The following is a 144,179-nucleotide window of genomic DNA, read 5'->3' on the forward strand; positions in this document are numbered from 1 at the left end:
CCAGGAGACCTGGCTGTCCTTCGCCACCCTGCAGCACTGCCAGCTCTGAGCCAGCAGGGAAGGGAGGGCTTCCTACACTGAATGCATGAGGCTGTTGGAAGGCAGACCTCTACAAACCACTTTGCTAATTGAAAGCACTTCAAAAGCCAAGTCCTGCGTTCCCCAATGTTTTTGGGGAAGGGTAAAGCATAAGACTGGGTGAGAGAAATTACCTCTCCTAGTTTTCAAAACCATTGTGTTTGTGTATATGTGCACTCCACAGTAGACATTACTTTGATTTATGAGGTTATTTGCCGAGTTTTACTATTGTACAGGCAGACCGTTGCAGTATAGTACTACATTGTAGTGGGTCCTATTAGGAATGACATAGATCAGAAAACTACAAAAAAGGTGATTACTTTTGTAATGTGAGCTTTATTTCTGAAATAGTGTATTGTGTTATAGCTGTCCTTTCAGGTTTGACTTTCATAAGCATGTTAGGAAATCAGCTGTGAAATTTCACCCCACATTCATTAACAACCAAAACCCAAATAAAATGCATGATATAAAAAGCAGATAGTGCGTCCAAGATAATTCCACTAAAGATTTATGTTATTTACTAACATATAACCATATCCTTAGCCCTTGTAGACTGGCACAGCTCCACTGTTACATAGCCAATACATCCCAACTGAGAACCCATTCTTCAGAATCTTACCCCAAAGACAGTCATAAAGCAGTCATTATCAATTTAAAGAAGGTTTTGTATCTTTGGTCTCTTTTTCTTCAGTCTAATTTTTATAAAGGGAAAGCCCTCATTTTACGTATTTCTTTGAAAGAGTGTACATGATGGATGTATGTGATGTTTTCACGTTTGATTAGTTTATTATAGTTGCATTCTTAAAGTTCATAGCAGGAGAGTATTTTAATTGCAAAAAAATAAAGAAATATTCTAATTTCAAAGTCTTTCACTATATCTTTTGTTTTTAGCTTTCGTTGGACCCTAAGTTCATTCATATAACAAGATGGATTAAGACTAGTAAATGGAATTATTACTGATACCTTGTTTTACCTTCAGCATTCATTGCCTGTCTATTTCACTATGATGAATTCAAACTCATTCTACCATGGAATAACCAGTTGTCTCACATACATTCTTACAGTTTTCATGATTACTATCTGATTATCTCAAAACCAACAACTGCATTATCATAAAAACTTTTTACATGAGTGATAGCATTGATTTTACCATTGTAAGGCTGAGGCACTTAAAGAATCACCAAAAAAATTACACTTATCTGGAATACCCTGTGAGAGAAAGCAAGAACTATGTATCTTTCACCTCTATTATATTTTCTGTCATTTGTTCCAGGCACAAAAAGCATGGACTTCAATTTCAACTGAGTTAATTTCAGGAGACCATATTTACCAGACCGTATTTATCTAGTTCCCGCAACATCTGAACCAGAGATATTATAGACAACAACCTAGTTGTCTACACAATCTTAAATTGACCCAAGAAGAGCTCCAGGTCTGAGGTCACGTGTTAGAAATAGATGTGTAAAGTGAAGAAGGCTGCTTTCTTGTTGCACAAATTATGTTAAACAATGTAGTGTAGAATTCCTGAGTACTTGAGTTATGCTACTTTGTTTTTCCTCATGCTTTTTTTATACCACCCCCAGCATTTAAAAAAACCTGAACATTTATCAGAATATTTTAATGTGACAACCAAAATCCATCAACATAACCACATAGTTCTTACTCACAAGTCATCATTAAGTCTAGGACATTTCAATATGCTGCAAATCACTCTGCCACTTCACCTGGAAGTAGGATCACGACTGTAGTCAGTGGCCACCCCTCATATAGATGTGCAGTTGGCAGCGTAATACTGCTCTTTGACAGTAGGCTCAATGGCATTTGTGTGCAGATAATGAAACAAAAGTGCTGAAAGGAGTGGAACACACATGGAAGACAATATTCACTTGCAATCACAGCCCTTCTGCTCATCGGCATTCGGCAATCATTTTGTTCCTCCAATTACACCACACCAGCAGAAAGATATTCCTTGTAATTTGCTAACAGCCAAAGATAATGGCAATTACTACATCTGTGTGATTTCTGTACCTTCCAGGCCATGTTGGTACTTAGGTGGAAACCTGGTCAGCCAGGGAGCTTGGAACCACTTTTCCAGGCTTAAGAAAACCGATGTAGTCTTTAAGTAAAAGCACCAACCCAGCTTTGGGATTATTACCCAGACTGGACAGCTGAAGATTTTTAGTAATTTACTACTAACAAAATGCATATTTAACCATGAAACCAAGCAGAAGTAGGAGAGAAAGTTTAAGCTGGATAACAAAGACAACAAAGAATGAGTATGCATGTGTGTATGTACATGTGTGAATGTTTGTTTAAAAGAGATTTTTGTATCTTTTCATTGGCTTTTCCTAAAAATCAGTCATTCTACAAGTTATAATGTAACTTTAAAGAAGTAATTTCAAAGACATTGTGGCATTGAATTAAATAATTTAGCTCTTTTTACAGTCCAGCTAAGATAGTGACTGTTTTAAAATTAAGACCAATGTCACCAAAAAGAAGGTACAAGAATACATATGGCATCCACTGAACAATTTTAATATCTCTAAAATGAAAAGCTCTGGCTTCTTTGTTAAGGTTCGTTGTGCTGCACAGACAGAAAAAAACCCCAAACAAACCCAACACAAAACCCAAAGCCCAGCATGACTAGTTTTCTGCCTTAATTGTGTCAAGCTAGTAATAGCTGAACTGCTGCAGAGCTATTTACTGCAATTCCTTTAAAGCCATGCTTAGAGTGCAGTACACATGTCATTAAGGCAATTATATACTGCTCTGGGTGGCTTATCATACTGGTGATATCAGAGCAGGAAGGAAGCACTTCCTGCACTGCCCACAGGCTAAGCTTATAATACCCTGTTGATGCAAGACAAATGTTGAACCATTACTGGAAGGCAGCTGCATGTTGAAGGTGGATACAGATGACAGTGGAAGAGTTAGTGTTCCAACTTCAACTTCAATGCCAGGAGAGCACATTAACTTCAGATTTCTTGGACTGGTACAGAGTAGGAAAAGATTAAAACAGCCTCTTTAAAATGTACTTATTTAGAAAATAAGTTTTGTCAAGTCCTGATCTCAGTTCTTAGTGATTTTGTCATGTTGTAAGCTCTGGTTTTCTAAGCAGCTGGTATAAGAATATGTGCACAGCCATTATCCCCCTTAACAAAATGAACGCTTCCCAAGTCTGAACAGTTCTCAGTTGTACAGGTCTGGCTACATTTTTCAGTGAAACACAAGGCAGAGCAGCTTCCAGCCTAGCATAAAGTATGGGTGAACTTGCCTAGGCAGAGTTTTCTGCTAACGCCATCAAATCTGAACCAACTTATTTCAAGCCACTTGTGGTATTTCTACACATTATACACTGTAGACATATGGAATTCTTGGAGCTAGAATTATAAGCGAGATTCAGCACTGTTCTTGTACAGTTACTTAACCAGTGCAGAACAAATAATGCAGCCAATTTGACTTGTTGCTATTTTCTGTCAAACTTCCATAGTGAAAAAACATGCACTGAAATGATAAGTTACATTGTGGTTTCTTTCAGTTGTTTGGAAACCACAAACCATCATACATTTGTCTCTCAACATACAGGAAATTGCTGTTTCCTGAACAGTTAGCCTAAATTCAGAGTTGCAGGTTTATTTCCATTTCAATACAACATTGATATCATAAGGAATGCATATTGAGGAATTCTGTATATTTATAAAAACTCATCTAGAAGTCTGAAAGGAAACAATAGTTAACCATTTCTTTGATCAGGAAGAACATGAAATGTGCTTCTCTGTTTTCTCATGCTCTTATCAGTACTTTTCCAAGCTTTCTACTGACTTTCATTGTCTATTTTATATACAGTCTGCTATAAAGCATCTTAACATTATCTACAATCCACACAACACTGTCTTCAGCAGACCTTCTGCTGTGTGCAACTGTACCATGGGGAAGGAAATATTTTTTCTTTCTTTTTGCATCTTAGTATATCCATTTACTTTGATTAGGTTTGCTATAATCTTTGCATCAGATTGACCTGCTGGCAGTTATTAGCTTCTTTCCAGTTTATTTCATGATATAATGAAAGATATTTTTTAGCACAGAGACTGAGGAAAAATATATCTACTGTATTATTTCACTGAATAATATTTCACAACACAGGATATTTACTATCCTGCAAAAAGGTTCTTATGTCTGAATGAGTAGAAGCCTCAGTAAGCCCTTCAAAATTATCCAGATTTTCAAAAATGCTGAAGATTGTAGTTTTATCTGAACAACACCGGCAACTCTTTACATTTTTCAGAGTTCAGCAACCACAAGCGACACATTATTTGTCATCATTTATTTGAAGTAAATCACTGCCAGATGTATAGAATACTTTTGAAAGGCCCACTTAGCTGTGGGCATTGAGTTACTTTGCAAGTCCTCATCAAATGATGGTTTAAACTGTGTGCTGTGCCATGGCTGTCTGTACTGGTGTAAACTTCAGGTACAAATTACAATCAGTCAGAAACTTGATTTCCTCCCACATGTAGGATGCTGGTTATCCTACCTAATTCTTGGTACTTCTACAACCTCATTTCCGCAGAAACATACTGAACAGGCACAGAAATTCATAGCCTGGACTGGCTAGGAACAAAAGTAACACTTGAATAGACAATAAGTATATGGGATAAGTATACAATAAGTATACAGCCCTGAGCACTGGGACATAATTGTCTACACAATTAAAGTCATTTGTATGCTTTCAGTGCAGACCAACAGCAATCTCTCAGGTATCCCACGGAAGTTAATGCAGCACAGAGATCATTCCACTTCTTTGGAAGTGCCTAGTAGGAAGTGCTTGGTAGGCACTTCCAAAAATGCCTAGTAGGGGAATTTGAAAGTGCCTAGAGTATTTCAATCTGAGTGTAGGCTGTGTCAAAATATTTACCCCCAGAATTAGACCCTGGCCTGTGGTGTTTACTAGTATATACATAGCCAGTAAGACCCATAACCCATAAATCTTTACGTACAAAGCATTTAAGGGCAGAATAAACTAAATTGTCATAGCCTAGGTCCAAAATTTTGGATGTTTCTCTTGGCTGTTGAACCACTTTGACCCATCAAGCTTTCTTTTTTCCTTATGTAGTTTGGGGCAACCTCTACTTAAATCAGAAAATAAACCAAGGAGACTGTTGTGGTTTAACCCCACCTGGCAACCAAGTACATGCAGCCTCTCACTCACTCCCTCCACCATGGTTTTTTTTGGAGGGGAGGGGTTTGAGGCAAAGGCAAAAAGGCAAAAACATTTCAGAACTTCACAGAGTAATCAGCTGAATATAGACACATATTTCATTATATGTTTCTTTCTCTTGATATAAGCCAAGCATTTGAAGTTAGAAGCACAGGAGGTTATTTCTCACACTTTCTGGAGTCATGTTGTGGTATTGCTTATATTCTCTGGGCCTTTTCATTAGGAAACCACAAAACCATTAAACACAAATGCCATTAAACACCACTAAATTCACAGGAGTTTGAATGGTAATTTTGTGTGGTTGCACATTGGAGGCTCTATTCAGGCTATCACCGTCACTAACAAGGGACTTTGTGTTGGATTTTTGAAGGGCACAAGGAATTGTTTCACTTTTCTTTGGTCAGGACCAGGTGAACTCTAGTCCTTTCTGCCTTTTCCTGTAAGAGTGGAAAATAAATGACTGTTTTTCAGTGGGGATTTTTGCCACTTTTTTTCTGATTACTGTCAACCTATTGGCAGATTCAAGTCCCTCAGCTTTTCTGATTTCATATTCACAGAGTCAACAAATTCCCCTGCTCCTGACCCATATCCTTTGAACTTTAATATTATAATAAGGTTCAATCACTCGTTTAAAACACTGAAACATGTAATTGAAAACATTGCAATTTGAAAGTCTTTTAAAAGGTTTATGTCTAACATCATTCTACTTAATCCCAGCTGATTATAGCCATGTAGATTTGACAAGGCAAGGGCTGAGAATCATTTCTACTATCTACAGAACTTCGTATGCTGAGGAGCCACATGAAATTCTCTGCTGCTTAAAGTAGTCGTGAGACTGGTTTAATTTCTTAAATATAGTAGATAGGTGGGTTAGGACAAATTTATTCTGTTACCACACTTTCTCCTGAACACAGCCACACTAGAATCAGTACTTTATTTGCTCTGAAACATTATGCAATAGGGAGTTAGGCCAACTTGGGAAAATTGAATAGTCTTGCATCTGAATACCCAAGATGTTTCATATAACATCACAAGTGCTGTGCTCATTTCTTCTGCTTCTAAAGTCTTCCTCAGAGTAGATACTAATGAATGATGAATATCTCCAAGCTTTTCTACTTCAAAACAGAACTTCTGTCAACTGTTTTGGAAACAAGTGGAAATACCATTAATGTGATGCATTCTTGACTTTAAAATGGGATGAGACATCTGGATACAGTTTCCTAATATCATTAACATCACTTGTAATTTTGACCAGATCATAAAGACCTAATATAAGACTTTTGAAAGTGCAGCTCCAAACCACATTTTTACTGGCAATGAAAGGAACCAAATCATAACGTACTGCAGGGCTGAGAAGCCAGATTATTTTCTGTCACTAGATTTGTCATTCCAGATGAAGATAAATTAGAAGTATGGGAAAGCTTGTATTGCAGCTCTCCCATACATACCATTCACTGCTTAGATAAGAAGCTTCCTCCTTTTGAGTATTACCATCATGGCACTACCTAAAGGGTTCATCATGCTAAATGATCTGCTTTGCTATGCCTCATACACATATGAGTCTCCTGAAGGGGGCAGAAACAAATCACTGCTTACTGTCTCTACAAGTTTGGCACAGGAGAGGTTGGACAATGAACAGAGGCACACTGGTCTGAACTGACTCATCCAGGACTGGCATGACTCATCCATGACAGGCACATGTCAGTGGCACAGCCAGGAGCAGAATCCAGATTTCCCACATTCCTAAGCTTGTCAAGGTATTTCTAATCTTTGCTATGTATGGATTGCAGAGTTTCATTACCTTGCTGTAATGAAAAGCAACAATCATAAAACACCCAGCAGAATAGCACATGCTGCTGAATAGCCAGTAAAATCTTTGAGAAAATTCTCTGCTGCTGCAACAAGTGCCAGCATCAGATATCGCTGTGTGGAAGGTGGAGTTTCTGTAGATTTAACAAGGACCAATTTGCCAGTTTGTCTGCCCTGAATGTTTCTTTTCAGCTTATGTTACTGACCAGGGGCTTCCCGATAGCAACTGCAAATTCTAGTATAGACACTTTTGAATGAATTGAATTGGAAATGGTTCTGTAGTGTCTATGCTACTGCTTTGTATTTTGCTGTGATCTTTTAATCTGTATCTTCTCATTTTCTTTTGTTTTATGGCCAAGTCATACATTCTTTGAGAAAGACCTTGTATTCCTGTTCTGTTTGTACAATACTTAGCACAAAAGAGACCTGAGAATAATAATTATTACGGTAAAAATAACAGCATTTTTCCCCTATAGACAAAAAATTGCCTGGTGTCACTCACAAACCCATCTTTTTGTTGTTCTTTTTTTCTTTCCTTCATCTCATTTTCCTTACATAGTCACCCATTTTAGCTGCTTATAAGAAAGATCAGGTTCTCTCTCACCTAATTTTGTGAGGTATTATATCAGTCTGAGAGAAGGACAATCTGTAAGGTGAAGACACATGCTTTCAGAGTGTTCCTTAGTCCCTGGTGCATAGTCAGGATCTGTCAAAAGACATTTGATGGAGTTATCACTATAGCAGAAATATTTTGAATGTCTCTCCAATGGAAAGTTTTGTTGATTCTCCCTCCTCCTGATCAAAAAGGGGAGGAAAAACATATGGGAGTTTGTGAAGTGTCTGCTGTCCCAAGCAGTGTGGATATATATATATTAACCAAAATCTCTTTTAAGTAAGAAATAATACATTTAATTTGAAAACAAATCCTTCTATGGAATACGTAACAAACCTATTTATTAGCCCAACTGTCATGGCATCCCCTCAGTGCTGGACCATTTGAGTGGCAGACCCTCACTCCTATACACCAGTGTTAGTTCCAAAGCTAAGTGTTCTACTTTCAGGTTAATAAATTTTAGTTAAAAAAACCCCAACCAAACAAAACTTCCCAAAATAAACAAAAAAAAAAAAAAAAAAACCCACCCAAAACCCAACAAAAAACCCCCCAACCAAATAAACAAAGAAAACCCCCCACCAAACCCAAACCAAAAAAAACCTGAACACTTTTACTGTGGCAGCCTGTTGACATTACCCATCCAGCAATATTAGGTTGTTACATACACCTACCACATGCAATAATAGCTGTTACAGTGTATGATGACAGTTGTTGCAATGACATCCAACCCTTCTGCTCCTGAGGGCTAAGGGAATATTGCATCAAAACTTCTTTACATTGGCACATGTTCTTATGCTTAAAAACCTCTCTCAAGGGTCACACACTGGTGAAAGACTACCAAAAGTAGCTTCTGTCAGGGTGCTGTGACAGTTGGCTGCTCTGCATGAGGAGAAACATCAGCTGCAGGGGATCCACACAGGATTGTGGCAGCGAAGGGTCCTCACCAGCTACATCCTGTCCTCTCACCCCCAGCCAGGAAGCAGAGCAGATCTGAGGGGTGACCAAGGGCAGCCCCTAACCCTGAGCATTAGGTAAGCTCACAGCAAATAGGCTGTAAAGTCAAGGTCACAGGTCTTGCTAAGTGTCCAGGTCAGAAGGACAGATTGCCAGGCATAGGCATAGCTGCAACAAAGCTCAAGATATTGAAGGTGTGAGCCTCAGCTTGAAAGCAGCTCCCAAATGTAGTGCAAGGAGCCCACACTAAGGTTTCTCACAGAGATATTCAGCGGAAGCCTCTGCCGAGGCTTATCTTTCTTTTAGGGCTGCCAGCTGCATCAACTCTGGGCTAGCCTTGAGCCCAGGCACCCGAAGCCCCAGGGCTCTGACAGCTTTCTCCAGCAGATTTTAGACATTTATATGCCATGTCAGCTCTGCCCAGTCATATTTTGTTCCTTTGTGTGCTGTTAGGACTGTTTACATTTTTATTATCCCTCTTTAACATTTGAAGATGTGGTACATAGTGCTTGAATTCACAGAATCACAGAATCACAGAATTCAACTACAGCAAGATCCCCAGACCGAAAATGTGATCTCCTGATATTTTCCTGATTGAGTACATTTCACTGAAGAGTCTTGGGAGACATGCTTAGTAGGTGTTATTGCTCATTAGTTTGTACTTCCCCTAATAAACTTCTTTTTACCCTGAATTATTCATCAGATTCAAAGGCTATAATAAAAACAAGACTAGCGCATAAAACAAGACAGGGACCCTCTTCTGTCCCCTCGATAAATGGGCACAACTGACACCCAGAGAACTAAACTTGCTTATCCTGCAGGACAAGGTGTCACCACCACAAGTCACCGTCTTGTGCAAGCCCCCACACCACAACTGGGAACTATTTCCCCAGAGCAAAACTGCACTAGTGACTCTTACCGGTATGGAAGAGTTATGTGCCATGGTTCAGGGCCAGCCTCATGTCTGCTTGCTTTGCTAGTAAAGATGCAGTAAAGCACGTCAAGAATGAGCAGACTGAGCTGTAAACAGGTTTCCTTTCTCTCATGGGTTGCAGGAGTCATCTAGGTTTAATAAAAAGTTTGGAGAATGGGGAAAAATTAAAATAAAAGAAATGCGAGTGAGGCTTGCAGCCAGCTTTATGGAAAGCAGATTTTTGTGCAGGAAATGTCAGGTGACATCCAAGACCTGACATTTTGGGATGCTTTTGCTATGACAGTTCCTTTATCTTGATTGCTGCCACGTCTGATTTTTGAAAGACTTCTAACATTGATTTCTAAAGCTTTGTGCATAAGGAATAGAACTAATCTGTTTAATCTGTTTGGGACAGACACTATCTCTTGTACATGCATAGTAATTAGACCTGGCATAATTTAGAGCCCTTAAATGTTGCAAGGGATACTGGAGCATTCAAAGCTATATGTATGATATTTTTCCTTTTGGGTTAATCTGAAAATATTGCCCTTATTCTTTTGTATTGCCCAAATGCATATGATCTTCCCAAGTGTTATGGTCCCTTTCTACTTATAACAAAGACTTGTAGATGTGTTTACACCTCTGAACATGTAAGCCTCACAATGGGGATCCTGACCCAAGCTTATCTGCAAAGGTGTAATCAAGCCACCATAGTAAAGCTGACATCAAAGTAGCTCATTAGGTGAAACTCTGGCAGTTATCAATTACACTGTTGAATGACAGCATTTGTCAGAGCCAATATACAGCCAGGCATCCATGAACAATGAAACTAGCTAATTACCCACTAAGTCTTTCCATTTATTTGATTGAGTTTGGCAAGTAGATAGAGCATGTGAAACCATTCTGCAGGGACTTCATGCTTGCACTTAAGAGACATTAGCTCTTCCTGACAGGAAATTGCTTTTCTCCCTTAATGTTTCCACAAAGAGCTAGTAAGACACAGGAAACCATTCTGTGCATTTGGCATCTGACATTCATAAAACTTCAGCAGTCCCTGTAAGCAGCTAGGACTAGATATAAGCATTGGCATGCACAGTAAAGCCTTCAACTCAAAGCAGCCGTAGCAGCACCCCTTGGCACTCCTGACATGCAACACTTACTAGATAAAGGATTTTCCAGGAGAGAAGCTGACAGCTACATTTTGGGTAGATGGAAAAGGACATCTGTGAAATAAGAAGAGCTGTTTGCAATACACTGTTGCTTTTGGCCTTAGGAATCAAATTCATGTTCAGGAATGAAAGGTTTCTGCCTGAATTCAAGACATCAAGTAATGACTTGATGCTCTACAAGTCATTAGAACTGTGAAATTCAAATTGATGTTCTTCATCTTATTTATGTTAAATATGCTAAGAAAAGCCTTTTTACAGAGCAAAAAGGCATCCCGCCTCCTGAAGCGCCTTAACTGCCTGTTTTCTATTACACTGCATCAGGAAAAGAAATCCCACGGCCTTCTGCCTGAGATAAGCACATAATAAGCTCCCTAAATCTAACAGATGTCTCTACCTTTTAAGCTGACCTGGGGAACAAAATTTTTAATCCGAAAACATTTGGCTAAGGAGGAGCACCACTACATGAAGAAGTAATATGTTGGGGGAAGCCCAGAAACCATGAATGGCCTTAGATTATGCAGATGACAAACTATCTCTTCCTGTTCTGACTGCTCCAGCCTGACATGAGCCTCACTCCTCAGCACTAGTAGCGAACAGAGACGGACACAACAGTTACAGCTACTGGGAATGCAGGACATCTCATGTCTGGTAATTGTAATCATTTGCTTTTGCTATTAACCCTGGAAAAATAATCTTGGTACCCAGGAGAGAGTAAGCTTGTACACAAAGCAGTAAAGAAACTTTTATTTTTAGGAAACATAATCCCTCTGAAACACCATTTGGGGAATTCTTTATGCATTGTGAAAGGAGGCTACAAGCCCAGATAAGACTTATGTTTATATAAATTACTTTTAACAAGAGACAATATCTGAACAATGTAGGAGAACACATACACTCTCCAGAAATAAATCCATAATGTCCAGCCACAGAAAGCTCTACTGTATTTCAAATAACTTCTGGTTTATATAAGGTACCAACATGCCTTTAGAAAAATGGAAAACTAAACAAATTTCGCTACACTTCAGATTGGTAGAGTCTTGGATAAGACATTATGAATTCAAGACTTATGATTTTATCAACGTGCTTTTTAAAAGTCTATTGAAATTAACATCCTCCTTTGTTTTTATTGAGCTTAGTGCAGGGTTTATCGCATGAAGCATAATGACCTGTGGTGTACAGACAATCAAATCAGATGAACTATTGGCCTATTTTGTCCTTAAACCCCTGTATGTTGCTAAACCTGTGACAATAGAACAGCAAATTGAACAAACAAGAGCAGCAAGTCAGCAGATGCCAGTTATTTACATCTCCAGCTTTAGCCTTTATCATTCCCATCAAAGCATCATTGTGGAGAATGCATTTATCAATCAAATGACCATGCTCATGTGCACCAAAAGTAGGTGAAATACACCGATGTTACTCAAAATTTGTCACTTCAGCCTGGTTGTTGTTTAGTATTTGATTAAAATGAAACACCTGGGCAAGTGTCCTGAGCAGGGACCCTAGGGCAAAGGTGTCCAAGACAATTACGTTCAAGAACAGGGAAGGTGGATTTCAGCAACGGCTTGAGAGAAGTACATAAGAAAAGGAAGAAATTTAATCAAAGATGTTATCTTGATATTTAAAGACACTTTCCTATAGGCTCCTCTGGAACATTAATAGATATAGTAAGGTGACAAAGATATAAACCAGCCATTAATTTCATTACTCTGACCCTCATGATTTAGGATAGCATTTTTTGGCAGCTTGGACATTTGTTGAATGTGAAACTGTTGAAAACCAGACATTTTAATAGATCCTGAAAACATTAATTCCACTCCAACTCCACTGAGGAATTTGGCTACATACACTTAAAGATAAGCTGTTTCAGAAAATCTGAGCTTAGTGTTGCCTCTAGCTGGAAATACCAGGCTGATGGGAAATACTAAGAACATAGATCGATCTGTATAAATAGGCTTGTAAAAAAGAATAGGTCAGTGTCTATTGAGCTGGATTTGCATGTTTGCTTCTACTAAGTTTAGAATTATCTTTTTTAACATTTCCTTTCTCTCAATAGTCTGCTTCTGCTGAGAATTTCAAGGTGACATCAACGATTAATGAATTACTCAGTTAGTAGCCATACACTCTTACATGGATAGGGAACTCATAGCTCCAAAAAGTGTGCAGCATTAAACACTTGCCATTATGATTTGTGCAGATATGAGGTATGTTAGTTACAAAATGCAAAAACCAATACACTTTTTGCCTCCCAGCCCACTAATTTAGCTCTTTCATAAAGCTTCTTTCCTTCATTGTCACTAATTATACCCGTGTAACTAAAGTCTATGCCAAAACACACCTACTGCTCTTCAGATTCCTTTCACTAGATGCAGGTGGTCTCCATAAAGGCTGACTTAACTTTTAGTCAAGGTTTCTTTTATAGTCATTAGTAGAATTTCAGATTTCTTTTTTCATCAAAATAAGTGATTTTTCTGCCTCAGAATAAGCTACTCAAACTGATAGGCAATTTGTGCCACCGAAGCCAGCATACAGTTTATTGCACTTTCATACCTTGTGGATTTAGTGACAATCACTGAGGCAAAATCAGTCTAAAGTAATCCAGACTGATATGATGGTTTAAGTGACATACCAATTCCTGTGTCCTTGTGAAAAAAAAACCAAAACAAAACCACCACAACAATTATACCAGCTAAAGGCTTGGCTAGGCAAGAATTTGATTAGGTATTTAGTGACACATTTGTCAAAGGTACTGGTCTAGGAGGCTCAGTGCTAGCCTTCTGGCAAAGCTAGCTGTTAGTTCTGGACTTCCCCTGACCTCAAAAAGTCTCTCTCAGTCCTTCTGCTGCAGTTTCCCATCTCAGCTATTTGACAGGACCAGCTTTTTGAAAGTGTGTACTCTGTTTAGATTAGTAATGTCCCAGGCTTCCTGAAATATCAAGGCCTTACTAGGATTTAAAAGTCTTATATATCTATTTTCTTATGTTTTACCTACTGAGTATGAACTTGCTTAATTTTACTAAATAAATATTATTTTTTTCAGAGGTACAGTTGTTTCAAATACAAGGCATAACTTTCCAGGCATTACTGTGCATGAAAGTTACTGTACACCAAAATTACTGTGCACTAAAAATTACTGTACAATAAAAGTACAACATGTGACCTTCAAGATACACAGTCTGAAATTTAGGAGGTAATTGTTTGTAATTATACTGGATGAACAAAATTTAGGATGATTCAAAGTAATCATTGATTGCTGTGAACTCACTAGATGGGTACCAGTTTAAGAAATACATATAGGTATAATTTCTATAATTTTCTGTAACAACAGATCCCATGATTTATAAAAGCACTTATTGGAAGGAGCGTGGCTGAGTTCTCAGAAGTAATCATCACTCAGGGCACTAATAAATGCTTTCCAAGCCACTAAAAAATACAGACCATTTTCACAGCTTAAGGCTATAGCTACCCTAGCTAACTGCATTTTCTCAGTTCACCACTGGTGGAAAAGGAAAATCCTACGGAGATAACCGAGTGGGCTTAATACCTTAGCATCTAATCTTGAGCTAGTGCACAGAAAAATCATGTTGTCATGAATAAGATACTAAAAATCACCGACATAGCATAGCAGTTGGAGACCCATCTTCAAAAAATTCCGTTGTCCCAGAGGTAAAGTGTTACCTGAACTGCCTTGAATGTAGTTGACCCACTTGGAATGTTTGTTTAAACTATGAATCTAAAGAAAATCCACCATACCAAGTTCTTTATCTACAGGTGCTGCTTATGCCATTTATTAGAGCAGCCCCAAGTCTGATGGCGAGTGTGATTCCTTTTGCTCTCTGCTCACAAGTTCTTTGTTGTTTTTTGCCTCTTATCTAAAATACTAATGTTCAATAAAATAAATACTAACATACTCACATAATTATACAATTCAGTATAATCAACATAACATTAAAAACAGTAACATTCACAACCTCCCTGGGCAACCTATTCCATTCATAAAGGCGAAAAAACCTGTATGGAGGAAGTCCTACAGTTTTTGGTTCTACATAGTTCTAGAAATCAGTTGCAAAAGCAAGCAATATCCAGCCAAACCTGTGTACAAACCTGATGTGAAGAAGCTCTGTGGTTCTGGTGCTTTGGGCCAGTCATTTGAAGTCTGTGGAGAGCTGTTGTGAATGCTCCATCCCTGGTAGTGTTCAAGGCCAGGTTGGACAAAGCCGTGGGTGGGATGGTTTAGTGTGAGGTGTCCCTGCCCATGGCAGGGGGGTTGGAACTAGACGATCTTAAGGTCCTTTCCAACCCTAACTATTCTATGATTCTATGGTTCTATTACAGAAATGGTAAGATTTTCAAATATCCATTTTGTTAGATATTTCTGAAAGTAAAAGATTCAATCATTACTAGTTGCATTCATACAATGGTTACTCATTTTCAAATTTGATTTTGTGTTCACTTTTCTAGAAGTCTACACAAAAATTCATGAGTTTAAATACTCATTTCCAAATTCCAATGTAATTATTTATAAATTACCGCTGAAAATGCAGGGGCTTTTTTGGAAAGTTATCACACATCTTTTCTGAAAAGAAGCAAGTTAATAGCTGCATTCTTTATAAATTGTGAATTATTTGATAATTTCTCTGAAGTAATTTCTTTTATACTCTCTATTACTGTCTGTTAGGATTTAATTTTTTCTTTAAGGCAGGCTGAAACTTGTTCTTTGTGGCTACAAACAGGTCTTGCATGAGCCATCAGCGTCGTCTGAAGTGGACTGCAAACATGCAAGATTCCCGTGGCAGCCAGAGTGGTACAGCTCGGTGTCACACAAGGTCAGTTCACAATACTGACTCATCTTGCTGAACCACTGCACACTCACCACCCAGTTCTCTTTAGCCAGACATCTCTCATCATCTCAGAGGACATAGGTCATACTCTTTTACACTCATACAAGCACTCTTTTACACATTCACAGTTCAGAAATCCTCTGTCCTTAAGAGGTGGTGAACTTTTCTTTGTTATTACTGCCTGGGCATTCAAAGCCTGCAACATACATACAGGCTGAAGAGCACAGATGCATAAAGACATAAATAAGGTGAACACTTTAAGTTCCTTGAACTTAAGGAACTTAGCAATATATTAGCATCAAGTAATACTGCAGTGGAAAGCAATGCTAAGCTTGTCCCTGCTTTGGACAAACTTCCCAGCAGGTACTTGGTCCATGTTGCCTCTGCTGTCTGAGGAAACTTCCTAGACAGTTCATTTTTTGCATCAAAATCCTGTATGCTGAATGCAAAGCCATACCTAGACTGCCAGGAGCTTCCTTCCCACAAGGGACTTGCCTTTACCAAGGGGCTGCCCTATTTCCTCATAGGGAAGTATATGTAATAGAAAAAAATAGTTATTTCCTACCTGGACTTCAGATGTACTGAGCTGATGGAGGGCTTGGGGTGGGTTCATAAGTGGTGAGCTGTACTTGTACTGTACCCAAAAACATCTCAAGGAAAACAAACATGGAGTCTGTACAAGTGGCTTATAAAACCCAGGAGCTTGTTATCACAAAGGCTACAGCTCAGGTCTCAGTCTTATTAAGATAATTACACTCTCAGGAACAGCACGGCAGCAGCCTAGGATAAAAGGCTCAGATGCAGAACACTCAGTGGCTTGGGCTGTAGGATAGAGGGATCAGGCTATACTGAAAATGATTCATGTAAGTTCAGACATATGTTTCTACTCCTGCAATGCAAGGCTGAGCATCTCCAGCTTCCATTCAGCATATCCTGCGGCAATTAACTGATGAAAGTAGTGATAGTGATGACAAGAGTAGCACAAAGGGGGAAGGACAAAAGAAAGCTAAACAGGTAGAATAACTCCAACTTCAGAAATACAAGATCTTAAGTACTCTGCTGTGCATTCAGAGGAGTAATTACAAGGGATAGTTTCAGCTGAAAAAAATCTCACAACATTATATGGATATAACTTTTAGAATATTTAATTGTAGGTTTAATACTTGCAGCAGAATTAGTCCTGTACTGAACACTGGACAGTTCCAGAAGTAACTCTGAATAATCTTTCAAGCTGACCTGTTTAACACAATTTATAATGTGAAGCCCAAACCTGCTGTGTTCTGAGTCCAAATGCCTTGATGCAGTTATGCAGGCCATTAAATAGAGATTGTAGAAGTAATTTTTTGCATATAAACTCCCTGGATGGCCCACTGACCCAAGAGCATGCCTTGAGAAAAAGCAGCAGGCTGCTGAAGATGGAGATACCCCAATTTATGACTAAAATATAATTAGGTTTTTTAAGCAAATTGCTTAATCTCTTCAGCACAAAGCTGCATTTCATGCCCTTTAAAGTGGATAGAATGTTCATCTGCAACATGTAGCTGTTATAAATCTGAATTCATTATTATCAACAAAGAAAGACATTACAAAATAAGGCTACTTTGCATGCTTTTAGTAGGTTGAATACAACTTTTTAAGCTTCAGAACTATAAAGTCTATTTCTGCAAAAGTTTATGCACATACAGAGCTTGAAGCACATAAGCAGTGATGATCTCTGACAGGCTATAAGTAGCTACACAGGTTTTGACAGAGTTAATACTGTAAGGCATTGTCATGGGGGCTCATCTGTTAGATATACATTCAAACGCATTAAATAAGCCCATATTTGCTAACTTACAAACTCATTAGATAGTCACATACCACGTGGTCTTACTAACAAGCACTGCAAACTGTCATTATTAGCTGCTACCAAAATAAACATAGTAAGGAAAATATAGCCTTATATAAATAAGTTGCTTGATTTGTGTACGGGTAGTAAAGCTTGACTAATTCAAAAGACATTCTTCCTAACATTAAGTCACTTGCTTACAATGAACTTCAGGTTTTGTATTGTTTTAGGTTTCTGCTGTACAGATCACACATCCTAAGTTGAAAATATGAGTTCAGGCTATTCTCTGACCCATCTGGCCTAATCATGTTGTTGATTAACGTACATTTCTTATATCAGGACACAAAGTGCATTAATGTGTAAGAAAGCCCAGGGATCTGTTGTCAGGGCACTGTGCAGCCTGAAAGATCCCCAGGGGCCAGGGAACTGCGGGAGACTCCAAGGTTGACAGGGCCTTTGGGGCCACAGCTCAGTACTACTGAACCTAAGCAAGGGAACACGGTAAATCAGAACCTGCATCAAAAATTACCTCCACAGTCATGAGGCAAATTCACTGCTGAGAAGTCATCCTGCAGGTTATGCTCCAGATCAACAACGTCCATAATCAGACATAGACACAACTGGGGAAGAACCAAAGACCAACAACACGCTTTCACCATAGGTCAGAAAGAGTCTCAGGGCTGAGATTAAAAAGTCTCCAGCCTGTGTGTGTTTGTGGAGACCTCAGATGAGGCTGGTCAGGGCCATTAAGGCCAATTAGTGCTCCCATGCCCCTAACACCCATTACTCTGTTGCAAGATAGAGAATTTATTATTTTGTGTGTAATTGAGTTGAGTGAGAGCATGCATGGTAGGATGGGACTCCTGGTATCCATTATAGGGATAACATGGTGCTAAGTGTCAGTGAAGACCTTTAGGAGCAATATATAAAGATAAAATACAATCCTTCCTCTCTATCAGAACTCCACTAGAGTTTGGCTAGACAGAGGGGTTTGTTCTGTTAAAAAGTGCCATGGGATCTTTAAAAACCAAAATCAATTAGCATTGCAGGTTTCTAACTGATCCTAAGGGTACTTAATCAATATCCCCTTTAAGAAAACAGACTTTACCCCTCTCCTGATCAAGAGCTGTGATCTACTAGGAGGTGTGCTTGGCTGGGGAGGCCTATGAGCAGAAAACAACTGAGGATTCTATTTATTGGCCTGTTTTGGTAGAAGCTGGAGAGAGAGGAAAGTCGGGCTAGGAACTGAATAGGGATAGGAATAGCATTTTGTTACCTAAAAAGCCTGAATGGGGCAGCAGCAGGTTTGCTTAATTGTTTTTTTTAAACAGGGTTGCTGGAACTTTAGGGTGAGAGTTCAAGGCTCAGCAGAGAGGCTGAACTGTTGGAGGCATTGGAGAACCTGCTGCAGGGTTGTCCACAGGCCTGTGGCACTACAGGTGTCAAGTATTTCCTTGTACCCCTTACATGAAAGTGGTGTTTGGATCAAGAGATAATCTACTGGGGAGAAATGCCCAATCCTTGGGTAGTACAGCATGATGTGAGGTAAATGAGACAAGGATCTCCTCTTGCAGCAGAGATTCCTTCCTCCTGTCTTAAGTGTCGTATCTCGGCAATGTCATGGACAACTTGGAGACTAACAGTATAAGACAGTCTTCTGATGCTCCTCCCCTTTGTAAGCCCATAGGATAAGTAACTCTAAAGCATGCTTTTACAGGGCCAGTGTGTGACTGCAAAACGTCATTCCCTCCAAGAAAGAAAACTATCAGAATGAACAATGGAAGAGGTGCTCAGCTCATGTGATTGTGTATTCACACTTCCATTGCTCTGTAAAAAAGTAGATATTTTACTAGAAAAATGCTAGGTTAACTTCAAATTTCTCTGATGTGTCCCACCCAGCCTTGCACAGAAAATGCTCATGTCTATACCCCTTTAACGGGAAATCAGTGTATGGTTGTAAACAGCATCCAGCAGGTGTCTGATTGTTAGTTTATTGGTGTCAGAAGCTGACATGAAACCGAAACTGGAAACATGGGGTAAATGTTTGCTGTTTTGGAGAATAATCATGCAGCATTTGAAAACTTTTCTTTCTTATTTAGCTGTAGCAAAAAGCCCATCTGTAAAATCATGTCAACTCAAATCTTGGGCCCTTTGTCCCCTTCTCTCCTTCCCACCACCTCCTTCAAGGCCTGCTAAGATTCAAATGGGTCTTCAGAGAGAATAAAAGGCTTCATAAGCCTTAACAATATTTTTAGGAACTGAGGAGAGCATAAAGTGATATTGCAAACAAAAAAATGTTGAGCAAATTGTTCACACAGAAGGACTGGCAGGCAGTTATATTGCTCTCCATCTGCAGTTTAGCAAATCCTGAATTTATGAGCTGAGGAAGCTTTGGCTGTTTTTGGTATCTGGTGGGGACAACCACCACCAGCAGCAGGGCTTGGGGTCCAGTCTCTGCAGCACAAGCTGGTCCTGATTTACATTACTCTTCACTAGCAAATGTGCTGATGCTAAGGGAGAGGTGTCCCAGCTCTGGGTAGATACTTCAGAGGATGCCTTAGGTTGGGCTTTGTCCCCGTAGTGCTATACATGTGCAGTTACAGCTGGCAGGGAGCAGGTGAGCAAGAAGGAAGCAGCAGCTCAGAAGATTTGATGTCAGCGAGGCAGGCAGAGAGCTCTGCCTTCGGTGGCAGAAGTCTGGAGGCAAATGTGTAGGACGTGGTGAGAGGCAAGGATGGGTAAGAAGGTGTTGGGGGCACCTTCTGGCAGGGGTTGGAACTGGATGATGTTTAAGGTCCTTTCCAACCCAAACCAGCCCGTGATCCCATGGTATCCAGTCATTGCCAGGAAAATGCTCCCAGTGAACGACGAAGCGCCCGCCACGGGGGCGAGGCCACCGGTTTCTGGCCCCGCCCCCGAACCGCCTCGAGGCGGTACGAGGAGCCGGCAGCACCGCCCCCGTGCCTGCTGTGGCAGGAAGCGGCGGAGCGCGGCCGGGCAGCGGCTGTGGGAAGGACTGCGGTGTCCCTGCGGGCTCCAGGCGGTGCCCGGTAACTTTCGGAGGGGCCAGCCCGGGGGCGCCGCGCCCCTCACCAGCCCGCAGGTAGAGGGGCCGGGAGGGCTTCTCGCTGCTGCCACCGGGCGGCTCCTGGCTCCGCCCGCCGCTGCCGGGAGAGCCGTTCGGGCGGTGGGGGCGGCAGCGCCCGGTGCCGAGGCTGCCTCCGCGGGGCGGCCTGACATGAGATCATCGGCAGCATGGCCTCTGCCAGGAGCGGCGGCCGCACCGGGCCGAGGGACGAGGAGGCCAACGGCGACCTGGACCGCTCCCTGCAGCAGATGCTGCGGGCGATAGCGGAGGAGCGGAGCCGCGCCGGCCTCCGCCAGGAGATCAGCGGCCTCGGTGAGTCGGAGGCCGGAGCCTCCGCGCCGGGCTGGGTGCGGGTGGCGGGCGCGGCGCCCCGGGGCCGGGCGGCACCCGACAGCAGCGGGGCCCCCCTTGCTCCTTCACGGCTCGGGCTGGGGCCGGCCGGCGCCTGCTTCACCGTGTGCAACCGGCGGCAGGGGCCTGGGAACCTGTTGTGTGCTGCCGGGCTGTGCTGCTGCCGCGGGGATGGGCTCCTTTTCCTCGAAGTCCCCGGGAACCGGAGGGAGCAGCGGTCTCTGCTCCATTGTCTGAAATGCCCTTGGAGATAAATGGTCAGAAGACACTGTGTACATGAGCTGATCATCTGTTTTCTTTAAGTATAAACTATGTATCACGTGTTTTGGAATACAAGCTGAGCAAATTTTGTGGTACTCTCTCCGGTGCTTATGCTTGTATGGCTCTGAAATGATCCCTGTAGTTTTTTTTCCTCTTCTGAGTCAGACGCCTCCCTTCTCTGAGTATGTGACTTCACTCCGCTTGCTGTGGTCTAGTAAGCACATGATGAATGTGGTGGCTCTTGGTGGTCTGTTAATTTCCTTAATCGTGGAGGTTTTCTTCAGCTTTTTGGCTATTCTGTTTGTTTATGTCTTGACTTATGCAGATTTTACAGGGCATGTCTTTATTTAGCTTTTGGCAAAGCTTATGTGTTGCAAAATGAAAGTCTGAAGTTGAAATTCAGTTGACTTTAGGCAACAGAGTGGAACAACAGCTCTCTTAACCAGAATACTTTGCATCAGGAAACTCTTCTGACTGGGCTAATGAATAGAAATCCTTTGGGTTTATGTGCAATAAGAGATCATAGGCAGAAGGTTTTGATGTGAGAAATTATTTATACCTCATTCTGAACTTTTGTATATCCTGGACTGAACCTGTGCTTTAAGGGGATGAATGCCCAGAAGTCCTGGCAGGGTCAGGGTTTTAAATTATGAGTACTGATGTGCAGTACTTCCTTTGTTTTTTCCATGAAGTATTTATTGGCTCTTCCTTCTTCAGCTCATTTTCAGGTCCCAAAAGTTTCCATTTCTGAGTCTTCCTTAAAACTCAGAATGAGTTTTTGTCCCAGATTTACTGTCTTTAAGATGTAGATTGGCATGGGAAATCTCGTTGGTTGTCTAGATGACCTTTATGTATCAGTTTGTCTGCCAGTGCTTACTGTGGTCTCCCAGGGGAGGAATGGGCTCTCCTGTCTTTATTTTTGCCTTGCACATAAAGAAGCTTGTGCAAAGAGAAGTGATGAGTCTTTCCTGTTTATGCTTCTTTTTCCCAACAGATTTGGATCTCTGGGCTTTATGTAGTGTAATAATGTTACATGGCCAAATAAAGTGTTATGGCAAAGAAACTGTGAACAGAACAGGAAAAAAAGCCACAAAATCTAAATGCCTGTGACATTGCATTCATTGAAAAGCTGTTGTCAGCTAATGTTTGGCCATATCGTGTTTGAATGAAGATAAAGGCTCACAGGAAAAGAAATACCACCACTGGTTTCTTTTACTGAAATTGGGCAAGGGAAAAACTGTGGTGGCTGGTAAGAACATAGAAATGCTTCCTCTTGGCTTGCCTTTGAACACACATCCATCATAGCTCATCGTGAGAAGTCTTGCTGTGTAACTTGAGGATAATTGCACAAGTAGTGGGACAGTATGGCACTTCTACCAGATGAAGACTTGAAGGGAAGGCCTCAGGAGAACTGCTTCGCAAATTGCACTGATGGCCTGATGCTGGCTGTGGAGAGTTGCCTGTGTATGTCTGTACCTGTGTGGAAATAGGTTATGTGTCACCACAGGAGTGCCCTGGCTGCTCAATTTTTATATCCAGGGAATGGAGCTGAACTTTCAGCTGAGAGCACTGTAGTTTGCCAAGCCACTCTGTCTTTCTCAGAAGTCCTGCAGGTGGAAAAGTGCCATGGGTCTCCCTGCCCTGGGCAGCTGTGGATGGGGTAGATCTTTAGCTGTGGTGGTTGTTGTGATTTTAATGCAGGGAGAATCTGTTCCATGCTGGCTGTTTCTGTGCATCGCTGCTGAATATCTGTTCCTACTGGCACTCCCCTTGTTAATCTCCAAGCACTGCAGTCACAAAGTGGGACCATGTGTAGGATTAGAGGTTGCAAACTCAGGCTGTCATAGGAATATGCAAATTGTCACAGTATCTGACCAGCTTTTTTAAATCTGCATATATTATTACCTGAAGTTTGGGAGGAATGCACTGCGAAGGTTCCTTAAGACCCAGCAGACAGAGGATCTCTCTGTACTATAAATATCTGCTTTTGTATATTGAAGGGTTTTCCAAGATCTTCATTTCATTGTGTGCGGCATATTACCTGATATATAACATTGTCACTCCCAGTGAATGAGTGTTCCTTTTCCCTATTCTGTAATTTGTTTATGGGGATGTAAATAATTTAAATACTTCTCTTAAGAAAAACACTGAGCTTCTGAAGTGGTGCACAATATATAGTTCATAGATAAACAGAAGGTTATCAGGTGTAATCCTACCGCTTAAATTTATGTGTGTCTGGATTGCACTAGTGAATGCTGTTGCAGGGCATTCAACACAGTCAGACTAGCTTGGCCTGTTCTGGAATATGCTGGGCACCAGCAGCACAGCAGAGGTGCAGGCTTTTCCTTGAGTTCAGTACTTGAGAAAGTGGACACAGTCCCATATGGGTTCAGGTGGTTAATAGAGAGGTTTTGTCTGCTTTTGTGCCTGGGTGTTGTTACTCAAGATGGATCCACCTGTTGGGCTGAAGGATGAGCTTACCCACAGCTGTTTTTGCATTAGTGGTGTTTCTTTTTATAATACCCAAATCCATTCCAGCTGTGTCAGTAGCTTAAACCTGTTGTGAGTCTCTTGATATCAGCTGGCAATGATGTTGAATTCTGGGTTTTCCCTGAGTGCTGTTAACCCCTCAACAATAAAATGGGAGTCATTGAGACATAATTTGGACAGCCTCTCTCCTTTTGTGTATTGCCTTTAAGTGAGTCCCTACTTCCCAGCCTAAGGAGGAAGTTGCTATTTTTGCTGACACTGAGTTTTGGTAAGAGGGATTGCTTTATTTCAGGAATATCATATGAGCATTTGGACAGGTATTGTCCACAAATGTAAGCCTCCTTGCATGGGATCTTCCATTTTGTCCTGTTCATGTAAGGTAGCAAATACAGCAAATCTGACATCGTGCTTAAAAATAATGACTCATGAGTGACTCCTTACCGTGCTGCTTGAGGGGAAGGATGATGGCTTCCTGAGAAGCCTCAGCTGGCTGTGAGTGTCATTCAGTTGTATAGAGTATTACAATGGTGTTGTGTTGCTTCAAAATGCTATTTGTTAGAACGTTTCTCTGGAAAAACAGTTCTCCTTCTGGGGAAACAGCTGACTTGCTGTATGTCTCCTCAGCCAGGCTGTGCATAAGGCTTTGAAGTTACCTTTTTGGCCAAAGCCTTGAACTGGGAGGGTTTTATTTGTTGTCTGAAACTACTGTGTAATGTTGTCAGATGCTTAATTTGCCTAATTGCCCTGCTGTTAATGTAGCACAGTGTGCTTTGATGGAGATGTGACTTTGTGAATACTGGAAATTATAATGAGTAAGAAGAAATGAATAGGTAGATGTGAATAATGTCTTGAATTGTGACTGATCAGCAATGGAGATGTGTAGCCACGTGAAATGTGAAGACAAGGATCCTGAGAAGCAGGTGGCTGCCCCATGGGCTGCAGGAAGTCTGAGTAAACAAGCAATTGAAAACTGCTGCCATTTGTAATGGTGGTGGTCATAGGTGCCAGTGGAAAGGCTGAACCCTGCAAAAAGCCTTATAGTCTTACCAGGAATTAAGTTTTTATGGTGTTTGGTTTTTCTGGTGGTAGAGGAGGTGTTAGAGGAGGGCAGAGGGTGTGCTTGGCATAGGAACAGCAGAAGGAGTAAAGTTCATCCTCAGAGCCAGAGGATTGTTTGGACTTGTTTGTGCAGCAGGGCACCTCAGGGCTTGTCATGTGAGTAAAGACAGTGGGATGATTCATGTGCCAAATTGTCTTGATGAATAAATCCTGGAAATAAATAGGTGTCTAGCCTTCTTGAGAGGAGGAAAGGTGAGGTGGCATACAGTAAGTGCTTGTGCATGTGAGTATTGTGAAAATATGCTGGAAACATAAAGACCCAGTTGGGAAAACTTGTAGGAGAATGGTGGAAGAAACTTTGGGAGAGCAAAAGAGGTTAAAATGAAGAATTAAAAAGAAGAATGAGTAATTTGGGTTTGGAAGTACTAGTTTCATGCCTTAATTCTATCATAGTGTAGGAACTTTAATTGAATTATAATATTCAAGAAGGATTGTATATATGTGCTTCTGAAACTTTGCGGAAAGTGTAGCCACTGAGTAGGTGGAATTGTCTGGTGTGAATCTGCAGCAGTACAGAACTGGTTTGGCAGGAGTAGCTTTCATGCAGAAGCAAAATGTTTTCTTCATTTGTGGATCATCCTGGAGTTCAGTGACTTGTCCAGTCAAAGGTGAGAAACTACCAAAGCTGAGAAGGTTTGGTTTTTTCTCAAGTGTGAAAAACGAGAATAATGATGAATCACATCTGTGCTAACAAAAACTTGAGGGACATACGCAACCAAATTTACTAACTCCTAGTAATGTCACCTATAGGGAGATAGTTTAATATACAAATGTGTTGAAAAATTTAATTTCATTCAGGGCTTTTAGAAGCATTTAATTATAGTTTAAAATACAGCTTGTATTACTTGTATCTTAATATTTATACAAGTTCTTTTTGTCCTATTTATGAAATATTTTGCAGCTAATGAATGTGAAATATTCAATGAAAAATGAATAGTCAAATGAAGAAGCAAAAAGAAGATACTAATATAACTTATAAATAGTAAAACAAAAAGATGTTTATAAAGTGCCTCATAATCAGTAAAAAAAATTAAAATAATTATAATTAAAAAAAAAAAAAAATCACAGCATTCCAGCCAGGAAGAATCTTTCCAGAAAAAGTTCCAGAAATTCCAAATGCAAAGTGAGATCAGAACAGTTTCTTTAAATCAGAGTTAAAATAAGTACTTTGAGGTCAAAGTGATTTAACAGCTCACCCTGGGGATTGAACCTCAGATTTGTGTTGGAGAAATAAGAGTAAATAGCAAAGAAATTCCAGGTATAATGGAAATGGGTATAGTAAGATTTTTTTTTTTTTATTAGAGATAGAAGGGGAAGATGATTTTTAAAGCCACTTCTTTTTTCTTGATGTGCCATTGAGTGCTTGGACAACGCGGTGTAGGAGAAACCACTGGGTGGGAGAGAAGAGCTTGTGGTGCTGCTCTGGGATGGACCTCAGCAAGTAGTACTGGTACAAAGAGTATTATTTGTACTTCAGGGATATCAGACATAGGTAAGTCCAGTGGAGGGTAAGTTTGGGAAGTTTGTAGCAGGGCTGGAGCAGGTAATTTTGCAACCAGGGTGCAGGTTTTTAAGGTAATGCATCTAGCTGTGATGCATCAATGAGAACAAAGTAGTTGAATGCTGCTGCTGGGAAATTGCCTTTTTGGCAGGGCTGTGCTGGGTGGAATGTATTTTGTTGCTGAGACTTCCTTCTGTTGGTATCACCGAGCAGAAGAGAGGCTGTGCTTTATCTTTTTTTTTGTTTTGTTTTTTTTGGTGTATTTCTGTGCTGGTTGCTGGGACTGAGAGCAGGACAAATGGCTATCTCATGCTGGGACTGGGAGGCCTTGACACGTTAGGAGAGGACTGTGTAGCATTACAGGCAGAGGCAAATAATGGTCTTTATTATTAAGGCTGAAGAGAAAATGACTCGTACCAGAAGTTTTGAGATTCTATGATGCCCTAGGATCCCATCCTGCCACTTCGGCAATCAAGCATAGGTTATTTAGGAATATCCGTGTAGGAATGGCAATCTGGGGTAGACTCTAGGGCTGCAGCCCTCCAGGGTAAATACTGCATTGTTTTGGTGTTTTGTTTTGTTTGTTTTTGTTTTGTTTTTGTTTTTGTTTTTTATGGTGGTTCATTTAGAATTCCATTTCATTGTTTATTAGAACCTTGTTCATGCTCTTGTCACTAATGGCCTGTCAGGCTTTCCATTACACACCAGTGTTGCCAGGGGATTTGTAATTTGACTTTGAAAGGTTAGCTTCTGTCAGGAGCTTGACATGCATCATTCCAGACCAATAATATAATGTGGTCTTTCTTTTGTTACAGCTCTTACATATTTTTTGAGCAGTTGGGTTATTAGTTTTTAATGGAGATGCAGCTTTATGAGATTTTCATGTACTGCTCAAGAGAATGCATCTTCAAATTATAAGAGTCAGACTGGAGATGCTGAAGAAGACAAGATTTCTTTAAAAGGCAACAACAGAAAATACTTCCCCCCCTCCAAATAAAACCCAACCCAACAAAAAACAAACCACAAAAAAAAAAAGACAAAAAAAAAAAAAACACCAAAAAACTGAAACCAAACATACCTAACAAAAAACCTCAAAAATATCCTACAAATATTTTGTTGCCTCCTCTAAATAAGCAATTTTGGTTTTAAAGCAAGGCATGCCGCTCTTCAATTTTGGATGCTGGCAGGAATTGCTGGGTACCTAATTTTTGAGAATGAGTCAGTCAGCATGAATTACGAATCTGTAAACCTGACAGTGGGAATAGTCAGGGTATTTTAAAACATCCATCTCTCATATATGTAATACTGTAGATAGCTTAACTGTTTGGTTTTGTTATTTTAGCAGAATATTCTCTAAATCTTCAAGGAACTAGTTACAAATCTATTTTGAAGTCTGGGTTCTGTTTTGAACTTTTAAGATGGTTTGGAGGTTTGTATTAGGGATTAAAATACATCTTACCTTTACAGTTCAGGATTGATCTTTTAAGGCTTTAATAGTATATCTGGTTGGATTCTTTCTAAAGAAAAGAAAAATTGAATTTCTTGAAGAATGAAGCGTGTTGGTCTCCCTCTCATCATCTGTGTTCAGGATGCTGGTCAATAGAAAAAGATGTCAACAGCTGAAATACAGTTGTCTTATGTTCCAGCTACAGTTCAGGAAAACCAAAACCCTGCAGTTAAATAGTTAGTAGTGGTTGTTGTATCTACTTATGCTCTTAAATGTGCTAAGTAGGATCTGGGTGGCAGCTCACTGACATGGAAACTATTGGAGTGAATGATAAGGTGTAAGGAGAAAGTGTACAAAATCACTTCATGATCCCAGGAACCCCCTGAATAGTGAAGCTGCTTTCTTCCAGTTGGCATTCAAAAGAATGTGAAACTGCTTTGGTCTGTTTGCAGCCCCTTGGGCTAAGCAGGATGAATGTCAGAGAATCAAGACTGCTCTTTTTGTGTGTGTGATCCCAAAGAATGTATTGATGACTTCTATGCAGGAAATAAAATACAGAAATACCAGATGGAGCATCATACTGCACCTGTAGAGGAGTTGGGGTAACCTCGGCACAGTTCAATAGAAGTGCCTTTGAGGCCACCTGCTCTGTTGTACTGTGTCTGGTTTCCCTCATGGGAAATGACAATGCTGGGCTTTGTCTCTTTCCTTTAACCAGGATGTGCTCAGTGAGTCGGCAGCCTGGAATTGATGTTAGTGTTGAGGTGATGAAAATCCTTCTGGCTCAGTAGCAGCGTAGCTTTTTGTAAGCTACCACACAGAGGAGGGAGGCACTATATTAGTAATTGCAGGAGCTGCCTCCATGCCCGCATTCTCTGTTTCAGGAAATTTGCATTAGGTGTTGCTACAAATTTATCAGTCTCTCAGAGCTGCAGCCTGTAGGGTCTTCTGAAGGAATATTGGCAGCATTTGCCCTTTGAACACTTCATAGTGTTTCCCTTGATCAGTTGCATGTGAAAAATGCATTACTTCTGATTATCTGTATCTGGAAGTAACATAGAAAGGTTTAGCTCCAATCTCTGCATGTCTAACTACCAAGTTTGGATAAAAGGAAGAAGTAGTATGTTGAGAGTTCTTGGTCCTGTCTTGCAGGGCTTCATGTGATCAGCAGGAACTTGAGAGATGGCTTAAAATGCCAGTGAAGTTTGAGCTGTCTTTGCGCTAAGAAGAGTTTGATTTAATTGCCTGGAGATGCTTAAGCATCATCAAGATGAGGGAAGTGTTTTGAAATGGATTTATAGTATTCTGCTAAGAGCTGGGAAAGGCTTCACCAGACATTTATTCCTTTGCTTTTTCAGAGAACAGGTAGAGGAGCTCTTGAATGTCTAGCAATGTTAGATCTTCAATAAGGAATATATTTACGTACCTGTCATAAAAGACCCCGAGAGGTGGATTTTAAATTTCCATAAAACTCAGGGCTCTGTAATAATGTAGAAGATGTTAAGTGTGATTTTAGTAATCAGTCTTGAGGAGATGAGTTTATTGCCTTGTGCAGGTCACTTCTGCTTGGTTATTGCCTGCCTGATACTTTCAGAGACAAAGTAGCAAACTCACTGCAGTATGTCTTGGAAATAGAGATCTCTCTGAACCTTGGTGGCTTCCTAAATAATCATGATCCAGCTTTCTATACATTTCATAGGAGTGTTTAAGTACTTTATTTTCCTTGGTTTTAATGAGGAGTGTAATTCTGCCTAGTAACAAAGACTTGAATGGATGACCTGTGGTTTTCATAGCAAGGGTGACTAAACTCTAGTCAAAGAATCATGTGAATTGTTAGTAGACTGTGGTTCATGTGAATAAAGACAAACTAATTTCATCCTCTTTGATCTTTGATATTACAAGATAACATTATGCTGTGTTCTTTAGTCTGACTCTTCAGATTCAGACTGGATTGTGTGTCGTAATTGGCTTTTTTTTCCTTTCAGTTAAAAAAGGAACAGAGATTTAAAGCTTGTGTTGGGTGCTCTGGGGATGTAGGAGCTTTAAAATTGTTCAAGGATCAGAATAATTATTGTGAAGTTTTTAACTTTCTTCTGTTCAGCAACTGTCAAGCTAACTTATTTGGTGGTACATACATATACACACACACATATATATATGTATATAATTAATTCAGTGCATGGATCCTATGACAAGATAAAACCATTTTTTAATGGAAGAATGTTGCCTTTGGTACTTGTCCCATGTTTTAGCATGTCTAGTTGCTCCCAGAAGCTAGTGGGAAATTGGAGTTTCCGTGGCTATATCTGGAGACTTTATCTGTCTCTTCAAATGTGAAATCTATGTTTTAGTGCTTTGATGATTGAATGGAAGAAAATTAAGATTCATGTTCTTTATTTCAAAACTATTGTGGCAGCATCACAAGGCAGGGTGTTCTGAAGCCCCATGGTGGGGAAAAGCAGAAACAGACATTGTGCTTCTGCTAAGGAATTTTCTAAGACCTTTCTTTCTCAACTCGCATGTTCTTACTTGGGGCCATGTAACTGTCATGGGACAGAGGTAGTGATTTCCCAACAGATAAAGGTTGTGACTATTTCTGGGTTTATAAATCATATTTCATAACAATCTTTTAGTCTGGAGGGAGTGGCTTGTTGAGGGTGATGTGGTGGGTGGGAGAGAGACCCAAGGAGGGCAGAAGAAACAGAGGTCAAGTGTCAGACCATAGTCCCATTGCAGGGTGGGGGGGAAAAAGCTAGGAAGTTCTTAAATATTTAGTCCAGTATCATATTCCCTGGGCCACTTCACTGTAGTACACCCATATGCAAGCCTTCTACATCTGTAGGGATTCATAGCTATGCAAGCTGTTCTCTGCTTTGGAGGAAAGCTTTAGTAGTGGTGCTGGGTACCAATGGAAAGAGATGGGATGTTTCCAGCAGCTGACATGTTAATGGTAGATTACACCTGCATTTATTAAACTGAATAGTAGTTTGGCAATAGTTGCTCTCTGTCTAAGGGAGTAGGGTGCTGCTGGTGTTAGGACAGTTGTTTTGTCTTCTTTCTGACTGAGGTTAGTATGTCATGCATGTTACTAAAATTACTCCATTGTTTCTCCTTTCTCTCTTTTAATCAATACTGTTTTCCCAGAGAGCCAATTTTTAGAATAATAGAATAAAATCATAGAATCATAGAACAGTTAGGGTTGGAAAGGACCTCAAGATCATCTAGTTCCAACCCCCCTGCCATAGGCAGGGACACCTCATACTAAACCATCCCACACAAGGCTTCATCCAACCTGGCCTTGAACACTGCCAGGGATGGAGCACTCACAGCCTCCCTGGGCAACCCATTCCAGTGCCTCACTACCCTAACAGGAAAGAATTTCCTCCTTATATCCAATCTAAACTTCCACTGTTCAAGTTTTAACCCATTACCCCTTGTCCTGTCACTCCAGTCCCTGACGAAGAGACCCTCCCCATCATCCCTATAGGCCCCCTTCAGGTACTGGAAGGCTGCTAAGAGGTCCCCACGCAGCCTTCTCTTCTCCAGGCTGAAAAGCCCCAACTTCCTCAGCCTGTCTTCATACGGGAGGTGCTCCAGTCCCCTGATCGTCCTCATGGCCCTCCTCTGGACTTGTTCCAGCAGTTCCATGTCCTTTTTATGTTGAGGACACCAGAACTGCACACAGTACTCCAGGTGAGGTCTCACAAGAGCAGAGTAGAGGGGCAGGATCACCTCCTTTGACCTGTTGGTCACACTCCTTTTGATGCAGCCCAGGATACGGTTGGCTTTCTGGGCTGCGAGCACACACTGCCGGCTCATGTTCATTTTCTCATCGACCAGCACCCCCAAGTCCTTCTTTGCAGGGCTGCTCTGAATCTCTTCTTTGCCCAGTCTGTAGCCGTGCCTGGGATTGTTCCGACCCAGGTGTAGGACCTTGCGCTTGTCGTGGTTGAACTCCATAAGGTTGGCATCAGCCCACCCCACAAGCGTGTCTAGGTCCCTCTGGATGGCATCCCTTCCCTCCAGCATGTCAACCGGACCACACAGCTTGGTGTCATCGGCAAACTTACTGAGGGCGCACTCAATCCCACTGTCCATGTCAGCGATGAAGATGTTAAACAAGACCGGTCCCAACACCGATCCCTGAGGGACACCACTCGTTACCGGTCTCCAGCCGGACATTGAGCCATTGACCACAACTCTTTGTGTGCGGCCGTCCAGCCAGTTCTTTATCCACCGAGTGGTCCATCCATCAAATTGATATCTCTCCAATTTAGAGAGAAGGATGTCGTGTGGGACAGTGTGAAACGCTTTGCACAAGTCCAGGTAGATGACATCAACTGCTTTACCCTTATCCATCAATTCTGTAGCCCCATCATAGAAGGCCACCAAATTGGCCAGGCAGGATTTCCCCTTAGTGAAGCCATGCTGGCTGTCACCAAGCACCTTGCTGTTTTTCATGTACCTTAGCATGCCTTCCAGGAGAATCTGCTCCAAGATTTTGCCAGGCACAGAGGTGAGACTGACTGGTCTGTAATTCCCTGTGTCTTCCATTTTCCCCTTCTTGAAAATGGGGGTTATATTTCCCTTTTTCCAGTTGTCAGGAACTTCACCTGACTGCCATGATTTATCAAATATGATGGCCAGTGGCTTAGCAACTTCATTCGCCAGCTCCTTCAGGACCCGCAGATGGATTCCATCAGGTCCCACAGACTTGTGTGCGTTCAGATTTTGAAGATGGTCTTGAACCAGATCCTCTCCTACAGTGGGCCCAAGGTTTTCATTCTCACAGTCCCTGCATCTACCTTCTAAGAACTGGGTGGTGCAGTCAGAGCCTTTGCCAGTGAAGACCGAGGCAAAGAAGTCATTCAGAACCTCAGCCTTCTCCAAATCCTGTGTAGCCAGTTCTCCCGAAAGCTTCCTCAGGGGGCCTGTGTTGTCCCTAGTCTGTTTTTTGTTTGCTACGTACCTGTAGAATCCCTTCCTGTTATCCTTAACATCCCTGGCTAGGTTTAATTCTAACTGGGCCTTAGCCTTCCTAACCTGGTCCCTAGCTTCCTGGACAACATCCCTCTACTCTTCCCAGGCCGCCTGTCCTTGCTTCCGCTTTTTATAAGCCTCTTTTTTCCTTTGAATTTTCCTCAGCAGCTCCTTATCCATCCAAGGAGTTCTCCTGGTCCTCCTGCTGCACTTCCTTCTAGTTGGGATGCAGCACTCCTGAGCTTGTAGCAGGTGATCCTTGAATATCAACCAAGAGTCTTGGGCCCCCCTGCCCTCCAGGGGTATATCCCACGGAACCTTACTAAGCAGGCTCCTGAAGAGGCCAAAGTCTGCTCTTTTGAAGTCCAGGGCAGTGAGCTTGCTACACGCTCTTCTCACTGTCCTGGGGATCTCAAATTCGACCATCTCGTGATCGCTGCATCCAAGGCTGCCCTGGAGTACCACATTCTCAACAAGCCCTTCCCTGTTGGTGAGCACAAGGTCAAGCATGGCACCTCTCCTTGTCGGCTCCTCTGTTACTTGCAGAAGGAAGTTGTCTTCCACACAATTGAGGAACCTCCTGGATTGCTTGTGCCGTGCAGTGCCATCGTTCCAACAGATGTCAGGGTGGTTGAAATCCCCCATGAGAACAAGGGCCTGCGAGCGTGAGGCTTTTCCTATCTGTCTGTAGAGTGCTTCATCCACAGGTTCTCCTTGATCAGGCGGCCTCTAACAGATCCCCACAGTAATGTCTCCCACAGCTGTTTTCCCTTTAATCCTGACCCACAAACTCTCTGTAAACTGCTCACCTGTCCCCAGACAGAGTTCCATACTCTCCAGCCTATCCCTAACATAAAGGGCAACTCCCCCTTCCCGCCTGCCAGGCCTGTCCTTTCTAAAGAGCCTGTAACTTTCCATTCCAACACTCCAGTCATAGGAGCCATCCCACCATGTTTCTGTGATGCCTATTATATCATACCCCCGTAAATGTGCACACATCTCTAATTTCTCTTGTTTGTTCCCCATGCTATGGGCGTTTGTATAGAGGCATCTGAGCCGAGCTCCAATTGAAGCCGACTTGTTGGCTGGAGCAGCCGGAATGTATGTACATTGTTCCGAGCATTTATTATATGTGTTGGCAACTGACTGGGTGTGTTGGGATGGAATGATCCCCCTCTCCCCCAACACATCTAGTTTAAAGCCTCCTTGACGGGTCTGGCAAGCCTCCTACCAAAACTGTTCTTCCCCTTCTTTACCAGAGCAGCTCCACCAGCCACCAATAGACCTGGCCTACTAACTTCAGTCCTGTGTTCAAGACACCCAAACCCCTGACTATGACACCACCCTTTTAACCATTTATTAACCTGGCCAATCCTCCTAGCTTTTTGTTGGTCCTCCCCTGTGTCCTGGAGAATTGATGAAAAGACTATCTGAGCACCAGAGCCCCTAACCACCTCTCCCAGGGCTCTGTAGTCTTTCTTTATGGTCCCCAGTCTACTACTATCTATATCCCTAGCACCCACATGGATCACCAGGAGTGGGTAATAGTCCGTGGAACTTACTAGAGCAGGCAGCCTCTCTGTAACATCCCTGATCCGTGCTCCCAGTAGGCAGCACACCTCCCTTGAGACGGGGTCAGGCCGACAGACGAGTGCTTCCGTCCCTTTCAAAGTAGATTCCCCTATTACTACGACCCGCTGCTTTTTCTTTGTAGCGCCAGTAGAGATCTTTACCTGTTCTTGTTTTCGATAGTTCTGTTGTGGACTAAATTACAATCTTCTATGTGTGGGGAAAGGTATTGTTCCTTGACAGCACCAAGCACAAGATGCCTGTAGCACAAAAGGCTGGTGTGCTATCAAGGGGATTGATGGTCTGCAGATCTGCAGTTTTGCAAGCCACATGCAGTGCCAACAGGCTGGCCTCAGACTGGTTCCTTGTTCCTTTGATGATTTCAAAGTGAAGTGATAAGCTGTTAGAGGAAACATTTTTCTTCCTCGTATGAATGTGGTTTGTTTAAAGAGAAGGGCCTGCTTTTGCAGGGAGGAGGAGGTTTCACTGGGATGTATGTGAGTGGGCAGGCACTTTTCACTTTTAGCCAAACAGCTTTATTTTTGTAGAAGCCTGTGGTGTTTGTTAATAATGGAAATGCTGAAGGGAGTGCTGACTAATTAGCTGAAATACCTAGGCACTGGCAAAGATGTTACATTTGTTGGACATAACAGTAAGTACCACTTTGCTTTAGCCTGAAGACTCTAGAAAATAAACTGAAGTGGGATTTTTAAAGGTTTTGGATTTTTTAGTACCACCTCCTTCTGTAGACTAGTGTTCTTGCATATGCTTGTCAGGTTGGACCTCAGTTGAGAGATGCAGTGTCAAACAGTTGGGGTTTTTTAAATCTTGGCCGCAAAATGGGTGAAAGTGTTGGTTGTCAGCTTCTAAAAGAGAGTGGGTTTGTGGTCTAGAAGGTAAGTGAGAATTACAGCTTCTAGTGCAGAGTTGCCAACTGCTCACTCAGCTGCTACTGATGTACTACTTAGAACAAAAGAAACTGAATCTGGAAAATACTAGTGTGTGGTAGTAGGCATGTGTAGGAAGTAGCTCTGCTTCCCTGCAAACTGCTGGTGTAATAATTACACCTTTCTGCCTTGCCAACATGATGCTAACTAGCAGCCTGCAGCAAAGATAAAACGCTAGGGGACGTACATACGTAAGAACATCTGTAACAGCCACACTCTAGGTTTATAAGGCTGGAGCTCTTCCAAAATATGATTTACTGGTTTTACCTGATCTACCACAATAGTCTCTCAGGTAGTGCTCTGACAGTGGTATTTATTAAGTGTGAAAATGGAGACATTGGAAGTCACGAATGTACAGGACTAGCAGTCTTTGATCAGTGATTGCTTTGGCAGGGAACAAAAATAGCATGTATATCTAGAGTTGAAAATGCCCATTTGTCCTAATACGGACAAGTTCCTGCAGTCCAGCAGTGCCAGCATGCTTCATAAGTTACCAACTGATCTTCCCAGATTTGATTTAGGTCTTGGGAAGTTTGGGACTGTCACTGGGTGATTCTGGAAGCAGCAGCAGGGAATGTGTAACAATTGGTCCCTCTTCCACTGTGTTTAAAGAGGTTGTATCCAGAGGAGTCAAGGTTGCCTCTGTTAAGGGAGGATGATTCCACCTGTTATGAATTCTCCACAGTTGGTCAGTTAAGGAAACACAAAAGCTTTGTACATTATTTTCTAATGTGAAAGGCATAACAAGGTGATTCCTCTGGTGTTATCCAAGTGAATAAATGAAATCTGGAAATGATGCTTCAGTGCTTTCTGGAATTGTGTATGGGTTTGAGTGAGGTTTGGATGCAGTTTCTGGGGAACTGAACTACTGTGTGTGAGGAGAGGCTGAATTACAGCAAAGTAGCTGATAACTGCTGGATGAAAATGAGTTTACAGCTTCTGTGCGCCAAAGTTCAGTAGCAGATAACTGTATCCTGTCAGTTATGTTGACCCTTGCTATAATTAGATATTTAAACTAAACTGGCAGATGCTTGTAAGATGCTGTCACGATTTGGTATTTCATACTGACATATGGTATTTAATTATTTCTCTCTAAATTTAACATCTGAGATTGCTCCATCTTGGAAAATGCTTCTCAAATTATTTACAGTTCAGTCTGAATTCCACTTTTTCAAAGTGGGTATCTGCAGATGGCGCACAGTAGTTCACGCATTTAAATCCTGTGGGCTTTGATTCATTGTTAAGCATTAACTAAAATGATGTTTTCCACAGCATATGTAGTAATAGAAAGACTGACAGAGAGGCATGAGCTTTAAGAATACATTCTCCTTTTTTTTTTTTTTTTCTGGAGGAGGTTGTATTTGTGTTCTCAGGCATAGTTATACACAGCTGTCTTCAGCAGCAGGAGAAGAGCATGTGGAAAGGGAGAATAGAAACAAATCTGGGTGTAAGAAAGGTCTTCCCCACCTTCCTCTTCTGAGTAATACAGAAACCATCCCAAAGAAAATAAAGGGAAAACCACAGTGCCCAGGGTCCAGCCACTGATACTCATGTTTTGTATGAGTGAACAGTTGTTTTACTTCAGTATTCTCATTACTTGCATGAAATGAAGTAACAAATAAGCAAGATTTTTTTTTGTCTTTGAGAGGGGAGGAATCAAAAGCGGGTCTACGTTTAAAGAAGCTCTAAGCCCCCAGCCAGTCCCTGTGAACACTGTGAGCGTTCAAACTTGGGCATGTTCAGCTGTATCTTTCTCTGTCACTTTTAGTGGTCCTTCAAAATACTTCAGGAAGATTCGTATGTCCATTGTATTTTGGCAGCCAGCATAAAATGTATTACAGCACTGTCATGTATATCATGCGGCTGTCACGTGAAAACAAACATTCACCTTAATGTTTGTGTTATTAAGTACAAGTATTAATTTGCTTAGAATATACTTGAGCATGAGTTGCAGAATCTGGTGAGTTATTCTGTTCACGTGACTTCCACAAATACATTTTGAGGGGCTGGACTTTAATACATGAACTCGTGCTAGACCTTTACAAAGGTCATTCTGTGTTCCTGAGTGTCCCTCTCCTCTCAGTGGGAGAAAACAAAGCGAAAACAAACATGATGAAGTTGATTGAACTGGCAGATGGTATGCAAAGTGTAGAAGCAGAAATTAAAGTGCTCTAGAAACTTAAGTTTTCTGAGGTGACCAGAAGTACTTCAGACAGCAGTTGAGTACATAGATAAAGATGTATTACTGGTATCTAGAATGATGAGGTGAGTACTGGGCAGAAAATCTTTGTTCAATAAGAAAATAGAAAAATAACACCCCCCAGCACCAACAAGCCCCCCAAGAGAATGCTTAACAAATCTAGTATTTGAGCCAAGGTGTCTTTCTTTCACAACATCTCTTCATGGGAGTTGTTTTACTGCTTTTTAGCTGTTTTCTGTATAAGGAGGTGCTAAATTTGACCTAGAAAAAGTAACTCAGTCTGTGGAAGAACTTCTCTTTGTGTATTGTTCTCCTTTCATTATACATTACAGATGTGCTTAAAGCCGCACTCGGGATATTTTTCTTACGCATCCCTTCTCTTTTGGCTGGAATTCAATAAAATAGAAAATAGCAGAAAAGTATGCTTTGAATTCAGAAACAGCTGTACAAGGCCTTATCAGTAAGGAGGCACCTGAGAAATGTGTTGGTTGATTGCTCTTCAGTTCCAAGGGAGTTCCTCAGGTGGGTGGAATTGTTTCCATTGCTGCTGCAGTGGGCTTTTATGAATTTAATCTTGGAAAATTAAAGCACATTAAATACTGAGTTTCCCTCTTTCTTAGGGTTCTTTTCCTGTGTTACATATTGTTGTAACCATTCAAACCGAATTGCTCTGGGCTCAGTTTCCTCAATACAAAGCTGTGCAATTTCATACTGTGGTTGTATTTTAAGTGTTGCCTATGAGAGCTCTATTATAACCTCTTCTAGGCCTGTTAATGTGTTCCACTGTACAGGGGCACATTTGAAATCTTGACTGCTGTTCCTGGATGTTCCATCTAGTTGTGCTAGAGCTCTGCAATGGGAATATTTGAAGAGCAGGGAAGAAGAGGAGATAGTTTTGTGGACAGGCACATATGTGCCCCAAAACTGGTTGCATTAGAAACTCTGCTGTTGGGTTCAGCTGAGTTTCAAACATTGTGTTCACAGAACAAGTTGGTATTACCTGGTTTTGGAGCTGTCGTAATTCTGTAATAGCTCTTCAGTGCAGTCAGGAGAGGAAGTCAGGTGTTAGAAGTTATGAGGGAAGGGGTAAAAATCAGTGTTTTGCCACAGAATGGTTCCATAGCACATATTCATCTTAATAAGGTTCATTGAAGGGCAGCAGAGGTGCCATGGGGATACTTTCCATACAGGGCATGTTTGCCTGGTAGGCTAGGACTTCTAAGCCTGTAAGAAGAATGCTTCAGGTCTTGCGTGTGATGGAGAATTGTAAAGTGGATGGCGTAAATACAGTTTATACACAGTAATTGCTCACTGTATCTTGTGAAGAAAGCCATTACACTAAATTGGAAATTTTTAGGTTAAAAAAAAAAAGCTAAAAGACCCCATCACCAAAGAACAACAAAAAAAACACCCCCCCCCCCCAAAAAAAAAAAAAAGAAACCAAAAACAACCCAAAAAACAACCGAAACAAAGAAAACACACACCCACCCCCGTCCCCAAAAAACTACACACAGATTGTTTGGTAAAAGCTGTTGTGTGGTTCATGGTCACAAATAGGTGTAGGTTGTAAAAGCTTGCATAAATCCAAGGAGAGCATGGACAGGTGTGTAGACCAGAGCTCTACTGGGTGCTGCCACATGCACAGGTCTCTAGCACAGGATTAGACAAGCATTAATGGTGCCTTTGACTAGAAGTGCTATTGCTGTATTATTATGCAGTGTTAATGTACAGTACCTATGAAGACCAGGTGTTTCACTAGTGAATCTAGAAGTTGTGGTCTGTTATCATTTCTGGATGCAAAGAAAGGAGGCAGTTCTCTTAGGGAGAGGAGGAGAAGAGGCTAAAACAGGAGCTGCAGGAAAGTGTAGGTAAAGAGCATGTAGGTTTTCAAGACTGTTGTAGAACAGCAAGACCAACTACCTTTACTGCTGATAAACCAGGAATAATTGACAGATCAACAGCCTAAATGTCTCCTTTTTCTAATGGAGTATCAAGTCAGGTGAAAGCAGCTTCACAAAGGATCCATGCTCAGATCTGTCAGCATTGTGTCTGCATTTCTCTTCCTGCTTGCCAGTAGCTAATGAGGAGGTAGAAAGACACAAAATGTGTTACAGAAATACTATAATTACATTTATTAGGAAGTCTGTGTACATGTGTTAGATTAGCACCAGCAATCCTCTTTAATTACTTGATTTTGATAATGAAGTTCTGTAGCCAAGCTGCTTGTTAATCAAGGCAGATTTACATAAAGCCTTAGTATAATACTTAAGTATGAGAAGGCAACCAGGGGTAAGGGTTTTGGTCTTTCTCCTTCCTTGTCTGTAGCAGTTCAGGAAGGGAATGGGGAGATGCCAGTTGTGTGGATGTTGAGCTGTCAGGGAGCAGTGGTTTGGCAGCTCCCCTGTGGAGTGCTTGGGTAGCCAGGCTCTGGTGGTTCTAATCCTCCAAGTCCTTTGCTAGGGCTTTTCCAAAGGCTTATAGCAAGAGCCAGAAATGTGTCTAAACCAGACTAAGGGATCTGATGGATGACGGCAGTGTAGGGAAGTTTGTGTGCTGAAACTCTGTGTGACCCCTTATGGAAGGGTAAGGTAATGCTGCTTTACCAAACCTCTCATCAGGTTTATTCCATGTGTTAGCCTCTCATACGCGGTGGCACCAAGGTTGAGGCTTGAATCACTTGTGTGACATGGAGAAGGGATGCCATCTGCCAGGTCTTTCCCTTGTCTCTTGGCTTGTGAGGAAGGACTAGCATTTGGGCAGTTTGGGCTTGTGGGTACTTTGGGTTTGTTTTTTCAGATGGACTCTGTGGCTCATAAAGGCGAGTTCAAGCTTCATCCTTGCCCTGCACCAGAGGCCTTGAACAGGGAGTTTCTTTGTTGCATCTCTTGTTTACTTGGCGCTTCTAGGTAGACATTGTGTGTTGGACTTCCCTGGCCTGGCCAGATGTGGTTGGAACTGGCCCTGAGGTTCAGAAAGCACTGGGGGGTGATGGTGGGAGGTATGTGTTCTTGGGAGCCTATCCAGGGGCCATGAAGGCAGAAGGCTCTCCAAGGAGAGGCCGTGGGGAAGGGTGCAGCTGGACATCTTGGGGTTTGGTGGACAAGGCCTGAGGTCACGCTGGTGGCTGGTGTCACCGAACTCATTTGCATATGGAAGCCCATTGGCTGCTTCCATAGTTTCCCAGGAATGTTTGCTCCCCCATGTGTTGACAGCCTGGGCCGGCAGTTGACCTCCAGGAGCAACTGTGGACATGCTCTCCAGTTTCCTCATCCCAGGAGCTGGACGAGCACTTCCATGCCTTCCACGTGTCCTGTGGCATTGCCAGTGCAGCATCTGCATCTCCAAGTGACCTTGGTGGTCATGATGTGAAGGGAAGGGTGAAGAAATGCCCCCCCCCCCCACCAAGCAGGTCTGGTTCCAGCTCCCCACCAGGGACTGGTGGGAGGAGTGCGAGTGGGAGAGGAGGGAGGCTGCTGCCACCCAGCTCTCAGCCCCAGCTGCTCTGTTGACTGGTTCCCTGTGTGACTTGGTGGAACATGGACAGATTGTCAAGGATAGCCAGCCACCTCTCAGGCAGAACTGGTGAAGGAGACTTCTTGATTATCTGTGCGGATGGAACAAGCTCCACAAAAAGAAGATGCCCCTAGTGGCTCATACAACCACTCAGGCAAGGACGGCCCCCTGCTTGAGAGAAATACCTTTCGCAGAGCCTGCTTATCCTAGCTTTCGTTTCTGTTCTTGACTATTTTTTCAATTTATCTAGTATAGCCTGTTTTAAAAAGAGTGCATTTTATTTGTTTCATGATGTAAATAGACAAACCCTTTGCCTATTGTGAGAAGCTGTTCTTGTAGTACCTGTTGTATTTATCTATTCGTTAAATAACCAATTAAAAATTTCTGAGCCTAAAGCCTGGTTAAATGAATCTTTAAAATGAGCATGATGGGGAGATAGTGGCAGCCCATCTACTGAGAGCAGAGCTTTTACAAATGCACTGATAGGGAGGTGCAGGAAGAACAAAGTGTTGGGATGGTTTTAAAGGGACTTTTGTGAAAATCGGTCTTCAGGAGAATCTGATCTTATTTGTGGTAGTTCAGTCACTGTTGTATTCAAAACAATTTTAGAATTTCACTCTGTTTTAAGTAATTTGTAGGTCTGTGTTTGGGCAACTGGTAATTTTAAATAATGGTTCTGAGTTGGTGTGTTACTGCCAAAGGAGTGGAGAAATGGCTATTTAATGAAGTAGTAATCCCCCTGGACTTAGCACTGGTGAGGCCTCACCTCAAATCCTGTGTTCAGTTCTGGACCCTTCACTACAAGAGACATTGAGCTGCTGGAGCAGGTCCAGAGAAGGCCAGCAGAGCTGGTGAAGGGTCTATAGCGCAAGCGTGATGAGGAATGGCTGAGGGACCTGGGGTTGTTTAGTTTGGAGAAGAGAAGGCTCGGGGGGGACCTTATCGCTCTCTACAACTGCCTGAAAGGGGGATGGACCAGGAGGTGGCTGGTCTTTTTTTTTTTTTTTTTTTTTTCCCCAGTAACCAGTGATAGGACATGGTAACGGCCTCAAGCTGCACCAGGGGAGGTTTAGATAGGATATTAGGAAACATTTCTTCACAGAGAGGGTGCTCAGGCATTGGAACAGGCTGCCCAGGGCAGTGGTGGAATCACCATCCCTGGCAGTGTTCAAAAACTGTATAGACGAGGCGCTTAAGGACATGGTTTAGTGGTGGACTTTAGTGCTGAGGTAACCGTTGGACTTGATGATCTTAAAGGTCTTTTCCAACCTAGGTGATTCTGTGAATGAGTGATGAGTTGGTGGTGGTGGGCAGGATGACAGCCCAAATAGGGACCAGCAGCATGGTAGCTGTGCTTCTTGTTCTTGTTTATGTCCTGTGCTTGCTGTAGGAGGAAGGAGTAGGGGAGTGTTCCTGTTCCAGGTTCCACTGGTGACCAGAGGAGGCTCTGACACTTTTGGGATGGGCTGAGTGGACTGTCTTGTGGCTCTGAACCAGTGTCCCCTGCCACATGTAGGTCATCTGCTTCAGGCAGTTGATGAAGGCAGGAGCCTCTCACCTGAGTGTTTGGAGGACCTTTGCTGGCCTGGCTTGGCACGGCTTGTGCTTATATTGGAGATCTGTGGCCTAGATGTCACATGGGTCATTTGAGCAGATAGGCCTTTGTATTGAGTTTGGCTCAGTTAGCCCTTATCATCACAGCCTGCATGGTGCTGTGGTTCAGATTTGGGACAAAACCAGGTTTTCAGGTGTCACAGAATCATGGAATGGTTTGGGTCAGAAGGGATCATCTTAAACATCTCTTTCCAACCCCGTGGCATGGGTGTGTTTCTTCTTCACAAGGTCTGTAAAATGCTGCAACATCTGTGAAAGGGTATGACATACAATGCATTATCCCTGATAACCCAGTTTGCTTGTACAGTTGTTAATTGAAATTAATATATGGATTAAAGTCAACATGTGCAGGTTGGAATTGTTATTTTCACTTCAGAAAACATAGGGCTTTTCAAGCTCTGTGATGTATTCAGAGAGTCTACATAACCAGTGTCCTTGGACATTGCATCAAGCTCGTGTGCTTCCTGGGTTCTTTTTGAGTTGAGCTCAGTTTCCCTGGCTGGGGGGCTGTCCTGAACGCTGGGAGGAGTGGGGGCCATTATTCACGGTGCTGGGGGGAACTGTGGCCGTTTCCGTGCCCGGCCCTTACCCCGGTGTCGGGGGGAACTGGAGCTGTTTCCATGCCCGGCCCTTATCCCGATGCCGGGAGCAGTTGGAGCCGTTTCCGTGGCCGGCAGTTATCCCGGGGCCGGGGAGGCGGGAGCGTCGCGGCAGGGGCCCGACCGCCGGGCGCTGTCCCTGGTGCTGCAGCGCAGCTGCCGCTCGCAGGGCTTCTGGGGCCCTGGGCAGGTTTTAAGCAGGTTACGTGCTTTGTTTCCCTATCCCCTCTCTTACCTTAGCATAAAGTATTTTGTAAGAATTGGGTGGTGAAAGGGACATGATGCCTTTATAAGAAGTTTTTTGTTCAGTGCATATGTTGACTTTAATAATTTTTGCAGAACTTATTGTTGTGTCATATATCTTTCTACAGGGATTTCATTCAGTTGTTTACAAGGCTTGTTATGTGAGTTTATCTCAGGTTTTGAAACAGTTGTGCCATTAGTGTGAAGAGCACAAGCATGCATGATACTTTGAACACAACGATAGGGAGGATTGGCATCCTAAACAGAGAAAGATGTAGATGACATCATATGACGCTGTATCATTCCTGACTGCTCAGGCAAAACACTAGAAAATCTTTGGTGACAGGTAGATGTATACACCTGAGAGGAACCTGCATACTCAAACATGGAAGTGCATGGCCATTCTTTGTGGAGTTCTGTGAAGCTGGAGAGACCTGGCAGGTCTTCTGGTGTAATGTCTAGGGGATGAGTAAAAGAATTTCATCTCAAAGAGGAGAAGATGGGTTGAGGTGGCACTGAAAATAACCTGAAGGCTGAAGAAAACACAATTGATACGCTTTTTTGTTCAGGATTTCTGCTTTTTCAGACAGTCCTTATGCTGCTGGGTGGAGCAATGTAAGAAAACCCTTTGACTTCCTCAGTATCTGCTTCTCTGTAGTGGTATTTTCTGCTGATCTCCTTTCTTTTTACCTCCAAGAGGTTCTCTAGTTTCTGAAGCTAATGAAAAGGAAGAATGAAGCTCACCTTTCCAGACTCAAGTGGAGGAAGGAGGGCTGTTTGCTTTCTCTCTTTTGTTAAGAGAGAGGGGACAACTTCTTCCCATTCTGATTCTCTCCAGATAATTTGATTGATAATAAGCCCGAAATGTGTTAAGATTTCACTGATGCTGTGGGATGGCTTTCTGAATTTGTAACTACACTGCTTTATAGCACAGTATAGGTATGGATTTCCTTAAAATCAATGCTTGCTTGGCTGCAGCCAGGTTACAGACCCTTTTATGGATTTCTTGGCACATCTACAGCTGTTTTCTGGATAAACATTAAACTAGGATCTCAGTTTTTCTTGCTGTTGTAGTATTGAGTCTAATTATTACTTTAGTGCCTTTAATTTGCTGTCTTTTGCATGAGCTCTAAAAGGCAGTTCTGCCCTGTAAGCAGTACATATCTGTGAGATTACTGGCTTTGGCTTTTAAAGAACAAATACCTGGAATTAATGTGAAAAGACTGATAGATGATCAACAGACTCATGCTGAGAGGGTTTGAGAGGCTGCAGGCCCCAGCTGTGCCCATCCTGCTGTCTGCTAGAGATGATTGCCACCACAGCAGAAGTTGCAGAACAGTCACTGGGTCTGTTCCTGGAGTGCTCCCAGCTGGGCAGATTGAAAAAAAGAGAATTCAATGTTAGCTCATGTTAATAATCTGACCTGCCACTGTAGAGGTGTGAATTCAACACCTGTTCTGCTGTCCCCACTCCAAGAGTGGGGACAAGATTTGTGGTGGAAGAAGGAGCCATCAGCCACAGATGACATCCTTTGAATTTTTCCCAACAGAAAATACGTTAAGTGTATTTGGAGTTGTCTTGTGTGCATCCATGGGGGAAAGGTGATACTTTCATGTATTCCCTTGTATCCTCAGGCTACTTGTAGTAGTGTCCAGGGTTTGAACTTTAGTTCACCCCAAGAGAAACTTTGTGAACCAAATAGGGCATTAGGCTGTTTTCAGCAAGCGCTGTGCTAGAGAAAGGCTGTGTGTTTTCTCTCACTTTTTTTTGATTACACATTTAGTCAAGAGCTTCATCTAACTGTACAAAATTCTAACATATGGAAGTGTCTTCTTCCTGGCAATTTATCATCCTGACACATCAGGTTCAGGAATAACTACTTATTTATTCCAGGTATTACAGTCATCCATGTTAATATTTAGAGGAGAGATAATTTTGTAATTAACTCGTGATTTATTTTTATTTTTCTTTCTCCAGCTGGGAATTCTCTTTCACAATGATTTCTGCTATTTTCTTTTCTGTATTTTAATTTGACAGAAAATTTCTGACAAATGCTTTTAGTGCTTAAACAGGACAACAATAGTGATGTGGCATTGATGTGAGCGTTAGTCATCTTGATGGCTTGACAGCTGATACACTGTGATTTTTGTTCCCGCAGAAAGAAATGCGTATGTCAAAGGTATCAAGATGTCAAATCTCCTACACAAAAGAAAGTTGGATGGAAGAGTAAATATGAATTGAGGTTTTTAATTTGTGAAGCATGAGTTCTGCATCTCAGTGGTGACTTCCCCCCCCCCTTCTACCTTATAGCAGATCAGAAGCTGTTTATCCCAACTCTATCATAAGGCAATTGGAACAAAGAAAAGGAGTATGTGCCCAAAACACCAGCTTCTCACTCAACTATATTAGCTTAGGTGTTTTCCGTAATGGAATGAAGTTCTTGTTTCACCAGACTTGCTTCTGGTGATTGGAGTCATTGTTAGTGAAACCAGAAATATTTCATTTCTCTTGGCTGCTCAGCACATGTCTTTCAGGGAAGTGCCTGGCATTTCTGAGCTATGTTAAAATGCTGTGAAATAATTATGTATTTGTCGTGGTTTAAACCAATCCACACAGCTCGTCCACTCCCCCCCCCCCCCCCCCCGACCGTCCCCACTCCCGGAGAGATGGGGCGGAGAATCAGGAGAATGTAACTCCCACGGGTTGAGATAAGAACAGCCCAGTAACTAAGGTATAACACAAACCACTGCTGCTACTGCCAATGATAATATTGATAAGAGAAAATAACAAGAAAATACGATACCACCGCCGAACGAGTTCGACCCCCCCGAAGAGAGAGTGTGCCCTTCTGGGTAACTCCCAGTTACCTCCCTGGGCATGGCGTGCTGTGGTATGGAATACCTCTTTGGCTAGCTTGGGTCAGGTGTCCTGTCTCTGCTTCCTCCCCGCCTCCCCTTGTCCCCAGCAGAGCATGAGACTCACAGACCCCTTGGCCAGAATAAACATTACTTAGCAACAATTAAAAACAATCGGTGTTATCAGCTCTCTGCCCAGGCTGGAAGTCAAAACACAGAGCTTGCACCAGCTACTAAGAAGGAGCAAAACGGCTCCTGGTAAACCCAGGACAGTATTTATGGGGTTTCAATACTAAATTCCCCCCTTTTTTCTTATTGCTTTAGTCTTTCACACATTCTGAATCTCAGTGGTGTTTGGCTAAGAAAATTAACTCAAGAAATGCATTCCTTCCACATAGTCAGAAATATTTGTGTCAAAATGGCATTCAAAGCCTGATAGTAGAGTCCATATTTCCCCCAAACATGCAGGAACTTTTGAGGTTTGGTTCATGATCTCAGATGATACAAATACTAGAGATGTCAGTATGCACGGAGGGTAAATGAATGTGCTTTTCACTTTGTGATGGTGCCCATAAATCTGGGCTTTATGGGGAGAGAAACAACTAAGTGGGCTTAGAAGCCATTAGATGAGTCATGTTCCCCTTCCTTTTTACTGTTTCTGTTGTACCCTGTCTTGCCTCTTTCACTGAGGGTATGTTATGCTGTTTCTAGGGCAACTTATCAACATCTCTATCATACTGTGCGCTGTGTAATCTACTTTGGCTACTTGGCAAATAGGCTTGTGTTGAGGACTCTTCCCTGTCAGTTCCCTGCTCGTTGATGTCACCATGATATTCATACTCTGCTTCGTATTTTTTTGAAGTTGGCCCAGGTAACATTCAAGTAGTGTTTGATGAAATCTCGGTAGGGTTTAGATACCAGAGCAGTTATGCATAGTAAGTTTGGAAAGGAAATTTGGTTCTGGACCAGTCTCACAAGTAGAAATGAAAAATGGAGAAAGAAAAAAGTGTGGAATTATATCCTATTTTATCTTTGCAGCCTGAGGAGAAGGAATTTTAAGATATTCAGATTATGAAGAGCTGGCATGTATTACTGTTATGCCACAAATGGGATACAGTATTAGCACATCCCCATAGTCAGTGGCAGAGCATGCAGGCATTGCCACATACACACGCCTGACCTTGTTGGCATGTTGTGCAGTTACTGGCATCTGTGCAAGTGTGGAATAAAAAGAGCTGGATAAGGCCTTGAAATAATATCTTAAATTTTACAAGTAGGACTCTTAGTAGGGATGGGGCATGTTTCTGTTTCATCTTGCTTTTTTCAGCCAGCACAGCTTTCATTGCATGCATTATTATACTAGCAGTGAATTCAGAGGTGGCTCGAAGTACAAAGACTTAAATAAAATTAAAAAAAAAAAAAAAAAAAGCTGTATCTGTTTTGTGGTGGGTTTTTTTTTCCAACTTGGAGAAGCAAAGCTTCAAGAGAAAGCATCCCTTACTCCCTAGAAGAAACTGGGCAGCTTCCCAGGGCAGGCAAAATAGCCTGCAACAGAAGCCAAAGCCAGAGCACTGCATCTGTGAGCAATGCAGTCCTGGCTGTGATGGCAGCCTTTCTTTGTGCCACCTATTGCTGTGAAGTGCTCTTGCTTCTTTCCTTCTATGGGGTTGGTTTTAATGAGAAAGTAAGTTTTTGAAGGTTAGCATCTGAAAGGGGATTGGTGTGGTCTTTCATTAGCATTGGAGAGCAAAATTGTAACTGCTGACTTAAGTTACCTGTTAGCTTTAAAGCTGCCCTCCTTCTTTTCTCCTGAAATACATGGATGTAAAAATACAAGACATAATCCTGTTCTACCAGGATGTTTATATCTCTCTCTTTTTACTGCTTGCTACTTGTGAATGCCTTTTTTTAAAGAAATACCCCTGTATTGACTGGAAGAGCTATTTCATGTGTGTCTTTTGCATTAAGTTTCCTAATACATTCAAGACTTCTTAACTCTAGTTTGGTCTCTTGATATACGTATTTACCATTCAGTCATCACTTCCAGTCTCAGTGTGCACTTGCAACAAGTCACAGTCCATTTAAAATTCTTGTTTTATAGGCAAAGCAGATGTTTTTAATGTAATACATTCAAACAGGTTTTTTTTTTTTTTTGCTTGTGTTCTTAACAGACGTATATTTTAAGTATGTAGTTATTAGAACAGGGCTAGAACTTATACCAATTCCAGTAACGATGGAAGCTTGAAAAATCTGGTGTCATTTGTGGTGGCTTTGTCTTGGCTCAGTAGATTTGTTAGCATTTCCAGTAACCTTTTCCTTTTCTCAGTTTAGTTCTTAATTTTCATCCCAGATGCTTTTGTTTGCATTTAAAAAGGGAAAAAAATATGTTCTTTTTATGGAAAAAAGCTTAAAATAACTCATACTTCATGGAGAAATTCAAGGCTTTGGAAGGGGAGAAAGTATTAATTTCCAGATTCTGTGTGTGAAATATATCCAGGTTTTAAAAGATTCTATGCATTTATCTACTGTCTTTTAGTTAGCTGTTTGGATATCCTGAATTTTTTTCTACTTGTGTGTCTTCTCATGGAAAAGGAGACATACAGTGGGAATTTTGAAATAAACCCAAGGGAATAGAGCAGAGGGAAAAAATAACAACAATAATGTTGCATGATAAAGTGGCATTTAGAAACTGAAGTCTTTTGACTTTCCATGAAACTTACACTTAGGTGCTCACAGTTGTTTGGAAATGGGAGCTGAATTTCTCAGTTAGATGTATTTTTAAAATACTGCCATTTCCCATAAGTGCATTTTATTGTCTTTCAGAGCCTTACATTCACTTTTATCAATACAGAAATGGGTATCTGTAGCAAAACCACCTGGAGGATATTTTGGCTGTACACTAAAACTTGTTGTGTTTGTCCATGATCATTGTCCTGAAAATTTATCACCTGCTTTTAGTAACCAGGTGCTGGTATTGCTCATTCATTTCTATAACAATATGCTCGTTTCCTATGCTAAGCTGCAAGAGGGATTTCATCTTGCTCTAGGAACACTCTAGCTGGCTGAGTTGCAATGTGTTTTCTTCCCCAAAGTGGCAAAGATAAAGTTTTGACATGAGCAGTGTCACTTTTTCTATTATTATCCTCATCAAAATTAGTTCTGCATGCTATGAAATATAAAAAAAAAAAACACCCCCGACAAAACAACCTCCACCCCCCAAAAAAACCAACCAAAACTATACCACTCCTTGATATCAAAATTTATTAATTGAGCCTGAGGATTTGGAGACTTGCAAAGAGGAATTCCTGTATTCTTAAGATGATTTTTTTCCCCCCAAGTTATTGAGGTGAATTAGGGTAACTTCAGTGTTCTAGAAAGGACAAAAATCTTCATGTTTTAAGGTGCAGCACAAACTCCAGCTGCTAGGCATTATGATAAGACCTGGTTGTGCAGAAGGGTATCCCATACCTGCTTGTTATGAACTGACTCTCACTTTTTGAGGCTCATGGTCCCTGTTAGAAAAAAAGATGTGGTATTCCATGTTCTGCTGGGCATCAGTTGGAATGGCAGTTCTCAGATTTCATCCTTCATGTATTTCCATAATAGTATTTTCTTATGAGCTTTTCAGGGTCAAGATATCTTTATTATTATTTATTATTAGTAGTATTAAGCTTCATTGGCAAGTATTTCTGGTCTTCAGTAAGCAAATGCTCCACATGGAGAGTTGGTGGTTTATGTTGTTTTTCATATTAACAGCTAGTATTTTTATACTGCTGACAAGAGGGCAAACACTCTCTAATGCTAGCATGAAAAAGTAGTATCTTTGGTTTCACTGATAGGAGTGCATTATTACATGATATTCATCTTGAAACATTTGAATTTCTTTAGAAATTTTTGTAACCTAGAAGGAGTTGGTCACTTTCATCTTCAGGTGTTAGCCTTGTTTTTTCTTGCTGTCGGAATTTGAGCAAACGTGGTCAATGTTAGAAATGTCTTCTGTGTATAATACACCTTATACTAATTTCTGCAGACCCGTCACAAAAGAAGGAACTTTAAACTAAGTGATAGATGGATGTAAATTTTGTTGTCTGATTCCTATTTGTCTCCATTCTATTGGATGTTTTGTTAAGGCACATTTTGTGGCATCAAAGTTATTAATGGATGGTTTGTAGTTGGGAAGAATATGCACTCCTAACAGCCGCAGGCAAGTTTAATTTGCATGAATTTTCTCTCCTAGGCAGAAAGGAGGAGCATGTTTATGATACCTGAAGTGATGCTGCAATATAAATGAGCTATTTTGTATTTTCCAGGAAGACAGGAAACTGGTTGTAGTTGACATACATGCTGTGTTGAAGAAGGTAGTAAATCATGGTGACAAAGATAAACTGTGAAGTGGCTCTCGTTTAGATGTTTGGAAGTTGTGCTATATTGAAAGCAAAGCCTTCTCTCGTAACAGTTATGGCACTAATCTGCTCCATCCAGTGAAAAAGCAGGTGGTTAGGCAGGGGTATGGTTATGGTGCAGGGAATCTATATCTCCTAAAAGCCATCTCTGTGATGGATATTCCTTGATGCACCAGCCTTGACTGTGATTGAATAGCCTATGTGGATAAAAGAGAAAACTTTATGATCTAGGCAAACTCTGTATCTAATTATATAACTGAAATTTTCCTGTATTTGGGCTGGGGACAGCCTGAAGGATCAGAAGGAGCATGGGATAGTGGAGAGCCATCAGTAGTGAACGTCAAACATACCTGAAGGTTATACTTTAGTCCTTTAATCAACAGGTTTGATGTTGTGGCATTTTCTTTCTCTTTCCCACAGTGATATAATTCCATCACTTTGCAAGCAGGGGATAGGGAGGTGATGTGATGTGATTGACAGGTGCTTTACAAGTATGGACTGTGAAGCTGTATTGCTATAACTGTGGCTTGACATTTGCAAGAGTTTCAAAGTTAAAGCTCTGAGGTATAGGAGGGAACCTGTTACAGGTTAGGATAAACTGTGATCTTTAGAACAGAGCTGCATTTTATCCACTCTTGTTCATTTCATAGAATCACAGAGTAGTTATGATTGGAAAGGAACTTAAGATCATCTAGTTCCAAAGCCCTGCCATGGGCAGGGATGCCTCACTGTAGACCATGTCTTCCAAGGCTCTGTCCAGCCTGGTCTTGAGCACTGTCAGGGATGGAGCATTCACCACTTTTTTGGGCAACCTATGCCAGTGCCAGACCACCCTCACATTAAAGAACTTCTTTCTCATACCTATCCTGAACTTCCCCTGTTTAAGTTTAAACCCATTACCCCTTGTCCTATTGCTACAGTTTCTGATGAAGAGTCCCTCTCTAGCATCCTTGTGGGCCCCCTTCAGATACTGGAAGGCTGCTATGAGATCTCCACACAGCCTTCTTCAGGCTGAACAGCCCCAATTTCCTCAGCCTGTCTTCGTACAAGAGGTGCTCCAGCCCCCTGATCATCCTTGTGTCCTCCTCTGGACTTGTTCCAAAAGTTCCATGTCCTTCTTATGTTGAGGACACCAGAACCGTATGCAATACTCCAAGTGAGCTCTCATGAGAGCAGAGTAGAGGGGCAGGATCACCTCCTTTGACCTGTTGGTCGCGCTCCTTTTGATGCAGCCCAGGATACGGTTGGCTTTCTGGGCCGTGAGCGCACACTAAAGCCGGCTCATGTTCATTTTCTCATTGACCAACACCCCTAAGCCCTTCTCCGCAGGGCTGCTCTGAATCTGTTCTCTGCCCCACCTATAGCTGTGCCTGGGATTGCCCCAGCCTTGTGGGGGACCTTGCCCTTGGCTTGGTTGAACTTCCTGAGGTTGGCATTGGCCATCTCTCGAGCATGTCAGGGTCCTTCTGTATGGCATTCCTTCCCTCCAGCATATCAGCCACACTACACAGCTTAATGTTATTGGCAAACTTGCTGAGGGTGCCTCAATCCCACTGTCCCACCAACAAAGATAGGTCCCAACACCAACTCCTGAGGGATACCACTTGTTACCTATTTCCTGCACTCATTACCTGTTCATCATAAGGCTTAAGCACAACTTCTGTTCAGACAGCAATGAGTCATTTCTGTGGTTTAGGAAATGGAAGTTATCAGTTGAAAATGAGGTCAGTTTCTCTGAGTCCCAGGTATTTTGCACTTATTATTTCATGGATTCATTCGCAGGAATTATTCACAGGCCTTCATGGAAGACTATATTACTACAGTCTATTCCTGAACATAGAAATGTGTTTATCTTTCCTTCTCCACACAGAGGATGGCATTTGTCTTTGATGCAAGTACCAGCTTCTGGCTCATGTTATTTTTGGCCTTTGAACCAGCTATCTGGTGAGAACAGGCTTGAAATTTAGGGTGTGTACTGAAACTGCATCATGATTCTGGGGATCTCAGTGATGCCTACCTTTTAGTCCTGCTTAGAGAAGGTGAGAAATACAAGAGAGGCAATATCATTTATTGGCTAATGAGTAAATATGGCACAGCAGCTATAAGAGTAATTGGATGATATTTTCCTCAGCCTTTTAATATTGATGGCTTAATGCTTGAAGCACAAATTTTGTCTGCTCCTTTATAGATACGTTATGAAGCCAAAGTTCAAATCAGTTATATTGCTTTAGAAAAGTCTAATGTATGTGTGCAAGTTTGAAAGCATGCTAGAGGACATATTCTTAAAATGCTCATGGAAAGAAAGGGAAGAGCAACAACATTTCTATCTGATTTCAACTCTTCTTTGTTCCAATTCAAATGAGATTCTGTTTATCTTCTTTTTAAATTGCTGTCTGTTATTAAAGAAGCATGTGCTGTATTTGTTATTAAATTATTCTCTCATCTTTAATTATATTCTTATCCTCTTCATATTATGTTAATGGATGTGTAGATGCAACACTTGATGGGGTAGGAGGATAGTTACCTCCATTCTAGGGTAAGGAGAAGAGGGTTTTGTCTGTGGCAGAGCAGGGTCTTTAATCTGTGGCATCTGTCTTGCCCCTGTTGCTGCTGTTACCATGATAGCTTTCTTTTCTAGCTAGAGTTCTGCCAGAAAAACTTATGTTGAAAGTATATGTTGTCTTTTCTGACAGATTTAGGACTTGCTTTCAAAAGCACACTTATCACTGTGCTGTGTCATTACAGCTAGCTTCAGCGGTGGTGTTCCTTTCCCAGCCTCAATATTTTTAAGAGAGGAACATGCTGTGAGGATGTGCTCTAGAGGTTACTCATTTGGGAATGCATTCCCTCCATGTTGCCTGCTCTCAAATTGTTGGTTGAACTTCAGAGAGTTTGTGAACTTCAGAGAGTTTGGCAAAGTCCTGTGTTTGTATGAGGTCAAACTAAAAGGATTAAATACTGTTCTTTTATGTGGGCATGGCAAGAAGACAACTTTAGATTTCTAATGATCTGGATAGCTGGCAACTATCATTGGACAGAGGACACCCGTTCTGGTTTTATACAGTCATAATTATAACTTTATAATATCAAAGGCAGCTTTAATCTATGTGAAGCACTTCTCATCTTGTACTTGCAGAATACTTGGCTAAACTAAAAAATTAAACATAGTGCACGTCACTTAGAACTGTAGTTTGCTTTCCATGCTGGGACTGAAAAACTTAATAAGCATTTAATTAACCCCTAAACATCTAAGGATTCTCATTTTACAGATGAATGCACTGTGGCAGAATTGGATAAAATGAGTTTTACGACGTTTCATGGTTAAGAGTAGCTCATGGCAGGCTACAGGAGGAAAAACAAGTCATGCAAGCCTTATACCCGTGTCTAGCTGAAATTATTGTTCTTCTAATCTCCAAGTGGTACATGCTGAAAAAATGATTATCCACCAAGTGGAAAATCTTTTCTCCTATTTCTCTCAAGCAAAATAATATGCTGACACTTCTCTTTGTCCACTGATACTTTGAAAAGCATTAATGAAAAAAATAATAATAATCACAACTTCTTATGTGGATCTGGTGTCAGTTCCCTGAAATGAATGCTGAATAGAAAACTAATAGGTAAAAAGAAAGATATTTATTACACAGCAGCTGGCATATATCTTGCTTCTAATGAGGATAAAATCCATGTAAATGAATCATTACAGTAAGTTGTTGTAATTAGGATTTATTCATGACAAAGGTCTCATAATTATATAATCAACTTTTAGTGTATGAAGATTTATAGTCTGAAGTCTTAATTCTATTTTATTATTTAGCAGCAGAATTTGCTAGGGGAGGAGTGTTTTCAGGAGGCTGACTTGCAACAAGCTCTCAGTTATAGATGGAATTTGATTCTTTTGCAAATATCGTCTAATTCTGCTGTTGCAGAAGGCTTAAATTCTCCTCTGGCAAAAAAAAAAAAAATTTTAACATTTTTAAAAGTCTCCCCAAATACTGAAGAGCTTGTAAGTGCCGGGTTTCATTAAGGGCCTTCCAACTTGACAGGAGAGTATGTGTGTGCATGCACCTCTTCTGAGTGTTATTCAAACAGCGATGGACCAATGTCATAGAAAGCTGCTGCCAACTCATGATTGTCCAGGCTATGAAAAATTTGCTTTGGTTTTTGATCTCAGCCCTTGCCAGGTGGATAGAAGTAGTATGGAGAATAATAGCAGAGGGTTAAGGTCATCAGCAATCCAACTGTGGGCTGTGTCCACTTCTTAATGGGTAATGGGTTAAAACTTAAACAGGGGAAGTTTAGACTGGATATGAGGAGGAAATTCTTTCCTGTTAGGGTGGTGAGGCGCTGGAATTGGTTGCCCAGGGAGGTTGTGAGTGCTCCATCCCTGGTGGTGTTCAAGGCCAGGTTGGATGAAGCCTTGGGTGGGATGGTTTAGTGTGAGGTGTCCCTGCCCATGGCAGGGGGGTTGGAACTAGATGATCTTGAGGTCCTTTCCAACCCTAACTATTCTGTGATTATATGATTCTTTGGTGGGAGGCATGTAATGGGGACAGAACTGTTCCCCCTACTATCTTGAGTGCAGCTGAGCCCCCTCAACAGGGTGCTCTGGTAAATGCTGAGAAATTAAGGCTTTGTGCTTTCTTCTGTTTATTGAAAAAGAGTAAGTTTAGTCTGTTGGACTGTTAGCCTGACAGTTTCAAAACCATTACCCAAAACAACTTTAAAAGCAGTTTCCAGGTTTCTTCCTGGCAAAGCTGGAAAGCTTCCAGTGAGATGCTGTAAACCACCAAAATAACTATAAGGGTATGCTGTGCTTCTGGAGATCTAGTAGTTGAAGGCAAGCTTGGGTTGGACGTACCGGATCTGACAGTTTTTGGCTTGAAATTGGAATATATTTTCCCCCCCTCAAGTTTTAGGAAGTCTGCATTACAATTACAGATTTTCTTGTCTCCTTTCCAAGTTAATGCTCTTTAATAGTAGATTTTAAAGGCTGTTCCTCATCCTTCCTGCTGCTACTAAAATTTAATAAAAGCAACTGTGTTGCAGTGACTTGGCTCTTTTTGGCTTCAGGAAAAGTTCTTTAGCCACTGCAGTCGGAACAGTTAGAACATCCTCAGGCTGGTTTTAATTACAGCAATGTCTGCAATCATCCCTGAAGCTTGGACGGTGATTTTACATCTCCTCTGTTGCAGGTGGGGTTTTGAACTGATGGCCATCCAACTTTGCTATAACGGTTTTCAGGGTTTTTTTTTCTTCTGCATTGTGCTGCAGAGCTGAAGTAGCTTCACTGCTGCAGCACTTCTGTCCCCTGGTTTTCTGTTTAGGTTAATGTTTAATACATTGGATTAGTTTGTCCTGCATTCCCTAGCAAGGGTAAAAGCACCCAGAGTCCTGGTACTTTACCCCATTCTGCTGTTCTCCTGAATGTAGCAATGCTCTGTTGTAAGCACCCATAAATAGTTCAGAAGAGCACATGAACTTCTCTGCTTTATTGCATAAAACTTCTCTGATAGTGTAAGCAGCTCGTGTGACAGCTTTTCAGATCTTTGCGGGAAATGCCAGAATCTAGAAGGGGCTTAATGCTTGTATTATTATTATGGTGGATTGAGATAACTTAATGATTTTTGCTTTATAAGGGAAAAACTATTCCTCCCCCTCCCTCCCCCCCTGCCCCAAACAAACAAACATTCTTACATAAGTTTAGGAGTGGCTCAGATAGGCTTTTGTTTACTCATTTCTGAAGGAAAACCAAAGGGGTGTACTTCTGAACACTAGAACTCCAGATGAACTCAGGGCAATCCTGTCTGCCCCTTTCCTCCTCCCTCATTTAATTAAGGCTGGGAACTCAGGTACTCAAACCTCATGAGATTTAATAAGTTTCTTTGAGACCATTAATGAATCATGATGAACGCATGCCCTGTTTTCTACTCTTGGCTAAATATAGCAATGGGACTGGGTTTTCATGTCCTTGGCTGTCACTGGTACCACATGAAACTTCTTAACCAAGCTGAGCTCTATCTTTACAGCTGTAGGGATTTTTACCTTCACCATTCCAACTGAGGGGGCTGCTCCTCAACTTCGTGACTTTGAATGCTTAGGAATCAAATTCAGATTTCCAACCTGCAGATGTGCTAGAGCCTTTCATCCTTGTGTCAGCAGTATAGTCTTAAATCTTCATAGTTGTTTTTCTCTTCTTGGGGTATCTGTGAATATACCGACTGATGATAAAACTGTCTTTTCTCAGCTTGGTTTTGGGAGTCTGAACACATTTGAATCCACTGTTATGTGGTAAGCTCTCAGACGTAGCTGTTTGCCATACAGACCTGTTCACCCATGCCCAAAGGAGTGGTTCAGATGGTGCAAGTGCCTGCCATCCCATATCTCATCTCTCCAGTGCTTCATTCCCTTTCTCTGCTGGAAAAACTTGGTAGTACTTAAATGCATTGCAGATTTTATTCACGATTGCACATTATGTTTTATTGCGCCTTAAGTAATAGAGATGACTTCACTGCAGCCATGCAAATAAAGCAATTTCAGCATGGCCTGGAATTAACCTGCATAGGAACTAACTGCCTTGGCCTTTTTCTGTTCTTTCTCAGCCTTTTCATTTTATTTTGTTTTTAAATATAATCAGCTATATACATGTTTTCAAATACTATCCTACTTGATGTCGATTAATGTATTCTGTACTTGGCCGATCAGTGGAATTTCATATTGTTTTCAATATTGCTTTTGGCTTTAGTTGGAGAGACCCAAGATTTTGATTTCAATCACCCATTTGTCTGCTGAAAAATTTGAAAGTCTAATTTCCTGCCCACCACAGTAATTAAAGATTGGAAGAAAGATTTGTCTGGCAAATATTGCGCACACAGTGAAGTGGAAAATGTGCTGAGTTACACTTGTGGATTAGAAGATTGATTGCTTTATGAAGCCCCGAAGTTAGCCACCAGTGTCTAAGAAAAATTGTGTTCACTGTTACAGTATGTGTCAGCTTTCTTGGCAGTTGACTGGAAAAAGTCTTCTAAAGCTTAACCCAGATACCGCTGTAAATAAATGTCACTTCTGCCTCATGCAAGATTCTTTTCTCTGCAGAATATATCTCTTATATGCAGTGTAGTGCTGGGAGGGAAACACACCAACCTGAATGGTAGCTGAGAGCTGGTGAGTGATGTGTGTACCAGTCTGGCAGCTGATGTATAGCTTTTAGGGAGATAAACCACTGTAAAGGATAGATGTTCTGAAGGACAGGTTGTAAGCTGCACGTGTGTACATAACCCCCCCCCCACTGGTTTTGCTGTCTTGTACATAATGCTGCCACCCATCATCCATTTCAGGGTTTTGCTGTGTCTCAGAAATACAGGTGGTACTTCTAGTCTGTTTCTTTGCAGGTTTTAGGACAGCTAAACTCTAACAGCCGCAGTTATCTCTCAGCAGGGCTTTGAAGAGAGGATGCAATTACTCCATCAAGTGAGGCTCCAGTAGGACTGAGGAGCAGTGGAGAAAATCAACTCCCTTGTCACCAGGCACAGTAGTGGCATCTCTTCTTGCCTTTATAAATTTTGCTCTTTAACAGTGTACAAACATTATGGCACAGAAGCGATGCAGAACTTTCTGCTCTTTTATTGCAGTGAAGTGTTTTGAAGAGCTTCACCAAGTGTGATGTCACCTCCTTTTCCTGGCAAGAAGCCAACGGCCAAGCTATTGCTGATGTAATTTGTCTCCTTGAACAAGACTTTGTTGCATCTTCCTCTCCTGTTTTTCCCCGTCTCTCACTGCTTTTTCTTGTTTAATTGGAATTCAGAACTCCTCAGTTCCTTGAGGAGAAGCTGGGGTTTGCCCTTTCTCAGAGAGAAGGTAAATTACAGTCTCACCTGTATAGGTATGTTCTTGTTTCCGTGCATTGGTGTAAGTAAGGTAGTTTCTGAAAGATTGGCTATATAGCCAACATATGCTATGTATTGGCTATATAGCATATAATAGACCTCTTGGCAGCTGATGGCTTCACATCATTATCTGGAGTACATGTTGGCATTACAAGTCTTTGAAATTACTCGAGTGCTTTTTTGGTGTATTCTTACTCAGTGTGTTGGTCTTGTCCTTCTCTGTGGCACAGGCATAGCCCCACAGTCGTGATCCCTGATTGTGTCTGTTGAGCAGAGGGGCAGGTTGGTTGCCAGACGGTGGTTTTGGTTGAGAACAGCCAAAGACAGGCTGTGGGTTCATGCAGAATGACAGCTATGCTGTACACTGTAGAGAAGCTTTGAGCTGTGCAAGGGTATTTCTGCTATATTTGGGCTTGGCTGCACCATGTGTAGCAAAGACTTTGTGTGTCATGTTGAGCACAATCAAATGTGACATGCTAATTCCACAACTCATTTCTCCTTTCTTTTTATGCTTTTTAGGGTGTTTCAAAGATGACCGTATTGTGTTCTGGACTTGGATGTTTTCAACGTATTTTATGGAGAAATGGGCCCCTCGGCAAGATGACATGCTCTTCTATGTCCGTCGAAAACTGTCCTATGTCACTGGGGATAGTACAGAGGGGAAAAAGGTGAGTGATGACATACTTTAACCTGGGGAATTTAAGTTAACATGGGATTTGGTGGTCTGGAGTACCTGACACATCTGAAGGAACTACAAACCAAGGATAAGGAATCTCCAGCTCTGCCCAACACAGGTTATGCAGAATTGGCTCACAGAGAAGTACTGTGGTTAATGCTGTGAAGAATATGCAATGTATGCATATACTTTGTAGTGGTATATGCATATACTTCACAGTGCATATATTGCACTGTGAGTCAAGTATGTGTGAAAACATACACTGCACTGTGAAGTATCAGCAGTATAAATAAGCTTCACTATCACAGGCTTGAGGAGATTGAGTTCACATGCTTTTTTGGGCAAGCTTTTATATTGGTCAGCCCACATTTATGGGGAAAGGGAGGGCATCCATGCTGATTTTTGGTTTGCTATTCAGTTATGATATTTTACAAATTGAAAGGCCCTGCCTGAGAGATGAGAATATCAGGAATGAACACCTATTGTGTTCATTGTGTATTCAGTAGCAGAATGCGTGCAGCCTCCTGTAGGTGGGATACAGTAGTAACAAACAGTAAAGAAACAAATGTATTCTCATAATCATAGAATCTATACTTAAGACAATATCCACTCTCGTAGAAGTATTCTTGAAAATGTGATAAGGTAGCCTAGTACTGCTGCACAGGTATTTTCCCATTAGAGATTTGAGAAACTTTTCAGCATTTCATTGCGGGTTTCTTAGCTGGGGAAAATGGAAGTGAGAAATAACGGTTTTATTGGGAATTAAGGAGATGGCTGCAGAGGATCAAAAGCAGGAAGATAAATGGAGTTAAAGACTGTGATTTAACTTCTCGACACATGTAAATAATTTACAGTGTTGTAGAATCACAGATGTTTGCCCCTGGTGCATGTGATGGTATTTTTAACTAGGTGTACCAGTGTTCTCTGGGTTTAAATGTAGTGCCATAGCTGTCAGCTCCCTTAAGAAAATGGTCCCAGAAGATTTTTCCAATATTTTTTGTTGTTGATACAGAAATGGGCAGAATTATCTTCACTGTTCTCCCACTCATCCAAGTTCGATCATGACAGCCACTAAGGAGAAGATGGCACAATACTGTTCTTTCTGTGGCAGATTGTTTAGCAGACTTCAGCCAGCATACTTGGAGTTTTAAGACTTTTGGAGGGACTTTTTATCCTAACTGTTATTTAAATGACTATAAAAGCATTCCCGTTTCACATCAAACAATACTGTGGCTTTGTTCAGCCTAATAAAAGTATGGGTTGTTTAACCTCTTGTCCTTCCCCAAAAGGAAGGTGAACCTCAGAGGAAGCCTTGTCTTTTAAATTGATTCACAGACTGTGATCAATCTCTGTTTTCCTTATTAATCAAAGTGTTTGAACCTCTCATGGACAGTGAAATAAACCCTTGTATTTGTTCTCAGAGCTTTATTTAAACCTCCTAAAACCATCATAAATAATCTTAATTTGTAAGGTGGTTTTGTAAGTGGCAGTTATTACAAAATCAGCTTTAGTGAATTGCTTGCTATAACAGCTAAGATGGGGGGGGTGGGTGGGTGTGTGTGCCTTATAGCACACACAGTATTCTATAATTCCCCCCTGACTGTGCATTTTGCTCAGCTTCTGAGAAATGGACCTTTCCTGTGGCTTTGAAGTAGTTCAGCTGCTTTGTGAAACTTCATAGTTTGGTGATTCTTCAGTATCTGTGCGGATCTCCTCCTGTTTGATTTTTAGCTCGCTGCTAAAACTCCTCTTGTATCTAATTTTTGAGCCTGTATCTAATTTTTGTCCTGTGCAGCAAGACACTAAACAACCACTCCTATATTTTGGAATTACGACTGGACAGGTTTTATTTTACTTTGTAGTTTTGGACATTCTTTCTTGAATGTTGGCTCCTGCCTTGTGCCCAGGCTGTGCCAAACAGTCTGGTGATTATTTTTCCATGGGCCATGCAGAGGTTGAATATTAGGTAACCATGGAAGTAGGTCTTTCTGTAGCTTGAATATATGCAAAGCAAGTTCATTGTAGTTCTTCCATAAATACTATATATGTGCTTTGCATTTGCCTGGCAATTGTCAGTTGACTGAAGTCTGGCAGAGATGCATGAGTTGAATCGTTGTGCTATGACGTCTCAGAGCGTTAGTTTATGTGCATGAAAATAAGATCCGCACCGCTTTGAGCACAGTAATCTGTGGGACTGGTGACAACAACAACAAAACTGGATTGAGTGGGGAGGGGCTGTTTATCTGGATGCTGACAATGATGATATTTGTTTTCTGAGATGAAGAGCTCATGCGCATGTTTGCATCATTTACATCCCATGGTGTAATGATTCATCTCAGTGAGAGTCAAGTGCCAATTTATCAAACACTTTTCAGGTTTTGATGGCTGTCCTGTGTGATTGAAAGTCATGCCTGCTTGTAGTGTTTTTATTGTGCTTACTGAGCTGAAGAGCATCAGCAATAACATTTGATTTTAAGTTGAAGTGTAATAGAAGATAAGCAGCAAAAAACCTGATAGGCTCAACTTTAGAGGTTTTGTTCAATTTTGTCTGAATGACAGTGCTTTGGATGCAGCTTAGTCACAACTGCCTGAAGTAATAAATCTCATTTGCTCTAGCAGTAGGTGATGATGGTAAGCTTCTCTATCATCATGCCTTTTATTTTAAAGGGCCTTTTAAGTGATCTACTTCATGCACTCACTGGTCTTTCCATTTGCTTCTCCTTTCCACCCTACTGATTTCTAAAACGTGCATGTATGGGTGAAATAGCAATTAATCTTTTAATATGGTCTGTGCAAGGGCAGAACTGCCATCTTGTATTCTGGGCTGTATCCATTACACAGATTCTTGGATCCCAGAGGAGCGCATTCAACTCGGTGTCTCTTTGGCATGTCACAATTAACACTCTTGCAGGTTGTTTTTTTTTTTTTGTTTGCCAGGTTTCAACAAAACTTCTTCTGTCAATGTCTTTAAGCAAAATCACAGTCCCTATCTGTCAGGACCTCTGCAGGCAGGGCACTGGTGGAGCATAGCTCTACTTAAGGGATTTAGTAGTCTTTTTAAGGTGGAATTGCTTTGACTCGTTGCTCTGTATGCACTGTTATGTCAAGACTCAAGAAACCTCTTTGCTGCTGCCTCACACACCAGCTAATGGGACCTACTAGAAAATGTAAGCCCTAATCCCCACTTACAAAGGGTCCTGTACATTGCTAAAACCTACAGCTTTATAAGGTTAAAGTGGCTGGACTTGGGATTCTGATTTTCAAATCAAGATCTAGTATCTCTGGCTCCTTCCAGTGTAACAGGCATATGCTTTGTTAGAACTGCAAGCTTTGGATCTTTCTGTAGAGAAGCGTTACACTCTTATGGGACTGTGGAAGGTACTAGTATGGTGTTAACAGAGAGAACTGCCAAGTAGGGAAACTAAAGTAAAACCTTAGTGACAGGCCAGCAGAGCAAGGTTGTATTAAGCCATTCAGCCTTGCATTGTGCTTTGTCACCTGAAAAGGGTGCTGTGTTTATAGGGCAAAGCAGTGAAAAAAGATAAATGTAAGACACAGTTGGTATGTATTCTGAGCTTGTCTGGATTTTGGAGTAGGTCCTGTTTTCTTCAGCATGGAAGAGTAGCTCTGCCAAATGCATGGGGTAGTCATTCAGGCTGCTAAGTCTTCAAAAAGCTTAGGCTACTGATGTTGTGGCTGCAGCTTCAAAATCGGAACTGAACAGGAGCCATGGTTTACATGTTTATGTGCATCTGAACCTGTGACACAACAAATATTGGCTGTGGTGGGAGATCAGTTAGTTTCCAAAGCTAAATGACTTCAGGCACGGGACTCCCACTGAAAATCGCAGGATTTTCATAGCCGAATCTCTAATTGGCTGTCACCATCTGTCTGGCTGGAAGATTTGAAAACCTGAACTCAGCATCCAGCAGAAATGGAAGTTTATAAAATCTTACATTGCTGTTCCTGTTGTACCTTTCAGAGCAGTGCTATTTTTTGTTTGTTTGTTTATCCATTGTAAGCAAACAGGATGTCTCCAGAACTGTTCGGTGCAGTTCAGTGGGGGTTCCATGTCGCTATCTGAATGCAGCAGCGAAATAAACAGCCCAAAAATGAATCGTTTTGCCAAATGACATCTCTCCTTTTACACAAAGAGTATGTGGGAACAAACAGTGATTGCAACATGTGCAAGTCAGTACAGAAAGACAGCTGTTCTGCCTCAACTCTTCTGTTGTGCTAAGTTTGTGGAGGTGTTGCAGTAAGTAGGAACAGTGGCTTCTTCTTCAGAAGAGCAACGTAGAATCATAGAATCAGCTGGGTTGGAAAAGACCTTTAAGACCATCAAGTCCAACCATTACCCCAGCACTATCAAGTCCACCACTAACAAGTGTCACTAAGGGCCTCATGTTACATGGTTTGTGAGCGCTTCCAGGGACTGTGACTCCACCACTGCCCTGGGCAGCCTGTTCCAATGCCTGAGCACCCTTTTGGTGAAGAAATGTTTCCTAATGTCCAATATAAACCTCCCCTGGCACAACTTGAGGCTGTTACCTCTTGTCCTATCACTGGCTAATTGGGAGAAGAGACTGACCCCTGCTGCATTCTCCTATCCATCAACATTGCTCTCATTTGGAGAATGAAAAAGGAACACTGGCATTATCAGATTGATATTATGATTTTTCTGTAAGGAGCTCAACATCTTAAATGCAGATTTGGCTCTTCTTTTACAATTATCCTCAGAAATTCCTGTGCTTTCTCATGCTATTTTGCTGATGTTTGGTTTTTTAAGTACATGAACATAAAGGAGCTGATACTTGACAGCCTCTGCTCACAGTGCAGTTTTTGCAAGACTGTCTCCATTTCCTGTGTGTGCTCTGTCAGACTGCCTGGCAAAAGTGAAGAGAAAAATACTGCTGCAGGTGTGACAAGAACATCTCTGCCCAAACAGAAATGGGTCTCTCTGTGACTTGGAATATGCTTGTGACATACCTGGCAGGCTAATGAGCATTCAGAATGGAGATGATTTTGTATTCTGTCCTATTTCCAAAGTAAATCTGTGGCTAAGGCAAAGTGAGCAAGCAGCTGAAATATCCTCACGATGTCACAGTTGGTAGACTCCTGACTCAGGAAGGGGGTGTGGGATGTAGGGGTATTTTTAATGGAGTGCCTTTTATTGCTTCCAGTCTCTGAAGAATGCTTTTTAAGCAGTCAGATACACTGACAAGAAAGCCAGGATCAGAAGCGAATTTGATATGAATTGCAGTGAAACATGGCAGCCCAGAGTCATGTGGCTGAGGTGCTCTGTCGTCTGCAGCAGAGAGAACTTTGTTGGGAAGAAGCCCAGACCCAGTTTCCCCATCTGATAGAACTGTAATGAATAATTCAGTATCGCAAATGCAGCATATCTGAGTCACTGAGGCTTGAGGGACAGAAGAGCACTGCTAGGCTGGGCTTTGCACCCTTGAAAAGGTAAAAGTGTCAGCCTGGAGCTCCCTAAAGCCTAATCAGTCAGCACAGCACTTTGTGTGTTTGATCTTTGGGTTACAGGCAGTGTCAGCTTGTTTATTAAGGATATGAAAATGTCTGGTTTCAATGTAGAAATTAATATGCAATTGAATTGAAGCTCTGGAATATTGCAATCAAATCTCTAATAACACCAGTAATTAGAATTTAAATGTCTAGTCTATCCACCAGTTGTCCCCCCCTGTGTTTTCTGGTCAGTAACCCAATTTATACATTTCCACATTCAAAAGGGATGGTTTGAAACACAATGATTTATTAACATTTTGTAATCTTATTTCTCCTATGTCTTTGTCTGCTGTTATTGTCTGCTGCCCTTGTTGCTTATGTAGCATGCCTTTCCTTATTTTGCTAACTGTATTCTGCAGGAGGCACGCTATGTGTTGCTTCAGGCACTTGTGTATTTCTAAGGGGGACTTCAGAAAGGTTGGGAAATAATATTACAGGAATAAGGTAACGGTGAGCAACCTGTAACACCTGAAAATATTGGCTACTCTGTGGTCTGGTGCCATGCTTGGTAATGCTTAAGTGTTCAGATACGTATCTGCATTTTCAGTTTTTGAAAGCTGATTTAGAATCACAGGGCTTGAAGGAACATTAAAGCTGATCCAGTTCCAGCCCCTTGCCATGGGCAGGGACACCTCACACTAAGCCATCTCACCCAAAGCTCTGTCCAACCTGGCCTTGAGCACTGCCAGGGATGGAGCATTCACATCTTCCTTGGGCAGCCCATTCCAGTGCCTCAGCACCCTTACAGTAAAGAATTTTTTCCTAATATCTAATCTAAATCTTCCCACTGTCATCTTAAAGTCATTCCCCCTTGTCCTGTCACTAGATGCCCTTGTAAAAAGTCCCTCTCCAGATTTCCTGTTGTAGCCCTTTTAGGTACTGGAAGACCTGGATATAAGGTTTCCCTTGAGCCTTCTCCAGTTTAGCAGATTCATGGAGTATTTGAATTGGGGAATCAAAGCTGATGCAATTCATGGAGTACAAAGTGTCAGGTGGCAGCTAGAATTACATTGTCAATAACTCAAATACAGTGATTTCTTGCTTTGCTGATACTGATCAGCATGTTTTAACTCTCATCCTTGTCTTGCTTAGCCACAGTTAAAATGGCTTTCTTGGTGCCAGAGCTGCGCTGGAGGAAATCTGTTTCCTCACCCTGTGTATTTTATGGTTTGCATGTTATTGCTTTCCCCTCATTTGTCTGATGAGCATCATCAAACATGCAGACTGTTCCTGTAATTTGAACAACTTGCATTTTTCTTATTTTTAATTTTTTATACCTCCTCTGCAATTGATAGAGTTGCAAAGATGGAACTAGGCTTTTTGGGTTCTTTTCACCTTAGTAAATTCAATTATGGCTGGTTGAAGTATTTTGTGGGTCCCATTAGCTTTTCTCAATCTTATAATTTACTTGTTCTTCATATTGCTTCTTCATGTACAGTATGCAGATACTGGAAACACTTAGATGTGTAAGCTTGTTAAATCCTTGTTTTCAAAGATTTTGTTACTTTCTGATCCAGAGAGCTCATTGAAAAGAAGAAAACGGAATGCGTCTGGTAGGATTTCCTGTTGATTACTTTTGTAAGAGCTGTGATTGATTTTAATGTGATTAATACTGAGAGGTAAACTTATATATTAATGGAGTGAGAATTCAGTGAAGAAATACTGAAGGCAGTGCAGGATCTAAGTAGTTTGGTGTGTGCCCTTAAATGAGTGGAGCTACAGAATGCAGAGATTATAAGGAGGGTGTTTTCTGTCTTTGAAGCAGGAGGAAGCTGCTGTTTCTAGCTGCTAACTGATGCTATAAGTTGCCCTGCTTGCCTTTTACTCCTATCTCATTAGAGCTAAATGGCATCTGACTTTTTAAAGATTACTATTTCGTTCAGACTTAGTCATAGATCAGAGTCTGTTCTTCCTCCAGAATTGCAGTTGGGTGGAAGGAGAGGCTGCCAAAGGATTGAAATTGGAGGATGTTTGCAGGGATACCTCATCTTTTCTGAAAGGGGTCGGGATGATGAGCAGTGTAATTAACCTTGAATTTCAGTGGCTGGACATCACAAATCAGAGCACTTTTCGCCCTGAGGTGAACTGAAATATTGACTTTAGGGCGGTCTTATGTCATTAAGCTGTCATCTGCAACCAGCTCAATAAATGACTGCAGAAAGGTTAGGTTGTAAGGAATTACAGCAGCACTGAAACCCATGTGAGTAGAGGGAATAGCTTTGTAAAACTGAATATCAAAAGGAAAAGAAATGGGTGGAAATAAAGGCTATGTGTGAATTGACTTTGTGGTTTTCAAGCTCAGACTGCAACTGCACTTGTTCAGTGAACAGGCTGTGAGTCAACTGGTCTGTGGGTACAGTTACCTCTGTGTCCCCAGCCTGAGCTTTTCGTTGTTACTGTGCATTGGTGGAAGGTAAAAGAGGGTTGTATAATGAAGTGGTACAAGACTGGAATTTCAGCGCTTGGAGCTTTGTTCTCCTTCACAGGTGTACGAGACTTGCTCCCTTAAATCTCTTGGTTAGCACAAGGAAAAATTTCCAAGCCATCTAGGTCATGATCATCTTATTCCCTTAAGGATTTAGTTCAGTTTGATTCATAGAAGGGAGAGCAGTCAGCCTAGTCAGATTACTCTTTAAAATGCCAAATTTACTATGAAAAGAAAGCATAGTTCTAGCTCTTCCCTGATAAAAGCTAAACTGAAGTGATGTGGAACCATGCTGAAATTTACATATGGTGAAATCACTTCCTGTTTTAACCTCCTCAATTAATATCAATCCTTGGGAATAAAAAAATAGTGCAAATCATGCTAGTGATCCTCCTTGTAATGGCTCTTTTCCAAACGTGTATGTCCAATTTCATAATTGCAAGTGGAGTCTTTTAGTGACAACAGAATCATAGAATAGTTAGGGTCGGAAAGGACCTCAAGATCATCTAGTTCCAACCCCCCTGCCATGGACAGGGACACCTCTCACTAAACCATCCAACACAAGGCTTCATCCAACCTGGCCTTGAACACTGCCAGGGATGGAGCACTCACAACCTCCCTGGGCAACCCATTCCAGTGCCTCACCACCCTAACAGGAAAGAATTTCCTCCTTATATCCAATCTAAACTTCCCCTGTTTAAGTTTTAACCCGTTACCCCTTGTCCTGTCACTATGAAATTCTTATAATGCAGTATTTTACTGCCCTTTGTATTTTTGTACCAAATAGAAATGGTTTATTCAATCTCATGTTTTATTTTTAGCTTCCTCAGCACTCATGATTTATAATCATTAATGTTGCTTTGTATATTTATTACATCAACACTAGCAAACCTTAAAAGGTCTGTGGCTTTCAGCGACAGTACTGCAAATAGCTCTATAAATCCAGCAAATTACTTTGGTCACAAAGAAAAGGTCCTGTGTGGTGAACGTTCATATTAAATGAATAGGTAATTATTCCCGTTTTTTTAACATTTCAATCTAGACTATTGTCGATACACCAATATCAAATTTACCTTGAGTTATGTTTGCATAAGTTGGAAATACTTTGCAAATCTTGAGATGAAATTCGAGCTCTTCTGAAGTTGCTGAGAAGTTTGCCATTCACTTCTGAGGGCAAGAATGTCTTTCCCATTAAATACATGGGTAAAATAAATTGCAGAATAATATAATGAGGCATGTGCGTATGTCTGATCTCTTGTAAAAATCCCTTTGACTAATCTTGCTTCTCTTCTTGTCTGTTGTGACTGAGCCTTTCCAAAGTCCATGTCTCATTTACATGAAGTTATTGCTGCTGTTGTGGAGTCCTAAATATATACAAGAGATGTGAGAAAGAGGAGAGGAAGGGAGAAGACATTTTGCAACAAGTTCAGCTGCTTATTTAAACAGACATGGCTTCTCTAAGATAGGAAATACTGCAGCTATTGCAATCTAGTCTGCATAATTTTGGCTTGAATGGGTTTCACTCCCTTTTACAGATAAGTGTGACAAAACAGGGTGAATAGTTTGTTTACATTTCAGTTTTAAAAAGTATGTTTGATGGTAGCTGCCTGTGAACCTCCTGCTCCTGAGTTGTATGGTCTGGAGTAGGAGCAGTGTCTGTTGCAGTAACACCTTTCGTGTGTCATCAGCCATCCTGCAACTTGAGTGATGAAAGAGGATAATCCGCTGCCATTCTCCAAGGCTCTTATTCTACCTGCAAACACCCTTCTGTGCCCTTGCTGACAAATGCACACAGCATTTGCAGTAATCTTCCAAGTTGAATGTTGAAGCAAAATGTCAGCATGGTCTTGGCAGAGGTAGGTCATGAATACTGCCTCTGGGCTGCAAAGTTTCTTGCTTGAAAGTCGTGAATCAGTAGCAGAAGTTCCAGTAACCCAGTACTTCTCATGCCAACAAATGGAAGAGGGAGTCCAAAGCTATGAATAGACTTTCCTGGGTAATTGCATCCTGGACAAGATGAGCAACTGCTGTTGGGCACACACAGTTTGTCCCATTTGGACCTTTGAAGGAACTTCTGCAAGGCTCTGGAGTCTGACTGAGGTACCTTCTTGCTATTCAGATTTTTCCAGAGACACTAGAAGTTAGTCAGCTCTTTACATCATTTACTGTGCTTTCGGTTGGTCAGCTTTTGATTATACAAAGTGATTGTGGGGAGAGAAATCGAAGTAATTGATACTGAAGCAAATTTTTATAAAATGGTTGGTTTTGTCTGCAGCTGACCTTTGCCTTTTGCACAAAGCAGTTTACAGTTGCTTTATTGCAGTGGGCTTTGTTTCAGCTTTATAGCTAAGGTGGGTATGAAGTTGCCATAGCTACTGGGCGTTACGCTGCCTGTATGTGGGCTCCAAGTATGTTCCAGGAGGATCAGGTGCAACTTCTGAATAATTAATAGTGTCTGGGAAAAGGGAATTGGAGGTTTGTTTTACAGGGTTTTCTTTTCGTCATTCTCTACAGTTACTGCCATTGAAAATTACAGTAGCCATAATCCCAGGAAAGTCCCGTATGGCATCTGAAATAATGTCTTATTTTAGTATATTCAGGCATTGTTAAATATAGTTGTCCCCTTTTAAATATTCTCTCAGATATAAACATTCTAGGGAAGGCTTATAATCTAATCTGTTGTCAATGCCATTGTCCCTTCTGCAGCTTGTCTGTTGACAGAGCTGGGGATGCACCCTTCCCATAGGGCTTCTCTGCACGCTCCAGAAAATACCAGGCGACTTTGATTTTCTCCCATTTAATAGAGACAGGTCTGTCAATGCCGAATGGATGAGTGAGCAGATGGATTTTCATGGGTGACTTGGTCGAATCTGTTCATGTTGTCTTACCGGGTGTACATTCTACAATGATGTTCAGCAGGCTGTTACAGAACACAAAAACACTGCTTTATATACAGGTCTGTGTTACTGCAGCTTCTCACAGCCTGTTAAATACATGTGAGGCACAACTCTTTGGAGATAAGTGACTGTGGTGATTTGTTGTTCTGAGAAAATGCCCTATCTCGGTGCCAAGGAGTCCTGGCAGCTCCTGGGATACCTCCTTCTGAATTCAGGCTGCAGAAATTATAGAATTGTTTAGGTTGGAAAAGACCATTAAGATCATAAATCTGACCATTAACCCAGCACTGCCAAGTACACCACTAAACCATGTCCCTGAGCACAACATCTATGCATCTTTTAATTACTTCCAGGGATGGGGACTCCACCACTTTGCTGGGCAGCCTGTTCCAGTGCTTAACAATCCTTGTGGTGAAAAAATTTTTTCTAGTATCTAGCCTAAACCTCCCCTGGCACAGCTCGAGGCCGTTTCCTCCTGTCCTATCATTTGTTACTGGGAGAAGTAACCGATACCCACCTCACTACAACCTCCTTGCATCCTGTTGTTCGTACATTTTAGTATGTAGGCAAAGAAGCAAGGAGTGACTCACGCCTCATGGTTATGGTCTAGGGGTGGGAAGTTTTTGCCGAAAGAAGTGAATGGTGCTGTAATGGCAGCTCCACACTGTAGGGAGAGTTTGGGTGTGTTCTGGCACATTTTTGGAGGTCAGTCTCTGTGGTTGCTCCAGTGAGCTAGAGGAGGTGCTAAAGCTGGAGACATGACAAAGATTTTGGCATTTGTCACACAGTATTGCCACTGGGTTTCAGGCAGCAGTCTTATTTAAAAGAAAAGGAAACTTGGAAAATGAGTTACCCCCAAGATGAAAGGAACAGGAATCATTGCACACAAACCCTCTTCTGGTACTGAGTAGCTTGGCTCAGACTGAATCTACCTTCTAATATCTGCTAATCTCAGACCTGACACATGCTGGTAAAAAAACTATAAATGTTCAGACAAGGGTTGAGTGCTCTGCATTAAATCAGGGTCATGAGGCTTGATTTATTTATATGTTTTTAGATGCAGAAATCAATATAACTCTTCCTTTCCCAGCACCAGTGTGTTAAATTAGCTTGAAATATTTGTGAGACTGATTCAAAACTCAAGGTTGCTACATCTTTAAATAATACTCTGAAAGTTCTAAGGGGGCGTGCATGTGTTTTTTTTCTTTCAGTTGACATGGTTAGGAGCAAGCCTGCTGGGATTTGAAGTGTTTCAGAGCTACACTGAAAGTAAAGCATAGTAACTAAATGCCCTTTATCACTGGCATTCTAATAGAGGTCTGCTTCTATCAGAGGACCTGGGTTTTTCTCTTAAGGTGTTTCTTAGAAGCTCTTCTAAGTATTCCAGTAGTTTATTACAGCTTGATTGCTGCCTCAAAAGTGCATTTGTGTCAATGACAGCCTTGGTGACATTAGTCATGGAAATGATGCGGAAGTCCACAAGTATACTGGCTGTTCAGAATCCATTGAAGGTGCTGTATTGTCAAGTTACTGGACACCTGAGTTTTGGGAGTGAGAATCTATGTCTTTGGTTGGGGAAAACCAGGTTTGTTTCTGTGGTGGAAGGGAGCCAAAGATGGCTGCTTCTGCTCCAAGATTTGTTCTTGTTGTCTAACCATTGGGTTCTAATAGAAATCTGCTGTGGTCACAAGTTTTCTCTCCTAACATCCATAAGTTGTCTTTCTATAGTAGCATTACTTGTAATCTGTGTTCAAAGGACCCAGATAGAAAAGGGGTTTCAGTGTTCTGCCCATCTTGGGAATATATGTAGAACTTACATTAACATTGCAGTTAAATTAATTATTTTTTTTGTCCTGACATTGCTCGATGGCCAGTGTCTAGTACTCAGCACCACTTCAGTGTTGTACTTTGGATGTTTCATGTGATTTTTCTTTTAAGACATCTTTCATTCCCCTAAGAGAAAAAAATCTATCATGATTGTTTATGCTGGTAAAAACGTAACGCTTCACAGTCCAAATGTGTGACTCAATGCCTCGTGCTGTGTGAAGCATGGTACGTTATCAATTATATAGTAATCTGATATAAAGACAGTTGAGTATCACTCCTGCAATGGGGTGGCTCTTCTGATGTCCTGAATCACCAACACTCCTGCTTGGAGAGGGTCTGGATGGGGTATGTGTGTGTCTATGATTGCTTGCAGACTGTGAAACAAAGCCTTCCAACTTCATGCTGTGGGAGTGGTGCTGCTCCATATGAAGCTGCTTGAATGGAACAGGAAAGCCTAACAGCTTGATTTCCTGACTTGTGCCAGGCTTGTGCTGTTGCAGCTACACAGATGACAATACCAAACTTGTCTGGTTTCCTATTGCTGTCGGTTTAGTTGCTGGGGTGAGGGGACAGGATGCCACACGGAAATCCCAGATATGTGATTAGGTGCTTAAATAAGTGCCTGTGGAGGTACAAAACATCAGGTGTTCAAGACTTAAGTGTCTAGAAAATGGAGACATTCTATGCTGCTGCTAGTACCAGTTTGCTTTGTTAACATCTGTCTGGGTTACACCCTTTACTTAAATGTTCTCGCTGAAAAGTGATTGTTAAAGTGAGAGGAAGTAAAGTGAGTCGTTGGCAGATAATGCACAAGAAAAGAGCAGAACAAGCTAGGAGTGTGTTTGGGAGTGGAGCTGAAGCCTGGGAAAGGAGGACATTAGCTCTTTTGGTCAGTGCTTTTGTAAAACATGGACCAGTTTGTAAAAGAAGCTTTTTCCCTGATTTTTCCTGATCTTTTGAACAAAACCTGTCAGTGTAAAATCCTAAAGATTAAAAATTCAGACTCTGTATTGAGCTAGCTCTGGAGACAGTAGGAGTATTTCCTCTCTGAACTTACATTGTGGAAAAAGTCTGAATTTTATTCACTATATCTTCTTCCTCTCCCTTTTCATGTTCAGCCTCCTCCCCTTTATTCTTTTTTTAGTGACTATGGTCTGAAAAAACCCTGAAGAGTGGTGCTACTACTAGATCGACCTGTAGTCTCATTAGATTTCTATTTAACAGAAAACCAGAATCTGCTTTTTCTGGATGGCTTCTGAATACCAACAAACTAGTGCTGCTTGCAAACCTTGTTCCTATTACCCCATGTTTTCTGTGCTGCCCAGCTGATAGCCTCTATTGATTTTGACTGTAGATTTCCTTTCAGGAGTTTTTCAAAGGCTTATGTGCAAAGCAGTGCAAACAAGGGGATTTCCTATTCATGTGGTTTCATCAAACAGCTCTAATGCCTTGGGAACTATATAGAGTTTTTGCTATTCTCAGTGAGAGGTGTTCAGGGTGCAAGGGAGGTACTAAATATGCCAGTATTTGTATTATTAATATCAATTAAAAATACTGATTGTGTTCTGGAAATTTTGGGGAGCAAATAGGTGTGGTGGAAAAAGTATCCAGTTTATCACAAAGGTTTTGAATCTAGACTGGAGTATTAGATGGGTTTTTCTGGGTTTTATGATAAGTGTTCTAGCTGTCTGTGTGTAACTTGACATGTGCATTCTATTGGCTTCCAGTACAAGGTGTTGTATGGCTTGAGTTCTTTTGTAAAGATAACCAGTACATAATATATACATCTTCAAAAGACATATTTCTGTGAATAAAATACATCATTGTTAATAGCCACTTTTCTCCTATGCACTTATGATGGTGATTTTTTTGTGCAGATGGTAACTCCTGACAACAGTTTTGGTAATAATGTGTGTTGCAGGTAGGAGTAGCTGCAACTGGAAGTACCTGTGAAGCTCCCCAGGACCTCTGGTTGTCACTCCAGAGTAGGCACAAGCATTGTGGCACAGAAACCCGTAAAGTCCCAGAGGTGGACCTAGTGTGCAAGGTGGTACTAGTATGCAAGAGCTGTGCAAGAAGGTAGCCAGAACATTTGCCAAGCAGGGAAAAGAAATGGAGTGAGGAAAGACAGGGTGACGGTGGGGGTCCTGGCTAGCAGGAGCGGTAAAATGGAGTGGGTGAAGGCAGGGACAACCTGAGGTGGAAGTTTTTGTAAAGGGACTCTGCAGGGGTTGGTGACCAGGATTATAAAATTGCAGTGGGTTCGAATTTGTGAGTGACACACTGGTGCTGTATGAATGATGAGGGCAAGACCATCAGACTGCGCAGCCTGGTCCTTAGGAAATGTGGATCCATTTATTAGTATAGTTCAATACTTCAGTGTCAGGCATGCACACAAGCTCTGGACGTGACAGGCAAGGCACAGAGTGCAAGTTATTTAGCATGCAGTAGTGTTGCTGATCAGAAAAAGTGCAGTCCTCAGAGAATGGTAAGAGTGCACACCAGCACTTTGCCCATACCAGAAAACCCCAGTACTGGTGATAAAGGAGCACAAATTCTGCAGAGGTGCCCTGCTGAGAGGCATGGAGACCTCCTAAAGAAATTTTGTCTGGTTATCTGGCAGATTATAAATGATCAAAAAAAAAAAAAAAACCCAAACCAAAAACCCCACCAAATCCCACCTGAGTATCAAAGAGCTTCTTAACACAGTGAAAATAGGTATGATGAGAACCCGAGCCTGCAAAAGGAAGGCAGCTGAATTAAATAAAGTTGCACACTTTCAGCCAAGAGGATGATTAATCATTGGAATGTGTTCTCAAAGTAAGGTATTTTCCCAGGCACTGTCTAATCAAATGTGATTAACTGGGTTTTGTGAAGAAGTAGCAGGTTAAAAAGCCTGTGGCACGTAGGTCAGCGTAGCTGATGTAATTCCTTTAGAGCCTCAGTTCAATAACCCTGTGAAAATTTTATGAAGGTGACATTATGGATTTCAGCTTGCTGAAACTGTAGAAGAGTCATCACCTTCACTTGAATGTGGAAATATCCAGTCTGGCTTTTGGATTTCGCTGGGAATAAATAATTAGTATTTATATAGTTCTTTCTATTAATAAACTTTCACTCTTGCAGGAAGGCACATGTAATCGAAAGCCAGATAAACAAGCATAGAGGCATGGCCAAGTGAATCAGCAGGAGACCTGGAAAAAACCCAGTGTCTCCTGGATCTCTGGCTGAGACAGGCTTGTTTTCTTGGGAGGACTCAGGTGTCCAGAATCCAGCATGCTCTCCAGGCCATATCATTTCTTAACTCCAGAAGGCCAAACATGACAACATGAATTAATTCTAGAATATCAAAAAACCTTTTCTGATGAAAAGCATGAGGTATACTAAGAAATTCTTATTTATTTACTGGTTGATATTTTTAATATATTTTTATATACATTTAAAAAATAGGCCTACATTTACCATTGTGATTTCTATGTAAATATCAGGGAACACTTCTGTAAAGCAGGTGTTTCTCTTCATTTAGGAAGTGTTGTGCTTAGCACTAGCAACACTGGCTTAACATAAACTCACATAATGGTTTCTGTTACTGGGACATCCTTGTGATTTTGACAGCACTCCTGTTTGCTGATGTCTGAGTACTTAAAGGTCAAAACAGCAAACACTCTGCTCTTCCGTTTCCCATGCTGTCAATCCCAAATGCCTATATTCATTTGAAATTATTCACTTGAATATAAAAGTGAATATAAAAGGCTAGTACTTACCCCTTGTTTTTTGGATTGGGGTTTAAATGAAGAAAATCACTTGATGACAGCTAAGTCAACTCTTTCTAGAGTATTTATGTGATCTTACATCTTTTTTTACATAATGAGCCTGAGTAATGGGACTTTGAGGTTTCAGGTTTTGTTTTTTCTGTTCTTGGCATATATGCCATTCGTACATAGTACCAGGAAGATAAGTGTAGTGAAGCTGAGCAAGCTTCCTTGGGACATAGATGAATTAGGTCAGCCAACCAAGAAATTTAGATTGCTGATTTAAACACTAGTGATTAAGGTGTATAGAATGGTGAAAATCTGTGGTTAAAGTTGTTTGTGTGAGATTTTTTTAAATCTTATATTTATTTTTAATGATTGATTTGTATGCCTCCTTTACTGACTAATGCTGCAGGGTCTGAATTGAATCAGCCCCATCTTTCCTATGTCCTTGGCCCTGCCTGAGACTCCACAGTGTGCCAGTGACAGCGGGATTGTTTGCTAAGGGTTGAACCGAGCCTATTGATTTATTTCACATTATATTGCATAGCCACCTTCACATGTCCAGCACCATGGCAGCAGAGGGTAGCTGAGATTAATTTGTGACCTAGAGCACTTGCATGGGGAGTTTCGCCCCTGGAAAGTGCTGAGATGCATTGTAGATAAGTTTTCTGTATTTGGAAGAATTGTTTAGAAATGAGTGACAGATGTTGCAGATGAAGGTGTTTCTGAGAGATAAGGGGTGAGGTTTTTTTTCAAAGATGATTTGTAATTTAGGTGCTTGCACTGTGAAGCATAGTCAGGTAGGGAGCAGTGGTGTTGCTTGTTAGAGCATCCTGGTGGGGGGCTCATTGTGTTTTATAAAGCAGATCCTTCGATGGTATTAAAAGTAAGGCATTCAAAACTACTGGGTACTGTAGCAAGTGCTGGCTTCTCGGTGTAACTACTACTGTAATTGTGGGTAAGGTTGATTCATTCCTCTGATGCCTACCAAGGATGTTTACCTGGGCACGAGCAGGAGCTGCAAAACACGTCCAGCAGATGCCAGTGCTATAGCATTTGGAAGTCCATCTTCTGTCTTTCTGAGGTCTGATGAGTGCTGCCTCTGCATCTGGCTGCTTACTGCTCCTTTCTCTCTGGGAAGAGGTCACTCCTGTTGTGCCTGATTTGACCTGTTGAATAGAGATTTATACCTTGTGCTGTTTAATTGCCCAGCAAAAAAAAAAATGAATTCCTTAAATTGCCTCAATTATTTTCCTTTGTAATAGAGTGCGGCTTAAGCACTTGGTTTGGAGAATAGCTGTGGTGGTGATTCACAGTCCATCATGCCCTAACTCACAGGTTGTATCACCCAGGAATCCTACTGTAAATTAGTGCATAGGGAAAAATTGATTGAAGAAGGGCCCTTTTTCTGTTGTTACATGTGACAGGGTTGTGAGGCATTCTGTAGAAGAGGTGTTGTGCAATGGCTTTGTGTTGCTGGGGAGAAGTAGTTCAGTGTGTGAATTTTCACCAGTAGAAAAAATTAGTGGCCGATTCCTGCAAAAATCTTAACTTTATTGTTAAGAAGCAATTAAACTGCCTGCATTAAAATAAAGGTTCCATGGCTATGGAGGCAGAAGAGAGGGAGGTGGTGTCTGCTGAGCACTTGGTCTTGCTTACCCTGACCTTAGAGCTGGAGTTGCACCCTGTAATTATTCAGTCCTGCCTTTACCTGGTCCTCCCGCTGTGTCTTCAGAGACAGGGAAGGCTTTTGTTTCACAGGGTATTTCTGGAATCTTGCAAATGTGATGCTTCTGTGCATTTAGGCATGAAAGTGCAAATATCACTTTTGTTTATTTGGTGATGAATTTAGATTGGATTCTTCAGCTGGGAAAGATGTATTAGCTTTTTGTGGTAACTCTCATTAGTTTGTGTGATATTTTTTTTTTATTTTTTTTTATATACCCCCCCCCCCCCCCCCCCCGAAAAATTCATGGTTAGGAGCTTTAAAAATAAATAAAGGAATAATGATGTATGAGTCTATAGGCATTTTAAACAGATATTTGTGAATAAAAAAAATGCATTATAGAAAACACTGTGTTTGGCTATTCTGGTATCTGATGATAGTGTCAGTCTTGAAATACTGTTTAACTGTTCTTCCCTATAGTTTGGTCTTTCCAGAGGAATTGAAATAAATGCACACTTGCTATAGGGCTGAATTTTACTCTGTTTAGTTTCTTTCACATATTCTGACTTCTGTGACAATCTGTTTTCTAGCAGATGAGCACTACCCTTCATTCTCTGCCCTGACCAAAGCCAGAAAAAGTTTCATGAATTGCCTGTTTACAGCTTTGTCAACTTGTCACAGTATTCACAAACACAGAGAAAAAAATGCCTTCTGAGGTATTGTGTCAAGATACTTTATAGCTTTGACATCTGTTAAGCGTGCTACCTCACCATGGTCTGCACCAGGGGAATCTGTTCTGGTGCCTGGAGCACTTCCTCCTGCTTCTTCACTGGCCTTGGTGTCTGCAGAGTTGTTTCTCTCACATTCTCACCCCTATCTCTGGCTGCAGTGGTGCAGTTTTCCCCCGTCTTAAACACATTATCCCAGAGGTGCTACTGTCATTGATGATGGGCTCAGCCTTGCCCGGCAGTGGCTCCATCCTGGAACTGTTGGCATGGGCTCTATCAGACATAGGGGAAGCTTCTAGCAGCTTCTCACAGAAGCCAGCCCTGGAGCCCCCTGCTACCAAAACCTTGCCACATAAACCCAATACAGAAGGGCTACCAAAATGTCCTCTGCGAGGCATTAATTAGTGGACTTTGTCTTCCCAGAGATTCCCATCCCAATGGGGAACATGCAACAGCTACCTGCTAGATGATGTTGAACATTAATTTAGTGACATGTTCGTTTCCAGGGGATTGTGGTAAGAAAAATACGTATGGGTGTGTGTATCCCTGATTTTATTAATTTAATATTTGCTAAAACATACGTGCAGTGAGAAATAAATGAAGCAGCTGTCCATAACTGAGATTCCCCTGCACAGACCTGCCTTTCTCACCTGTTCTTCGCATCCCCTTCACATCCCCAGCTTTGCTTCCACACAAAGCCTTCCACGAGGGCTGACCTTGCAGGGTCAGCAAAATCCAATTCTGACAGGAAAACATAGCTGGAAGCTCCACAACATGCAGATTCTGGTGTCAATTTATGCTTGCATATAGGTATCTTTAAGTAATATCTTTCAAGGATTTGTGATATTTTCTTAGCAGGTTGAAGTTGAAGTTTACCGGAGAGATTCTAAGAAGCTTCCTGGCCTAGGTGACCCTGACATTGACTGGGAAGAGAGTGTCTACTTGAACCTCATCCTGCAGAAGGTAACAGTGATGCTTATCTAATTTTTACTGACTATTTATGCTGGAGAGGTTTCAGGGTAAGCTTTGGTCAGTCCCCTTTCCTCCCTAACTTGAGGGATTTGAGTACTTCTGGAGCATATAAAGAAAACATGGCTTTAATTTTGCCTTTCAGGGTCTACATGAACAGGACCTGAGTTGTTTGCTATTTTTCAGTAGAGCCTTAATAGCTTTCCTCAAAAACCTTTAAATATATCTAATAAAGTTGGGCTGAATTTTATGCTCTGTAACGAAGTTTTGCAAAATGGAAGGCTTTGTCAAGTTTGATAGCTTTTGAGAGTGAATGAGACTTTTAGACAAGCAACATTTCTGTTAGAGTTCACAGCACTGGTGCAGCTTAAGAGGGGGAACTGCTAGGTGGAAGTGCAGTAAAGGTCCTTGCATTACACTGGGATTTTGCTGCCCTTTATTAGAACTTTAATAAAACTTTTGTTGCTGCTGTTGGAAACATGAAGCTAGCACAAATTATTTCCTTAATTAACTCATAGGTTGTTTAGTTATTACATATGTTACATTGGTGCTTAGGGAAGCTGAATGTTCCTACAGTCATTTGGGATCCCTTAAAAGTTCTGTTGATGATGATCTCAGAAGAGACTGCTGGCTCATTGCACACACCCTGGAAAATAAATTGTTTTCATTCTCTCTGCTTCTTCCCAAAAGTCTCATTGCAGAACTTCTCTGCACAGGGCAGCTTCCACCCTTGTTTGCTCAATAAAACCAGAATCAGTTTGCTACAGTCAGAATTCAGAGATGCTGCTACAGCTGGACATGGCTGTCCAGAGCTATTGCACTTGCTCCTTACATGTGTTTTCAGGTGGCTTGGCAGGTTACATTAATGGTTTCTGACCTCTCTAATGTGGTGCTTGTGTTCATTAGTGTTTCTGGTTTTCCCTTTTTGAAGGGAGGTTATCTTTTCCATTCCCACTTTAAAATGTGCTTGTGTGTGTGTGTGTGATCCTCTAGCTGACCAGTAAGCCAGTGTTAAACAGTATTCACAGAAGTTTCTTTAGCCACAGGTTGTGCACTTCAGCAGCATCTGTGCAAAAAATTTCGGTATCACCGAGTTAATAAGTAGGCTTGAAGATTGTAGGAGTATAGTGAGGAGAATAAAGGAAAATAGCAAAACATATTGGCTTTCAGCCAAACAGCTAAAAAAAAAAATGAAGAGGGAATGTCTTCTGCTTCAGACATGAATGCTTTGTTTTTCTAACTAAACCTTTATTTCTCTATCTGGTGCTCTGTTATAGTTGGATTATGTAGTGACATGTGCTGTGTGCACGCGTTCCGATGGAGGAGATATTCATATTCACAAGAAGAAATCTCAGGTGAGTTTACTATATTATTACTGTGGATAAGAGGTTGGTGTGCAGTATTACCTAATCCTAAAAATCATATCAAAACCAGAGCTGTGGTTCTCAGGCTGGGATCTGACAGCTGCATTCTTGTGAAGCATCTCAAGTCTTTGTTTAGTGATATTTCCTGCCAGGCATCTAAATGTCCTCTATAGCCCCACTTGAAATCTTATAAAGACCTCTGCATGCTTTCAAGATTTATAATCTCGGCCTACAGGATTTTGGGTGGAGGATGGAGAGTGTATGTGCTGAGGGAGGAGTATGCCCAACTATTAACCAGTCAGAGGGTAAACCTGAAATTTTAGGAGACCAGAGTTAAGAGAATCCTTCAGGGTGTATCTGTACTATAGGGCTTTTGAATGGTAGACAATTTACTGATTATCTTTTTATTACTTTGAGATTCTTGTTTTCTCTCTAAAACTGCTCATTCAGTCTGTTTCCATGCCAGAGGCTTACATCATTTGCTTCTGTGCAGCATACAGTTAATCCAGGGTTTAATATAGTGGAGGAGACTGAATTAAAAGCACAGAGGGGATAGGAACAAGAAACGCTGGACTTCTTCAGTCAGTTTCCAGGAGATCTTGAAATAACTTCTCTTAGTTGGTAGCAATCCTTCTTTTGAAGGCTCCCACTCCCTTTAAAAGGCTGTTCCTCCCAGACATTCGCATTCCTTTAGCTCATTCAGCTGCTTGCATGGCTTTACCTAAAATAAACCAATGCTCTTTAATCCTTTAATTTTACCATTTTGAAACAAGCATTGCTTTGCCTACAAACAAAACTAGCAACACTGATTATTGTATGTGCAATTTGCATTAGTTAGGTGCGTAATTGTCCTGGTGCTGTTGAGGCACCACATTACAACACTGTAGGCCTTTTATTTCTCATTGTCTTTTCCACTGTTTGCTAGTGGAAACACCCCCAATTAACTTCTGCAAAAATTTTTGGAGAAGAATCTTTAAAGTGAAGATTTGAAACCTAGGAAGATGAGGGACTTGCCCTCACTGCCTATGAGCATTGTTCAGAGTAAGGAGGAGGTTTTCTGTTCCTCCTTAGAGGAATGTGGAACTGTGGGACTGCTTCTGAATTTTTGTCTTCCCTTTTCTAGGAGAAACTCAGCACACATTGGAACTTACCAGTACATATTAGTAATATTTCAGGATCATGAAGCTGATCTATGGAGAGAGAAAAGGCAATTCTATATACTGTGGAAAGCATGTTTGCAGTAGAGCATCTCATTGTAACATGCACCATCGAGGCTCAGTTTTAAATGAACAAAACCCAACTCTTTTGGACCTGTATTACTGCTCTGATGGTTCTTGCTTTAGAAAGCATTTATTATCCTGTCAGTGTACAGCCAGGTGTTGAAGAGCTAGAAGCCCTAGGACACCAAGTCCTATTCAGGCATAGGACTTGCTGTGCTATTCCAGAGCTACGACAAACATATTTTGTTCGTACCAGTAGAGTATCTAAGGTATGCAACCAGAAACTTGTTGCTGTCTAATGTTGTTTCTTGTCATGGAGCAACCTTTCTTTTTAATAACCTATATTTAAATGTGCATGTAGGCTTCATAAGTACAAATAAGGAAAAGCAATTTCTTATGACTTTGCATGGAGTGGTTTGTGGCAAGAGGATGACAAGCCTGGCAGTCTGGCCACATTCACAGTGCACTGAGATTTGACAGGTCCTTTAATTCAAAATTTTGTTTGCAAACAGAGGTGGAAACAAAGAAAGCTACCTGGTATGAATTCTTCGTCTTCTTTACCTGCTTGTTAATCTTGTTGGAATGATAAAATCTAAAGCCTTTAGCTATTTAAACACAGGTTGTTTTGAGAAGTGAAGTGACCAAAGGAGTTCAGGAGCTGCCTCAAAGGGAGGAACGTGCTAGAGGGAGCACAGTGGATAGAGAAAGAAGCAGAAGATGAGGCTGAGAAATCACGTGCTTGTCTTCCTGAGGGCTATGCTGCTCATTACTGAGTGATGTTAATCTCATTGTGGTACTAAGCAAACAGTAACAACGAAATTAACTGCATAGGCAAATAGTGCTAGGTCAACTACTCCACAGTAACTTTATTGCTGTGTGTGCTTTTATTTTGCGGCACATTGCAGTAACTTAAAGACAGCTCAAGGTGGTTTTCTCTGTTAATGAAAAGGCGGATGCCTTAGCTGTTCCATAGGATGGTGAGAGGTCAGGTACCCACAGGGACATTTACTGTGAAGCAACTGGTATTTGATAACTTGCATGTGAAAATTCAAGGATTTCAAAGGTTTTGTCACTATTGCAAAACAGGCTGTAGTCAGAAACCAGCTCAGCTTTGCCTGCAGGATGTCCAGCATCTCTAGGGTAAGTGAAAACATTGGCTGACTGAGCAGTGTGGGACTGTGGTGTTTTGGTATTACTTGCCTTCTGTCCAGTGCTTTCATTCCTGAGTACATTTAATTGAGATGTATTTTTTTTTTTCCCCCCCATATCTTTCTCAGCAAGTGTTTGCATCTCCTAGCAAGCACCCAATGGACAGTAAAGGAGAGGAGTCAAAAATCAGCTACCCCAACATATTCTTCATGATCGACAGCTTTGAAGAGGTGAGTTCCTCACTGCAGCTGCAGAGTTTTGTCCTATCCAGCCTTCTGCCCCAATCAACTGTTTTCTTGTACCTTTTGAACAAATGCTTTTGGCTAATCAAGCTTATCTTCTAGTAGGTTTATTTTATTTGACCTTCCTGTTTCTTTGATGTTTGGCATCTGGGCTTAAAGCTGGATTTTGGCATCTGTCTTTATGATGAACTGAAGCAAGACAGTCTAATTTGAGAGCTGCTTTTCTCAACACATGATTTGCAATGTGCACTGCCTGAGGTCTGGTTTTTTTGAAAGGCTGGGGTGGAGCATGCAGCTCCCTTGCTTTCTGCCATTTGTGTTGAAACTGCTTTGGGCCTAAGGGGGATCCTGGGAATCTGCATATATTTGAACTTTAACAGCTGCAGTTTGCCTTAAAGTGTTTCATCTTGCATCTTTGGCAGGTTTTCAGTGACATGACTGTGGGAGAAGGAGAAATGGTCTGTGTGGAGCTGGTGGCCAGTGACAAAAGCAACACCTTCCAAGGGGTGATTTTTCAGGGGTCTATCCGCTATGAAGCACTTAAGAAGGTCTATGACAACAGGGTAAGATGCTTCTGAAAGATGGCATCCTTGGCAACAGTGATGCTCTGACCAGTTTTTCTTTGCTGCTGAGTATGTTGCCTTTTTGTCCTGTTTATCATCTGCATTGTAGTCTGTCTTTCTTGGCTTTGAAAGTTAACTGAAAAATAAGGTTTTTGGCTCGGACAGCTGAGAGTATTCAGATCAGGATATATTAGTCTGGCATTTGCCAAAAGGAATGAAGTGGTGGAGTTAATAAGCAGTCAAGAATGTGACACAGGAATGGGTCTGAATAACACTGTTCTGGGTGCGCCTTCATTTTTGTGAAAGGTCACAGATATTTCTAGTTACTTCAGAGTTGTGTTTTGCATGGAGAACTTACAGCAAGGTAGTTATCAGAGTTTATGTAAAATAGCGTTTTCTTTAGTCTGTTTTGTACTTAACAGCTATTTTCAGAAGACCACTGTAGTTTCACTGCCACACAAAGAAGCTTTCTGTGCTTTCCTGCAGAATCATGAAATGCCAGCTCTTCTAGCTCCAAATTCAGTACTTACGATTGAGGTCAAGAGAGTGCAAAAGCCAATAAACTTCTCTGTTATGAAGACAGCCCTGAGAGGTTTTAAAAACAAACAAACAAAAAAAAAATATCCCCACAATATCTACTGTGATTGTAAACTTCAGTTCCCTTTGTTCCTACCCTTGTCAGGACAATTCCTGAGTAATTTTCTTTATCTTTAAATGTGAGTAATCACTCTCTTCTAGAAGTTTTTTGAGGGAACATGAAACCGGAATTGTTTCTCTGTTCCACCATTGTCTTATGGCCTTACAAAATCTGTAGGTAGGTTATGAAAATACATGAGAATGCAGAATCACTAAAGACAGTGTAAGAAGAAAGCCCTGTAGTGGAAAGACAGGATTTGATGTGTCAAAGTCACCTATTAACCTAGGAAATGTCCTGTTTGACCACACAGCTACTGTACGTTGTTATCACTTCAAATACTCAATTAAGGCCAAAGGTAAAAATTGAAATTTGACCATTCTTTTGACAGAACAGAAACAATCCCTCTATGCTGTTGAAGGTTACTTGATTTTGTTTGTATCAGGGGAGGTTTAGATTGGGTTTTAGGAAGAATTTCTTCACCACAAGGGGTGTCAAGCACTGGAACAGGCTGCCCAGGGAAGTGATGGAATTGCCATCCCAGCAGGTATTTAAAAGATGTGTAGATGTGGCCCTTAGGGACATGTTTTGGTGGTGGACTTGGCAGTAATGGGATAGCACTTGGACTACATGATCTTAGATGGCTTCTCCAATTCTTAGTGCAGTATGGTTTGTGTTACATGATGAGCATCTTGGCCCTTTCAGGCTATGAACTGCTGAAAGTTGTGATAAGCCACTTAAACTTATGGGTAAGTCCTACTTGTTTCACTTGGCAAAATCTTGGCTGTTTTCATATCGGTTTGTTCCTTTTTTTCCATTCTCAGTTCAGTTTTCAGTTCAGTTGTGTTAACTGGAAATTGAGCCCTTCTGGCTGTTGAGAGGGTTCAAGAGCTGTCAGGGTTTTCAGGTGAGCAGTGCAATGCAGGTTAGTTGTACATGAAGGCTGGTTCTTCAAGCTTTGGCCTTGACAATGTGGACTCACAAATATCTAAATTGGCTTGCCACCACATAGTGCCAGAATTGTGCAGTGCACTTTGCTAGTTTGAAGCATTGTGTGTGTATGTCTTATTGCATTTTGGACTCGAATGAGTGTCCCTGCACAGGCTGTGTTGAATTGTGCATGTGGTTTCTTGTGATCTGGTGTGACATGTTGTGTGTGTCTGGATGAAAACCTTTTTATTTTATCTCAGGGTGCCACTGGGTAACTCTGTCTTTTGGATAGCTGAAGGAGTTGATTCTTCTCTGAGCCTCTGTTTTTGTATCTGTAAGATTGCTTCCCCTTTGGACATCACTTCAGATTGTGCTAAACAGGCTTTTCGAGAATCCAGATCATTATCCACACTATGTTTTTTGACTTTCACTTTGTTTTTTACTTACTCTTAGATAACTTTGATAACATTCTCTCTTTTTTTTTTTTTTTTTTTTTTTAAGTATGGAGGTGATGTTACATGTTCTTCCTCTCCTGTCTTGATGCATTGTAGGTGAGTGTTGCAGCTAAGATGGCTCAAAGAATGTCTTTTGGCTTTTATAAATACAACAACATGGAGTTTGTGCGAATGAAAGGGCCACAAGGGAAAGGACATGCGGAGATGGCAGTGAGTAGAGTTTCTACTGGTGACACTTCACCATATGGGACAGAAGAAGATTCAAATCCAGAATCCCCAGTGCATGAGAGAGTAAGTAGTGGATGAAAATACTGACTTAAGGTTAAACAAGAACATATTTTGTTCCCAAACCAGTAGACAGACTGAAGATGGGATTAACTTGCATCAGGGTTCTGAACTTGGGTTTCCCTGTGTGTATTTTGAGCACGCTCAGTATATGCAGATGAATTTTTAGCTCACTTTTCCTTGAGCGCATGCTAAATACAGAGATGACTGGATGATTCATACTTCTGGAGGAGTGTTTTGTTGAAACAACAGCAATGTTGATGCCAGAGAAAATGATGATTCTGCCTGTTTTCTATGAAAATTAATAGATTCCATTTCTGTACAAGATGGGATTTACCTAGAAATGTAGAATTTGTATATTATGTAGATTGCTTTCTAACCTTCACAGGAAATGGTACTGTTAGATTTTGTCACTGATGAATGCTGCCAATGTGAAGCCTGTATAAAATTAAAGCAAAGAGTACAGATTTAGAGGCACTACCATATTTTTGCTTAATTTTAATGCAACTGGAGTAAAATGGCAATAGAGTCAGTCCATAGATGCTGATTTCACCCTTATTCAGTCCTATGTGTTTCTCATAGAGGCATTTTACTTTGTTAATGAGGATTGGGCAGTGTCTTCAAAATACCTATACAGATATGTCCTGACCTGGGATGGGTGGTTCCTGATGGATTCTAGTATAGTTTCCTGTGTATACAATAGCTAAGTTGAGTAATTTAAAGGTCTGCAGGACTCCTTCTGAATGTCTCTATACAAGCTGTATGATTTTTGTTTCTGGCTTCCTAAGTGGCAAAATGAGCTGCCAGCAGAGAGCTCATTAACTGGATGTGCTTGCTTTCTACTGTAGAGATACAGCCAGGAGAGATCAGGCCTGGAGGGACTTCCTGAACTTTTGGCTCCAGGAATTCCAGTGTCAACTGGGAAATGTCACAATAGATTTGATAATGTATGATTGCTGCTTTTGGCTAATGGTTTTAATGGTGATTTGTATATTTCTGGTTTTCCCTCCAGTTGTGATATGAAATGGCTACAGAATTAAAAAACTGCACTAAAGAGAGGATTACTTGGGTGGTAAAATGCTTCTACTTTTTTTAACAGCAATGATAGAGGGGACAACAGTGTTTTTCTGCAGTGCAACAACAACCTGTTTGCCTGTCATCCTCACTCACATGTCATCTCCCTCTTTATTTGTATGGACAGAGATGAGCAGTATCAGGTGTCACCTCAGGGACAACTATGGGATTGTGAAATTAACTGTGAAGGAAGAAAGATGAGATAGAAATTACCTCAATTGGCAAAGTAGATATCCCTATTTATTTTTTTAATTTGAGATGAAACTAAAATATTACTAGCAAAACCAGTATATAAGCACTACATTTCAGTTCTTTCTGAAATAAGTATGGTTGACTGTAACTGTGGTTTACTCAAGAGCAACTACTGCTCTGAAGGAAGGGTGCCTTTATAGTTTCATCCCTAATCTGTGTTTTACCTTAGACAATTATATACTTGTGTTAGTCATCACTTGAACTGACCAAATCATCAGGGGTATCTCCACTTGTTTTTCCCATCCCCTATTGAAATATGATATACATGTAATTGTACATTGACTTCACTTTTGAGTCAGGATCTTGGGCTGAGTAATTGCCTTGTGACCCTGCTTCACAGAGACACTGTGACCTTTCGCAGTGATCCCATGTGACATCCTTCTAAGCAGGGAAACTACTACCTTGTGTTTGCCAAAGAAATGAAGATGCGCGATTTTAGTGTATGCAATACATTAAGTTTCCTGAATTTCAACATGCAAAAATAAAATTGATGTTCTTGGTACCTAAATTATTAATTTTCTTCTTTCATGACTATAAATTCTTAAAAGTCATCAGCTCAGGAGAAACTTTATGACAGTGGAGGTTGATGATACATCAAAACATTTTCACCTTGATGAGCATCTCGAAGCTGAGATGACTCTTCACTTGACATTTTCTGGCCACGCTGATAAGCGTTACAGCTAGACGCCAGTCACGATTCTTATTTTTACACATATCATTGCCTCGTGGCACATATTTGAGACTGATTATTTCTTACTAGAAGCATTAGAACTTTTCAAACAGAACTTCCTCTAGCATTTGTTTTATTTCCCTTTCAGGTCACTTCTTTCAGCACGCCGCCAACCCCAGAACGCAACAATCGCCCATCCTTTTTCTCCCCATCCCTCAAGAGAAAAGTGCCCCGAAATCGAATTGCCGAGATGAAAAAATCCCACTCGGCAAATGACAGTGAGGAGTTCTTCAGAGATGATGATGGTGGAGGTGAGAGAAGTAGTATCAGCTAAACAGACTTGTCTGGAGAGGATGCAGATCACAGTGATGAATTTCATGAAAGGTGAAAAATAAGCAGTGTCCTTGGTCTGGCCTGTGCTGCCTCCAGTGCATACAGACCTGTTGTGGACAGGAATAGCCTATGAGGACCCACTTTGCTTACTTTTGCTGTATGCAAGTGTGAAACAGCAAGAGAATTATACTTATCCTAGCTGCCAGAGTCAGATTCTTCTGACCTGATGACCACAATGCTCTTGGCATAGTGGTAATGTGTGGGGAGAGGGAATAGCCTCCTTCCTCCGACACTGTTATGCATCTTGCTAGAGTAGCTGCTGTTACATATTCTTCCTTTGCTAGGGCCTCTTTGTTTAGATCAGGACCTACTTTTAAACAAATGAATCCCAGAGCTTGGATCACTCTTGTCCAGAATTGTTCCGTTCACTTCAACATCTGTTTTTAGCACTGTGGGACAGGGCTTATTTTTTCATGGGAATGGAGGGAAAGTTCAGAATCGCTCAAAAAATGCAGCAAATCCATTCCTGGCTGTGGGAGAGACCTGCAGCTATAAAACATGTCTCTAGCTTACAGTGGACTTGGTATCCTTTTGTTTAAAAGTTATTTGTGGACTTCTAATTATGAGAAGAATGGCACTGCTGAAGTGTACCAGGTTTGGCGAAGGGCATATTAATGCCGGCTCTCCGCTATCTGGTAGATGTCAGTTTTCTTCATAAGAAACAATTTTTCTTCTGTTAACACTTGTGAATTTCTACATGAGTAACTTATTAATTTTAGGGATATTCTATTATTTTGTGTATGGGTTAGGATTCAGCGTGCGCAATGTGGTAGCATTTCAGTCCCTGTCCTGGCTGCTTACAAATGCTGCCAGCTGCTGATACCATTCATTAGCTTCAGTTGTAAATAGTGAACTTTTCTGTCAGGCAAGACCTCACTGATAAAAAAAAATAGTAGTGTCCTGCATGTGACTTACCTCTAGACAATGAATGGCAGGCTTTCCTTTTGTCTTCCTTTTTTTTTTTTTTTTTTTTTTCACTTTCAGGAGCGTTCCAGTGAAACACATAAAATACAACAGTCACCTTGAACTTGTTGTCTTTTGCCTTTACAGATCTGCACAATACAACGAATCTGAGGTCGCGGTCCTTATCCGGAACAGGACGCTCTCTGGTGGGCTCGTGGCTGAAGCTGAACAGAACAGATGAGAACTTTCTACTCTATGCACACTTAACTTACATCACTTTGCCATTGCATCGGATTTTAACAGGTGAATTTTAGCATGTATTACGCATAAGCAGGGAGTCCTTTAGTTCCTAGACAGTCTTCTGTATCAGGGGATTCCTCTATTAAGACAGAGAAAAAAGTATTCTCTGTAAGGAAACATCACAAACCTCCTTTGCTGACTAGCAGTGAATCAGTATGAACAAGTAGAAGGGTATCAACCTGTACTCTGGCTGTGGGCCAGTTTTGCTCCGTGATGGTTCAGGCAAGTTGGTAATTTGTACTAACAAACACCCAGAGGAACAGTAGTTGCTTTACTACTGGAAAGTTCATCCATCTCATGAGTGTATGCAACTTGTTGTAAGCCCATCCACTGACATCAATAGTTGTAGCAAGACTTGTGGGTGGGAGGGTTACAGAAAGGCAGCTCTGGAATTTGGAGTGACCTCCTTTGCCTGTTTTGACTCTTGGTTTCCATCTAAGCTGCTTGGACTGGTCAGAGTTAGGCAAGATGTCTGTAAATCTGTCAGGTGTCCAGTGTCTTTAACTAGACATAATGATGTTTGTGTGTCATACCGTGAATCATCAGAGTCCCCTATGTTGTTGGTCCAGCTATGTCAATTACTACACTGAAAGCCAACTCTGCATTTGTTCAGCTGTGCTAGGGTAGCACAGTAAGTTGGATTTTACAAACTGCAAACAGTTAATGAAGTTTTGATTTTCATCCAAATAACTCTTGACTGCCTACAAATACAGGTGGACTACAGAAAACAATTGGTCTGCTTGAACTCTTTATCAATCAGCAAGCCTGCTAGCCTTTAAAGGATCCAGCTTGCAGAATGAGGATGCCCATGGAACTCTTGAGACAATTCTGAAAACTGAAAAAGCAGCAGTGGTTAAGGGCTCTCTCCTGTGTCTAAATGTAGTAGCAATTTCTTTGACACAGACATTGCTAGTGCCTACTACTGGAAAACACATACTAATCTTCTCAGGCAGGCAGAAAGTTTGATCTCAGGCAAAACCATTGCTGAACTCCAAATCTAGACCAGAATAAAGTTGGAATCCCCTGGAATAAAGCTGTGGTTCCAGCTCAATGTAAAGTTCTGTTTCTAACCTTGGAAGATCCTTAGAATTGTTACTTCCTCTAAGAACTTAATCTTCTTTCTTCTTTTCCTATCTGGCAGGTGGGGTGACTGCTGAATGGTTTTTTCTGAGCTATGGGCTTTTGATCAGTGCCTGCTTTTTCCTGTGTGAGTCTAAAAAGAGGACACACCTTGTCTATTACACAGTGGTTGTAGTAGGCTTGTCTTCATTTGCAGGCTCAGCTTTCAGAGCCTGTTGCAAAAGTAGACCGGCTTTTACTCTACAGAGAAGGAAATCGTAGTTGGTAAAGGTAAAGGTGGAAATTATAATTAGCAAAGAGATGTTTCTACATTTGCCCTTTCACTGTAAGTAGAGATTGATTTCCATTTAGAAGAAATTACAGATTCCGGTAAAAATTGCTCCTCTGTAATTAAGGGTGGATTTTGAACAATGGTTCTGCAGAACATGCAATTATGCCTTATGATAATTGTGTTGATGATCTTACAGCTAGTTAGCTGGAGTTATCAAGCTCACTCATTCTCTCACCACAGGCATTCTGGAGTTCACAGAAGATGTATTGTTCCTGCTGGCATTTAATACTTGCTTAAGTGGGTGGCATAAATGCCTCCATGCTCAAATATTTGCTTTGAGCTTGAACATCCTTTCTGAGACTTAATTTGTTTAACATACGGTTGCAGGAGTTGGTGTATATATTGAGATGCACAGAAATAGGACACAAAATGTCTGGGCTGTAAGGCAGAATTCTAATCTGCAGTTTTTCACTACCTGTGTTTGCTTTAGCTTGGCACATTGGGTAGAGCCCATTTCCAGTGCTTTTTTGGAATTAATGCACTTGTGCTGGTGGCAGCTTTCCAGCAAGCGGGAGCATTACATGTGGGGTAAAGGGGGAAAGATGCTAATCTCCTTTGGGTAATTTAGGAGGCCTGTACTAAGAAACTGAAGTCCCAGTGGCAGTGATCAAAGCACATTTTAAAATGTCTGGAGTTTATACGTATTGATAAGACTTCCTCTGCTCTGAGCCTTCTCTCCATGCTAGATAATCACACTTCTCTCAGCCTCTCCTTGTGTGTCAGATGATCCAAACCCTTAATGCTCTTTGTGGTCCTTTACTGTGTTCACTCCGCTATGTGTCTTTCTTAACAAGTGTGGCTGGAGCCCTCTGGAGTTGTGGATCAATTTTTGTGCAGCTGTGTATGAACAGTCTCTTAATTAAGTCATAATTAAGCATGTGCTCCCTTTTCCCATGCTCCTTGTTCTCTGTGTAGCTTTGAAAAGGACGTAGCAACCCAGTTTCCAGATATTCCTACATACTGCTGTGCCAGCATGCTGGATTTGCTGTCCACATTTGGAAAGATGCCCGTGATTATGACAGATACTTTACAGGTTCACAGTCTGTCACATTTGGACAACATGCAGCTGAGAAACCAACAAAAGGAGTGGGCTTTATGGCAGGTTTTTTAAGTGCAGAAGTACAGGCTTCAAGCTATAAGAATGCATTAACCAGTTGAATTATTTGCACCCACATCTTCAGAACCAAAAGTCTTTCTAAGGGTCTTGGGGATGGTGCATTTCTCCAAGAAAGGAAAAACCCTTGGCATCCTCTCTAATGGCACTTCCACTTGTTTCTCTGGAAGATTACACCACGGTGTCTGATGCATGTTGTTTCATCCTATTCTAAATGATAATTAATAGATCAGCTGTCATCTCTACATGATGGGATATACTTGTGGCTTACCATCTTTCAACTAGGATGCAGCTGAGGAGGAACTGAGTTGGACTTTAATAGGCAAAGTCACATACTCATTGTGTTTTGAATTCCTTTAGCAGGATAAGGGGGACTGTGCTGCAGTCCGCAATTGCATCTCCGGTTTCTCGTGCTTTTTGGTGCTGTGGCAACTTTCAGGAGCTTTCTAAGTTTGCTGTATCTCTTTGTTTCTCTCCCTTGCCCAGATATCCTGGAAGTGCGGCAGAAACCAATTCTGATGACATAGCAGAGAGCGGGCACTGCCTTGGAGCCTTGTTGCCAAGTGCCTAACCACAGCGGTTTTCTGTGCTAACACTACCATCTAGTGTCAGGAACATAAACCTCCGCAGGAAAAAGGGAAGTCCAAGAATACCAGCCGATCAAAAGTGCCTCTTTCTTCTTCCTCTGCTGTCATACACCGAATGCCCACTTGCAGTACATCGCCTGAGTGTTTCTGACTGGAAGAGGACATTGAGCAAGATAAAACAAGAAGGGGCTGTGTTTAAAACGAGTCAATGCTTTATGGACAGTTTGTTACTGTGTTTACTTTATAACTAAGAAACCAACAACGTGTACAGAATGTGTTAAACTTTATATTCTTTGAAAGAAACAACCTGAGAATTTCATAATGATGTGCTAATGAACGTCGTTCCATAGACTCTCACCCATACACTCTCCTTGTCGGTTTAGTTTAAATGTTTGTCTGAATGTGTGTGTGTGTGTGTGTGTGCGTGTGGGGATTGAAGGGGTGAGAGAATAATTTCCTGCTGGGAGAGGACAAGGAAAAAGATGGTACAAAGATACATCACCGTTTTGGTACGTGCAGCAGGTCAGAGCTTAAGAGGCTGAAAATGTTCCCATTTATTCACATGTCAGTGTTAGGACAGGTAAACTCTACTGACAGATTTCTGTATCTACCAAAGAACAGCAACATTTTCATCCTCAAGAACTGGCTAAGAAAATGAGCCAGTGAAAAGAAGGCTAAAATGTGCTGCTATAGTAAAGCCGAGGTTCATATCCAGTACTAATGCTGCTTATCTCTGTTAGCCGCGTCAATACAAGTTTGAGTCTCAAGTGGAAAAATAGGAGGCCATAATGGGACTCCAAAATCTAAAAAACTTACCAATAACCAACATCCTCCTGCATGCACTGGACTTCAGAGTACATAGGGTCATCCTTGTGGTAGTATTTGTAGTGAAGGAGAGCATGAGAGCTGATTAATGGTTGGGAGGCTTGCCTGGATTCTTTATCTCCTGATTGGTGTTTCACTGTACCTTTACATGCCAAAGCATGGCGCGTTTTCTTGAAAGACAAGATTGAAATGTAATTCTGCTCTGAGAAGTGACTGAAAATTGCATAGTAGGAAGTCTGAAAGTTGTGTCAGGAGCTCTCAGGAAAAAAGCCTTATGTTTACAGGTAAAATGCAGCTTTCTCTACGTAGCAGAACTCTGCTGTCCTTGACATTTGAAAAGCTAAATGATTCAATACTGAGACTACTGCAGTCTGTTTCACTGTTTTGATATGGGAGCCAGTCAATACTTAGTTTACTTACAACTGCATAACTGGCACAGCAGTGGGTGGGGTAGTGTGTTGCTTAGGGCATGGGAGACTCCATACATGCACAAAGGGAGAGCGAAGATGCCGTTTTTGTCACTTTTTAGACTCTGAGCACCTCAATCTAATGCTGTTGCTACAGTTACCAAGTGGCACATGCTTGGAGCCTGGACCTTTGTCTCCCTCCCAAAGTGCTTTGTTGTTATTCTGCCAATAGCATATGATGACAACCTCTGAAATAGGACTTTCTGCCTTTTTTCCTCAGATTCCATGGGAATAGCTCCACTTCAGCATAAAGGTAGAGATTAACTTTATCATTCAGCCCAACATGGTGAATCCAGCATGGTAAGGAGGCCTTTTTCTATTTGAGGCTAGGCCCAGCAGCAGTCACCATAGCACAGAGTGGTGGCATTTCTAACCCTGGCAGCATGAGTGCATGGCAGGGACAGCTGACCAGTTTTCAGTTTGCTTCAAATGGGTTGCAGCAGTGTTAGAGAAACGCTCACTTTGTCATTACCAGCACAGCCACTTTTCACATTGCAGCCTTTTAACTTTGCTCTGTGGTACTGTGTGGGGGTGTGTGTGTGAGGGTGTGCACATGGTGTGTGTGTGTGTGTGTGTATGTGAGGGTGTGCACATGGTCTAACCTGAGGCATGTAACTTGAGTGCCTAGGCTTTCTTCCTGAGCCAGGTTAGAGAGGTGGAGTCCTAAGTCAGCAGCTGAAGTGCCCTCTCAAGTAGCTCACTAGGCAGCTTAGGTGCTCACCTGAGGTCCTGAGGGCAGTGTGCCTAATGTCAGTCAGTAGAAATATTCTCCCTGTGGCCATGCTGAGAGTTAAACCACTCTTCAGCTAGAAAACCAGTCCTACTCTGAAGCCTCTCAAGATGATCCTTAGTCTGCACTTTCATACTGATGAGCCAGGCCAATCAGTGTTCGGTTTTCCTTTAAATATTCAGTATGGAGTGAAGGGAGAGAGGGTTTTAATATTTGTACTACTAGCGACAATTGATACGTTTCAGTCAAACAGTTGGAGGAATAACACACGTGAAAAGGAAATGAATCCAGATTGGAACCCTAGTGCCAGGTGCCTGAATACTTCTCAGGTGACAGTAATTTGAAATGCTTGTTATCGTGTATTACATTCAGGTAGGTTAATTTCACGTGATCTGGAAGACCGAGCAAATCTTGCTGCATAACAGTTCAGAGCAAATGAATGATTATAAACTAGTACATTAGTACAAGGGCAGCGTTACAGAAGGTACAGTTCAGATCCCACACCTGTTATGCAGGAGGTATCATCTGCTTGTTACATGTATGTGGGTGGATTTTTATGTCTAGTTTTTGAAGGACTGCAATGTAAATGTCCTAAAAGGAGCCAATTTATTACTTGTATCTTGCTAGTGGATATGCTGTAGGTACGTAGCAGGTACAAAGTCTCACCCTTTCTAATAGGAAAGGGTACAGGTATGCCCAGATGTACATCCGTAGAAAACAGAGGTCAAAAAGTCTACTGAATGTCAATAGTGCTTTTCAGAAACAAGTAGATGTGCCAGATTCTCAGTTATTCCTTCTCTAGACTTCTTATGTATCATCCCTGGCTCCCACTTTCTGTTATCAAGTGGGGGGAAACAGATTCTGTGTTTTGTTCTGCTTTTAAACAAACCCTGGAAACTGTAATTTATTGTCCTTGTATAGACAGATTAATGGGGAAGATGACTAGTTTTGCTTGGTCAAGATGGCACAGCTAGGCCCTTGGCATGCTATTGCACTAAACCAAAAAAGGAAAAGGGAATGTTAATAGGAGCCTCTCACCCTTTTAATTTGGAGGGGTTCTTAATTCTGTAGCTCCTAACCAGTAAACCATTTGAGCCTCTGTTGGCCATTTAAACAATTGCTGAGGAATAAACCGGTGTGTTCGGAGTGCCATAAAGGCTGTGTGGCTGTTGATGTCTTAGCTGTTGATGTCTTAACTGTTGGAGCACAGTGGTTTTCATTGGTTATGTGGATGATTGTGAATGCAGCATGACTAAAGAGATTTGGGAGGCTCTGCAGAGCAGCTTTATTTATTTACACAATCCCACCATACCTCATGAAGCAGTTAACTTCTTTCTTCCTTCTGCCCATTCACTCCCTCTGGAGATAGAGGTTTACTACTTGAACTCTCTGTAGACGCTGTATATTGATAGATGCCAAATGCAAGGATGTAAATCTTCTCACCCTTAACAGGTTTTTCACTGCTATCAATTTAAGAAGTAAAAGCTGTTGTTTTCTAAAGACAGCTCTTAATTAATTTGTATTAGCAGATTATTGCTCTGCCTTAGAGACAGTGACATATGCGAGATTGTGTTCTCTTATAGCCAGCCAGTGCAGGGTGGGTTCCAAGTCTCCTTTGAAAAGAAGCCATTTTTAGAAATGCCACAAATCTTTCAGCTCTCTTGGCTAATCTGGTTTGTGTAGGTTCACATTCCTTCTCTTTTGATTCTCCTGGTCTTCATTGTTTACAAGAGTTAAGCGTGTTGGGCTCTGGATCACTGTTACTCAGTTTTACACTTCTGGGCACACTTTGCTTTCCAAAACAGGATTGTTTGCACGGGTGAGTTATTGCAGTAAAAGTTTTCCCAAAGTATACCCTTAACCCAAGTTTTAATTAAAACACTGAAGGCTATGGCTCTGCAGGCAGATTTCTTCTGACAGACCCTGATATAGAGAATCCCACCTTGTCACTGAAGTTCTGTATGGATGTGGAGTCCACATACGTAGTCTACACTCTTAAGACTATTGACCTGTTTCTTGACAGTCACTGATCTTTCACTTCCCAGACGATTGCTTGTCCTGTCTTTTGTAGTCTGAAGTTTCCCTTTATTACAGACAGATATAAGATAAAATCTTCAGAAGTGCCTAAGCCCTGTTGTTATCCAGTGGGGTTTAAGAACAAATTTTTATTTAGGGAATTAATGAAGTAGTCTTAAATTCTATCCATGTTGTGTGTAGCAGCGTCAAGAACTGGCAAAGTTTATAGTTCTTGGAAGAACCGTTTGTCTCCTATGGACTCGCCTTTTGTGTCTGAAAGACTCACGGTCTCCAAAGGTCATGGCTGAAAGCTCTGGAAAATGGATTCCTTGTGGTCACAGCAGTCAGATATCTGCAAATGCCTTATCTTGTTTTGTGAGATATGACTAGAAGTGTGTGACACTGGTGTGTAGAAATTCTGTGTCAAAAATAGGTGTGGTAGAATCCAATTAAAGGCATTGTGAAGTGAAAGCTTTTACACCAAACCTTCAATGAAAAAGTATTTTACACCAGAATGTAGCTGTTTTGATGCTTGATCAAGATAATACAAGGCTGCAAGCAGGTTACAATGTTGAATGTTCTCTGTGTAAATATATAAATATCCTCAGCCTACTTTTATCAGACTAACACATGTTGCATGGTTTGGGTTTTTTTGCCTCATTGATCCATCAGTGTTGATTAGAAGATGATGGGCTGAAAATCATGCTGGCACTATACTGAGCCCTTTGAACAAAGAGCAAGGAGAACCTTTGTGCACCACAAATGGAGTTGACTTTGCATATGGCAGCAGTGAAGAAAGTGTTGGACCCTGCAGCCAATAAACAGACCTCTTAAATGACCATGAATTCTGTTAATAGTGTTTTCTCTCTACTGTGCCTAGTGGTGTTTGAGTTTGAATGTATTCCTTACTGGTAGCGAGCATAAAGGGTGGAATAACGTGCTGTGGCACTCATGGTGAGATTGCCAAATAGGCACCCAGGAGGCAGAGTATCCTTTGTTGCAGGGGGGAGCCAAAAAAATACTGGGCAATTCTGGCAGAAGTGTGGCTCTCTATTAATAGCAACTGCATGCTTAAAAAAATGGAACACAGACTCTTGCATTTCTCCATCACTGTAACTGGGGGTGTGATGATGGGGAGATGTTGACTTATTTTTGCTAACCAGTAATTGTATCTTCATGTGAGAAGTAGCTCCCACTTGCAAGCATAAAGTGGGTAGGTCCAGAACTATGAACAGAATTAAGGTGTAGGGCTAAACAGCATGATAGTGGCTAATGGCAGGAAGTACAGTTGGGTGACAGGCGCTCCCATGGCCTCAGCAGTTCATGGTGCATTTGTGCAAGATCTACACTTGTCATTACAAGTCTGTTTCAATTTTATTATTTGGTTGATTTGGGATATTTTTGGTGGTTTTTTGTCAAACTATGACAAACCAATGAAGAGAAGAATCATGTTGTGGCCTGGCTTTAGGATAGTGCTTTTAGGCTAGATCTAAAATAAGTTCTGTGTTGTTAATCAGGCAAACACCAATTAACATTGCTCTTAAATCTTTCAGTAGTCAAGCAGAGGAATTCTTAGTGGCTGTTCTCAAGAGTCATTCTGTCATTAGCCTGTAAGAACTAGTTTTCCTTTGTCTAGTCAGAGGCAGCCCTGCCTCTCTTCCCTCTGAGATGACTTTGCTCAGTGACCTGGCAAGAAGCCTTTCTGCTGAACTGGCTCTTTGCAGTGTGAGAGGTCTTAAAGCAGCCTGGGGAAGGGGCAGAGTAGGACATGGCTGCTTTTAGCAGAGCTAAGGCCACGCGCAGGGTTTTCTAGGCAAGGAGCTCACCTGCAAGCAACTGATTGTAAAATTCATTTTATTAATGCAGTGTCACACACTCAGAGTGAAAGTGATCCACATGAGACACTCATCTCTTATTCTTTTATTCACATTTTCCATGGATTTTTGTACACTTCCTCAATGTATCAGAACTAGTGAAAACATTGTTACATGACAAGTCAAACTTAAGTATCTTCTGAAAACTTCAGAGCAGTTTGAAATCTATTAACAGATCATCACATTCAGCATTTTCATTGGATTTATACGAGCTCATGCCACTTTAAGTTGTTTAATGTCAGGTAATCTCTGCACACAGGCACCAGCTACGAACTTTCAGCAAATGCAAATAAGTTAAGGCATCAGAAAGAAAGTCTTTAAGGACATTTTAAATGTTACAGTGCTGCACAGGGAGCTAAGTTCTTAATAGTAAAGCGTACCTCCTAATGGGTTTACGTTCTAAAAGATGTTCATTTGAGCTGTAAATTTAATTTAAACTTTCACATCCACCATCCAAAAGGGGTTATAGGAACACACTGTTGTTGTGCTCCCAGGTAGATAATTTTAAGTACGTTACAAAAGAATCCCTGCATATAGCAATTCAGTATCCTAAAATAAAATGTAAACCAACTGCAATAATCTCCCTTAGAGATGATTCTGAGAATTACAGGAAGCAGGATTCATGATTTTTCTGGTTTGGTGAGGTGAGAGGGGAAGATGTCTGAGCAGCTGAAACTTCAAAATTACATCAGAAGGAAGAATGCATGATCCATGAGACACTCCTCCACTATGTACAGCTCAAGCAGTGAAGGCCTCGATTCAGATGAGGGAGGAAACTGGCATCTTTAACATCAGGTATCCTATATCCAGCTGTTACATACATTAAGTATCTGCCAAGATACAGGAATGTCTCACCGAGCTGGAATTCTGATCAGAGTTCCTTCCTTGCATATCACACGACACTATTACGAAGGCATCAGCATATTAATTTTTATGCTTTCCACTAACTTTAGCTTTTAATTAAGCCTTTATTTCTATTTCATTATCTCTGGTCTTTTAGAATATTTCTTCACTAGAAACTGAAGCATCATCAAAAATTTGTTTTGGTAAAAGTACTGGCAGAGAGTTGTTTCATAACTAAACACCAAGTGAGAAGCATGTGACTGACTTTTCCTGTGTCATAGTCCAGATAATGGCAGGGTTACTATTAATTATGTTGATTTGCAGTAAAATTCTTCCCTGTTCTTTGAGTGGCAACTTTCCCTGTGTAAAATGTTGAGTATCATATGTTCATGCATATATTTGACATACTCATTTACATGAGATTCCAGTTATATACCTGCCCCTAGCTCTACCCATAAGTATGTATGGTGCTAAAGAATTAAGGTGTCTCATCATGTGATCTTTCCCACCTCTAAAAGAAGCTATTATTTGCTGCCATTGGTATTGTACGGTTTAACTTTTCCAACACAATTTAGTATTCTACTTATTTTTCATTACACTGTGCTCACCCTCAGAATGTCCACCCTTGGAAAGGGGAGAGATGCACGAGCCATTATTCAGTTTGTCAGCTTTAGAACTGGGCCCAAGAGGTGCATGCAAAACACCAAGACTGCCTCACTGTGGAGGTAAACTAAGGATACTGAGGAAGTTGGTTGTCTCTCAGTTGCTTAAGATAGTTGGTCCATGCTTCAGTGGATGAAGAAGGTTACACATCTATGAGCTGTCAGCAGTAAACAAAAACCCAAGACCACTTCTACAATCTCTGCTCTTTGGGGGATGTATAAGAAATTCCCCTACAACATCCAGCGCCTTACAGTCCATAAACCCTTCCACATTTAAGACACTACAGCCAGAAGACAAATGCAAAACTGAGCCCTTGGACATTAAACCTGATCCTGTAATAAACTTTCAGACAATGTTCTGCTTTTCGTTCACACAATTACCAGGCGTATCTTCAGCTTCTGGCCTCCAATTTAGGTATCAGCAAGATTTTTTCATATTTTTTATTTTTTTTTTTTGAGAAAGGACATTATTTTGAAGACAGTAATGCCACTTTTAAGGGGTAAGTACTGAGCCACATGAAAGAAAAAGGCACCAGTTTGTACTTCAAATATTTGAAATGGCATTTGAGCTCCCTTTACACTTGAGTGTTAAAATGCAATTCCTGTGACTTAAGTGTAGCTGAAATGTGAGCAAAGGCCTTTGTTTTTGAACTTTGGTCAAGATCCTAGAGTTTTTTTCCTCCTTTTAGTTAAGGGGGGAGAGAGAAGGGGAAAGGCCATAACCTGAATTGTGCAGTGAATTAAGAATAAAGGCAGCCCTTTCTTCCCCCAGGGAGCAGTGGGAAGCAGGTACTGTGCACTGTTTTTAGTCAAATGGTGCTACTACTTTTTTCCCCAGCACAGGATGCCACTCTTGTAGATTCCCAGGTTCCCTGCACGAATTGCATCATAGAATCATGCTTTTATCTTTTTTAAGGGATGGGATTTTTCCCTCCATGCCCAAGGTAACCTGAGGCAGGTTGTCATGTTTCTTCTGTTTCCCCACAGCTGGTCACTGTGACAGACCTGAGAACAGTTCAAGTTTAACATTAAACATCTAGCTCTTATATAGTTCCCAGAGTGGGAAATGAAGCAGAAAACCAATTCTTAGGGAAGGAGCTTCCAGCAAACAGGATGTGAAAAGGAAAAGGATTAAATAATCACATATGGTCTGATAAAGTTGAGATGGAAGCAGAGACCAGAATGATGCTCTGACCAACAAATTATTACCACATGGTTAATTTTAACACAGCTGAAAACTAAGCTGTAGATTAAGCCAGTGCTCCCTACTTACAATAGAAAATTTGCCCTAAACCTGTGAACTACTGCTTTATTTAATATAACACAGTAAAGCACTTAAGTTTTAGGACATGGGGAAAAATAATGACTGGAACACACATCTATGCATGTATTTCCTGGTAATGGCCAGAGGCCATTGTAAAAATCCTGAAATTCATTTGTGAAAAGAGCTACCTTCAGAAAAGTACCAGTAGCAAGACAAGTACACCATTGACAACTCTGCCTCTGCTGGATTTCAGCTGTAGCCGAAGGGACTAGGGAAGAATCCCTCGAGACCAAAATGGAAGTGCAACCCTTTGCCTCAACTTGTCACGAGTCAGGGAATGCCAGCTGTGGTTGTGGTCCAAGATAAACAATCTTCCAGTTGTCTGCCTGTACTATTGCACATCGTTAGCTTGTTGCTACAGTAAGAACAGAACTGACAGTTCTCTAAGAAACACTACTGTCAACAAGACTACGCAAGCAAGTTTTCTTTTAAATAGCTGGAGACGCAGTCTCAGAGTCTCAAAAGCACACAAGTCTGTAAAACACAGTACAATATATAGTATCGTTGTTGTTGGGGTGCACTGTTGTCACAGAGTTTGAAAACTTAGTCTTACCAGAATACTACAGACCAGTTAAATTAAAAATCTGGAGTCTAGAAACAGTTTCAACAGGTACACTTCAGCATCCTCCCTTCTGGAGAGGCAGGTGTTGCATTGCACTGCAGTCTGTGAGGAAGCTTGGGTACCATATTTTTGCAGTCCGATTTCAGTCCATTCAGTCAAATTGACCAGTGTTAAAAACAGGCTTCAATTTAAATTGATGTGCTTTATCCCCAAGAGGTCCTGCATTTAGATACTGAAAAATGAGGGAGCACAGTCCAACACTTGTGTTCTATTAAAGCTTTTATTACCTAGTTTAGCTTTTCCTCACAGAATTTTTCCAGAATCCCTATAACAGTTCTTAATATCAGAGTAAAGAGTTAAGTGTTCAAGTGAACTTATGGAAGGAAAAAAGAGCAGCAGCAGTTTGGCAATAATTCCTCACATCACTGACTACAACTTATTTAAGCCTCCTTTTTCTCCAGTAAGATTTTGTGCAACTCATCTGCATCCTCACTTGTTTTCACCCTTATTAACATAGTGACAGGAACAGCTGGGTTCTTCTCATCAATTGGTGGGTTAGGAACACAAACTATAAGAACATTGTTTTTCCCGGTTCTTGTACATGGCATCTTAGGTGGAATTAGAACATTCAACAGTATGTTTCCTGCGTATGAGGAGGGGGGAAAAAAATATGATTAGCAATTCTTCAGCTTTTACTGCAGGACAGATGTTAGTATAGTCACATTTATACTTGGAAAGAAGGCAATTCACAAATATCAGGTATACTTGTCTTACTCTTCCCTAAGCATCTGCTCATGGCCACTGTTCTCACAGATTTCTTTCCTCATGAGGAAAGAGGAAATCTCTGAAAATACTGTGTCCTCCTTTTTTAAAAGGAGAACTCTGAAGAATATAGAGTTGATAGTAGGGACACACAGGAAAAAGGGAAGGGGACAAGGGAGAAGCAGCAAAGGAGGAATCCAGTCACAGTGCTTAGCTGATGCTTATGCAAGTTACTCACTCTGACCATCACACAGAGCTCATAAGCAGAAGCAAGAAGTTAGCTTTAACACACACAGACACATTAATTTAATATTGGACAAACTATGGTAGAATAAGCACTTTATATCATCAAATTGTACAACACGTCTGATATGGTCTACCACCAGGTTACTAACAGCAGCTCTACATCAACTTGTTAAATTGTGTAGTGAGTTTGAGAGCTTCAGTATTAGTGGTCTATTAAAACAGTTGCAAACAAACTCAAATCTGCTTCCACGGAAGATGCACACAGTTTGTAAACCTGGTAAATAGTTCAGAACACGGTAGTAGTGTTTAGGGGAAAGTCAGTCTTCGCCTTCCTTTGCAGTTCAGTTTTTCAACACAGTGAGATTTTAGGAAAGGATTACAGCACTGTGTGAAGATAGCAAAAAGGAAAGTGTGCATCACTATGACTGCAGCAGCTTCTAGAAACCAATGCTTGGAAACACCAAGCTGAAATGTCTTTAAGTGTGTGAGCTGAAGAAAACAGGAAAGATTTCCTAATACAGCACCTAAGATGAAGGCAAACGGAATGTAAATCAACATCACAGAAATCAGCATCAGCTGAGTGAAAAATCCAGACTTGCATTACAGACTAGGTAACATGGAGAAATCAAATTTTCAGCAGCTGTACTCAGTATATTCAAATGCCCAGGGAGATGCTCAAAGCAGTAACAACTGTCATACATCTGCCTTTAGTGTTATTGCTGTGAACTGCTCTTTTCTGGCAAACCTTCTCTCCACTGAAAGTGTTAATGATTCGGAAGTGACTAACACAGGAGTCTCAATCTCACCGGACCCCTGCAGAGACTTCATGGAGACTTGCTAGCGTACATTATAAACTGAAAGTGAGGTAAGATGTACCAATGGCCTGCAGTGCAGTATGGCTTTAGTACTGAGGTCTACTGTAAGCACCATGCTTATTCTCTTTTATAGAAACTGTGAAGTGCATGTGAACCCCACATGCAAGTGTGTTGCAATCAGGTACTGAAATATAGCAACATTTCTCAATTATGATTATCAAATCATTGATTTTGCACAGTTTGAGTGCGTGAACACTCAACATTACACTTGGAAAAAAAACTGTAACATATCAAGTCCCCCTAAAAGCAAAGAAATGGTTGGTTTTTTCCTTTTTAATTAGCTGTATGTATTGATGTTCATCTCAAAAGTTACTCTGAGGAACTATCACACTATGGGTTACTCCACCATTTGTGATCCAGCTGAAGTTAGCTGAAACACAGTTCAACAGCTGGACTTCAGCATGCAGTAAGAACAATGCATACAGGAAAATCCTGCATGCCTGACCTATATAATGCCCCCCCTTTACCACTAGCTACAGTGTCATGTCTTACCCATATGGCCAACAATTTACATATTCAGGATGAATAGCAGACAAATGACAGCTGGCCTGCACCTCAGCACAAACTTTCTTCCTCTTCATTCTCACCCCTGATTATATGTTACTTGTGGATCTTAAGCCACATTTCAAGGCACTCAAGTCAGGGATGGAGAAAAGCTATTAAAAACAGTGGGGGGGAAGGAACACTCAAACATACACCATAACCTTTTGCTTCCTCATATTACTTCATGTGCACTGTTTTCTAGGGGCATCCAATTACTTGTTCAATACTTGAAATTACTAAAAAGAAAAAAAAGTTGAAAGATTTTCACCTATCAAGTCTATTATGCTGTGTAACCCTAATGACAGGCAGAGAATTTCACATCAAGACTTGCTACTAGAAGAAACTGACTTACCTAAATTGGTATCCGCTCGGACCAGAAGTTGAGTTTTTTCATTTCCTGCTGGTTTTAAATGTAACGTTCCTACACCTTTCTCTTTAAATTCATTATCCTTTTTGTAGAACAGTTTGCATCTGTACAAAAGGAAAAACACCACCTTTTTTGTGGTAATATGTAGAATGCAAAGATATCTCCCAAATACATGCAGACTGTATGTATGAATCTGATTCCCAGAAGTCAATAGTGTAACAATAATCAGAAGTGAACAAGCTCTGCAAGTAGCATTTATCTCTTTTCCCCTTGACCTTATTTCAAGGGCTAACAGATAGTACTTCTAGATCAGAAAGAGGAAGTTGATTGTTTATTTCAGTGGCAAAATGACAAACGTTACTTTCAGGGAAAAGTAGAATGCACAGCAACCTGTACTCAGGGTTACAGTTATTACTACTGTAATAACTGTAAGCTACTGGTTAAAAACACAAATTACAAAGCCATGAGGACTTGCTGTATTACTCTGGAGCTATAATAGGACTTTTATGGAAAATTTAAAAACATTTTGGAAGTGAAACTAACAAATCTAATGCCATTCTTCACAAATGAGCATTTACTTTCTCTCAGATAAAGCAGGAATTTGTAGGACAAATTCTGTGCTAAGTGTGAAGCAGATAAGCAGTTACTTGGTCTACTGAACATTCTTTGAAAACCTGCTTCTAGTAGAGCTAGTCTCATTTTGAACTTAGAAGTACAACTCATTCACTCCTCCATACAACAATCAGCATTTTCTGATGAGTCTTATCTCAGGCTATGCAAATAGCTGAGCACCTGGCTGATTTTTCAGAAGTACAATACAACATTTCTGTGGTACAAGCCCTACAGTTTAAACTTACAAAACCTGAAGGCAGAAAACATCTTCATTTGTTAAACACTGACTGCAAGCAGAACACAAGCTACTATAGTGCTATGTCCAAGCTACACAACCGTTTTAGTAAGATCTTGCACATGTTTGTCTGTAATTAACTTTTTTACAAGTAGAACTTCATATTCTATATGGCTTCCTAACAAACTTTATTAACTAAGAGGTCAAGAACATATATACCATTAATTACACACACGCTGCAGTGGTGAACAACAACAATATGCAAGTATGTAAGTTTTATTTACCAAGTTATAATTCTATTCACCGGTCTAAGTCAAAGTCACTTACTTCTTTGAGTAGAAAGCATCATCCTCTTTTATTTCATTAACAATGACTTTTGGTGGCTCTTCTTCCTCCTCTTCTCCTTTAAATAAAAAAAGGATATATTATGAGTATATAATACGAAAATATTTTTGGCATTGTATTAGAATTAGCTTATTCATGCTGTATTTGCAATATACGTGTGTGGCCTGGAAGTGATTGCCGAAGTATGCTTAGGTCAATGTGGGCTCAGAAACAGCTACAGTCTTACTTTTGTTCAGCCACACACCTCAAGCAGCTTTATGCTCAGTTTAAATGGCATGAGAACACCCAGCCCCCACCGAACAACCAAACCCAAAAATACAAAGCTTAACAAGTCCAGCTGAAGTCAAAACCTTCTGTCAGGGAGAAGGTTATAAAATTTCAAAGAATAGTCTCTACAAATGGGTCCAAATAAAGCACTAAGAAATGCTTCCAAACAGCCAGGTTTAATTTGGAGGAAAGGAATTAATTGCAGTAACAACAGCAAAAAGATTGTGGCAGAATTATGCCCTTCAAGTCCCCTGACTGCTAGGATTTCTATCAGCTTACTTTTCACAGATGAGACAAATGAGTTAAACTGTCAAGTAGTATGTAAGTTTATTTGCCTTACAGTCTGTGAAGTAAGATGTATGAAGTTGTTCTGTATCTTATCCATTTTACTGAGGGGAAATCTTGATAAACCTATTAGGAAAAGCAGCAGGACTGAAATATCCTGCAGGCTCAGAGAGGAACATACCAGTTGCTTTAAAAATCTCATAATTTCAAGTCTTGTATTCAGCTAAAGAATTATATTCTATTACAGAAAGTACAAATCTGACTTTTTACAAGGGCACGTAGGAATAGGACAGAGGAATGGTTTTAAACTGGAAGAGGAAGAGCGGAGATAGATTTAGATTAGACATTAGGAAGAAATTCTTCACTATGAGGACAGTGAGGTACTGGAACAGGTTTCTCAGAGAAGCTGTGGCTGCCCCATCCCTAAAGTGTTCAAGGCCAGGCTGGACAGGCTTTGAGCAACCTGGTGCAATGGAAAGTGTCCCTGCCCATGGCAGGGGGGTTGGAACTACATGATATTTAAGATCCCTCCTGACCCAAACCATGCTATGATTCTGTGATAAAGGTTTTTATCACAGATTTTGTGATACAAAACATGTATCATATCACATGTACTTCTAGTATTACTTAAACAGGAGACAAGGCCAAGCTATTTCCAGACTGGCAGTACAGTTTTGCACCTTCGAATTCAAGACAATTACGATCTAGCTCAACTTAGTATTATTTCATCTTTGTAGTGTTCTTAAGTCATATATATTCACAGGTTACCATGAAAGTTGTAAGTTTAAATAGAATTTACCTTTATCATCACTATTGCCACTTTCTGTCTGAGCTTCCAATACATTGGTGGATACTGCAGTGACCGACTTAGCCTGGTTTGCATCTTTTCCAAACAAACCTGAATTCCCAGGAGAAAATGAGAAACTACTGAGTGTTCCTGAACCAAGGGAACCTAAAACAGAACTGTCGACACTCTTGCCAAAATTAAACGAGACTGTTGATGTAGCTCCTAATGATGTGTCTTTTCTTTCTGATGCAGCTTCAGGTTTTTTGTCCAAGGTATCCTCAGTTTTGTTGTTAAACAAAAACGCTGATCCTTGCTGTAGCTTTGCATTCCCAAATGCAGAAACAGACTGAGCGCCAGGTGTCTTGTTGCTTTCATTTTCAGAGCCACTATCACTACTGCTCCCATGTTGCTGTTCAATATTTGCTAAGTACTTCTCATAGTCTCTAAAGATGGGTGTCAGATCACACAGTGGGTTTGTGTTTACATGCTTAACTATCCAGTCACGCACGGAACAGTTTAAACCTGCTAACTGTTTATGGTAAACACTAGAGCTACAAACTTTACTCTGAGCATAGCCAGATGATGATGGTTGATTGCCACCATTAGTTTTCGGGCTTGCAGCCTTTTTCTCAGTAAATACAGTAGTAGTGGGACCATTTGACATTGTGGATCCTGTCAGAAGGAAAAACGAGGGTTAGAACACTTTTTTCCACAGAAAGCAAGGTTCTCATGAAAGCCTAACTAATGGTCTCTGTATTTCTTTATCAAATCACTCATTCTTGCTCAGTTATATACTTCTCCTGGATCACAAGACTATGTAACAGGTACTGCTGTACAAATAAACAATGCTGTGAAGCAGACCTAAGCTCACCAAATTTAGAAAAGTTAGTTCAGGGCTAGACAAAGTAGATGGAGCACATCTACTGTGTATTAAAAAAAAAAAACCCAAAAAAATCTTGTACAGAATAGCATTAAAAAAAAAAAAAGATGAGTTTAATATTTCACCAAAACCTCCAAAATATTAATTCAAGCTTTACCAAGCTCTAACAGTCATTAAAACAAAATATTCCTTTATCTCTTGCTACTTGTACTTTATAGAACTCTGAACACACTAGCCCATGATTTTGCACATTTTCAAGTGGTTTGCATACAAAAACTGTAATAAGCAAATTAAGAAAATCCTCATTAAAGTTTCTCCTAATTTAGTTGAACTCGCTGAAATTGAACTTACTCTAAACTTTCAAAATCGACCATTTCTATTCTGTGGCATGTTTAACATTTCTGCATCTCCGACACAAAGGGATAGAGCTAATATTCTTTGGGAACTACCAAAGCATGACACCAGAGCCAGTACTTGCCAGAATAGTTCAAGTATCTTGAAATGTAACAGATAACATTCTAGTTAGAATGTTTGCAATATAAGCTGTATGGGTTATATTGCAAGGTTGTATCTTAGAAGGTTAAGATTTTAGCTATGCAGCATATATTTACCAACAACTGCAAAAAATACAGAAACAAAACCTTAAAAAAATAAAAATAAAAATCACACAAAGAAACTGTCCTACTAAATGGACATTTTCCATTAGTTTGCTGCTTTTTTTTTTCCAATTGAATTCAGAGAATTAGGACAATTATTTAAGTGGAACATGTTATCAGCCCTTTTATACTATTTGGGGAATGTCTTATGCCAGTGTCTTCCAGTCCCATTTGTGCCTATATAGCTTTTGCCTCTGGTTATCAGAGCAAATACAATTTTAGTTTCCACCTCTTAAAACTGCATGCATTTGATAACTTGTCTCTCCAGCAGTCTAAATCATTTTAAGAAACTTAAAAGGAGGAATAAAGTCTCAAAACCTTAAAACAGAACTACAGGGTTGTCTTAATTTGGGTTTGTTTTTTTTTCCACTATTAAAAGAACCTTGCAGATTTTATGGCTGAATTTGTTGATAAAGATACATGCTTATTCAAAACTTACCAAATGCTGATTGTGTTTGTGTTTCGGAACTGGTCTTTAAACTGCTGAAAGAAGGAGTGCTAGTGACACTACTGCTTCCATTAGACAACCCTTCTAAAGGCTTTATTCCTGCACCATTACCAAATCCGCTGAAGCTACCTCCTCCTTTTCCAGAAGGTGATACAAAACCTTTAAAACCTTTAAAAGCTCCTCCACTTTCAGACTGGGGAAAGAAAAAATACAGAAGACAGACTGTTACATACATATTCTCCATGGAAATCCTGTGCCCATTTGATATTCCTTTTATATTACCCTGGTTCAGTGTGCCATTTTGGTGCATTATTCCAAGTCAGCCATGTAAGCAAAGTTACATGCTTCCTTGTGACACATATTGCTACTATTTTTAAAGGACTCAGATGTTTGGTATGAAAATAAACCAGACCTAGGAAGTGGATATATAAAAGTTATTCAGAGCAGCGGATGTGTTTGACTACTTATTTAGGCATTCATAGCATCTTGTTTTCTTTAAATAATTGCACAGCAATATAATTGCAGGCTTATTTTCAGCAATATATAGCATTTACAATAGCAATTTGAGTCCAACTCTTTAAGCTACTCATCAAAACCAGCATACTTTGTAGTCACCTATGTAACATTTGTTATTTGCCCAGAATACTCCAATGTGGCTGATGGGAGAAGCAAAGACAAGACTGCAGTTGATAACATATGTATGCTTTCTGCAGTCTTTTCATTACCTAGTTCTGGTAACTCTTTATAACCAGATGATTTTAGGGCACAGTTTCTTACATGTTTTTAAAAGACGCAGTGTGATTTAGACATAAATAGGCATTGCCACTTTTACATACTACATATAATGTCTTTTGAGGTAATGAGCACATTATTACTGGAAGTGAACTTCCGATGTCTCTGAAAAGCCATCAGAGGAAAAAGAGAATTGCTTCCGAGTTTCATCTGCTTTTGCCACTGAAGAAATAGCAAACCTTACCCATTTTAGGTTCTGCTCCAGTATCCTGCCTTCTGGGCATGGGCTTTTTGCTTTACTCTGTGCTTTACTTTTTCCAGCGCAGTCCTGTTTCTCACTTCTAGGTAGCTATTTTTACTTTGTGTCTCTCTGATCTTTGTGTCTCTCAGTCCTACCTACACTTCCAGACGTTCAAGTTAAACTGCTGTCTTTTTCTTTGCAGCATTCTGCTTGCTTCATCAGGAACATAAATAAAGTTCAAGCTTACCTTTCTGTAAGAGTTTCACTGGTTACTTGTGCAACCTCAGCTGTCCTGCCATCTCTTCTGCTTTTTAGACTTTGCCCAGCCTATTGTCCTGGTGTCGGCTGAGGTAATTTTCTTCCCTCTTTGTGTTATCTCCCCTTTTATTACTATTATTACATTTTATTATTAAACTATTCTCATCTCAACCTATGGGTTTTACCTTCTCCCTCACTCCCTCCCCAGTTCTCCTCCCCATCCCACCATGGCAGGGGGAAAGCCAGCAGGCTGTACAGTACTTAGCTGCCGTCTGGGCTTAAAACCACATCACATCCTGGATCTTCTTCCAGCTTTGATCTCTTTAACTGCTGACTCCCAGCCTCCTGTCTATTTCTTCTATAATCATCTGGTCAACTTTCTCAGCCAGTTCTGTTTTCCCTATTCCATTTGCGCCAAGTCCCTCCTGCTTAAGTTGTAGTTTATTTCTTGCATAACCTCTTCCCAGTGCAATCCTTTAATTAACTGCATCCTCTATCACACTAGTGGCTATAATTGCTATAGGCAGAAGTGGGATAAGACAGCGTCCTCATTTACACTGCCTGGACAACAGAAGGGAAATCAAACACACCAGAGAAAACCATCTAGCCCCCTAATTTTACCTCATCCCATTTAATCCAAAAGCAATTTAAGTTACAGGTAAAGTTTCTGCCCTATTTGTATCATGGTGCATACCTTGTTCAAAGAATGTTTCACAGAAAGTTACATGATCAGGGGGCTGGAGCACCTCCTGTATGAAGATAGGCTGAGAAAGTTGGGGCTGTTCAACCTGGAGAAGGGAAGGCTGCGTGGAGACCTCGTAGCACCCTACCAGTATCTGAAGGGGGCCTATAAGGATGCTGGGGAGGCACCCTTCATTAGGGACTCTAGTGATAGAACAAGGGGTAACAGGTTAAAACTTAAACAGGGGAAGTTTAGATTAGACTTAAGGAAGAAGCTCTTTACTGTAAGGATGGTGAGGCACTGGAATGGGTTACCCAAGGAAGTTGGGAATGCTCCATCCCTGGTGGTGTAGTCAAGCCAGGTTAGATAGAGCTTGGCTGATATGGTTTAGTGTCCCTGCCCATGGCAGGAGGTTGGAACTTGGTGATCTTAAGGTCCTTTCTAACCCTAACTATTCTATGATTTTATATACCACACATCTGTCAGGGATTTTGGAAGGACTACAGTTTGGTTGGACTGGGTTAATACTTTCACAAGGACTAAACCTGTAACAAAGACCAACTTCCTTTCAATTCTCAATTTGTTACTGCAAAGAGTAGGTGGCACTAAATCTCTTCACACAGGGAGGGGAAGTTCCAACATTCTTAACAAAAGACATGGTTTTTATTCTCAGAACAGCTTTGTATTTTGGCTTTTATTTAGCCTCTGAGGCATCCCCCAGCCCTCCAGTATGGATTAACTTTCAATTGCTAGGCTTCCATCTCTGCAAAGAATGAACTGGAGCAGTTCAAATGCTATTTTACCCAAATGTAGGTGACACTGTGTCTAAAACACTCTGCATTTACACTTCAAAAATACACACTTGTCTTCACCCAGTCTAATACTAGCATTACTCATTTTTTCCTTCTAGCTTTATTCTTTCTATGTAACAGTAAGCTGACTAGTTGCATATACTTTCCAAACAACAGCTTTATACAGTATTACTACAAGCCCACATAAGTAAAAACCTGAGCACAGATATCACATTTAGCAACTGAGTCAAGCTACAACAGTAATGCTCAGTGATTACATTACCTCTGATCCAACATTTCGTCGCTTTGCTTTTTTAATAGCTCTGTTCTTCAGGACTTCTTCGCTAGCTACCGAGAATGTTCCCACCTTTAAGAGAAAGTTATGAAATCATTACTGAAATTCTTTGAATGCATAAAATCACCGTAGTCAGAAGAGATGGCAGAGATCAGTTTTGTAACACAACTATAACACTGCTCCCAAACAAGCAAGGGAAGTAAAAAAAAAAAAAAAACCCAGCACATGCAGAAAATGCAACTAATGCCAGCTACTTGGGCATTAGTTGATTCTTTCAAATCTCCGCCTTTATTGTTCTAAATTACACTTCCCTTCATGCAATCTCAATCTTATTACAGTAAGTAGCTCAAGACCTTTTTTTTTTCCCCTCAGAAAAGCTGTAAGATACCTTTGCTGAAGGTAATCTACCAGTACTGCATTGTTACAAACTTTCAGTTTGGAGAAGGTACATTGAAATGTATGCTCTAAGTCTATGTCCTGCAGTCCACTGTAGTTCAAGTACTAGAAAAGGCAGCTAATGACAAATTACTTATTGCCCTGTAATACATGAGGAAATTAAGTTTTCTTACACTCAAATTTCTGGAAGAGTACTGTCAGTTTTCTTTCTCACATTTTACACGCTTAAATATTTAATACTTTTAGTAGCACAGTCTGTTTAGAGATAATATATCAGCCAGAAGTAAGAGACATTAAATGTGAAAATCTCGTTTTTACAATCAGATGAAACAGATCATTTGACTGTTTGCTTAAATCCCTCTTGGCTATGTAGCTAAGCACTCAATGTTAACATAGTTCTGAAATTAACTATTACTGACCTTAAAAAAAAAAAAAAGACATGAGACATGAAAAATATTTATCTCAAGAAATCTCAAAACCACTTTTATTGATCTTAATAAATACCCATCATGCATCTGAAGAGTTCAAAAGCATTATCCATTTTAACAAGCCTGGGGAGTCCCTTTAGAAATGTAAAGTTCCTTTCACCTGGCTGCTGATGTCATTTTAGCTGTTAAAGCTGCTTTGCTATATGGTCTGCATGTATTGGAAACTTCATTGGAGAAAGAAAACAAAAAAAAACCACAAACCACTGCTATAAAATTATCTTTAACTGCTACACTTTTAATCAATTTTACTAGATTTCACACACAAGATTAAGTAGCACATGTAAAATAACTACCCTCCTACCTGCAGAGTTGGTATGAGGGGAGTCTAATGTATCTCTTACCTCCTCAGCTTCATCCTCCTGATCCCAGTTTCTGTCAGTCAGTTCCTTCTCTGCAATTCGCTTTGCCATTTTTCCACACCTGTGTGCAAAAAATAAAATAAAATAAAAAAAATGCACAGAATAAATTGCACAGAAATTAAATTGAGAGCAACAGTAGAACAGTGGAGAACTGGAACAAATAATGGGAACTGGAGTTAATACAGAAGTAGGTCAAAGTTGGACTGGCAGTTTAAAACCAAGTGTTTCTAACAACTGTTGTATCAACAAGAAATGGCACTTGAGATTCAAGTTATAGTGATAAATTATGTTTGATCTTAAGTTTAACCAGTAACACAAACACACAGTTCAATGAATGATAGGATAAGGTTTCTCCAGCAGCAATGCTGGCTAGAGAAATTACTTTCAGTCCCATAATTCATATATCTGGTCACCACTTACTCTGCCGCGCTGCAAAAAAAAACCCAAAATATGGGGAAAAAAAAATCTGGTTTAAATATTCCATATTCAACTCCTTCTTGCCTCAATACCCATGTAAGCAGCAAGAGAAAAGTAAGTTGCTTTACAGCAGCTGAAAAAATAGGATCAATGGAATATTACTAATTAGAAATCTGAAACAAAGAAAAAATATTACAAATAAATCAGATTAGATTTCCTCTAAAGGACATATAAAATATATCACAGATTTTGGAGCAATTACTGTAAGCAGCCAATCACCATTTTGCTAGTTATTTCTGCAATGTAAAGTAAAATAACTTTGAGGAAACAATGTCCATTATAGTTCTAACTTCCAAGTTCCATTTTACCAAAGTGCAACTTGTCAGCTGTATACAAAACAAAAACTGGATCTAGCTATCATATTTTGTACCTGAAAGGCAAGCAAGCACATCACTCAGATTTTATATGTGAAAAAGTTTATTTTTAATAACCATGCTTATTATCTGATAGTTTGGCTATTACTAGTCATCTAAATCTGAAAGCCTTGCAAAGAAGAGATGCAGTTCTGTAGCAATTTAAGTCTCAAGCAAGCATACAAGTTAGAACTCTTCATAAAAACCCTTTCAGGTTTATGATTAAGACCTGACCAGATTAAGAAAATATCTACACACAGTTGAATTTCAGAACCTAAAATGATCAAAATACATAGTTACAGAACATCTTCTTTAGCTGGGGAAATATTTTTAAATAGAACAGTAAATCTTTGCAAGACTGCTGTGCAGCTGGATTAGGCATCAAAGTCATGAATTCTGGTCTGACACACTTCACAAATAAGGTCAAGTTATTAGGATCTTTCCAAGTACAGTTACAAAAGACTGTTTTGCGTAAACACTTTAAATCACCCCAATCCACACCATCCTGAAAGTAGAGATCCAACCATGCCCTGCCTGACTCCCTGCAGACTGGGGAACCCACTTATATTTATTCTAAAGTCATACTGGTTCCCCAGTACAGTTTCCCACAAGGATACACAAACACCTGCAACAAAAGGAAGACAAAACTGCATCTCTCTGGCAGCAGACAGAGCTCAAAGGCTAGTAAAATCTGGAATGAGACCACCAGATTCCACCGAAGATAAAATTACCACTCTCAATCCAGCCACTTGAGCATGACATGCATATTAACTACAAAGCCTGCTCTCCACTCATAGAAAAGGGGTAAGCCTGTTGGCCTTGCCTCCAAGTACTTTGCACCTATGTGTGTTTACACAATTGCTCTACATTAATACTGACAACAGAATCTAACATCTCTGAGGGCAGGAGCAAGAGAATCATAGATATCTTTTCTAACTTGTGAAACAAGAACCAGCACAAAATCACCTCCTGACATTCACAACCTTGAAGGAGTTTTAGTAGCAAATGTTCTGTACAGGTTGACATACCGAGAAACAGCTTTATAAAAAAAAAAAAACAACCAAAAAAAAACCCCCAAAAATAAAATCCACAATATGGATGTTTGCTGAACTACCCAAATACCACCTAGTAACTACAGCTGCCCCATTTAATGCAGCAGTTTGAGAAGAAGACTTAATTTACCATTTGCATTCCACAATATCACCTGTAAGGCTAGAAAACATGCGCTACTGGGAGCGCCCAACCAAGGCCGGGCTCCCGCCGAAGTCTCTGCTATCTCCTCTTGCTTGCAAGACCTGAGGCGTGCGATGCGGCGATGCAGAACGCCGCAGACGGTTTTCGGTCCTGGGCGCGTAGAAGAGCAGGAAACGCCTGTGGCGTTTCGGATGCGCAAGAGCGGCGGAAGCCGGGCTGCCGCCTGGCAGCTGCGCCACGTTTCCCCTTGTCCGGTGAGGATCTTCGGGTTTCGGCTTTAACATACTAAGTCCCGCTCGCTTCCTCACCACAGGCCTAGCTGCAGCCCCCTGGAACACTCCAGTTTCCACAGCACTCCCCCCCCCCCCCCCCCGCCCCGCACACGCACTACAGAGCAGCTCTGTGATTTTTAAGCGCTTTGATGTACTGCTGCCTCCAACAGCGGTGCAACTGCCCATAAGGCCACGGCCCCTCAGCACCGCCAACCAGGCCCTGGGGAGCCGCTCCAAGGGAGACCTCTCTCCCTCCCCGCGGCCCCTGTGGCTTTACAGCCCTTCCGTTTGCGGCCCGCAGGTGACATTTGAAGCCAGACCCTCTCCTCACCCCAGGCACGCGTTCTTCTCTCCTCTCCAGACGGACAGGCCAGCGGGGCAACGTACACCCGTTCAAGCGCCTTGGGGGAGGCACCAACCCACCGGGAATGGTCCCGACCTCCCACCAGGGACACCGGTACGCCGGCCCTAACCACCCTACCCAGGCCGACACCTGGCCTCAGCCCTGGAGTGGCGAGCCCCGTGCCCCCTCTGCGCCCGAGCAAGGCGGGCAATCCGGGGAGCAAAGAGAGGAAGGGAGAACTGACACTTACCCTCACGGGACGCCCCGTTACGGGCGCGGGGCCGAGCAGACGGCTTTCCCCGGGCCGAGGTTGCGTCGGACAGGAGACGGAGTGTGGTCGCAGGATACCCGGGCTCGGAGCCCTCTCACCATCCCCCGGCCGGGCCCTCAACCTCCGCGGCTAACCGGTACCGCTTCCCCCGGTGTCAAGCCACCGCCATTTTGTCCCTCCTGGACGAGGGGAGAGAAAACGCGTTCAAACAGCAGAGCGCCTCCGGCCGCCGCGGTGCTCATCACACATGCGCACCCCCTTCCGCGGCCGGCGGGAGGTGCTAGGCAGTGAGTCACATGACTGCCACTGACCAATGGGCGGGCTCGTCTCGCCAACAGCCGCGGGGTCGCGCATGCTCCTTGTGGAAGGTGCGGGTGCCGCGCCGGCCGTTCGAATTCCCGTCACGCGGGCCCGTGTGAGGTGGGGCGGTTGCTCCGGCGCCGGGAGGGGGCTGCTGTGCTCCGCGGCCTGCGTGAGGCCGAGCATGGCGGCACAGGGCCGGCAGTGCCCGCCCCGCCACAGCTCTGTGCCGCTTTTGGCCGGCTGGGAGCGGCTGCCGCTGACTCACGGCGCAGTCCGGCTCCAGGCTGCCCCGCCCCGGGAAATGGAGCCGTGTGCCAGGCTCTGTGCATATAAAGCCTGGACTTGCGTGCCGCTCCCCCTGTGGCCTGCTCTCCCTGAGGTGTGTTTGTACGTGGGGTTAGCGCTAGTGCGAAGTGACTGTAGAGAAGGTGCAGAGCTCTGTTGTAATTAGGTTGTAAATGGTGGCTCCCAAGCAGTTTTGCATCATGGACAGTAATCATGCACTACATTGCAACAGTAACTCCAAAAGTGAAGCCAGTCAGAGTAAACCTAAAAGCTGCAATTCTCATGGCCTGCCTCAGATGCTAGCTTACAGCTAAGGCTTAGGGTGCTATGCCGGGAGGCTGAAACACTTTGACTTAAGTGTATTTTATTTTTTAAGAAATAAATTACTTTCTGGAGAGAACTTGCTATTCTAAAGCATATAAGTTGATTAAATTGTGGGAAAACAGAAAGCTTTTAGCAGGAAATAGGCCGAGGGGAAACCTTGTAACACTTTTCCGATACCTAAAAGGGCTCTACAAGAAATCTGAAGAGGGACCTTTTACAAGGACATGTAGTGATAGGACAAGGGCAATGGATTTAAACTGACAGAGGGGAGATTTGGATTAGATATTAGGAAAAAATCCTACACTATGAGGATAGTAAGGCACTGGCACAGGTTGCCCAGAGAAGCTGTGGCTGCCCCATCCCTGCAATGTTCAGGGCCAGGCTGGACGGGGCTTTGAGCAACCGGGTCTAGTGGAAGGTGCCACAGGCAGGGTGCTGGAGCTAGATAATCTCTAAAGTCCCTTCAAACCCAAATGTGATTCTATGAAATAAGAGTCACTGATACCATATTTGTGACACTGTGACTCCTGAGGCATAGACTTACTCCCCAGTTTTGTTACCTGGGCTAACCTTCAAACAATGTATTTTCAACACGTTTTTCTTTATAAAATGTACAAATATTTTGAACCATCTTCAGGTAATAATTTGGAAAACTCATTTTACCTGCCCTCCTGGGATTTCAGATACACTTTTAAAGTGTATCTCACTGCACAATAATGGCTTAAACCAGTGTTAATGCCTTGAATATAAAATTAAATGTATCACTGTCGCAGAGCCATTAAATCTTTAACTGGCACTCTGCTGGTTTAGAGCCCATTTATGTTTAAGATTCCATCAGTGCCCCCTTGTGTTTTTAATATCTCCTCTAATCCAGGAACACACACACAAAAATCCATTCTCCTTTGGCCTTTTGTTGCATTGTCAATCTGGCAGCCCTTCTGAAAAGTTCTCTTTTGCTTAAAAACCAAAATCCTTGAAATGCCCTTATTATCTGTGGTAAATATCCCACAGGAGCTTGCTCTCCTGGAGGTTCTGAATAGGTTAAGGTTATCCTTTCCCACAGTTTGAGTGTATTCTAGTTTGCCCCTTCATAGTTGCAGTAACAGAGACACAATCTTCAAGGATTAAAAATAACTGCTCTTTGGTTCTCTTAGCACAAACAATGTGCAAGGCTCTGTTACTAGCAAACACTGTGACCCTATTGTCTGATCACACCACAAGATTTATAGATTTTCAGATCTGTGCTCCTGAACTTTCCTGTCTAAACTGGGGAGGTTTCTCCCTGAATTTTGTGGTGTTCCACTTGTTTAGCCCCAAAACCTCAAAGTTGGTGCCTTCTGCAGGCAAGCTCCCTCGAGTTCCTGCTTAGGGGGCTTTTTTCCCCCTGTAATTTTTAAAGACTGACTGACTTGGCACTTGTACTTCCTGCTCACTTTTCACTCGACCTCTTTGACTTGTGGTAAGAACGCCTTTCTTTCTGCCTGTAACTACTGTTGTATTCAGCTATTGTCTGACCTCTGCGTTTGCTGGGAGCTGTTCCAGGCCAGCTCTATCTGTACCCCTCCCAGGATCCTCTGCACAGAAGTTAGCTCTTTTAAGACCCGGCAGATAGCAGTACAATAAGGAGTAGATAACTCTAATCAAGCGTGATTTGCATAAACATACAGAAGCATTCCATGTTCTCCTGATTAGTTCTGGATCAGATGGATGATTCTTGTCCCTCCCAAGGAATATAGACTTTTTAATTGTCTTTCCTAGTAGTTATGTTTGAGGGCCCCTGTAATACAAAAGTAGAAGGACGCCTATAGGTGAGGTCAGTACTATTTACCGGGTATTTTGTGTTATCTGTGTTCAGAAATGCTGAGATGAGAATGTGTAGAGAGACACTAAAGTGGTCAGTGAAGCAGTTTCCTGTCTGCAGACACCAGCAGGCAGGCGTGGCTGCAGGAATATGAAGGCAAAAAGCCTCAGGCGTTCTGAGAATTCTGCAGTTTTAAATAGACTTCATCTGTCCTGTCTTTGCAGGTCACCTGCTTTTTCTCCATTCCTTCTTTCATATTCTCTTCAGCTCAGTCTCCTTCAACTCCTGTCCCTTTAACTTTTCCTGTGCCATGCTCCCCTCATATAGCCACTGTTGACTTCATTTTTCCCTGATTGTCTCATTCTCTCTCTGAACATAAAACCATTATGCTTTTTTTTGCTATTCCTTTGTTTTATACACCATTTCTCTATCCTGTGCACTTCTGAAGCACACTGCTTGTGCAGCTCTATAGGATTAATATTCTTTCTTTGAGCAGTGCCTGCCACACAGAGGAGCCCCATTCTTTGTTGGGTTTCAAAGACAAACATAAAAGTGACTAAACAGAGGGTACTGCAAAACAGTTTAAAAGAATTTAGTTTTAAAGAAAGTTTTAGAAACTATTGAGGTCTTTATGATGGTCATGGTAGAATAGGATGACCTTTTATGTCATCTCGTAGTATAAAAACAGAGGTTCAGCTTAGTGCAATGCTACAGTCAGTGTTGAACACTTAGAAGTTGCTCAGAAGAAGTACAGTTGGTCACTGGAAGTTCCTCCTAGTGGAGGGCAGCGACTTAGCTGATGGACCTGTAAAAGTGTTTTAAGAATGAGCACATAACTTTGTAAAGCCCAGAAAGAAAACGGAAGCTAGATTACCTCAGAAATAAAAGGAGCAGACCCTCCACAAATCCGAAGTGTGGAATAACTGGTACAACAGAGGCAGACTGGGGATGCCTGGGGCTTTATAGCAAACCACAAGCACTGTTTGGCAATGTTCTAAGAGGAATTAAGTCTTGTAAGATCACTAATGAGTACAGTGAAATAATTAGAAGCCCTCAGGTAAAATACTTTGTCCACATTTAGGCGCTAAGCTTTCAGGTGGATGCAAAATATCGACATGCAATCATAAAAGATTATAACAGGGAAGAAGAGATGATCAATGAAGCAAAGTCAGAATAATTGTCTGTCTGATGAAGGAAAGTGAAGATGGGGGGACTAAAGGATGATTTGTCCTCCAGTAGATAGCAGGTTGTTAGGTTATGTCAATTGAAGGAATGAGTAAGTCTTAATAGTCTTTATTTATAGCCAGGGAGAGTGGAAGCTAACTGTCCTGGGTTTAAACTACGACACTAACATAAGAAATTCTGTAAGAATTAAATATTGTTACAGGCTACCAAGAAAAAATCACTAGATATTCATCATTACAACTTTTAATTACAGGTTAATGACAAATATATTTCAGTTACACTTTGTATCATTTGTGGAGGTCTTGCCCAGCATTATCCATCTATTGCATCTAGTTGAGATGTACTTTGGGCAATTTCAAGGTACTGTGAGGGTACACGGATACATCTCCAGGCTGACCTGGTTGCAAGGTGGAACAATGTGTCTGACAACGTAATAATTGTCAGAAGCAAAATGCCTATGCAAATCTTAAAATAAACAAACTTACACCAACATCTGTCTATTTGTGTTTCAGAAAGAACATACTGATCAAGAAATGCATGGGAATGTACAGCATTTTCATACAAAATAGCAAATTTCTAAGGACAACCCCCATGTGATTTATGCAAACAGTAGCTTTATTGCTGTGTTGTCTTCCTACTTGCTTCTGTTTTCCTGTTAGTTTTCTTCCAGTACTCTCTGTTCTCGGAGTCAGGAACTGTCTGGGTTATTGACATGTGCAGTCTCACAGTGACATTCACAGTGCTTCTTAAAGAGGTATATACATTATCGGTTCAGTTTATGGAGTTTTTAGGATGGACACTGTGTTTCTTAGATTTGGACAGCCCCCAGCACATTGGAATCCAGACAGAAGAAGTATTCATGTCTGCATAGTAAACCATGTAAGAGTATTCTCCAGAGCATGCTGTTCATACTTTTTAGGGCAGCTTTTCAAAACAGTGATAGTATGCTATTTTTTCCCAAGTTGTGCTAGAGGTTGAAGTTAGCCTTTACTGAGCTTGTATGCCTTAAAGATTGGAGCAGAAATTGGAGGTGAAGTAAATTAAGAAAAGGAGAGCTGATAATTTCAAATAGTTGTATAAATGTGTATTTTTCTGTTCCTATACATTAAACATTTTTACTACATTTTCAGGATTTTCAGGATTTTGTCAAAATCCTTTGCTGAGTCTCAACTTCTGATACCTTGAGCGCTTAGAACAAGGATAGTGGCCTGGCCCAAAACAAGATATTTGGTATCTCTATTCAGCTTCTAAACATTCATTTATAAATACTTTTTGCCTAGTTTATATTCTCACCTTGTAGTACAGGATGATAGACAGCTGCATAAAAGTACAAAGCTATCTATTTCTGAATAACTTTTAGCTTAAATTGAGTCATCTCTGCTTTATGTAACTTTGCGGTTGTTACAGTTCATGGAAGTTATGTACCATTTTCTTTCCAGAGTGCTTTCATGTAGAACATCTTGAAATATTACCACCTGAAGTGTAATGCTTTTTTCATTGGATGCAACAGCACTGAATTTAGGTATGGAATCCTCAGTGCTAACACAACCGAGCAGTCTTAAACTCAGTAGGCCTGTTCAAAGGTGTGGGTGTTAAGAGGCTCAGGGTCTTGCTTTGAAAGACCCTGAACTGAACTAAGCTTTATATTTGTCATCCACATAGTCCACTATGTCCAGATGAATGTCTGCTAAAATGATTGCTGTAGTTACACTTCACTGTAAACTACCTGAACATGTGTATAGAGTTTACTTAAGCTTCTAAGTAAAAATGAAAAGCTTAAATACTTAATCCTCTTATTAAAACAAACAAACAAAAAACCAACCACGAATGCAACTAAGCAAAAAAACAACCTGATATTGGCAGTATGATTTTCAGGCTCTATCACCACATTTCTTTATATGCTTCTTCTGGAAAATAAAGCTAACTAAGCTTATTGAGTTTGATCACAGCTTGTTTACTCTTACAAATCTCTACTATAATCTTGTTAGTATAAGAAATAATATACTTTTGAGGAAAGAGATAAGTGTGTCAGAGACCTTGCAATCCTTTGTGTAGTAAATTAAGCCACTTGATTTTCAAGGGAATGCCTACCTCCAAAGTCAGCTGCAGTATGATGAGGGGTATCATAGAATTACAGAATGGTTTGGGTTAGAAAGGACCTTAAGACCACCTAGTTCCAACTCCCTGCCATGGGCAGGGACACCTCACATTAGACCGTGTCACCCAAGGCTCTGTCCACCCTGGCCTTGAACACTGCCAGGGATGGAGTATTTACCACTTCTTTGGGCAACCTGTTCCAGTGCTTCTCCACCCTCATAAGGGAAGAACTTCTTCTTTATACCTAACCTGAACGCAGGTTCCTTAGATGATCTTGAACCTGATCCTCTCCTACAGTGGGCCTAAGGTCTTCAATTCTAACAGTCTCTGCATTTGCTTTCTAAGACTTGAGTGGCATGGCCAAAGCCAATGAAGGCTGAGGCAAAGAATTCATTGAGAACCTCAGCCTTCTCCAAATCCAGGGTAGCCAGTTCTGCCTGATAGCTTCTGGAGAGGGCCCACATTATCCCTTGTCTGTCTTTTGTTTGTGACATACCTATAGAAGCCCTTCCTGTTATCTTTGACATCCCTGGCCAGACTCAATTCTAACTGGGCCTTAGCTTTCCTGACCTGGTCCCTAGCTTCCCAGATGATTTCCCTGTATTCTTCCCAGGTTACCTGTCCTCGCTTTCACCTTCTATAAGCTTCCTTTTTTCTTCTGAGTTTTCTCAGCAGCTCCTTTTACATTCATGAAGGCCTTCCTGCCCCATTTTCCTTCTTGTCAGGATGTAACACTCCTGAGCTTGGAGCAGGTGATCCTTGAATATCAGCCATATCCTTGGGCTCCCCTGCCCCCCAGGGCTATATCCCATGGAGCCTTACTAAGCAGGTTACTGAAGAGGCCAAAGTCTGCTCTCTTGATGTCCAGGGCAGTGAGCTTGCTGCACACTCTTCTCACTGTCCTGAGGATCTCGAACTCGACCGTCTCGTGATCGCTGCATCCAAGGCTGCCCTGGAGCGTCACATTTCCAGCTACTTGGAGGTGGCATGACCCTCCCTGTTGGTGAGCATGAGGTCATGACACCTCTCCTTGTAGGCTCCTCTGTTACTTGCAAGAGGAAGTTGCCTTCTACACAATCAAGGAACCTCCTGGATTTCTTTTGTTGGCTCATACCGTTCCTCCAACAGATATTGAGGTGATTGAAGTCCCTTATGAGGACAAGGGCCTGCGAGCATGAGGCTGCTCCTATCTGTCTATAGAGTGCTTCATCTGTGCAGTCCTCCTGATCTGGTGGCCTGTAGCAGACCCCCACAGTAATGTCCCTATAGCAGTTCTCCCTTTGACCGTAACCCACAAACTCTTAGTTGGCCAGTCACCTGTCCCCAGCCAGAGTTCCATACTCTCCAGCCCAGCCTGTCTTTCCTAAGGAGCCTATAACCTACCATGCCAACACTACAGTCAGAGGAGCCATCCCACCATGTTCCCACGATCCAGTGATACCATGTCCCCGTAGATGTGTACACATCTCTTACTTCCTCTTGTTTATTCTCCATACTATGTGTATCTGTATAGAGGCATCTGTGCCAAGTTCCAAATAAGTCCGACATATTAGCTGGAGTGGCTGAAGTAGCTCTGCATTGCTCCAAGCATTCATTACAGGTACTGGCATCTGACTGGCAGTGTTGGGATGGATCGGTGCTCTCCTCCACCAACAAATCTAGTTTAAAGATGTCTTGACCAGCCTGGCAAGTCTCTGTCCAAAGCAGCTCGTTCTCTTCTGTGTCAGACAGGCCGCATCAGCCTCCAGTAGACCCAGCTTCCTAATGCAAGTCCCATGGTCTGAGCAACCAAAACTCTGATTATGGCACTATGTGTCATCCTAGACGGACGTAAGCCAGGTAACTCCTATTCTTTTGTAATGACTGATTGTTTTCCAGAGTGAGAAATGAAAGTACAGTACATGAAAATACTTTCCACTGCCTAGGGAGCTGAATTTTCACATCATCATCAGACAACACTGATGTTAGCAATCTGTAAGTCAATCACTTCTCTTGTAATCAGAATATCCCATTACAACAGCTTCAAAATTCTTCCCTTTCATTATTGCAACAGTCTTAAGATCAGGATGATGGAGCTAGGCTTTTTTCAGTGATATCCAGTGATAGGACAAGGGGCAATGGGTGTAAACTGGAACATAGGAAGTTCCACGTTAACATCAGGAAGAACTTCTTTACTGTAAGAGTGACAGAGCACTGGAACAGGCTGCCCAGGGGGGTTGTGGAGTCTCCTACACTGGAGATATTCAAGGCCCGCCTGGACAAGTTCCTGTGTGATGTACTGTAGGTTACCCTGCTCTTGCAGGGGGGTTGGACTAGATGATCTTTTTAGGTCCCTTCCAACCCTTGGGATTCTGTGATTCTGTGATTCTGTGATCAGACTCTGCCTCCAGCATTAACTCCTCTGGGGCAAACCAGCACTGCCAGATAGAGATTGCATCTGATCTCTCTCTGGCAGGCAGGAGCTGGCTCCTGTCTCCTGGTGAGCAGAAAGCAAGAGAAAGGGTGTTTGGAGAGTACCTGCACTCCAGCCAGTCTTGTCTGCCAGCTGGCCCACTCATCCTTTGCCATCTGGCACAAGCGAGACCAATCCCATGAATTGCGTGTGCGCTGCAGACTTGGGGAACCATAACCTGCCTTGAGCAGATTTTGGCACAGATGATTTCTGATCCATGAAGTGTTTGGACTAAGTAACCAAAAAGCATGGTTAGGCAGAGTCTTAGTGATGCATGAAAACTCCCATAGAGTTTTTTGGGAAACATTTAGACTGGCTGCAGTTAAAATACCAACTCCAAACGTGCACTGGAGGAATAGAGATTCACTCCAAGGCTTGCAGTTAAGCTGTTTGTTCAGCCGGGTTAAATCAAGCTTCTGGTTTGCAGCTACACTAGAGCTGTATGAAGTCCTGTTCTAGAAAATGCTAAATAGTGTCTTGTTCCAGCAGCAAAAATAATCATCAGAAATAACTGTATAAGACAAGAGAGACAGGGGTTTGCATCCAACTCCATCTTCAGCCTGAATGCTGAAAATAGAGATCGTAATTTTGTCTCAGTAGGGGGCACAGAACATGTAAAGAGGAACTGAAAGACGAATCCAGCATTGCCCTCACAAGACACATTCGATTTAAATTGAAAAGGTCACTGCCCACATGATTGCATCACCCACCATGCCAGGTCCATTAAAGGCATGAGGCTTCTGTTTGTACCAAGGGTGAGGCATTTCAGGTGTAGTTTGCTGAAAAAAAAACAAGAAGTCGAACAGAGATCTCATGCTGAAATGTAATAAACAGGAAAAGAAAAAATATCTTCATTTTTATTAAATACATTTTTTATTAAAGTAGATAAACATGTTCTCTACTGTTTGCACATTCCAGAAGTGTAGCTTTTTCAATTGCTTTACCTGTCAACTCTTAGTGCTAAAGAAAAGGTCCATTTATAAAATGCTCTTTCAATAAGGGATTTTCTGGGGTCACTTAGTAGGATTCTAGGCATTTCCTCATTCTATTTTTTATGCTTGTATGGTTGGGCATTGTTGCCTGGAAGTATTTTAAGTATTTAAAGTATTTTAATGCAAAGGACTACTGACCTACACTGTGGAAAAGATGATTAGAAATATTCAGCACTGTGTGATAATACAGGCATTGGCACCTACTTTTCTTTTGGCAGGTAACAAAATACAGTGTCGATCCAGCGTTAGAGTGTTGTTACAGGTTTTCCTCTTGTTATTTTCTCTGTTTTACAGTGTTTACCTGATCAATTGTTAAAACCCCAAGTACCTCAAAATAACTATCTATAAAAGGGCTTTGTTTTCTTGGCTGTTTCTTTCTAGCCAAAAATTGTAAAAGAGGGAATTAAAGGAATATCTCCCAGCAGGGAATAGAATTTGCTAAAATGTCACCACCAATCTCTTAATTAGCCACTCAGGATATCGTGCTGTCTCATGGTCCTCAGTGAGAAAGAGTATGAGTGGAAATGGAGTTTATTCTTAAGTAACAAAACTGAATAACTCCTCAATAGCAAAAATCAGAATTGCAAAGTCAGGCATCATATGAGAGATCTTTTACAAAAGCTGAATTGCAGAATATGGACGGACTTAGAAATTTGAAAGTTGATGAAAAAAATGAGAATTAAATAAATTTCTTAGAAAAGGATTAGTGTTTACATTAAAAATAAACTATACTTACATAATAATATCCAAACCTTTTCCATTAATATGGCTAAGAAATGGGAACATTTCTTCTAGCGGTGTGTAACGTGTGAATTCCAGTTGTTATTTCTCAATTCCCTGTTAATTTATGTAAAGTTAGGCCTGAAACATCTTTGCAGTGTTTCCAATTTTTTTAGTTGCTTTTTCTCTCAATTCCACTAAAGCCAAGGTATATTAAATACAACTGTTTTCCCCAGCGAGGGAGACATTTGAGAATGTATGAGAACTCACCTTTTTTTAGAATACCATTGTAGAGAATGAGCACAACTGCCATTCCTGTTTTCTCTTAATAGGATTGTCCCTGCTGTAAACTGTTCCTAATGTGCTGTGCTCATCTCCAGCGCTGCCAAGTACCAAAGGTGGCTGTCTAGGCTAGTTAGGTCATTTATATAGGCTTCTAAGGGGTGATGCGTGAGGCATGTTCATCACTGTGCATCAAAGAGCTCTGGAGGACATGACACCCATTTCCCCAAGGAGATAGTGCTCTACCACATCTTAAAGAGGGTCAGTACAGTAGAGGAGCTATGTGAATTATTAATAATTCCTTCCCTAAAATAGTCTAAAAATTAGAATTTCATATTAACTTGAAAAATTTTCATTGTCAAAGGCAAAAATTACAAATTGATAAGCAGTTGATATGATCTGTCCCAAATTAAATAAGATGTTTCCCTTATTTTTGTATGTGTGTGTTTTAATAGTTCTGTTTAAAAATTGGGGAAAGGGTAGGATTTTTTCTGCACTATTTCCTATGTTGGGTAGTGAAGCATATTTCAGTAAAATACTCCTTAACTAATGTGCAATCACTTAATTCTGTAAAATGAATTTGTCCAAAGAAGATTTGACTACTTCAAAGTCAAAATTCCAAGTCAGGGGTGTATCTGTTCAGTTTGGTTTCTGCTACCTCGGTTAGAAAAATGTCTGTGAAAAGAGATTTCTTTGATGCCATTTTCAAGTTTTTTCTGTACATTATTAGAACTCTACCATCATTGTAATAGTAATTACTTACTTCAAAGTGAGGTCATTAGCCCTAATTAGTATTTACAAAACACACCAGTATTAAGGTGAATCGTGTTATGAAAGAGTGAAGTATTTTGTCATAGTAACATATCTCAGCAATCCAAAAGTGCTTACAGCACTCTTCTGCTCAGTCTTAGCTGCAAAATAGGTCAAGACTGTCAATTTTTCTCCTTCTCTGACTGTAATGTAAATTCTGCTCTACCAGACTTCAAACAAAAGATTAGTTTGTACCAAGTTTGCAGATTTGTGCAGCAGGAACTGTCTTAATTTAAAAAATACTAATTACTTGAGCTATTTTTCACACGTAAGCTTTTTCTCATTTTACAAAGAGGTGTCATAGTTTTGGCTGTATCTCCATAAACTTGTAAGAAGCCACCAGGTTTATTAGCATTTTCTGTATTTATAGAAAACTATTTCTTTATGAGTATCAAGTCACGTTATTGTCTACATATGATAGCTGATAGAAATACAGCACCTAATTCTACCCACAATGAGATATGGGCATGTAACAAAAGCCTAGCTGTAGAGAAGCATTATTTCTGCCTTTCAGTGTCCAGATGGCCAGAATGTTCATGTGGGATTTTTTTTATTGTTGTTGTTGCTTTCCATCATCTCTGTGGGAAATGTATGAGTTGTTATTCTAAGCCTATAGTCATTGTTAGAAAAATGAAATTCAATCTGCTATTGACTGAAGGAAGCTGGGGGGGAAAATCAACAGAAAGCCCCATTTGCTCAGCAGCATTTGTTGCCGGTTCTGAGCCAAAAGAACTCAAGCAGTGTGCATGAAGAACTCTGGATAGCTGGTGATTTAACCTGGTGGACAACAAGGCAAAGGCACATTTTGTTAAGAATCTTCATTTGTTTGTATGATTTTTATTGTGTCCTAGTTCCCGTACAATACTTCTGAAGTCTTTTGTAAAGTGTCAGCAAGCTTATCATTAAAAAGACTTTGTGTATTCATTTAGGTAAAGGCATGCTAATCAAGAGCAGATTTCTCAATACTTAAAATTATCTTAGCTCTCATGAGCCAAACTTCCAGAAGCCTCAAATACGTTGCAATTAGTTCAGTAGAAGTTGTTGAACTCTGTTTTTCATTAGATCTGGCCTTGCTTTCGTGACTCTAGGTGGGTATTTGGGTAAACTCACAAAACTCTGGGGAGAGGGAATGGCAATGATTCCTTTTCTCACGCTATTGTCTGATGAATATCTAGCACAATGACATGTTATTTTATGTATAGAGCTAGTTCCCTGCTTTTCCTTAGATGGTCCTTTCCTGATTTCCTTTGGCTACAACAGTCTATAAGACTGACCTTCTGAAACCCTATGTCAAAACTGTTTCTGGTACATGGCTTTTTGCACATTACATGCATTTTATAAGTTTTCCTGATCTTCAGCTGCCTGTTGATACCGCTGTTAAACAGCTTTTTTATATTTTAGGTACTACTCTAAATCTCTGGAGCCCTCTATAGAGGATGTTTTTGCACTTGGGCACCTGAAGGGACTCAGTTTTCAATCTCCCACTCCTAGTAAGTGTATGTTTGGGAGACCTTGTACCCTTCTCCTCCTGTATTTCTGAGAACTCTAAACCTTTAACTTAGTTAACAATGTAACAGCCTCTTTTCTTCTTCCACTCTTTCATCAATGGTGGTAACACCATTGTTCCTTGCTACCAACTTATCTTTTCTTAGCAAGATTCCTGGTGAATCCAAGCTCACACAGGGCCAGCTGTATTACTTCTGTGTTCCTGGTATAGGCTGGTGTTAATGAAAGGTCAGAGGAAGATGTACAATCTTGAACTTCCTCAACAAGCATACTTCACTCCAGTAGGTTTCCTCATAAGCAGCTTAGATTGTAGGACACATACAAATATAGATGAACTGGAGACCTCCAGGCATAATATGTTAAAATTTTGCTTTTCTTCATACCTATTCCACGTGGGATAAGTGGAGGCACCTCTCGTAGTACAGAGTTGTTCTGTCTTCTGCTTTGCTCACCAAGATGAGGGTCCTTTTTCCGCATCTTGTTCCACAGGGGTTCCACCTGGCTATAAACTTAATTCATGTGGTGATGGACAGGTCTGTGAAAATTACTGGTGCCATTAGCTGAGGCTGCCTGAGCCATGGGAAGCCATTTCCCTCATGGCTGGACTCTCTTTTTTATTGTTGTAAATAAGATTAATGCTCTCAAGAACTAACAGTCTGGGCCTCTGCCTGTGCTGGGTGTGCATGAGCTCTTGCTGACTGCAAATTACCATTGACTCTGTAATTAGGTCAGTGGAAGCCAAAGACTGATTTCGGTTACTCTAAAGTAGACATGTTGTGGCTGGGCTGAAAGTTTTATAGATAGTGGTATCTACCACTAGGTCATATTGACCAAGTGCATGTATAATCACCTGCATGTAGACACCTAGATTTATGTTTTCATCTCAAAACTGAATCCTGCCCCTATTCTTTCTGTTACAGCCTTTCATAACAAGTTTCAGGCTAAGTGTCTGGAATTTGACACAGTGGAAACCATCGTTCTTTACCTGATGTGGACAGAAAGCAATTTATGGTCTTTCTGCTGCGTACTATACAATCTCTTCTTTGAGAAGAGATTCTGGTCTATTCTCTGTGGTAGGGGGATTGGAACTAGATGATCTTAAGGTCCTTTCCAACCCAAACCGCTCTATGATTCTGATTCTGTGATTTATCCATGCATGGATTATCCAAGTTTCTGGATAATTTGTGCTGCAGATGTGCAACACTCATGCTTATGAGACACATTCCATCTTAAAGCAATATATTTTCATATTTTCATTGCACTACCTGAGCCTATCACCTAATGTACGTAGGAGTCAAGTCATCTGTGTTTTGCTCTATCCTGTGCAAGGATGTGCTATCTAATAGCCGGTTTTGATGAGTTAAGAAACATGGAGCTGGAAGGGAGAGGAAGAGAAGGGCTTTGCTAAGAAAAACATCTCGTAGAATGGGGCATTTTGTTTGTTTTTTACAGCATTTAGTATTATCAGTACTTTATATATTTAGGCACAGCAGCAGTTGATTTAATTTACAGCCATGAGTGCTTGCGACATCTGCAAATTTTAGTCCATTATCTGGAGATGCAAAAATGAGGAACACACTATTAGTGATTGCTTGTTAAAAAATCTGTACTTTGAGCAAGATTTTCCAATTTTCAAATGGATTTAAAGCCACAATATTCATCATACCTAAAATTCACTGATAAGGACTTCAGTGAGACTTCAGATTCACAGAAACTGCAATTAATGACTAAAAATTCAAAACTAGAAAGCTGCAGAAGGCACAGTTCAACAGTAGCCACTAGTTAAAATGTTCCACAAGTGGTGCTCTGTGCTGGGGGTTGCCCTCTCTGTTGGAAGCAATACCTCAACTTTGCATTTAACATCAGGGGATTCTTTTGATCTCAGGTCTTCAGCTGCCACCAGCACCACTCTTTGTACCTGCTAGGTATTTGTAAGAGTAAACTCGCTACTCAGGAGACAACCAGGCACACTTTTGCTGGGAAATCTTAAGAGGGAAAAGAAAAAGGGTTGGGGGGAATTCGTTAAGTTTTAGAGCAGGATTTGAATAGCATGCAGTAAGAAAGGCTTGAGTCTCCCATTGAATGAGGAAAAAGCAAAGTGTTATGAGACTGTCATCCACTGTGTACACTGAATGAAATGGGTTCCTGTTGGAAATCAATATCTAAAAATGCTGTCAAATATAAGGGGAATTACAAAACATTTCTTAACATAAATGTAGGGTATCCACAGTACACAGTAACTGTCCTATGATGCATGACAGCTGTTTTCTGTGAGGCACCGAACTTAAAGGTGGTATGGAGGACACTGAGAGGCACAGGCTTTTCTAAATAGTGTCTGCTGGTTTATAGATACACAGTACACTATGTACACAGACTAGTATGGACATGTCCTCTCCGCTGACAAAAACCCCTCTAACTGCCAAGAAATATGTGATAATGTGCTGTTTCTTGACAATGATACTGCACCTGCCGTCCATGAGGAACAGCCTTCAATTCTGTTTTATAGTAAAATTATTTACATCCATCTTATTTTTGAGACCAAGCAGTGTTCCAAATTGCATACTTTCATGAGGGCTTTCTTATGCTATGTTTACATAGAGAATAATGTTTATTCTAAATTCTGTAGCTAGGGCTGTTTCGTTATGATGAAATAGACGTTTCTTTATACCTAGAAATAATAGTGAGTCTATGATGTAGGCAGCCTAAGATTTATAATGTCCTTAAATACTCATTTTCTTGCTTTTAAGTACTTGGCTTTTCTAAATGAGGTGATAGATAACTGTTGTTTACAGATATAAGGGGAGGAATCTGGACCAGTGCTTTGCGCTTTGGTGTAGTTTTTTTTACCTGCATTTCACCTGACTACAGACATCTCCGTGCAGTTGGAAAATGTACATTTGTGTTATTAATATGTTTTGTGATTTGTCTGCATAAATGCAGAAATTTCAGCAAATACAAGTGCATCACACTATGTATAACCTCCTTAAATTTGTTTTTAATGGATAAAGATTTTTTTGGCTTTATCCTTTTTTTTTTTTTTGGCTTTATCCTTTTCCAGGAAGCCTCTCAGTTACCAAAGTGGGGGGAATAAAATGTCCTTGTAAGGTCTTGGTATGTCCTTTATTTTATTTTTTTAAAGTACACAGATTGTATTTATAAGTTTGTAGTGGGAATATATTTGAATATTTTTTGAAGTATAGAAAATGTTTTAAAAACATTTCTGTCTGTGCTTGGGAAACTAGCTCCTCCAGGCATCATTAACAAGATACAGTCCTGTTTTTTAGTATGATATACTGCGGTATCATTGGATAGATAGAAGATCAGACACAATAGATTAATAAAGGAAGACGAATTGTAATATACGTTAACTTTAGAAAGATGTTAAACTTTTAGAGCACTCTTCAGTTGTCATGGTCCTGAAGGTAGATGCTGGCTTAGGGGTTTTGATAAATCTCTGTGTGTGCTTGGGATACCCATGTGATCTCTGTAATAGTTCCTCTACGAGTTAAATAATGGGAAAACTCTCATCTGTGGGACTGGAATTCCATTTTTTGAAAAATCCTGTTTGGTTTTTGGTTTGTTTGATAAGAAAACAAGAGGAAATCTGTCCCTTTCTGTAGTCATAACATAAATTTGTCTTTAAATTGTTGCACTTAACAGAGAGCAACTTTACACACATTTAGGGGTAAATCCTACCTTAAACTGATGAGAGCCTATGTTCCCACACCCAACCAGTATACATTGTTCTAAATCTTCTCATCTACACTTGAGGATCTTGCCTGTAGTGCACAATACTCCTTTAAGTCACTGGTAAAACAGTGGTGAAAAAAAATCTTCTTGATATCCCTGTGAGCTGAATCAGGTCTCCAACTGTCTGGAAGAAAAAGAAAAGCTTAATAGTTTTGTAGCTGACAAGTGAGATTTTAAGGAGATTGGGTTGGGAGCAAAGTTGCAATGAGCATTAGAAGGTGTTTCTAAATTGATGGGGAAAAATATTTTTGTATATCTTCGTGATGATTGTTTAATGACTCGATAGTGGGGTTTCATAGTTTGCAAAAGCATTGTCTTTTATCTTCCCAGCATCTATGGTAATCTTCCGTTTGTGCTTCTTTCAAGCTGAGGAGTCTCTCCAACCAAGAAATGGTTTAGCCCAGTGTTGCTTCATTTAGATCATTAGGTAGCAGACTAAAATGTTGTCTTTCTATTAAAAAAAACCCCAAGCACAACAAAGTACAAAATGTTAATCATAAAATGATGAGGGAAGATCCTTCATCCTGATCTTTCTTAGGTATAATTCTCCTCTGGGAGCTTATTGCAAGACATTTAACAACTCGTCTATCTGCAGCTAACCTTTCAGGACTTGTTGAATAAGGCAGGCTATAGATTTATATACTGCTGCCAGAAAAAGTAGTACTACTATCCATTCCCAGTTCAAACTGTTGTTTCCTCTGTGCTGGCAGATGTTTTCTGCAGCTGAGGTTAGGGAACTGGTTTGGAACTTAATATCTTTGCTAGAATGGTTTCCACTTAGATGATTTTCCTGATCAGGTTCACCACCTGGCTGCAGAAACAATTCTTCCATCTCAAGGGAATAGCAGCACAAAGATCAGAATAAAGCTCTAAATTGAAGCTATTTTTGTTTAGTGGGAGCCTTGGTTAGTTCCTATAGGATGTTATGAATCCACAGATTACAGCTGAATGAGTAACAGAGGTTATGTGTAAATTGCTTGGATAGCTGCAGTGAAAATCATTGCATGGCTCTTTGGGCGAGCAGCGTACCCTGGTTTGGGTTGCGTAGGTCATGCCTGTTCTGCACGCTGATCCCAGTGCTCTATGTTGGTGCTCCTGCCAGTGAAATTTGACAGGGACAGCTGACTTTGGGCTCTCAAGACAGGATAAATGAAGGTGAACCACAGCATAGAGTAGTATACAAGTCAGAAACTGTGAGTAAAACTGCGGGAAAATTAATTAAGAAGCTGGAAATTGTCCACAATACATGCAATGTTTGTGTGTATTGAGATTTTTTTTTTCTTCTGAATATGTGGAGAACAATGAATTAAGGAAAGACGGAGGATGGAGGATTTTAGAATTCCTTCAGCCTCACTGAAATCCTTTTATTCCAATTGTGTTTGTTTTACAGGAGGAAAGACCTAAATGAGTGCATGACATAGAATAATCTACATAGTATACAAAAAATACTTCTATGGACAAGGCTAAACAAAGACAGGAAGTTTTACAGATTTCAGTGTGATGTGACTGCAAGCAGACCTACCTTATGCTACTATGTTTATTGTAAGTTTTGGCATACAAAACTTATCTCTAAAAAATAAGTGTCACTGAAAACAATTACAGCAACTCCAGAAAATAAGCAACACAGGACACAAGTCAATTGCATATATGATTTTTTTCCCAGATATACAGTAGTTTGTTCTAATCAAGGTAAAGCACATGCAGCACAACCTTGTTATGAACCTTGCTTCAATATTAAGTCTCTATATTAAGAGCTAGACATAACTGAAATCTTCACTAAGGTCGCAGTAGAACAAATCCTTGAAGACATCTCTAAGAGCTGTCTCAGATTACATAGACAGTGGTCAGACCAGCAGAGATAAAACAGCTTAAATAGCTTTTTCAACAAGAAGATGGTTTCCCCTCCTTCCACCCCGAAAAAAAAAAAAAAGAGTTTAATATGAAACAAAGTTGAAAAGATGGTACTTTCAGTCTGGGCATTGCTGGTTTCAAAGGAAGGAAAATTTTGGCAAATGTGACAAATAACCTCTATCCTGTGACCTGATAGTTTTGAAAGAAATATTCAATGATATTACTAGAGTACACTGGATTCCATGGTTGTATCTTAAGAGCAAAGATGTAAGGTATATTAACATATAAAAGCAGCTGAAATATTGGCAAGTCTTAGCCCATCACAACACAGCGTAGGATTTTCTGTGCCCCAGTACACATGAGCTGTCTGAGCTGAGTTGGGGCCCTTGCAGCACTAAAAGACTTTACTGTGCTTGTTCAGCCCTGCCTAGAACTCTCTCCCACCCTGACCCCCGACCATGGTCCCAAACCCCATTCATCCCAGTCTAGGGCTTTCAGTCCCTGCCCCAGCCACTCTGCAACAGTGCTGCTCTGTAGCTCTGCTGACATCCCATCCTGTCCCCAGGGATGTGCCTCATGTCCAGGGCTGGAGCTGTCCTGGGTCCCCCCCCCCAGCCTGCCCTGCTCCCCCACAGGGAGCCCTCGCTGCCACCAGCCCTCAGGTTGCTGCTGGCCAGTGCGGTGCTCTGCAGCTCAGCACATTTCAGGGCCCAGGTTTGGAGTATGAAGCACACATCTCGAGTGCTGAGACAGGTGATCAAGTTGAGAAGTTGGTAAAAAAAGTCAGAAAGTGAGAGTGAGGCAGCACATTTTCTGGCAAATTTGGAAAGATTATAATGAGGCGGGGAATAAATGGTTCAGTGAGAAAGCTCAACACAGGGCAAAGCTTTGTGACTGCAACTCAGCTGTCAGTAAGAGGACACGGCTGTGACTATTGACTTGAAAAGAAGCTTGACAGCAGCTTATGGGCTTATGGTGCACACTGATGCCAGGCTTCCAAGATGTGAAAGGGCACCAGTGAACATTATGGTCAAGGGTCTTTCCTGCCTTCCTTGCACCATGGTCCACGCCAGCCTCATTGTGCTTTTGAGGATGGACATAGAGATCCTAGAGCTTCTCAGTGGCTGCTGATGTGAAGGAGATGTAAGGTTATGTGAAATGTGAAGGCTACAGGAAAACTTTGAATTATATTGTAAAGAGAATACAGATAGTATTGCAAGGGAGGTATAGAAAAAGTTGCAAAGGTGAATGTTTGGTTCTGGTTACGTATTTATAACTGAATTCATTTTCAAGGCCAACGGAATAGATGTTTTATATTTAGCTGTGGTTCTTCAAAGCCTCCAGACTGTCTTTTGTTTCTTCCTTTAGGGAAGCTAGAAGGATTTTGAACTCCATTATCAATATTTTTTGTACCTTCCTATGCTCAGGACAAGTGTCCTTGAAAGGGCAGCAGTTTTGGATTTGCTGATTGTCATGTAGACAAGGTTGTTTTCAAAATAAAGGCACACAATCCATTTGTAAATCTTCCTGAATATATGAAAGTCTAATCAGGCTGACTCAGACAGCCAAACTATGGCATATCTCATTTGAATTCTCTCTTCCCCCAGGCCTTGTCTACAAGAAATATGCATACATTGTATTGTAAGTAGAAAACATGAATGATAACAATACGCAGCCCTGGTGGAGTTCTGAATGTGTTTTAGTTTTAAATGCATCTGAGCATCTACCTTTTTCATACACTGGCTGTAGCTGTAACAGCTCTATATAGTGCCTTTTTTTGTCACCAACAATATAGTCGTGAACAAACACAACCTTCCACTGCCCCATTTTTCCTTGTTGTTAGTGGTTGATAGTATTTTCTGCAGTAAGCTATATGTTTATTGATCTAGTAGATAAACAGAGATTTGGCATACCTTACTCATGTGAGTAATTCCTCCTTACAGGAAGCGTCATATTGAGTACAGATGTATTGGTTGTGTGGGTGTGATTTGTAGGTCTTCACTCTGTTCTGAGAAATCTCTTACTCAAAGAATAATTTTATGTTTATTAAGTATACTGAACTGCTTTCTGGTTTTGATTTTCAGTGTTACCTTTTGTAGTCTGATATGTAAAGAGTGACACTTCTCACATCATTGAAAACAGTGTTCTTGATGGCTGTCTCTCTTAGAGTACCTGTTTGAAATGTCTTTCTTCTCAATGACAAGCATTCGAGGAAGAACTTTGCTATACAGGTCAGCAGCAATTTCACTGTTTCTGAGCAGTATAGGTAAATGAAGTTCGACCACTGTCAAGTTAAGGGGTAGATTGTGTGATCCCGTTGCTGGCAGGAGCAAAAGTTGTTTCCTTGGTCATGGCTTGGTGGAAATAATAGGAGTGCCTGAATTAGGTTGCTTGTGCTGTGGAGAAGAGATGGTGGGAAAAGTGACCATAGTAGGGCTGTGAAAGTCTGCAGAAAGAGAAGTTTCTTCCACTATAATTTGAGGGGTGCAATCTGCTTCTAGGGGGTCTTCATGGTATCTATCATTATACTTCTTTGGTCTATGCCCTTTGATTGTAGATGGCCGTACTCTGAAAAGCAGGTTGCAGATATAGGTTCTTCTCTCACAGTCCATTCGCCTCAACTATCTTTATGATTTAGAGATCCTGTTATCTCTTCACATCCTAATGCAGGATCTGAATGTGCGTGGACATTTGATTCTGCTGTGTCTGCCCCTAGTTCCATTTTGCTTGTGCTAAAAGCTCTAATCTGGTCAAAGAATGGGGAGTGAGGACAAAAATAAATTAGCATTTATGGTATCTCCTGCCTCCCTCTCCTATGCCAGGGACGGGAGGAGCAGCTGAAGGCAGGCTGCCTTCCCCATCTTCTCGCCTGCTTTTCTTCAATGAGTTTACACTTTCCATGTTGGCAGCAAGTCATGGCTGCCCTAAATAGGCATTTTTCTGGAATGCATCTACCTAGAAGGATCCATGGTACCTCTCACATTGTATTGGGTTTATGTGGCGAGGTTTTGGTAGCAGGGGGGCTCCAGGGATGACTTCTGTGAGAAGCTGCTAGGAGCTTCCCCCATGTCTGATAGAGCCAATGCCAGCAGCTCCAAGATAGATCCACCCATGACCAAGGCTGAGCTCATCAGTGATGGTGGTAGTGTCTCTGGGATAAAGTATTTAAGAAGGGGAAGAAACCTACTGTGCAACAGCAGCCAGAAGAGAGGGGTGAGAATGTGTGAGAGGAACACCTCTGCAGACACCAAGGCCAGTGCAAAAGGAGGGAGGAGGTACTCCAGGTGCTGGAGCAGAGATTACCCTGCAGCTCATGGCACAGACCATGGTGAGGCAGGCTGTGCCCTTGCAGCCACGGAGGTCCATGGTGGAGCTGATATCCACCTGCAGGCCGGGGTAGGACACCACATTAGAGCAGGGGGATGCCCAAAGGAGGCTGTGACCCCATAGGAAGTCCACACTAGAGCAGGCTCCTGGCAGGACTTGTGGACCCATAGACAGAGGAGCCCAAGCTGGAACAGTTTTGCTGGCAGGACTGGTGACCCCGTGGGGGGACCCACGTTACAGCAGTTCATGAAGAACTGCAGCCTGTTGGGAGGACTCACATTGGAGAAGTTTATGGAGAGCTGTCTCCCATGGGAGGGACCAAATGCTGGAGCTGGTGAAGACTGTGAGGAGGAAGGAGCGGCATAGATAACATGTGATGAACTGACCACATCCCCCATTCCATGCCTTTTTGCACCATGTTGGGGGAAGAGGTAGAGAAATAGGGAGTGAAGTTGAGCCTGGGAAGAAGGGAGGGGTGTTTTTAAGTTTTGGGTTTATTTCTCATTGCCCTACTGTGATTTGATTGATTGGCAATAAACTCAGTTATTTTCCCTAAGTTGGGTCTATTTTACCTGAGACAATAATTGTAGAGTGATCTCTCCCTGTCCTTATCTGCACCCATGAGTTTTTTGTTACATTTTCTCTTCCCTGTCCAGCTGAGGAGCGGAGCGAATGGAACAGCTTTGGTGGGCACCTGGTGTCCAGACAAGGTCAACCCACCACATGTGTCATCGCTGCTGTGCTCTGTGATTGTTGCATACAACTTCTTGTCACTGTGGGCATTTTTTCCCCCTTTACTGAGCATTGTTTTTTATTAAATTCGTTAACATAATTTTTTAATTCGGCATATTACATGATAGCCCAAGAAACCAACAAGTAGTAATGAAAAAGTAATTCAGTTTGTTGCTTTGTCAGACACATCAGTGTGGTTCGTATATTTTGTACTAGCGTGGCTGGGTGATCGCTGAGGTGCACATTTTATGTCTCTTTTGGGGTTCGTTATTTTGTTTTGTTTCATTGCACTGACTTTAAAAGTCAATTTGTTGCTCTCTTATTCAAAAGTCCTCATATTTGCCCTCCCAAAGAATGGGGAGAGATTTGACATCTCTGAAATATTTATGGGATGGGAAAGTAGTGATGCTAAATTTACTAAGATATATGTTTTGATTGTTATCTTGGCAAGTAAGTAATTCAAGTACCACTTTGCTAGCTTCTCTGCTTGTTTTTCTCTCTTAGCAAGGAGATACCATTGCAAATTCCCATTATAGAAGAAGAGATGACAGAAAGTTTGCCATGCTATCATTATGTAAAAGAATACCAACTCATGCCTTGCTACTGGCAGTTACTGTACTCCTAAGAGTAACCTTTTTCTTACCATCAGTAGTGTTTAAACCAGATGCAAAATGTGAGGGAGTTTATATCATGTACTCTCACAAAATGTGCTCTATCATCTTTATTAAAAACATCATTGACTAACTGGATTTTTCCACTTCAGGGAGCTTGTTTAACACCAGCCAGGAAGAAAGCCCAATACTAAGTTTTGCTTTGCCCAGTTTGCAGTCATGGCATTTGTGTTCTTTTCTAAATAAATGTGAGCTCGGCTATGAATAGACTTCATCTGAATTAGAGATTATTAAGGTAAGGCTGGCTACAAAATCTGTCACCTTTTTCTCCATCCATCAGCAGCGGCAATGAGGCCACCTTTGCTGCACAGTAGATACATTGTGATTCCATTGCCTCCCCCAAGAGAGAAAAGATGCTTTTCTGGTAGCTGAGCTAGCTGAAAATTCTTTACAGTGTGTATAATTAACGAGTGTCAGCAATGAAACAAATGATAACTTCAGGGTCCTTTAGAAAAAAAAAAAATCCACAACATTTTTGGAAGATGGCATTTGAAATAAATGCTAAAATGAGGACTGTAAGGGGATCCACATTTAAGGGGGCTACATATAATGTATGAATTACTCGAAACTGCAATTTTGCTTTTTGTCAGAATCAAAAATTCCAAGAAAATGGTACTCAGAGCTATTGCACAAGATATTTTCCAAGTCCTTGTGATTCAAGTATAGAAGAAATGTCAGGAAACATTATAATTTGTTCTCATCTTTTATTTTTCAAAAATCCAAGATAATAAAGCCCCCATTTCACGTCCAGAAATACTTGAAATAATATGCACTTCAGGGGGGAAACAGACTGAACAGCAGTTAAGCTATTATTTTCACTAAACCAAATAATAGCCTTTAATAAAAAGCCTCCTCTTAGCTGTATTGTCCATTATTAACATTACTACATCAGTCCTATAATATTCTTATTTCTAAAGGACTCTTGAGACTGCTTTTTACTCAAGGGAGAGTGGTAATCTGTACATAAGTAGCTGATGCACAACTGACCCACCAGCTGTACCTGTCTGCAGAAAGCTGCATTTTCTATATCCGCCTGCATTTTGTGACACAAGAAGGAAGATGTCTCCAACAGCTGATGCACTTTAGTCACACAAGTTTGGTCAGTCATCCCTGTGTAAAGTGCATGGCAACTTTAATAAGCTTGCTAAAAATATTGTGTACAATACAAATGCTTTGGATTTTCTGTGCATTTGTGAAGTTGTATGGAAATTTTAATACTAACCAGAGGGATCGTTACTGCTGGGGAGTTGCCTGTATTGAATCACAGCTGAAATATATACTGAGTATATTGAAGGCAAAACCTTTTGTTTTGTTTAATGTTGCTGCCTCTACGCATCCCTGTAACAAGGAAGATTTCAGGTATTAAAGCATAGAGCCCACTGGTTCTCTTCCTCTCTGACTTCAGCGTGCTGCAGATGAGAAAACTGCCAAAGTTTATGCTCTAGTGCCAAATCACAAATGAACATATTTAATCTTTATAACTGAAAGAGAATAGAACATGAGAGAAAGGCATTTTAATGCAATAAAAGAGCTACATACCTGTCTTTCTTACCCTAAGGTCTTTGCCCTGTGGTATGGAGTTAGAAGTTTTGCTTCTACAGATGCTACAGTAGAATGCTCTTTATTATCTGTAGAATTTCCTTAGGGAGATTATTTTAGTGTATCTTCATTTTTTAACTGTTCCCATTCTTTTGGATCACTTTGCTTCCAGGTTGGCAAAACCAACTGTGTTAACAGTGCTTGTAGTCTGTCACAGGCTGGAGATTATTATGTATATTACTCCACTGTCAGGGCTTGATCTTATTTCAGTAGTTACTACTTTCTCCCAAGGAATTATTTTCACTAGGTCTTTCTCCAGACCTGGCCTAGAGTGCAGTCTCAAAACGACTGAAGTGTCAATAATCTCTAAAACTGGTGAAGACAATGTTGGGAGGAACAAACAAGATTTAGAACATCAGTGAATGCTAATCTCTCAGTCCCTTCCAACTTGTGATATTCTGTGTCTTGAAAGCAGCTTCTTGTAAGGGATAGGCAAAGATCTTTCAATGATTCTCCACTCTATTTAGCAGGAGGCTGCTTATTTGAAGCCATTGCATAGTTTAAGTCAGCTTTCTAGCCAGTCTATCGTTAATTAAATTAACATATATATTAGATATTCTGATTACCTTATACAATACAGTAGCACAATAGCCAATGTTTAAAAAATAACCTTATGTCCTTTGCAGCCCAGGCAGAGGTACTGGGTTTGGGTAGCCTGGGTTGTTGGGTAACCTGGTTCTTACTGTTTCCTGTAGCTGAGTGCCAGTGAGAAAGGACTTCTCAGAGGTTCCATTATGTTTTGATAAACACCCTGTCTCAAGGCAAGGTGTTTCTTCCAGAATGCTATTTATGACATTTTTTTCCCTTAAGGAAATATCTCATAATAAACAGCTGAAAAATGTGATATTTTTTTCAGCAAATGTGAAATACTCAAAGTCATTGCTAGTGTGCCTCATCAGTCCACAAGCAGGTTTGAAAGCCACAGGGAGTTTTGTGTAGAGAATATGTTTCCTGCCAATGCAAATTTCACTAGTCTAAATGCAAGAAGAATTTCCATAGTTGCTATTTTTTAATGTGTTGTACTGTACCACGCCTGAGCTACATGACTGGAAGGGAAAAAGATGCCATATTTTTTTTCTTGTGGAGTAACAGATGGATTGTATTAAGGAAAATGGACCCAGGTCTTGAATCTGACATTGAGAACAAACATGATCACAGCTTTTCAGTCATCATCTTAGAGGCCAAAACTGAAAGGGGACAGGTTAGGGCTTGTGTCTTCATCAGTTGCTAACTATATTGTTATTCCTGCTATCTTTTGGCTAGCTTAAGGAGCATGTTTCTGATGCCCTGTGTTGTATGGATTCCTGGCCATTTCATCATCTGAAATTGTGGTGGTCAATTTTCTGCCTGGAAATAAGTAATCAGATGGCTCTCTATGTATACATACAGAGATTAGGTGATAATATCATCATGACATGAAATGCACAAAATGCTGCTTTCTTTAATTTGTCCTGTCATGAAAAGTTTAAAGACAAGATTTTCAATGTAGGATTAGCAGTTTCCTGGGTACTCCTTTCATAGTAAGTGTCTGCATCCTAGCTTAGAGCTGAGTCCTTTGCCTGTAAAGTATATATATCTATGGGTTACATTATGTGGTCTCTTAACAGAGGAAAGTTATTTCCTCGATCTGAAAACCAGGCACATTTATTTAGAAAGCCCATAGTCTCTCACTTCATATCCTCAGTATAACTGTTCTGTGACTGCCCTTATAAAATAGGATCTTCCCTCAAACAGGGCAGGTATTTCCGAAGTAAATTTTTAATTTCATTAATTAACCAAACTTGTCAAAGCACAGCCATTTTCTGCACAACTGTTCTGGGAACAAATGCAAAGAATGATTTAAGTATGTCATTACTATAATTCAATTCTTTTTCTATTACTTTTCTGTAATACTGTGGACTGATAGTCATGTTACTCCATTAAAGAGAGGTTCAACTCATTTCTTTCAAGAGAGTTGGTAAGATATTTAGAGCAAATCAGTTTTGTGCTGTTAGCACTTGGATGGAAAGATTTGCTATAATGAGTACCTCCCATGGCAACTCCTGTACCATAGCATGAAGTAGGTGGGCTAATCTCTAAAATACAAAACACTTCTATCAAGAAGTCATACAGCAATGTGTGAAGGAGACACTTTTCATCTCTGCAGTGGGATGTCGGAAGGGAATGTTACAAGCTCAGGATGAAATTTAGTTGTAATGTGCTGCCCTAGGCATCAAGGTTTTTCTGGCTCCCAGCAGATAGTTCACTTACTAAAGGTCCCTGTGGCACAGCAAAGTGCGTGCTACATGGTGGGATTTTTTAGTACAGATAATCAGGGGTGCTTGCATATGCTGGTATATCTGTGGTTATGGCATATCAGCTTTTCACACTGGAGAGACTTCTTCTAAACTTTGATGTTATTGATACACTGAAGCTGAAAAAGCTTTTAAATTGCCTCATTTCTTCTAACATTCACTGTTCTAGAAGAAGGAGAACCACGAAGAAAGAATTGTGTACCAGTGTCTGCTGGACAACCTGAATCCTCAGCTGTGAGGCACCTTCCAGAGGCTGTCCAAGTTATTCTGTTCAGCCAGAAATTCTTATATATCACATAAAGCTTATACAGTCTCTCAACCTGTGCACTGATGGAACATCAAATTTTCATGAGACTAAAACTGCAGGCTTTATGTGGCTAATGGCCACTGTTAGTTGCAATGTTAAAGCTCTAAATCCTGTGAAACCTTTGATACAATTCTGGCCGTACCAATACAAGATTGCAAACCCTATTCAAAAGATATTTGAGGTTCTGTGAAACCCAGAGGCTCCATAGGTATAGCCAAAAGAGCCTTGTATGTAGATTTTTGTCAAATAACTAGTGCCAAAGATGATTTGGAAGCCAACTTATCAATAAATGGTGCTCAGATAAACACTTGTACCAAGTCGTTTATTCCCTTCAAACGCTGACAATAAGGAACGTTCTAATAATTACTCAGTGTCATAGCCTTCAGGAAAGAAAACAATGGGCTGAGTTCATCCCTGGTGTAATCATAGTTAAATTTGCCTTTGCAGTTATTTAGGGTGTCTTTCAGGAAACAGCAAATTGGGTCTGGCATTGCGTTTGTCAGACTATGTATTTTTTTATTCCTATCCATCCTCTAAAGCATCCTGGAAAATTAGCATGGAATATCAAGGGTGTTAAATAATTGAATCTGTTTATAGACACATTACACCTATTTCTACAGGCTT

At 41.1% G+C, this 144,179-nt stretch overlaps 2 protein-coding genes across 3 annotated transcripts; one reads left to right on the forward strand and one right to left on the reverse strand.

Annotated features, from left to right (window-relative positions):
* The first annotated feature begins 20,383 nt into the window (after window positions 1-20,383).
* Window positions 20,384-97,381, forward strand: KIAA0930 (KIAA0930 ortholog). Of its 2 annotated transcripts, none has more exons than XM_065672868.1 (10): window positions 20,384-20,823; window positions 59,006-59,154; window positions 78,845-78,952; window positions 80,236-80,313; window positions 82,820-82,921; window positions 83,356-83,496; window positions 85,612-85,806; window positions 87,945-88,107; window positions 89,240-89,395; window positions 92,404-97,381. In XM_065672868.1, exons 1-10 carry the CDS (start codon window positions 20,679-20,681, stop codon window positions 92,442-92,444), a joined length of 1,278 nt encoding a protein of 425 aa, XP_065528940.1. In that variant the 5' UTR covers window positions 20,384-20,678; the 3' UTR covers window positions 92,445-97,381. The 2 variants fall into 2 exon arrangements, with proteins under 2 accessions (XP_065528940.1, XP_065528946.1); XM_065672874.1 differs by having other exon boundaries at window positions 78,848-78,952.
* Window positions 97,382-98,379: 998 nt separating this feature from the next.
* NUP50 (nucleoporin 50) lies at window positions 98,380-116,555 on the reverse strand. Its single transcript, XM_065672886.1, has 8 exons — window positions 116,247-116,555; window positions 113,340-113,418; window positions 112,103-112,186; window positions 109,107-109,308; window positions 107,144-107,803; window positions 105,775-105,850; window positions 104,586-104,704; window positions 98,380-102,450 (listed from the first exon to the last, which is right to left on the reverse strand). Exons 2-8 carry the CDS (start codon window positions 113,406-113,408, stop codon window positions 102,248-102,250), a joined length of 1,413 nt encoding a protein of 470 aa, XP_065528958.1. The 5' UTR covers window positions 113,409-113,418; window positions 116,247-116,555; the 3' UTR covers window positions 98,380-102,247.
* Window positions 116,556-144,179: the final 27,624 nt, after the last annotated feature.

Source organism: Lathamus discolor, chromosome 1, assembly GCF_037157495.1.
Source record: "Lathamus discolor isolate bLatDis1 chromosome 1, bLatDis1.hap1, whole genome shotgun sequence".
Classification (NCBI taxonomy): domain Eukaryota; kingdom Metazoa; phylum Chordata; class Aves; order Psittaciformes; family Psittacidae; genus Lathamus; species Lathamus discolor.

Coding starts and splice junctions, on each gene's coding strand:
- KIAA0930 (XM_065672868.1), top strand. CDS start 20,679: ATGGCCTCTGCCAGGAGCGGCGGCCGCACCGGGCCGAGGGACGAGGAG. Junction 59,155..78,844: donor ATAGTACAGAGGGGAAAAAG/GTGAGTGATGAC, acceptor ATATTTTCTTAG/CAGGTTGAAGTTGAAGTTTA. Junction 89,396..92,403: donor ATTGCATCGGATTTTAACAG/GTGAATTTTAGC, acceptor TCCCTTGCCCAG/ATATCCTGGAAGTGCGGCAG.
- NUP50 (XM_065672886.1), bottom strand. CDS start 113,408: ATGGCAAAGCGAATTGCAGAGAAGGAACTGACTGACAGAAACTGGGAT. Junction 112,187..113,339: donor AGGAGGATGAAGCTGAGGAG/GTAAGAGATACA, acceptor TTTCTCTTAAAG/GTGGGAACATTCTCGGTAGC. Junction 105,851..107,143: donor TGGCAATAGTGATGATAAAG/GTAAATTCTATT, acceptor TTTTATTTAAAG/GAGAAGAGGAGGAAGAAGAG.